At 39.7% G+C, this 144179-nt stretch overlaps 6 protein-coding genes and 3 long non-coding RNA genes across 9 annotated transcripts; 5 read left to right on the forward strand and 4 right to left on the reverse strand.

Moving 5' to 3' along the window:
• Positions 1-5698: 5698 nt before the first annotated feature.
• Positions 5699-8809, reverse strand: LOC134821588 (uncharacterized). Its single transcript, XM_063832288.1, has one exon. The coding sequence runs from the start codon at positions 8807-8809 to the stop codon at positions 5699-5701; it is 3111 nt and encodes a 1036-aa protein (XP_063688358.1).
• A 7464-nt stretch (positions 8810-16273) lies between these two features.
• Positions 16274-17532, reverse strand: LOC134822275 (uncharacterized). Its single transcript, XR_010161161.1, has 2 exons — positions 17389-17532; positions 16274-16866 (listed from the first exon to the last, which is right to left on the reverse strand). It is a non-coding gene; the product is annotated as an uncharacterized LOC134822275 (long non-coding RNA).
• A 1704-nt stretch (positions 17533-19236) lies between these two features.
• LOC134821805 (uncharacterized) lies at positions 19237-21072 on the forward strand. Its single transcript, XR_010161055.1, has 3 exons — positions 19237-19308; positions 20525-20654; positions 20990-21072. It is a non-coding gene; the product is annotated as an uncharacterized LOC134821805 (long non-coding RNA).
• Positions 21073-21549: 477 nt separating this feature from the next.
• LOC134821589 (hemicentin-1-like) lies at positions 21550-62573 on the forward strand. The gene is made up of 63 exons (XM_063832290.1): positions 21550-21697; positions 21815-21920; positions 22777-22850; positions 23065-23147; positions 23501-23611; positions 24453-24540; positions 32507-32634; positions 33127-33236; positions 33525-33616; positions 33801-33947; positions 34178-34306; positions 34515-34695; positions 34945-35135; positions 35280-35423; positions 35920-36072; positions 36414-36529; positions 36697-36938; positions 37141-37367; positions 37952-38133; positions 38315-38435; positions 38806-39017; positions 39208-39344; positions 39621-39846; positions 39950-40092; positions 40385-40500; positions 40636-40800; positions 41037-41156; positions 41274-41451; positions 41698-41852; positions 42714-42867; positions 43167-43326; positions 43474-43593; positions 43961-44077; positions 44289-44400; positions 44574-44737; positions 45886-46070; positions 46229-46329; positions 46556-46693; positions 46964-47249; positions 47556-47674; positions 48779-48988; positions 49272-49368; positions 50398-50518; positions 50800-51024; positions 51232-51345; positions 52255-52411; positions 52754-52911; positions 53106-53141; positions 53782-53870; positions 54046-54237; positions 54407-54561; positions 54750-54854; positions 56327-56538; positions 56918-57100; positions 57263-57451; positions 57665-57880; positions 58053-58208; positions 58672-58805; positions 59165-59319; positions 60121-60209; positions 60521-60645; positions 61000-61113; positions 61524-62573. The coding sequence occupies exons 1-63, from the start codon at positions 21550-21552 to the stop codon at positions 61795-61797; spliced, it is 9387 nt and encodes a 3128-aa protein (XP_063688360.1). The 3' UTR covers positions 61798-62573.
• A 38146-nt stretch (positions 62574-100719) lies between these two features.
• LOC134821815 (high-affinity choline transporter 1-like) lies at positions 100720-108480 on the forward strand. Its single transcript, XM_063832602.1, has 12 exons — positions 100720-100881; positions 101602-101750; positions 103191-103390; positions 103643-103766; positions 103930-104126; positions 104266-104419; positions 104689-104814; positions 105137-105254; positions 105440-105544; positions 105742-105934; positions 107028-107139; positions 107247-108480. Exons 1-12 carry the CDS (start codon positions 100772-100774, stop codon positions 107348-107350), a joined length of 1692 nt encoding a protein of 563 aa, XP_063688672.1. The 5' UTR covers positions 100720-100771; the 3' UTR covers positions 107351-108480.
• On the reverse strand, positions 107506-108201 carry LOC134821590 (proline-rich protein 2-like). The gene has a single exon (XM_063832291.1). It carries the CDS (start codon positions 108199-108201, stop codon positions 107506-107508), a length of 696 nt encoding a protein of 231 aa, XP_063688361.1.
• Positions 108481-110020: 1540 nt separating the features above from the next.
• LOC134821882 (uncharacterized) lies at positions 110021-130320 on the forward strand. Its single transcript, XM_063832690.1, has 15 exons — positions 110021-110170; positions 110496-110635; positions 117023-117182; positions 117407-117520; positions 118026-118159; positions 118399-118502; positions 118745-118837; positions 119057-119125; positions 120826-120944; positions 121191-121356; positions 122790-122879; positions 128943-129058; positions 129367-129474; positions 129647-129727; positions 129993-130320. Exons 1-15 carry the CDS (start codon positions 110144-110146, stop codon positions 130098-130100), a joined length of 1629 nt encoding a protein of 542 aa, XP_063688760.1. The 5' UTR covers positions 110021-110143; the 3' UTR covers positions 130101-130320.
• Positions 130321-135021: 4701 nt separating this feature from the next.
• LOC134822357 (uncharacterized) lies at positions 135022-135940 on the reverse strand. The gene is made up of 4 exons (XR_010161173.1): positions 135732-135940; positions 135488-135574; positions 135272-135341; positions 135022-135119 (listed from the first exon to the last, which is right to left on the reverse strand). It is a non-coding gene; the product is annotated as an uncharacterized LOC134822357 (long non-coding RNA).
• A 6584-nt stretch (positions 135941-142524) lies between these two features.
• On the forward strand, positions 142525-143492 carry LOC134822295 (C-reactive protein-like). Its single transcript, XM_063833212.1, has one exon. The coding sequence runs from the start codon at positions 142525-142527 to the stop codon at positions 143452-143454; it is 930 nt and encodes a 309-aa protein (XP_063689282.1). The 3' UTR covers positions 143455-143492.
• The last annotated feature ends 687 nt before the right edge of the window (positions 143493-144179 follow it).

The raw sequence follows: 144179 nt of genomic DNA on the forward strand, positions 1-144179 counted from the left end.
TTTTCCCCCCTTCTCTTAAACCAAAAATTGTCTCCTTTTGTCTTCTGTAAACTAAAAACCGGCTCTTTGCAGGGAAGTTGGTAAAATAGTTTGCTTATGTTTTTTAAAGGGCCCAAAGGCCCCCTTTCACGCTCCCGTACAGCTAGGGTTTTACATTTAAAACTTCCGTATGAAACTTACCCCAAAATTTTTCTGTTTATGGGCGACCCATCAAAAGGGTTTAGACTCCTAGAAAAGCCTTTATTGGACCCTTTGAAGGGTTTGATTTGCAGGGTCTTTCAGGGAAAAACAAACCCCTTCAATCCCTACGCAAAAACAGTAAACCCTTTTTAAATGTTTCACCCGGGGAAAAAACCCTCCAAATTGAAACTAGATTTTTTGCTTTTTCCCCCAAATTTGTTCTTTTTGCCAAATGTTGCAAATTTTTCGCAAAAGTTTTGAAAAATTTCAAACTTTGCTATCTTAAAACATCCCTGGGAGGTGAAAATCTTTTCAAAAAACCTCTCACAAAGATTTCCCATCGCATCCAAAGCTTTTCATTTAAATTTTTCCATCTTCGGGGTCAAAAATTGTCCGTCCCTGTTCCCAAAGGGCAGGGGGAATCCCCTATTTCCGTTTATTGTGGGGGGTTTTAGTTGCCCTTCGAAAAACATCTTGTGGTTGACATTTTTTTGGGCAGAAAAAATTGTGCTTTTTTCCGTTCCCTCCCGGGGCAATCCGGGGTTTCCCCCTCACCCCGTTATTTTGTGGGAAAGGGACATCCCCTCACCTCGTTCACTTTGGGTTTTGGGTAGCCCTCGGCCAAAGGGTTTTGTAAACCCCCGACGGAGAAAAAACTGAAGGCTAGTTCGGGGAAACCCCCCTTGCACTCCATTGTTTCTCGGCTCAAATCTGTGGATGGGTTTTCTTTGGGCCTTTAACTGACAGGTGTATGATACGGGGCCCCGTTTGGGGGGGCAAGTTTGGTGAGGGTTTCAAAGGGGTTTGGGTTGTTTGGAAAGAAGTTGTAAAAGTAGGGCCCTGGGAAGGGGCTCCGGGGTAAAATACCCGATGATTCTGGGCCGGGGCGGAGTATCTTCTTTCGTCCACAAGAGTGAAATTATTTTCAGTTGTACTTTTGGGATTTAACGTGCCGGGCCAAGGCCCTTTGTTACAGATAACCCCCATAGGTTTTGATTGTTTAAAAGTTTCCCCACATTGCACCTGTAACAGTCAAACTTTCAGATCACCACCCTTTTCAGTTGGGGTGAGTGCCCTCCCTCTCTCGTGCCCAAAAGTAAAAATTGGTTAAAATTTGGGGCATTTTTTTCCTCATCCACCCCAGTTTTTGGCGGGCGTTTCCCGTTCCCAAATTGCCTACTTGTGTTCCAAACCCCCGGGGTTATCTTTGTTCCCCAAAAAGTTATGGGTCTTTAGGTATAGTGAACGTTTGGGTTTTATATGGCACGTTTTACGTTTACAGAACTTTGTTTTTCCCGGTATTGTCAATTTTAAAATTCCCCACCCCCTTTGAATGTGTCCGCAAACCCCGTAAAAATTGGGGTCATTTGGGCAGAGGGGGTCGTTTTGAGGGTCAAATTCATTTTTCCCCCTGTTTAGTCCGGATCGTTTTTTGTAGAGTTCCAAATGAGGAAAAAAGGGTTTTCAGAGCGAGGGGGCACTTAAAAGTATCTTTCCCCATTTTTTTTCAGGTACTTTTTTTCATCCCCCCAATTCCCCAAATCGCAGCTTTTCTTCTTTTTTTTGGAAATAACGTCAAGGGATTATTTTTTGTTTTTGTCAATTTTTTTTCCTTGGCCCGCCCTTTTCGATGGGGTTACAAGAAAAAATTACGCAATAAGAGGATTTTTTTTTAAAAAAAACAGTTTGAATAAAAAAAATTTTTTAAAACTTTTCAGGGGGGGGGAGGCCCCCCCCCAAAGTTTTAGGTAGTTTAAGGGCCCCGAACCAGGTAAAACCCCATTGTCCCCCACTTACTGTTTTTCTTCGGTTTTAATTTTTTCGTAAAAAAAATATAATAAAAATATTCGATGAGTTTTAAAAGGGGAAATAAATTTGGCCCGGAAAAAAAATGGATTTGTTTTTGACAGGTGGGACAGTGGGGGGAAAAGTGTTGACGTTTTAAATTGCTGTCCAAACACTAAAAACGCTTTGTAACCCTGTAACCCCCCCGGGAACCCCCCCGTTTAAAACCCGGGTGTAGGGGCTGGTTTGGTTTAGCTTTCCCGGTGGTAACTCTTTAACCTTTTGTTGGATCTACATAACAACCGCTATCTCATACAACTGGTAACAACCCAGCTTTAGTACTATTTGTTTTTGTTTCTTCAAAGAAAATTTAAGATTCTGAACTGATCAAGTTTCAAAATGAGCGCCTCAAAGCGTTGCGTTGTGAATAAACCAGTAGCCACCACGACACTAGCTTGTATCCTAGTTGTACAATTCGTTGCCGAATCGCATCGTCAATCAGGAAATTTAATTTTTGCGGGGGTTTTTTAAAAATTCCCAAAGGAAAAAAGGGTTTTTTGTCGGTAAAAAATTTAAATTTAAATTTTTAATCGGGGAGCTGGAAAAAAAATACCCCCTTTTAAATTGGGGTTCGCTTTGGGATCTCGAGGGAAACCGACTTAAATTTTATATGACCCAAATAAGCAATTTTCTGGGTACCCCTTTTTTCGGAAAACACGCCCTTTTTGCCGCGCCCCTATCGCGACCCCCCCTATAAAATTTTTAGCTTCTGATTGAGGGTAAAAGAACTCAGGATGAAAAAAAAAATGTGCCCAAGAAAGCATGTTTATATTGTTTTCTATGAAATAATTAAGTCCTTTACTTAAAAAAAACAAATTTTTCCGGGAATTTAATTTAAAAATTTTATTTAAAAATAAATTTTTACCCCTTGCAGTGACCATATTTCGAGGGGTAAAAAAAAGGGGTTTTCCCAAAACTCAATTTTTGAAGTTGTTTGACTTTAAACCCCTGTCTATCTCATCAATTGTTTTTTTTACCCTTTTAATTTCCCCAAAATGAGCGTTTATAGCTTCGTAGGAAAACTGAGATTTTTTGTTTTTAAACGTGTCAATCGTACTTGCGTGGGTACAAATATGGTTTGAACCCTTTTAAAAACTCAGAACTGAAGGGCTGTAGCCCCAAGGGGGGACCTAAGATGTGAATTGTATTCGTACGTCTTATTTAAAAAAACCCGTACCCATTAAAGTACTTTTTTTTAAAAATTTTTTTAAAAATCAGGGGGTTGGAAAATTTTTCAAAATACGCGAATTTTATGGTATTTTTTTTTAAAAAAATATTAATTTTTAAAATTTTGGGAAAAAGTTTTTTAAACAGGTTTCAGTCTAAAAACAATTTTTTAAAGTGAGTTCAATGTTCAGACATGGTCCAGAAGTTTTTTGCAGGGTTAAAATTAGGACGCAAAGAAATAAGGGCCCCGAAAGTATGGGAAATTTCCCCCCCTGGCCCTTTTTAAAATTTGATCGTCGGGTTTCATGTTTCCCCAAAATTTCCCCTTTTTACTGGGCCGTGAAATTTAACTTTTTTAGGATGTAGCAATTAAGAGTACCCCGGTAGTGTCCCCGTTCTAAAATCAGGATTCAGAAAAAAGGTTTTTGGGTTTGAAGCTCCCCCAATGGCTGGGGGTACCTCAAGTGACCAAAAGGGCAGGTTTCAGAAAAAAGGGTGCGGTTTGACCCGTGTGACAGGGGTGACAGTTTTACGTTGGGACGGGGGTGACGTTTTGGACAGTGTGAAAATGTGACAGGTTTACAGTTTGGGAAATTTGGATAGATTAGGAGGTATGGTGTTTAAGCTAAAACCTTGAATTCCCCCCATTTAAGTGAAAAAGTAGGTTTCAAAAAATACTGTGCTTCTTGTCCGGAAACCGGGGGATCAATTTTGATGAGAACATTTAAAAAAGTTTCCCTTTTTGGTTTCTCCGATATTAAAAAAATGGTATTTTGAGGTTTTCTTTTTCAAAGGAAGGGGTCTATCAAAAAACCTACTCTTATTTTAGTTTCGGGGAAGGGGAAATTTTTTCTACAGAGAGAACCTGATCCCCCGGCACCCCCGGCGCCCCCCCCCCACCCCCCACCCCCGTGGCCTCTATTAATCTTTATTAATCTACGAAAATGATTTCCGTGAACAACCTCGAATATGTGAGTTAGAATTAACCCAAATATCAGGGACACAAATGACTATTTCAGGATTTAAGAAATTAAACTTTCAACACTGATAACATTCAGATTCTTGCCAAACAATCGAATATGTTTCTAACGTTAATTCAACTCTCTAGAAGGCATAGTAGTGGGGAATGAGGGAGATGAGGTGACGATCCAGATAAAGTGTTCCGGCAGACCTGACTCTGTGCAGTGGACAAGACAACCAAACACAGGTTAGCACGTGATCGTTATGACTGATATGTAGCTGAGTTTGCTTAGTAATTCAAATTGCTGCAAGTACGTGACTGGTCCCGTGACAGGTGTAATTATAATATTCATGGTAAATGAACAAGAAATTGTTATGGAGTTCCTTTATATTACCAATAGCTGCTATGGTATTGAAGTTTGCATGACGGGAGCAAAACAAAAAAACTACCCTAGCAGCTAGGTTAAGTCAAATAAGCACATCAATGCATAAAGTTTTACTCGGCACAGTGTCCTTCGTGAGGTCATTCTGGGCTAGAATCATTTGATTTTAGGTGCCCACTTTTATCAGTACTTCAACCCTGGCCTAGGTGGTAAAATTTCCAAATTGCCCTCCGGCGCAAATATATGATTTTTCTATTCACCTCAGCTCCTGTATATTGTAAGACATTCAAGATAACATCAACAGCAGAATGGCCATATTTATATACAACTACCAGCACAATTAGGTCATCTTAGAAATCACAAGCAACCCGCCGGGCAGCTATCTCTAGCTAAGCTCATTTCAGTACCCGTTGAATATAATATGTGCCCACTTTTATGTCAGTACAAACTCATCTAGCAAAGTCCAGCTGAAGCTACTAACAATTACCTCCAGCCCTATCCTATTATTACTTTTCCCTCCAATTTTAGCTCTTTCCACCGACCTCAATCTCATTTAGGAAACTCCAGCACTAGGTAACTGCAGCTCTAGCTTTCATCTGCTATTATCCTTTCCCTCCAATATTAGCTCTTTCCACTGACCTCAATCTCATCAAGCAAATTCCGGTTTTAGCAACCTTCAGTTACCTCCAGGCTCTAACTCTACCTTGTTGCTGACCTCTTCAACTAATTGTAGCTTCTAGCCTGCTAGCTATCACCAGTATCCTCCAAATCTAAATTTTATAGCAACTTTTTGCTTCCTTTTGCAAAAAGAGCTTTAATTGTAGGATGCTGATGCTATATGGATAGAGTAGAATGCAACTGGCATTGCTGGAAAATGCTAAAGTTACTTGAAGAACACAAATGGATGGAGCAGGAATTTATTGGCAGAAGAACTGGAATAGGAGGCTTCCAGTGGCAGCTGGATAGAGCTTATAGAGCAGAGGGTTAGGAACCGACCGGTCTAAGGTTTTGGCTGCCGGACCAGAAACGACCGGATATTTCGGTTTGCCGCATTTTGCCGGACCGGAACCGGGTAATAAGAAGAAGAAATTTAAGGCTGTCGGAAATTGCCGGAAAATTGAGATTAATCCTTGATTGGGGGTTTTCATTACTGACTTACTGACTTAAGTCGGCTTCTTGGTCCGAGCAACTACAATTCCTCGCCACACGTCGCGGTCAAGCATAACAGATCTTATCTCTTCAACACAGGAAAGGCTGGTGTCCTTCTTTAGCATGTCCAGAAACGTAAGGTGGGGCCTCCCCGGTCTCCTGTATCCATGCTGAGGGTCCCAGAACAGAAGTTGGTTTGCCAGAAGGTCGTCATGCCTGGCTACATGTCCAGCCAGTCTCATTCTTCTGGAGGCTATCATCGCTGATGGCTTGGGGATGTTGCCGTATAAATCACTGTTGTTGATGATTTGTGGCCAACGTATGTTCAAGGCCATCCGGAGCATTCTAGTGTAGCATCCATTGATCCGCTTAGTCATGGATTGGCTTATCGTCCAAGCTTCAGAGCCGTACAGGAGTACGGGCTCAACCGTTGCTCGAAAGACACGGATCTTTAAGTCCCTGCGCATTCCAGACTTCCAGGTTGTCTTTAACTGATGACAGGCCCCCCATGCCTTTGCTTTCCTAACATCAAAGTCCTTCTCCGCACTCATTATTCTGCTTCCAAGGTAGACAAAGTCATCTACTTGCTCTATCTCCTGCCCACTTGCTGCTTTAATGACGGTAGAGTCAGACTCAGAGAGATTGACTCTGATGTACTTCGTCTTACTCTCGTTGAGGTGCAGTCCAACGGAGTTAGCAGCCAGCTCCACACTGAGGAGAAGATCTTGCGCTTGCTCTGCGGTGTCTGTTGTCAGTGCAAGATCGTCAGCAAAGTCGACATCTGTCATCTTAACTGCTGGGTATCTCCTGCTTCTTCTGGGGTTGACAGTGAAGCCCAGATCTTTGCCTCTAAGTGCTGTTGTCATCACATAGTCAATGACAATCACGAAGAGGTAGGGCGCCAGTGTATCTCCCTGCATAACTCCAGCAAGTATAAGGAAAGCTTCAGTCAGACCATCCTCCGTGATGACTCGTGCCATGGTGTCCTTGTACATAGCATCTATCAGCCTAACAATGGGCTCTGGTATCCCATATGCCAGGAGTATCTTCATCAATATACCCCTATGAATGCTATCAAAGGCCTTCTTAAAATCGATGAACAAGAGAAGGGCGGTCAGGTTTTTGTCTCTAGCCCCCTCCAAGATCCTCCTTAGACACAGAATGTGGCTGGTGGTACTGCGTCCCTCCCGAAATCCGTTTTGATTGATCCTCAGGATTTTCTCCATCGCTGGTTTGATTCTGTTAAGGATCATACGATTCAGGGTCTTACTAACAATGGACGTAAGAGCGATTCCTCTGTAGTTATCCACTTTAGTTAGATTTCCTTTCTTTGGCACAGGCACGATGTTGAGTTGCCGCCATTGATCAGGGATTTTTCCATCAACCAGAGCGCTGTTACAGAACTCTAGAATCAGGTCGTCCATGTCCACTCTTTTGAGAATCTCTGGAGCTATGCCATCATCACCATAGGCCTTACCCTCCTTGATCTGCTTCCTCGCCTCCGCTAACTCCTCCCTGCAAAACAGACCAGTCTCTATATCCTGCTGGGGGTGGATGGTTTGGATAACTATTTCCTGGTCAGGTACAGATGGTGGTTGACCCAGGAGCTTAGTGAAGTGGTCCTTCCAGCTCTTCAATCTCCCCTCTGCACTACCTCCATCAACCAGGCTGCATGGCTTGCTTTTCCTGCCATTTATGTCATTAATAAGGTCCCAACTTTCCTTATTCTTGCACCTGTCAGCAGCATCCTCAGCCCGCCTGATCCGAGAAACAAGAGTCTCCTCCTCAACCTCTTTGTAGCTCACTGCAAGTGCATCCTTGCACTCCTTAACTACCTCTCTACTCTTCTCTGTAGGATTCTCATGATATGCGTCTTTGGCCTGAAACAGAGTTCTCCTCCTCTCCGATACCCTAGGATCTTGGGAGGGGTTGTTACGTTGTCTTCTTGGGATGGGCTTAAGCAACTTATGATTGGTTGCTTTCACGGCATCCATAAGCTTTCCGTACTGGATCGTGGGATCGTTCTGCTCACTAGATTCTTCCTCCAGTAGCATAGAGAATCTGTTTTTCACCTCCACAGAATACAAGGCTTGCAACTCCTTATTCTCTTTGAGCAGTCTGTAGTCATATCTTACTACTCTAGGTGCATTCTGGCACTTTCGCAGGCTGAGTTTGACTGAACTAACTACTAGACGGTGGTCCGACCCAAGAGAGTTAAAAGAATTGGAGACAACAGTGTCCTTGACTGAGTTACGCCACTTCTTCCTTATCAGGATGTAATCAATCTGACTCTTGCTCAGTGTTCCGTCAGAGAGATACGTCCATAGTTTACTGGGACGTTTCTGGAATCGGTGGTTAGTTGCCTCAAGGTTTCCCTCCAACAAAGTATCCCTGAGAAGCGATCCGTTTCTGTTGGATACTCGATGCCAGTACCAACCTGAATCCTCCTCATTCAATCTGCTAAGATGGGCGTTAAGATCACCAACAACCATTAGCAGATGATGGGCTGGCACCTCTCCTAATGCAGATCTTAGTCCCTCGTGAAAGTCCTCTGCCTCTTCATTTGATGCTGCTTCAGTGGGACTGTACACCGTTATTACTGTAAGCCGTGGGTTTCCATCAAAGGATATGAGAAAAATTCGCTTCCCAAACGATTTCATGAGACTCACTGCTTTGTAGGCCTGCTTGGTCAGCATAAACCCAACTCCACCAGTAGCAGCTTGTCGGGTGTTTCTCCAAGCAGGTGTGGTCACCAGGTGCACACCCTTCTCAAAACTCTGGATCTTGATCTCCTCCTCATGCACAATCCGGTGCTCTTGTACCCCTAAAACTGCAACTCTACTCTCAAGGAAGAGCGATGCTAACTCTATCCTCTTATACTGTTCCCTAACAGTACGAACGTTCAGTGTCCCGATGAACGTTTTCCTACTACACGACACAACGCTGCCACTATTACTGCTCTTCTTTTCCGGTTCTGTACTTATCCTGTTGTGTTGTGTTGGGTACGACAGTACATCATCGCCTGGCCCTCCCAGATTGGGATTTAAGCCAACCAAGTCATAAAACTGCCGACCCTCCACAAGATTCGTGTTAGGGGCTTTAACCCTAGTGCTGTATAAATTCATCATAGTTGTTTTTCAAATAGCTAAATGACCCCATGGAGTCCCCTCCATGGTGGCAAATGGTCATTTCCCAAAGCCACGCTACCGGAACATTTGGGTTTGAACCGCAGGAACATCAACTTGAGTTGAACTTTTTATCAGACTTTAACCAATCGAACTGTCTGCTCAGGGTAAATGATGTGGTGAATTCTTCTTCTTCTTCTTCTTCTTCTCCGACACTACCCGAAGGTAGCCACTCCTGTCCCTGAGCTAGGGGGGCTAGGGTGTCAGCATAAGCTAAGCTTTTGCAGGAGCTAGCCCTCTCCCTGACTGCCCGTTACCCCGGGTATGGGGGGTCATCCTTTCCACCAGAGCGTGGTCCAATCATTTGGGTCGTAGTGGAAAGTCAGAGGATATAATGACCAACACCTCCAGCTGATGCTCCGCACCTCTCTTCTTCAGAGGCTAGGAGTTCGAGAGACAACTGACGTTCCTATCTTGTCTCTCCGGGGGTCAGCTATCTACCCGTCGCCCATCCTGATTCTTGCCTGGAGTTCACCACCATCCATCGTCCAGTATCCAGTCTTCACCACGTGGAGGCATCAGGAGGACTTGTTGCAGAGAGGCTAAGGTCGACTTATTCGACTAGGTACTGACAGGGGGGCACTAGCGGGGTACCTCCGATTCACAGCCCTGGCTTTTATAGTGAGAGCACAGAACTGCTAGTCAGCGGTGATCTTTTTGATCACCTACGCATCTACAACCATTGGAAGACTAAAAAAGTCATGTGGATACAATGAGAAAGTGCTTACAGTCCGACTAACTGTGTCCATGCCCTGTTTAAAATTTCAACCAATTTTCTGCTCTGCGATCAGCAGTCGCTTATTGATATGTTGTGCGAGCAGTGCAGAGGTCACAGATTGATCTGCGGTATGAGCAGAGCTAGAAACGAGTTGGAATAAAATCAAAACGCACGTTGTAAGTATTCACTGCGCTTTGCATAGCACAAATGTACAAATTGCTTTAGAAGTAAAGCCCAAGATCCAGCAGCCAGCTCTCATAAGTTCGTGGCGTCGATGTAACCGAGGATAATGTCCAAAGTTTGGCATAATGGCCTTGACATAAGGGGAGTTAGCAACGGGTTTGCTAATTGCTTACCACAATTGTAAAGCAGGTACCCTCTGCTTTAAATGCTCATAAATAAAACATAAATGGTAGCTGTTTTGACTGGGGGGGGGGGGGGTCATGTTTTTTGTCCGTTTGGCAGCTATATTTTCAAAACGGACAAAAAATAAAGCGGACAAAAACGGACAAAAACGGACAAAAACGGACAAAAAATAACAAAAATGGAAATAAAATTTATATGCTTCCTCCTCTTCCTCCTCCTCCTCCTCCTCCTCCTCCTCCTCCTCCTCCTCCTCCTCCTCCTCCTCCTCAGTCATCCTCCTCAGTCATCCTCCTCCTCCTGGGTCCTCCTCCTTCTGAGTCCTCCTCCTCCTCCTCTTCATCCTCCTCCTCTTCCTCCTCAGTCCTCAGTCCTTCTCCTCAGTCCTCCTCCTCATCCTTCTCCTCAGTCCTCTTCAGTCCTCCTCCTCCTGGGTCCTCCTCCTCCTCTTCATCCTCCTCCTCTTCATCATCCTCCTCTTCCTCCTCAGTCCTCAGTCCTTCTCCTCAGTCCTCCTCCTCAGTCCTCCTGCTCATCCTTCTCCTCAGTCCTCTTCAGTCCTCCTCATCCTTCTCGTCAGTCCTCCTCCTCCTCAGACCTCCCCAGTCCCCCTCCTCCTCCTATTCAGTCCTCCTCCTCCTCCTCCTCAGTTCTCCACCTTCTCATTCCTCCTTATGAGTCCTCCTCCTCCTCTTTCTCATGAGTCCTCCTCCTGGGTCCTCCTCCTCCTCCTCCTCCTCAGTCCTCCTCCTCCTCCCTCTCAGTCCACCTCCTCAGTCATCCTCCTCAGCCATCCTCCTCAGCCATCCTCCTCAGTACTCCTCAGTCCTCCTCCTTCTCAGTCCTCCTCAGTCCTCCTCCTCCTGGGGGGGGGGTCATATTTTGTATCCCTTTTTTCCGTTCGGAACCATATATTTTCAAAACGGACAAAAAATAGAGCGGACAAAAACGGACAACAAAATAACAAAAATGGAAATAACATTTAGATGCTTCCTCCTCCTCCTCCTCCTCCTCCTCAGTCCTTCCCCAGTCCCCCTCCTCCTCCTCCTATTCAGTCCTCCTCCTCATCCTCCTCAGTTCTCCTCAGTCCTCCTCCTTCTCAGTCCTCCGCAGTCCTCCTCCTCAGTCCTCTTCCTCCTCCTGAGTCCTCCGGCTGGGTCCTCCTCCTAGTTCCTCCTCCTACTCCTCCTCAGTCCTCCTCCTCCTCCTCCTCTTCCCTCTCAGTCATCCTCCTCAGCCATCCTCCTCAGTCCTCCTCCTCCTCCTCAGTTCTCATCCTCCTCCTCAGTCCTCCTGAGTCCTCCTCCTCCTCCTGGGTCCTCCTCCTCTTCATCCTCCTCCTCTTCCTCCTCAATCCTCAGTCCTCCTCCTCAGTCATCCTCTTCATCCTTCTCGTCAGTCCTCCTCCTCCTCAGTCCTCCCCCAGTCCCCCTCCTCCTCCTATTCAGTCCTCCTCCTCAGTTCTCCTCAGTTCTCCTTCTTCTCCTCCTGGGTCCTCCTCCTTCTCTTCACCAGTCCTCCTCCTCAGTCCTCCTCATCCTCTTCATCCACTTCCTTCTCCTCCTCATCAGTCCTCCTTAGTCCTTCTCCTTAGTCCTCCTCCTCCTCCTCGTCGTCCTCAGTCCTCGTCCTCAGTCCTCATCAGTCCTCCTTCTCCCCAGTCATCATCCTCCTCCTGGGGCCTTTTCCTGGGTCCTCCTCCTCCTGGGTCCTCCTCAGTCCTCCTCCTCTTCCTTCTCCTCAGTCCTTCTCCTCCTCAATCCTTCTCCTTTTCCTCCTCCTCAGTCTTCCTCCTCCTCAGTCCTCCCCAGTCACCCTCCTCCTCCTCCTCCTCCTCCTCTTCTTCCTGGTTCCTCCTCCTGGGTCCTCCTTCTCCTCATCAGTCCTCCTCCTCTTCCTCCTCCTCCTGGGTCCTCCTGATCCTCCTCAGTCCTCTTCCTCTTTCTACTCCTCATTCCTCCTCCTCCTCAATCCTCCTCTTCCTCCTAAGTCCTCCCCACCTCAGTCCTCCCCCTACTCCTACTTCTCAGTCCTCCTCCTCATCAGTCCTCTTCACCAGTCCTCCTCCTCAGTCCCCCCTCCTCTTCCTCCTCAGTCCCCCTCCTCAGTCCCCCTCCTCCTCTTCCTCTTTTTCATCTCTCAATAATTTGTTCAATTTATAATTATTGTTGGTGTTATTGTTTACATAATTTATTGTTATATACTAAAATGTTTTTAAACGCATTTGAGTCTGACTCAAAATGTGCTCAAGAATCTTTGTGTTTAACAAAGTTTTACTCTCCAGTAATAAAACTTTTCATCCCTTTTTATGTTATTAAAAAATGTGTAGACTATTCTTTGTGCCTAATTGAGGATTAAAAGTTTGAGAAAGGACCATGGTCATTAACCGGGCTACCCATTTCTGCAGATAGCCTGTTACAAATTGTGGAGAAAATTTAAATAAAAAGTTACAATTTTTGTCCGTTTTTGTCCGTTTTTGTCCGTTTGGCAGCTATATTTTCAAAACGGACAAAAATTAACGGACAAAAACGGACAAAAACGGACAAAAAATAACATGATCCCCCCCCCCCCCTTTGACTCTCTGTGTTACACAAAATCTCACATGAACGTGTCTTGAACATTCGCTGACAGATAACGAGCGACTGTGGAGGCGTGGAATTCACTGGTCACTGAGAGCACTGACTGGATGCCCTTTAGCAAGAATTTAAACAGAAATATACATTTCAGGAACATTTAAAAAAGAAATTCCCCTCCCCAGGTACCAGACTACAACTCACTGCTGAGAATACTGTCCTAACCCTCCCCAGCCTATCCTCTCTGGATACTGGTTCCTACACAGTATCAGCTACTAATTCATACGGAACTGGTTCTCTGACATTTAATGTGGCGATGAACTCTGGTGACCCATCTGGTCCTATTTCTATTGTGCCAGTACAAGCTGATATAACTGCAGAGGTTAGATAGTAATGGTGGGGAGGTGATTATCTATTAATTGGTTGCCATATTTGCACCGTTAATATTCCACGGAGAAAATAAAGTAAATTTTTCGTACACCAGACATAACATGGCATTTTTGTCATTTATAACGTCGAAAAGTCTAAGTGATAAACATTAAAAAAGATATAACAGAGATAACTGCAAGAGTTTGCATGATTTGTTTATTTAAATCTGAGGTTATACTTTTAATTTTGGAGTAAGCATGAAACATTACATTTTACAATTTAAATTGCTAACTTGACTATTTTTTCACGCCAGGTAGGAAGCACGGTGGAACTAAGAGCACTAGTTCTCTACCCTACATTTCTAAACCGCAAGAACCTAATCTGGTCACGTGACGGAGTGAGTCTACCCCCAGGGAGGCGGTACTCTTTCTCTGAGAGTAACACTAACTTGGTAGTCGGACAAAGTGGCAGAGCCATAGCTTCACTCACTGTCGGCAGTGTTACACTAGCTGATTCTGGGCTTTATAAGGTGTTTTTCAGTGGTGAGTTTAAAAATACGTAGATTAAATTATTGGTTATTAGATGTCTTAAATGTTAATTTTTTATAATAATCGCACTTTTCTCAAAGTCAATATAATATTATCTTTATATTAGCTAAATCTTAAAATACATAAATTTCTTGGAATGAATGGGGAAATCGTCAATTTCACCATGTACGTATCCCACTAGGCAGTAATTGATAGCATATTATTTCAAGTTATTATTACTATTATGCACAGATCCGTGTCAGGTTGCATAAACAATAAACATATGGTTACATAGAAATATACACGATTTTCAAATTCAATATGGAATTCACTGGGTGCAGGTGGCGCTCGACCTTTCACTTCGCCATATCTGCATGCTTATAAACAGTAAAGACTGGGGAGTGGGGACCCAGGTTGTATGAAACATATAATAAAATAAGCCATCGCGGATCGAGAAATTGAGCGGCCATCCACAAAAGAAAAGCGGCCGCATTTCTTGTTCACGTTCTCCTGACTTCTTCTTGTCTCCCCTTATCTCCCCTTATCTCCCCGTATCTCCCCTGTCCAGGTTCGTACTACCAATCAGCTGCTGGAGAAATGAGATTAACCGTGTTAGAGTCTACAGATACCGTGTCGACAAACTCTATAGCAACCCTGTCCAGACTATCACCTCAAAAGATAGCAGTTTACACTGGTGCTCTCATAACACTTCAGGTAAAAATTCACAGGTTGAAGATTCAATTTTAAGGAAATATGATTTAAAATAATTCTGAAAATCACGTAAAAATCAGGGGAAGATACATATTACTGAAGTTGTACTCCTGACTACGACCTACGCCTGTCGCCTATTATCTTGTAATTTTTTTAAATCCATTAATCAGCATACCCTTTATAGTTTATACTCGGAAAGTATTTAGCAAAAATAGAACGCTACATTCTAAAATTGCATGCATTGTAAAATACATATGGTAATGGTATTACCATATGTATTGACTACCTTTCTTGTTCTGATGGACCTCCTTCTAGAGATGAGATTAGTTATGCTCTAAAGAAACTGAAGAACTGCAAAAGTGCAGGGGTTGATGAGATAACTAATGAACAACTTAAGTATGGTGGAAGTGCTCTTGTTGGCCAACTAGAGCTACTGTTTAAAAAGGTATGGGAGGAAGAGGTGATCCCTGAGGATTGGCTTAAAGGTGTTATAGTGGTTATCGGAAAGAAGGGAGACACCTCATACTGCTGCAATAATAGGGGTATAACTCTTAGGGCAACGTCTTCTAAGGTTCTTCAAATGGTTCTTCTCAAGAGGCTGGATGTTGGAATGGAGTGTCTTCTTAGGGAAAATCAGTGTGGGTTCAGACGGAACCGCTCATGTATTGATCAGATTTATTCCATCCGCACCATTATTCACAACTGCATTGAGTTTAACATTCCACTTTATGTTAATTTCATTGATTTTAAGGCAGCGTTTGATTCCATCAGAAGAGAGTTTATTTGGTCAAGCATGAGACACTATGGACTTCCTGAGAAATATGTTAGAATCTTTCAGGCATTCTTCAACGGAACCATGAGTGCTGTCAGGGTTAATGGTGAAATGTCTGACTGGTTCTCTGTTAATTCGGGCACTGGACAGGGTGATATCCACGGCCCCCCTGTATTTAATTTTTGTCTGAACTTTGGAATCTTTTTGGCCGAGGTTCACAAGGCAATCAGTCATGGTGCTGTACTGCAAAAGGAACTAAAGGGTGCAGATGAAAAAGTTATCATGGACAGTGACTACGCTGATGATCTGGCAGTGATGGACAATACTGAAGAAGGGCTGCAAGAGTCCACTGATCTTATAGCTTATTACACCTCTTATGCTGGGTTGAAGATCAACGCTAAAAAGACACAATGCATGGCGATCAGCAAGTGTGCGTCCCAGCGACCTTACACCGAAAGAGACAGTATAAAGCTAACAGTGGAGGGAGAACCTGTTGAACAGGTCAGCAACTTTGTTTATCTTGGTGCCAACATCAGTGGGGATGGTACCATTGACCGAGATCTTGACATCAGGATCCAGCGTGCTAATGGTGCGTTCCATCAGCTTTGGAAGATATGGAACAGTCGAACTATAAGAACGCCCACCAAGATCCGTATCTACAAGGCTGCTGTTATTACTATTCTGTTATATGGAGCCGAAGTGTGGAACACAACAAAGAAGCAGATGAAACGGTTTGAGGTCTTCCATCTGACCTCCCTGAGAAGAATCTTGAAGATAAAGTGGTTCTTCCATGTCACCAATGAAGAAGTTCTCAGGCGTGCTGGAATTAAGTCTATCGAAACTTTCATCGGTGCGGCTAGACTAAGGTGGTACGGACATGTTGTCAGAATGCCAGAGACGCGGTTTCCCAATTTCTTACTGGATTGGAAACCAAACTATGGAAAGAGACTGAGAGGACGACCCCGCAAAGGCTGGATGGCCTGTGTACTCGAGGATGCGGCTGAATTTACAGGTGTCGATAACATCAGCAGGGATGCAGTAAAACAGTTGGCTTTAAAGCGAGTGGAATGGAGGAACATGTTACGCCGTAGAAGAGATGTGTGTGATGCAGGCCACTCCAACGACTAGGAGGAGACCTCTTCGTGTAGCATGTATGTATGTATGTACAGGTGAGTTGAAAATAGTGTGTGGAAAGTAAATGTATTTTACAACCCATTTTGAGAGACCTCTGTAAGTTTACTTTGTCTCGTTTAATCGGCACTACGTTTCTCTAACCTAAGATTTTTAGTTTTGTCTTGAGAGTTGAGATGAAACACAATATAATTATAATTGTTATTTTTCTGATGTATAAACTAACAAATAAACGGCGTATTATTTCAAGAAATTAAATCGGTTTGAAAATACAACAACAAAATGCCACCAGCCCAGTTAAGTGCAGGAGATATACAGCAAACGTCGCGATTCCTTGATCACCGTAACCAAATTATGCCTCCTCTCACGTTAACATGTGGACCCCACAGCTATCCAGTTGATGTTCCAATTCCAGCTGTTTGCATCACTCGTTGTTGTTTTATATCTAGTCTCTGGATAAAAAGCAGTCCAAACTAATCCCATCACTTCAATATCAAACTTGTCCTTTGTCATATGACTAGGCGAGGTCATCCCAACCATGTAGTCGTGCATTTTATCACCATTCATAGAGGTGATAACGATAGGTGTACACACGAACTGGCATGCCGAGATATCAACCGTTGTAGATAGTCGTCCTGGATATCCAGTCCACGTTGTTGCACCATGTCCAGTAGATCCTACACAGGTGAGAAGACATGGGAGAGGGTTGGTAGGGGTGTTTCCGGTCTGATCCTTTATCATCTTCGTCTCATTCCCCTTGGAGGGTGTCAGGAGGAGCAAGCTCAGACCAACAATCTGCAACACTCTTGTATTCATTGTCATCGCCATTATTACTGAAATATTGTGACAAAGTATTAAAATAGTTAATTATTCGGGTTATTGAGGTGGAGAGATACCTGCCAAGATAGATAAAATATCAAACAATTGGTGTAAAATAGAGAAGCTCAACCAGACTAGTCGAACGGGCTGTGATAAACTGTGCCTGCTCACAATTACTCGCACGTACACTCTATACAGTCTATACTCACCCAGCCGTATAGCGTCCGATCAAATACTATGTATTATATTGACTCTCGACAAAAAATGTCGCCAGCCAAGAGTCGTTGTGGAGCAAAGACGAATAACGCACGATGAGCAGTATCGTGAAATATATCAGTAATTAGTAGACTCAGGTCAACCCTCGTTGAACCTCACTTAAGCTAAACCCTACTAGAATCTAGTAGACTCGGATCAACCCTCGTTGATCCGAACAGCACTTAAATCTAACCCAGCGAGATCTGTACCCTACTCCAACACCTGTCACGATAAACTAGATAAAAGTTAGTGCTAAACGAACACGATAAACTAGAGCTCACCTCGTCCCTAAACTGTCTCTCTATCTTAAAGCCAAATGGGTTCTCATCGAAATACCGTCACTGCAGGCCCTGTTCAGTGTACGTGCTCTCCAGGACCTGACCCTTACAGATCCTGCAGTCCCGAAATGTCCGACATCAATGACCCTCCCGGGCAAACTAAATCTCAGTCCTATGACATTTCTTACCCCACTTTATATAATGTCCTGTTCGTGGTTTTATCCACAACCCCTCCCTGAGGGTCCCTCCAGTACCACTCGTCAACCCTTGTTACAATTTAATATACCATCTGCTTAATATACCATCTGCTTAGAAGTATTCTTTGATTTATCCCTAAACAAAGCTCTTAACCACCGGTAGCTTGGTACAAACAAAGGCTACTGATCACCTGTGATTCCACCGCAACAAAGGCTTTTCGAAACTCCCCTGCTCCAATCTTCTAGTCGTAACTCACCTATTGTCTACACTCTACCTGTGCTCGCCCCTCTAAATCCGTAGAAGAATTATTCTTCCAATTGTCAATATTATAATATAACTATATAATAATACAAATATTCACCATGTACAGATAATGAATAAAAGTAACCATGAAGAGTTTATTAAGATGTTAGATCTTACAAACATGTTAAATCTTCCTGGCGTTCCTGCTATTCTTTAATTAAGCCTTAAAATGCAATATTATTATAATTTATCAGCCACTCCTCCTGGTACATTCTGCGATAACATAATGATTCTTAATTAAACTCATTAAATACACAAAATATAATTAGTTTGACATTGACATTAAAATGGATTAAAATGCTCCCCATCTGGCTATTCTGGCCAATGGCATACAGCATATGAACTAGAGTAATCATGTTGTAGCTAGTGCTACAGCAGCTCTCAAATCCTCTTTTTATCTACAGGTTTCCACTGGTCCAGATACCAGGTCAGATAGTCGGACAACATGGACCAAGGTACCCGGTACCATATCTCCTTACCGGTCTAGTTACCGTGACAACGGGAGAACCCTTGTCATCACAAGTGCCATTGTCAGTGATACTGGCACTTACAGGTATTGTACAAATTGATAGATCTAGCTTCTTTAAAAAAACTTTATCTCTTTAAAATACTATCAGTACAAGCTTCATCCTGGTCACGTGTCTGGTCACGTGCCTGATCCGATAAAGTGTGAACAATCGCGATCAGTAAATAAAGTGTTCATCATCGTACCGGATACTACCGTCAGCAAGTTCGTACAGGGTGTTTTGTAAAAACCACCCTGTACAAACACGTATTGATTTGCCTTCAAAAATAAAATACATTATAAATCCAAAATGACTCTACAATGTACTCTACAATACAGATGTCTGTTCTTGCAAAACCCGGTGAGCCTAAGTTAACATGTTCTAATTCAGGGTATCAGCTGAGCGATCAAATTCGATAGAGTTTCAAGTATCGGTAATAGACAGTGAGAGAGGCCAGAACCAAGCCCAAACCAATTCTGATATCACCGTCACGCCAGTCAACTCCAACGTGTACGTAAACTTAGGTGAGCACCAGAGTTAACATTGCGGGCTAGAACCCGCGCTGTGGGTGGTCCAAAACTAACTTAATGTGAACATGATAATGTGGGAACTCCAGATCTTTTTAATTAGAACATTCCATCAATGATTTAAGACGGCAATTAATTCTGAACCACCCTCTAGAATCTTATTTACAAGCAGTACACCAGTTAGTTAGCCACCTGAATTCTCCCCGATTAAATTCAGCTTGTTTCCTAACAAGTAGTATCCAGGAGAGACAGCGACCCTGTCAGTGTTGGTATCTGGTACTGAGTCGGTATCTTCTCTTGATGTGCGGTGGGAGAAGTGTAACCAGATGGGGCTGTTTTGTAGCAGGATCACTCATAACAAGGATACTTACTTTAACTACAACACACAGGTATGGACACTTCCCTTTACTCCAGTAGCAAGGTGGAGTGTGCACTTCAATGTATAAAGTTTTTGCTGCTGAATCGGGTTAAATAGGTCATTGGTAACTCAAATCACCGAACGCTGCATGTTGTGTCGTGAGTGGCGTAACGTTGCCTGTTGGCGCCCTCCCCCCTCCCCCCGGTCGAAAATGCGCCCCCCTTCAGGCACTCCCTCCCTTTTAGGCGCCCCTCCCTGAAATTTAACAAATTGGGTTATTTCAGAAGATACGTCAGTATAATCTCCAAAAAGTGTGTTTCTAGAGCAAAACGCGCAGTTTTGCTAGTACCTCAGTTAAGTTTTTCAAAATTGTCCCACATTCAAAAGACGATTTTGGGCCCCCCTAAGATAGCGCCGCCCCCCCCCCCCCCCCCCCCGCATAGCGGGGTCTGCGGGGCCCTTCGTTACGCCACTGTTGTGAGTCCCAACCCTGTGGGACTCGCGACACAAGTGATATAATTAGGCGCGTATATGGGAATTTTGTATCTCAGCTTCTGAAGGTCTAGTCTTAGAGACTTAATCTTGGGCTTCAGAAAAACCGATTTTCACTGGGGTCCGATTAAACAAAAAATACTCTAGAAAGTAAGTGAAATCGAGTATGCAGTTTGGTGTCTACCATTTTTTTTTGGCACATGGTCCTTTGCAAGGACAAAAGGAAATCGCGGCATGTGAGGACCAAATTCGCGCATTCTCCTTTAAATCCTAGTATATCTTATTCTCTATGAATATATGGAACCAATCACATCCACAGCCTTCCGATTGTAGGTACGGACTCCGAAAAACCGATAAGATATTTTCGGCTCATAATGATCAGGGTAACATGGAACGTGAACAAAAGAAGTTTCCAGCATGAACCGTATAGAAGAGAAAAGTGATAGTAGAGAAAAGTGGTTTCTAGGAATCTACTTTCACAAGCATTTCTTAATTCTTAATAAATAAATATCTGCAGGATCGAATAATGCCAGTTTCTGTCAGATTTCTCTTCATTTCGTAAAATTTGTTACCCCGTAAAATTACTGTGACTGTGACTGTGACTGTGACTGTGACTGTGACTGTGACTGTGACTGTGACTGTGACTGTGACTGTGACTGTGACTGTGACTGTGACTGTGACTGTGACTGTGACTGTGACTGTGACTGTGACTGTGACTGTGACTGTGACTGTGGCTGTGACCACTCACTCCCCAGTTGCGTGTGCAGAACGTAGCAGGCGGAGATGATGGTGTATACAGGTGTCTTGTGACTGGATTAGATCAGATTACCAGACAAGGTGATGTTACTTTGTCTATCACCGGCTCCTCCATCATCGTCACACCGGGTGGGAGTTTTTGTTATTTTATTCGAAATTAATTAATCAATGGGGTAAACTTAACAAGTTCGTGATCTCCTTTTCCTTTACAGATTTCACTACAGCACATGCATATTATTAGAAATTAAAAATGATGATATTACTATAAGATATCTGAATTGTTGAGTTGTCTGAGCTATACCACTGGAGTAATATAATATAATCACATAGACAAACTAGGCTCCTTGGTCTGCGGGATTTCCCAGATCAGTACCCGCACATTTATACTCATGAACATTCGCAGGATATTCATACATTAATCTCAGAGTGTCAACACTAAAAATTAACAACCAGTAACCCTTCAGAGCAAAGCAAGTTCAGTGTGGAAGTAGGACAGAAAGCCACTCTTCTAGCCACTATCACGGGAGTAACGTCACTCAGCAGCAGGGACATCACCTGGACCAAAAGTGAGACTTTTTAAGGCTGACTTCCGGTTACACTTCGGGTATTCGAGGCTAAAATCTGGTTAAAATCCCGTTATCATTGTTCCGTTTAGGATTTAAAAATCAATGTAACACATAAACTAACTGATAAACTAACTGATAAACTAACTGATAAACTAACTGATAAACTAACTGATAAACTAACTGATAAACTAACTGATAAACTAACTGATAAACTAATTGATAAACTAACTGATAAACTAACTGATAAACTAACTGATAAACTAACTGATAAACTAACTGATAAACTAACTGATAAACTAACTGATAAACTAACTGATAAACTAACTGATAAACTAACTGATAAACTAACTGATAAACTAACTGATAAACTAACTGATAAACTAACTGATAAACTAACCTTTAAGTAACATATAAAGATATAACTAACCTTGTTAAAAAGCCTGACTCCTCCCTTTTAGATGGTCACCTGGTGGACAGACAAAGGTTTACCACATCCTTCTACACTTCACCCTACAGGACCAGTATCGTATGTCAGAGCGTCTTCCTCAACGACGCTGGCAGCTACATCGTCACTGTCAAAACCACTGGTGAGGGAAACGGACATGTGTATCGTGTAAAGGATTGGAATGATGCCAAAAGTTGATTTTAGGTCTCATTTTTATTGTAATTTTATAGTGTCTTCTCCCCAAACGCTATGTAAGAATAATTGTTTCACCGCTTCAGATGGATCGGGGTACTCAGAAGTGGTACTGGAGGTTCTGGACGCTAACTCGATTGAGCTCACCACCTCTGATCTTAGTCTACGAGAGGGAGAGATAGCCATATTCAGGTAAACAAACCAAAAGAACACGTACTTTTCTCCAGGAAATATAGCAAATTCAAGTTACATAGAACGAGAAATGAGAACCAGTATTAAAATAAGTATTCAGGTGCGGATCACAGTGTACCCTTCCCCTTCTCTAACGGAAATAGAGTGGCAGAAAGACACCTTCCCCCTCAACACCGACACTTCATCCAACAAGTACCAGTTGTCAGCTGATAGGAGGACTCTTTCTGTCAACTTCCTCTCCCCTCGGTCAGTTAGTCTGCCTTTTGTTAATTACAGTCACAAAGGAATATAGGAAGAAATAAAATAGAATTGCAGCCACACAGAATAGGTATTAACACCTGATTAAGCACCTGAGGCTGAGTTCGGTTTTGTACGTTTTTTTTTGGACAAATAATTCCGATCTCAAGGCCATATCAAATTCACAAAAATTAAAGTTCAGTTAATGAATGTTCACTGTTTTCATGACATTTCCTTTCTTTGATTACACATAAATTTCGCTCCCACTAAATCGCTCGCCCAAATCTTTAAAAATTCTTGTGAATAGGCCCTGAAGGCATGAAAGTAATCTAATTTGGTGTTCCCTTGGAGAGTTACTGGCAATAATCCATTTTGGTCACGTGACAGGCTAGTAAAACACGGATTCAATTTTTTGGGCTCGGGTTACCGGTTAGGGTTGTGGTAAGGGTTATGGATAGCTTCGGGGTTAGGGTTGGGTTAGGGTTTGGATTAGGATTAGGGTTTATCATTATGTAAAACCGTATTGTTCGGCTGCAAAACAATAAAAACCAAAGTCACGTGATAATTTTTGGGCGAGCGAATTAGTAAGAGCCCATAAATTTACCAAACTTGTTTTCAGCGATTCAGGATACTACCGGTGTACAATAAGAAACTCAGTTTATATCTCTAACTCTAACATCCTTACTGTTATAGGTATTGGCTTTCTTCAATTATTGTCATCTTTATGGCTGTGAAGTGTGAGTCTCTTTGAAATTAATTTTCAAAAAGACACTTTGATCAGAAAATATTTATTTAGTTAATTTTACCTTAATTACAGGTTAATTTTACCTGGAAAACTTTTTTTTAAACACATAATGAGCTGTTGTTTCATTTGCACAACTCTTCAAAACTAAAACGTATTTCTCAGACAAGTTATTGGTTCGCCCGGTGAAGCCGACAGTGTACAGTGGATACCAGGACGATGTGTCTCTTTCTGTGATCGTGCAACCCGTGAGTTGTCATTCTCCTTTCTAATTATCTAATTATCTAATTATCTAATTATCTAATTATCTAATAATTTAATTATCTAATTATCTAATTATCTAATTATCTAATTATCTACTTATCTAATTATCTAATTATCTTATATCTAATTATCTAATTATCTAATTATCTCATCACTTTACCCAGTTCGCTGGTCTATGGCTCACTTTTCTGGGAGAAGAATTAAACGAATGGGTAAACAATTACTAGACTCAAATCATCAAAGTTGATGAGTTTGATACATCAAATACCACTTTCCGTGGTTGCCATACAGTTTAAATCCGCCCTAAAACAGTCGCAGCTTACGAGTAACTTTACAGGATGGTGGGTACATAGAAGGAACTGTTGACTGGTATAAAGGTGGAAACAGAGTGGTAGTTGGGGGCAGGATATCCAGGTCCCAGTGGGGCAGAACTATCTTCATCTCTAACGTAAGATAGTTTTACCATCTCATTTATGTACTAGTACTGTGCATGTTCTAGTTCTTTAGCAGGAACGTACTATTTGCTAAATAGCTACGTTTGTCTTCATTCTCCAAAACCTGGGAACTGAATGAAGTTACATTCAGTCAAACTCAATGAATCTGAAATATCTGTCATATCTAGTATAGAGGTATAGGATTGGAACGTAACCGGAAACTGATGATTTTTAGATATGAATATTTACTGGCTCGGTTTTAAGGATGTGCTGAACCATGATCTACAGGTAACAGAAGGAGATATAGACAGATGCACGGCCAGGTTAAACTACTTACTTACTTACTTACAGGTTACAGAAGGAGATATAGACAGATACACGGCCAGGTTAAACTACTTACTTACTTACTTACAGGTTACAGAAGGAGATATAGACAGATGCACGGCCAGGTTAAACTACTTACTTACTTACTTACAGGTTACAGAAGGAGATATAGACAGATATACAGTCAGGTTAAACTACTTACTTACTTACTTACAGGTTACAGAAGGAGATATAGACAGATATACGGCCAGGTTAAACTACTTACTTACTTACTTTCAGGTTACAGAAGGAGATATAGACAGATATACGGCCAGGTTAAACTACTTACTTACTTACTTACATGTTACAGAAGGAGATATAGACAGATACACGGCCAGGTTAAACTACTTACTTACTTACTTACAGGTTACAGAAGGAGATATAGACAGATATACGGCCAGGTTAAACTACTTACTTACTTACTTACAGGTTACAGAAGGAGATATATACAGATACACGGCCAGGTTAAACTACTTACTTACTTACTTACAGGTTACAGAAGGAGATATAGACAGATATACGGTCACTGTTTCCTATGACGGTTACACCAGATCTGCTGAAATACAGCTTCGTTACTACAGTGAGTTTTAATAAAAACTAAACTTCGTTACTACCACATAGTATATGAAATACAACTTCGTTATGATGAACAATGAACAATGAATATCACCATCGTGTTCGCTGTTCCTTAATTAGCAAGTACAGTAATTTTTTTAGTTCACTAGAGTAGGTATATGGTATTAGAGATTTTAATTTGTTGATTTTTCGATTTTGACCAATTTTGACCAATTTGGACCAATAACCAATTTGACCAAAAAAATGATGGAAATGATGCCCTATTTTTCCTCAATACATGCTAAAAAAGAATTGTATGAACTATGTAAAGTTAATCGGTTAAAAATCCATTCTGTAATCAACATATCGGATTATTCTTCTCGGATATTCGGATTATTCTTCTCGAATATTCCATAGTTGATGCAGCCCGCCACCTATATTTGCTGTTTGGCACTCAACAACAACAAAGACAAGTTTACTGTACCTGCTATACACTGTACAATGAACTAGTGAGGAATTGTATGAGTTTAACATTCTTCATGCTGGGCCTCATGTAATTTTCAAACATTTAAAGCGCGCCCTTCACAAACTCAATCACTCATGGATCATCTTACTCTGTCCAACCAGTCTGCGTTATAGGAAAACATTGTCCAACCAGCGTGCGGCATAGGAAAACATTGTCCTATGAGCGTCCAGCATCTGAAAACATCAGCCAATCAGGTGTCTCGTTACGAAATACGATCCAGTAAGATGTAAGAGCGGGGCTGCAGGAATGTGTTCGAACTGTGTGATATCATTCATGTGATTGTATTACCATTATGTAATATCTTGGGACACTAGTGTGCTTTTGTTTCTTTGTCTATTTCTTGATAACGGATGTGAAACCTGAGTGATAGGTCTATTTTTATAGTACGTCTACTTTTGGTTTTGACATGCGATTTTGATGGTTGTTAATAAATTTACCCTTGATTAGAACCACGAGTGTTATCATGGAAATAATATCTGTTAGGTTCGTAAAGTTGAAACATGAGCGTCACACTCCGATTTATACTCACATTGTCCTATTTTAGGTGGTGTTTGTGTCCGTATTGTATTTCGAATCATTCCTGCTGAAAACGGTTCTAGACTTTCAGTATTTTCTAATAAGTTGAAAAGGTGCACCGCCTTTTCCAGACAGCAACCTAAAGAACTATAGAACTGTTGAAATGAGCTCACAGGTCACCAACCACCTTGCCTTTTAGTCGAAGAAGGTACGCAGTCATAGACACGTAAATCTATTACCATATTAGTCATCTCAACCATCCTGAATATGGTATAATTGCTGGTTACCTTCTGAAACTGTGCCAGCTTGCTGTGTAACCTTCCATACAACTTTAAGTTTAAATACCTGTGAGCAATGTTATGATGAGGGAGAACAAGGCCATTTGTTGTGTGTTTGGAGTTGTGTTCAAGGTCTTGTGTTTGGAGTTTTGTTCAGGGTATTGTGTTTGGAGCTGTGTTCAGGGTCTTGTGTTTGGAGTTGTGTTCAGGGTCTTGTGTTTGGAGTTGTGTTCAGGGTCTTGTGTTTGGAGCTGTGTTCAGGGTCTTGTGTTGGAGCTGTGTTCAGGGTCTTGTGTTTGGAGCTGTGTTCAGGGTCTTGTGTTTGGAGCTGTGTTCAGGGTCTTGTGTTTGGAGCTGTGTTCAGACTTCAGGGTCTTGTGTTTGGAGTTGTGTTCAGGGTCTTGTGTTTGGAGTTGTGTTCAGGGTCTTGTGTTTGGAGCTGTGTTCAGGGTCTTGTGTTTGAAGTTGTGTTCAGGGTCTTGTGTTTGGAGTTGTGTTCAGGGTCTTGTGTTTGGAGCTGTGTTCAGGGTCTTGTGTTTGGAGTTGTGTTCAGGGTCTTGTGTTTGGAGTTGTGTTCAGGGTCTTGTGTTTGGAGTTGTGTTCAGGGTCTTGTGTTTGAAGTTGTGTTCAGGGTCTTGTGTTTGGAGTTGTGTTCAGGGTCTTGTGTTTGGAGTTGTGTTCAGGGTCTTGTGTTTGGAGTTGTGTTCAGGGTCTTGTGTTTGGAGTTGTGTTCAGGGTCTTGTGTTTGGAGCTGTGTTCAGGGTCTTGTGTTTGGAGCTGTGTTCAGGGTATTGTGTTTGGAGCTGTGTTCAGGGTCTTGTGTTTGGAGTCGTGTTCAGTGCCTTGTGTATGCATGGTGTTTGATTCTCTACATTTTCTCTTTGTTTTATTTTCTTGTTCACGGATATCATCATTTTAGAAGTGAACTGGTTTGAGCTGTTTGGAGTTTGATACTATCCCCTCACTTTTATCTGTTTCCAATCTCCCGACATTTTAGTGGAAATCAACTTTCAACCTTTTCTGTTTTATCTTTTTTCAAACGAGTTTAGAGTTTACCCCCTCCCTAGCTGTATATTTGTGACCACCCAAAGTTACATCCGTAAATGTAATAGTACACAATGAGGTGATCACTACTTAATACTTATCATGACGGAGGTGGTGGTCAGGTCACCCCGATATCAGTGTCATGTTCTAATGGCTTAGTAATGACGTACCTATCATTCTTCACACATCTAGATCACTTCTTTGCTGGAAATCAGGACGATAATTTCTCTCTAAATCGCCAAAACATTTATTAAAAAATAAGGACAACAATATAATGATTTCTCTAAATGTAATATCTAGTGTGTTATCTCGTGTGTTATCTAGTGTGTTATAGCTTATTTATAGCTAAACACACACTTATAAAGCTTAGCAGGTGTGTTGGAACCCTGCCCCGCGTGTGTTGGAACCCTGCCCCGCGTGTGTGGAGACAGTGTAGGTAGAGAGAGGGGCTGAGTTAGGTATCAGGTTACATTCTGCTCTCTCCTTTTTTAGATCTTTGATCCACGTTTCTTTGTCGTGTTGATTTTATTACTCCAGGTTTGGTGTAATCTGCATTTGTTTTACTGGGTGAGCTTGGGTTGGGTCCTTGGAGCGCACTTTATCGTGGATAGCAGCAGTATTCAGTTTCTCAGTTTGATAGATCATAGTATTCAGAGGTTTATTGTTTTGCTCTCAAGTTATTACAAATATTGTTGTGTTTTAAAGAGAGGTTCAGTATAACATAAACAACGTCACCTCGAATCATTGTATTAATGGAGTTTGCTTTCGGAATCCAGGAGATTTTTATATAATATCATTTTCAAAACGCTTCGTATGTTGTCAAATGATTGACACATTACACACGTTGAATATCCAGTGTTACATCATGTTATCGTGTATGTGTTTTTTTTTTTTTTCCCCACCTATGCTATGTAAATTGACAGTCGCACCCATTTATTGTTTTACAGGTAAAACTAATTTTCTTTGGATTAACCTTTCTGAGTTTCTGCACTGACTATTGACTAAACCTTCATCATGTCATAGGCTTTCTGTTTATTATGCTTTAAATATTCTGCGTACTTAAAAATTGGACCAGTAAAAGTGCCGCGGACATTTGGATCCTATTTTGATTGTTCTTATATAGCTATAATCAGTAATCACCTTTCCTGTTCTGCGACAGTGAGGGGCCTCTTATCTTCAGCAACAATTAAAATAGGAAGTTAATGGCGATTAACTCTTTAGCTGCTTCATGTTGTCTTCATAGATCAGATAATTACAGTATATTTTTAGAACGTGTTTGCTTACTAAAAATAAGCTCGCTGGTTATTCTCCAAATAGTCCTTGTATGTGAGTATCGCTACCTGGTAAAGTTTTTCGGTTAACGTTTGCGTTGCTGGACGTAATGTACCATAATGGTTCCAATGGTACACACTACATACGTTTCCTTCTGAACCATGTTGTGTCTAATGCTAGCCTTCTAATGGCACACCTGACATATTGGCGGCAATTTCTTATCAGACTTTATCTGTGCCTTGCATTCCATTCTGATCCTGGTATTTTGTGACCTGGAGAATCACAATACTCTGTGATTAGGGGTAATAGTGTACATACACGATGTGTACACTGGCAATTAGGAATTGCTCCAGGGGCCCTGTATAAAACATAATATCTGAATCACGTGCTCTTCACGTTAGCATGACAACTGGTACCACGTGACACACACTATTTCCTGTAATACTCGACGTCATTACAGTACGCTGCTTGTAGAGGGTCTACCCAGGCATCAGCCAATCATGTTCCAGAGCGGGAGCTCTCAACCAATCAGAGAGCGAAGAAATTGTCACGTGACCGCGTGCAGACCGCGCGCTCCATGAGTGTGCTGAGCGGGCCAGTGTTTGGAATGTCTTTGTGAGTGTGTGTAGATGTTAGTGTGTGTAGATGGTTAGGCTCCTTCGTCATACTCTGTGTAAATGTTTGTGTAGTCATATTTTCCGTGTTTTCGTTAGCCTCACCGTTGGAAGCTGTGTGAACTGTTTGCATATGGTAATCACTCTCTTTGATGTTTGAAATGATATTTAGAATTAAGAGTCCGACAACCTGTTGTTCTGTTATTGATAACAATTAATATCCCGGCACATTGCGTGTGCAGCTTTCTCCTAGCACTATAAATACACTAGTGTAAAGTTAAACCAGTTGCACGTGTAACGGCTCTGTTGCTCGAAATAGCTCTAGAGAGAGAGTCTGAACTTAGTGAGATAGTTAGTTAGAGTCTGCACTTCAGTTTATGTTATAGCTCTCTCGCTATAGTTCTGCAGAATCCTTGCTTCTACAAACAGTTCCTCATGTCAATGATATTCTTCCTGTTCTGTCGTTTCTTGTTCCGCTCTTTACCTGATTAATCCCAAATAATGGACATGTCTTGATGCTACTTTAAGAATTGCGACATGACGTAACTTATAGTGTTCTAAAATTCCTGCTATCAACTACCAGTCGTTAGTAATAGTTATAATTTCCTTTAATGGGAATTTAATTAGTGTCTACTTTCACTCCCAGTTATACTTAACAACATATCTTTATTGCAGTGTAAACGAAGCTGTTTTGAAACAGTTTAAATTCTTTTATAACCACCGATAATTTAAACTACACACTCTCTATACTACATAAGATAATAGCAGCTATTAAACATGACCGTGTGTATAATAGCTTTGTAACAGTGTACACTATAATACATCATACAACTTGCATGCCACTGTTTCTAATCTTTCCTTATAAGGACTGATAGGACCTTGGTACTAACGTCTGTTATTTATCGGAGTCTTCTCGTTATTTTCTATCATGTTTTGTAGCTTGACATTTCTGTTGTAGTCATTGACGTGTCTGTAGTCACTGAATCGTTGGTTTACAGCTGAGAGCTTTTTGTTGTTGATAAATTACAAGATTTGGAGTATCTGAGAGTCTATTCCACCTAGAACCGTGTCATATCTTTATTTCATTAATCAAGAACTCGGCAATGTGCCAGCAAGGTATATACTTATATAGATCACTGTGACATAGATGGTGCTATTCAGAGGAGATTGAGTTCACGACACGTTAAGGCTTGGTTCGTTCTTAGTTCTATTCAGTGTAGCGCGTTACTTCTATATATTACATTTTATATCCTTCTTTTTTTACTGTTCTTAAATTAGGGTCATATTTCCGGTATGTTTGGATCTAGCTTTATCTCTAGATAATTTTACATGCAGATGTAGCAACTCTAGGTTTATCTATAATAATTGCTACATTCTCCTTTGGCTACGTTTGAACTTGTAATCCTTGTACATTGTACAGTAAGCTGTGATTTACTAAAATATGCCTACTTTATTTACTTATATTTACTAATACAACTACTACCTAGTACTGTATTTGTTTATTGGTTTAGGAAACCACACGCTCATGTCTAACTCACACTCACACTGCTACTAACACACTGCTACTTGTATATCTCTTGCTGACTTATTTCTGCATCGTCCGTATGACATAAGATTCCGTCATCATATCAGTAATCAGTAATAATAATCTCAAGATGTCTGTGTGTCTGTCTGTGGGTAATTTCCGAATGGCTTAATCAAGAAATTGGTATGAGTTACGGGGCTGATTTTTTCGATATAGTACCGACAACACTCTGACCAAGCCAAATGATTAAGGTTTTTTAAATCGGCCAGTGGTAAGTGGCTTCATTGATCATTTTGTGACCCAAATGTGATACTAAAGTGTGTGTGTGTGTGTGAGTGTGTTTGTGTGAGTGTTCTCTCGCTCTCTCTCTCTCTGTCTCCCCTCATCACATATTTGCTATATAATTAAGTAATTTGGCCGTGTATACCTCAAGAATCAAGATTGCCTATCAAGTATTTGGTTTTGGTTTGGTTTTGGCTTATGGAGCTACACGCCACTTATGTCCAATGAAGGACTTCTAGGCAATGTGCTTGGTTGTGGGATCAAGTTTCTAGTATTACTATAAATTTTCCTTCTGGTTGGTAATATACTCAATGATGGGAGTATAGTGTATTGGCTATGCCCCGCTTACTAGTTTAGCTCTTTCTAGTCCCCTGCTACACGGCATGTAAACAGGGATTGGCTAGTTAGAGGCGGTCCGTGTAGGCCTTACACTGTGCTTTCAGCAATACTCATAAGATACATGAGGGGCACTCAGAATTAAATTGCGGTCTGTTCGGACTGAGCGAGTTCATACTTTCCCACCGTTTTAACTATGAAAATGTAATGTGTGTTTCGAATATTATGATAGGCGGGTTTATACTTTTGCATTTCAACTGCGATAGTGAAGTCCCGGCCGTAGGCACGGGTTACACTAGTAACATACATAAAACATTACTGGATTTGAGGGAGAGGAAAAGGAGAGGGGTTTCATACATCCCAGAACTTTGAGTTTCGCACCAAAGCACGTGCAATATTCCTCCTATTTGTTTTTGATAAGTTCCCTACATGAGATGTCCTTGTTAGCATGTTAGGACATGTTAAAACTTGTTTTTTCTCATCAGTGTTGTTGTAGTCACGACCTTTTACCATGTATCACATTTCTAATGATAACAAATGGCAATCCTATCAGAGTTGTTTTGAACTAAATATTGCTCATGCAGTGAAGTGTCCCTCCAATATACCAGTGCAGTATAACTCGTGTCATTATTATGAAATGGGCCTGCAACCTCTTTTTGTTCTGTTACAGCTGTTCTGTAAGTTTTGTTTTCTGATATCTGATGTACTTGTTAGTTGTATTCTGTTGGTCTTCACAGAGACCTGAAGTTATCTCTTATGGTTTTTGTCACCGTATTACTCTATAAATTGTCATTTACCCCCTCGTTTTCTTGGATTATCGTAATTTTGATCGCTTATTTGAGATCTGAGAATAACGTTTACCTGCCAAATAACAGAATGTAAAGCTTTCAAAGAAACCAAGTGAACAAGAGTGAAGGAGGGATGTTGATTTTATATTACCTGACATTACTTTTACTAAAATGTAAGTAAAACAAAAGTGAAGGAGGGATGTTGATTTTATATTACCTGACATTACTTTTACTAAAATGGAAGTTACAAAATACTTGAGAACGTTCTGGAAATTGTTGTCAGGACCACAAACTCTTTTTGTGTGGGAAATGATTGCCACAGTTGTGCCATCGTTAAATGCATGACTTAATCTTTATATGTTTTGTTCTTAAATGTTGATACATTTATTCTCTAATTCATCCCATTCAACGAAAATCGACATCGAGAATTACTAATTAGTGAACCTACGCCCACGTGACACGGCATAGCTGGTGTTATTTTGACCGTCGCGCGCTGACATGCTCTGGTGACAGCAGACATTGTGACTCATTGCACATAATATATGGTCTGATTATATAAGAGGTCACATTATCATTATTATTGACTGCAGTAATCCAAAGGTTGCGTGAGATCTACGCGATTTGATAATAGCAAACTTGTAAAGTTTCGTAGCCTATTTCAGCGAAAGTTATTGGTAACGAAACGTACTATATTATAATATATATATATATAACGTTCTGAAACTCATTCTCGTTAAATCTCTTAGTAAACCCGAAACCGTCTATTTATAGATTATTTACCCGTATAACTAATAACTATGTGTGTTTCAGACGGGGAAGGAGTGCGGGTTGAGGCTGTAGAAGGAGATGTTGAAGCGAGGTACGGGACATTTGTTACTATCAGTGTAACAATACAGAGTGATCCTCATCCTACTTTAGAGGAGATAACCTGGTACAAGGTAATTAGTTAATTAGGTAATAAGTATAATTAGGTAATTAGGCAATTAGTTAATTAGTTGATTTGGTAATTAGTTAGTTAGTTAGTTAGTTAGTTAGTTAGTTAGTTAGTTAGTTAGTTAGTTAGTTAGTTAGTTAGTTAGTTAGTTAGTTAGTTAGTTAGTTAGTTAGTTAGTTAGTTAGTTAATTGTGCTCCATGTATTTATCTACAGTGTTGTTATATGAATATATCGGATAATTATTAACTATCCTCACTAGTGTGCTTGTTTGTATGCGTGTTTTAATCGTGACATGTCAGAGAATACAGTCTGACTTCATCTAAGTACAGTTCATCTGAGATCTTTGATACGTTTAAAATCGATCTGTATGTCAGTTAAGAGGACAACCTAAAATATTTGTATTATTTGTATAACAAGATGAATATATATATATTTGGTTCAGATATGTTCTCCAAAACCATTTGCCAATTAGGTATCAACGTCATCTTATTTCAGGGAGATTTAGACACAAAAGCTTCAGGAGACAGGCTGACGGTCGGAGGTAAGGGTACAGAGCTAAACATAGCACTTACCAGAGCCTCTGACTACACTAGTTACATCTGCAGGTTCTTTGAAATTTAGTTTTTTTAAATCTAAAACTTATTTTACTTCGAACATTCCTACAGCCACATTGTTACACAAGTGTAACCAGCCAATTACAGGAAGCCGAAATTATTTAATTATTTTTATTTATTTATGTTTATCTATAACTTTTTGTTCATTAATCATCATTCTCTGTGAGCTGACTCAACCATGTTTGTGTAATCCTTTATATCATCAATCAATCTTATTAAAGTTAATTAAATTGAATTAGTAAATCATTAAAGTTTATTAATATTCAATATTTATCACAGAGTGTCGGGAGGCGAGAGTCTCTGCGTGGACTGTACGGACTGTGCAGGGAAATGTGCTATCTGCTGTGCAACTGTAACCTTATCCGCCATAGGTTTGTGGGGAGCACCTAATCCACAACCTCCAGAAAATATAAATTATTTGCTCACAATCAATCATAAATTAGCCATCACTCACACGACTGTACATATAAATTCAATATTTTTAAATCTTTGTTTTTTCATCATTGTTAAGTGAGTTAACATAGTGGCTCCTGAAACATTCCAATATTATCACAGAGCAATCCGGTGCGAATATAGAAGTAGCAGCGGTTAAAGCTCTCTACACGGTTGGGGAGAAGGTTGAGGTTACCTTCACGGATCGGGGGAGTGCCTTCTCAGTGGATCAGATCACGTGGTATAAGGGTGTCTACCCTATATCTACAGGTTAGTGTAGAGTTTAAGTTTGTAGAGTTTATCCTCCTCCTCTTCCTCTTCTTGTCCGAGAAAGTGTTCCAGCTCTTCCCTCGGTCGTATGTTGATTATTCTAGAAGTTCCTAGCAACTCGCATATTGAGCTAAATAATGATCTAAACTGAGTTGGATAATTTTTAACTAATTCTCCTAATGATTGATTAAATAATCCTAATTAATTAATTAATCACCTAATTGACCCAGGAGGAAGGTATACAGCGGAGAAACTGAGTTCCACGCAGTACAAACTAACAATTGAGAACAGTGATGCTAATGACAACGGAGTGTATGCTGTCGTCTACAAGACTGATAACAATGGGGCTCCTTCCTCCGGTCGGTTTTTGGAAACACTCTAATTTACTAACTTATTTACTCACGTCTCACTCTATACTAATTTACTCAGTTTTTTTGTTGTTGTTGTTGATTATTTACAGAATTTTATGGATTAAACTTTAAAGTTGTATGGCTGTTGAAACTAGTTTGAAAGATAATCCAAACGAAATGTTTGCTTGTATAAAGAAACTAGACAGATTTTTCTCAGGAATCAAGGAACTAAACGTGAAAGTGCTGGGTGATCCCATGGTGACGGTAACCCCGGAAACAGCTCTAGTAACAGAAGGAAGTGACGTCACGTTTACCTGCTTCGCAGCTGCTAGTTCTGCTGCTCTCACATACAAGTGGGAGAAAAACGGAGCTGTTATAGCTGGAGAGACTGACCACAGGTTACAGTTGCTTTTATAATCACAGTTTGTTCGTGGCATTGTAGATTTCGTTTTTTTTTTCTCCTGGTGGTTGATAGGCTCAGGGCCTTAACAATTTGAACCCCAAGCAGAGAACCGAAGTTGGATTCTCACTTGAGTGGAGGAAATAAATCATCAAACTTCGGTGTGGAGGGAAAAAACCGATCAATATTCAATACTGCTGATTAATATGAACATGATTACCCACGCATAACAATACTCCGCTTGCAGATTAACGATAACTGATGCAAAGCACGAGAATGCAGCCGAGTACAAATGTACGGTGTCGTTCACGGAGGGGAGGGAGTACACGTCCACTGCTATAGCGTACCTGGTTATCAACGATGACGTCACACTGGAGGTGTTGACTCCGTTTGTGTTGGCTGATGTGACTAACGCACAGGCTTCTTTGTCTTTTAGAGGTCAGTTTCTTGAAGACATTACGTTGGTTCTGATCAATACTATTTTTAAATGTATCATTATATTTATATCAGTAACTTTTTTATACCAACAATCACAAAACCGAGCCCTCCTGGCAGTAGATAACCCCGTGTTTCCCCCCTCAGTCACGACACGTTCTCAAGGCCAAGTTACAAGTGGTATTGTCACATGGTACAAGGATAACAACGTGCTACTGGAAGGGGATGGTATCTCGTTTGCTAGCGCCAGGAGCAACCTTCTTATATCCAACCCTACTTCTGCTAACGAGGGTAAGGACAATTGGACTCTTAATTGTTATTAATTAATTAGGGCTAATTAGTTTTAGCTGATAGTTCTTAACTTTAACTTGATTATCTTCATTACACCGTTTACGTAGGTTAAATCAACGTTTTTATGGACAAAGCTCTATCTAAATCTATCTTCTTCATTAATGAGCTGAAAGTTAACATGTGTAAATACCAACGTCTAGTAAGCTGTTTAAGAAACTAACCAGTACTACACGTCTTGTCAATTACAGTAAAACTCCGATTTACCGCGGTCATTTACTTCCCAAAATAAGGTTTAACCTATATATAGGTTATATATAATTTGAACAAACAAAATACTGATTTACAGCGGCTATTTCCTTTCCCTCAAATTCCACGGTAAATCGGGGTTTTACTGTACTAGCTACAATAAATAATAATAAACCATGTCCAGGTAACAGTAATTAATAATTATGTCACGTGTCCTTATGTCCTAGTAACTATAATAACCTCGGTCCAGGTAACTACAGAGTGATGGTGGAACTAACCACAGTGACCCTGGAGGGTTCCATGCAGCTAGCTGTCACGTCAGCTCTCCCCTCGGTGGTATTCAGTGAGACCACGTATGTGGGGAGGAGTGGCGAGCAGCTCATCGTCAACATAGAAGTGGGAGGTCAGTGTTTGTTTGGGATAAACTGTTAATTTATAACTGTACGTATAACGATACTTTTGATAACTTCAACATTCTGTTCATTACCGTCAACAATCAGGAGTGCGTTTTAATTTGCGTGTATATATTTTCAATTTTAGAGTTATGTGAGTTATTAAGAATCGCAAACTGCACCAAATATTTTGACCTCTTACCGATCTAGCAGATTCATGCTTAATCGCAGGGTCCTCTGATGCATGTTAACTTTAGAGAGAAAAATTATTTAATGAGGTGTACATTGTACACTTGACAAAATCACAGTGCTTTGTAACTGTATCCACTCCTAACTTGTTTCCTCCTTCCAGGTAACCCTGTGCCAGAAGTGTCTCAAATAGAATGGTATTTGAACAATGTTAGACTCTACCAGGGAGACTCCAATGTTAGATTCTCTGACAATTACCTCACCCTCTACCGCAGTCAGGTAACTCCGGTCACCTTAATTGTAGTCACGTCAAAATAGCGAGAAGATCTTAGCGGCTTAAAGTATAAACTATTTAATGGGGTAACCAACCTTCAACACCCTAATTCCATGGTAGAACGTCTGAAAGTTTGATCACAATAGTCATTTCAACCCACTTTCCCCGCCAGATGACGGCCGCAGAAGGGGGCCTGGTAAAAGTAGCTGTAGAAACGAGCGCAGGTAGAACAGAGGAGACAGCAGAAGTGGTGGTCATCACCCAGAACGACATCCAAGAGCAGCGGTCCTCGGAGAACCAGCTGCTGGGAAAGAGTCTGGTGCTGACTGTGGAGTTCCATATGATGCCTTTACCTGTGGAACAGAACGTACAGTGGACTCATGCTAGTGAGATCCTCACCGACACTGACCCTAGGTGAGATTACGTATGGAACGAAGCCTGATAAGTCGTGCCCTGAGTCTCTGTAAGATTGGGAAACTAGAATATACTAATATATTATAGTTACAAAACCCCCAGCAACAACAAAAATAACAACAAAGCTCCCAACAACAACAAAAATAACAACAAAATAACAACAAAACCCCAAAAACAGCAAAAATAACAATAAAACGCCCAGGATTGAGTTCTACAAGTCAGGGAAGGAACTGCTAATAAAGGACGTCCAACTAGCAGATGCAGGACAGTACAGGATCACAGTCAACACTCCTGGTGGTGGGGCGGTCTCTAAGGGACTGCTGGTAAACATCAGGACATTAACCGAGAGACTGGAGTTCTCAACCAAGCCCACTGAGGAAGTTACTGTGGACGAGGGAAGCAAGGCTGTTATTTCTTGTGATGTTACAGGTAGGGCTTGACTTCGTCTATGTAGTGAATTTATCATGTATAGTGAATTTATCATTTTTAGGTTTTAAAATTAAATTAGAAGGATATAAGATAGATATAATTTCTAAAAGTATTACAAATGATTGCTTTTTTTGGAATGTTTCTAATGAAGTTTTACTAAGGATTGAGGGAGCCAGTTATGTCAGTAATAAAGAGAAACATAACAATTATCTTTGGTTTCATCCTTATGTGGCAAAGAAGCGTTTTATAAATCTTTATTCCACTGGAAAGTTTTTTAAATAGGATAATGTTTTTGATAAAATTGTTTTTAAATATTGTATTTGATAAATAATTAATGTTGGTGGGGAAATATTTATTATATATTTTTTCACATAGTGCGATGATATTTTGGAGACATGTGTGATGATATGATGTCATAAATTTTACTTTACTTTACTTTATTGAACGAAGAGAATAAAAAACTTTTTTGTATATCACGTCTCTAAAAAATTGTGTTTCACCAGTCTTCTCCTGAAACAAAATAAATTCTCTATGTTCTCTAAATTCCGCTCCCTGTACCACCGCAACCACCCAACATCTCCCAGGTACCCCCTCCCCGACCATACAGTTCGAGTACAAGAACGGGACACAGATCAGGAACAAGGGACGGTTCTACGTTACCTCCACCACTCTGGAGATATGGGCAGCTCGGGTCAGCGATACTTCCGAGTACAAGTGTCTGGGACAAAACGGAGATGAAACCGTCACAGCCAACTTTAAAGTCACGGTCAGTTAAACTAAATCAAGCTCTAAGGGCTTATTCTTTTTTCAAAGGTTAAATTTGTATACTTGATTTGTCTATTTCACTTATTTATATTGTTTCAATCGTAATCAACCCTATCACATTCAAAAACAAAGACACATTCTTTTCTATAGAGATATGACAATATTGATATAAATCTTATCAGGTGAACCAGCGAATAGTTATCCTAGCAGAGGCAGACCAAGTTCAGGCTACGATAGGAAGCACAACCGCTTTCACTGTCTATGTGACTCCAACCAACGCTAAAATTACCTGGACTCGACAGGGTGAGTTCAGTTGACACACTTTTTTTGCTGACCTCTTATACAATTTATGTTCCCCGTGTGCTGTATTTATATAAATTTTCGGTTTCGTCGATACTTTTGGCCTCCTGAATTCTGATCATAATCAGACTTATAACTACTTGATATCCCCCGGCCCCAGCCCCCACACCTACAATTCCCTCTCCACTAACAACTCCACCCCCCGGCCCCCTCACTTACAACTCCACCTCCCCCCCCCCCCCCCCCCCACTAACAACTCCATCCCCCCCCCCCCCCCCGGCCCCCAAACTTACAGCTCCGGCCCCCAAACTTACAGCTCCGGCCCCACTAAAAACTCCACCCCCGGCCCCTACTTACAACTCCCTTTCCCCAGGAGTATTATTCCCGGAGAGTGACGGAGGACACTACGACGTAGAAACAGATGCAGCCTACAACAAGGACGGGGTAGTGTACAAGAAGGAAGTACTGACGATATCCCGGGTTCAGAGTTCTGATCTGGGCGAGTACGAGGCTACAGCTAGTTATAATGACGACCGGTATATCAACAAGGTGGACTTGAAGCTGACTAATGTGGGATCCACTGTGGTCAGTGTGGGATATTATTGTTTTTTTTTTGTGTTCTTAATTTAATTTAATGTTTTATTATCCATTTTGTTAAGGAATTACTTTAAATAGAAATTGACTGTCTATAAAATGGAAAGGATTCATGACCTTTAACAACAAGAGTTGTTCATTACCTTTTTTACAGGTTTCAGTAACCGTCTCAATTTCCCAGGTCTCTATAACCGCCTCCACGAGTAACATTGAAGTTTACGAGGGTAGAGACGCTAAGTTCACGTGTTCAGTTAGTATTGATCAGAGCACCATTACGTGGACTAAGAACGGTGTGGACGTTACATTGCTAGATGATAGGTTCGTTCTAGTGCCAGCCGTTGTTTTACTGAGGCTGATTACTGAGGTGTTAGTGATGAGACTTATGGATTATGGCTCTGTTATAAAAAAATCCGTGGATTTTATTGTTTATCTTAAAATGTTCTATAGTCTTTACTTTATTTCAACTCATTAAACACATGATTGATTCACTTGCTTTTGATCTTTAAACATATATCTTTAAACTACAAACCTTAAAATAATCCAGAAAACACACCTAACAATTGTCTACCTTATCTAACCCCCTGCCTCCCTCAGTATAAAAGCCCGTTACGTGTTATCCAACTCCAAACAAGACCTAACAGTCCAGCAGACAGCTCCTCTAGACGAAGGTCTCTACATGTGTCTAGTTACCAGTACCAGCTCGGGGAGTGACCAGGCTTCAGCTACCCTTACTGTTCTTCCTCCTATAAAGATAACAGAGTATCCTACACATAAGAGGATACTGGTGGGGACTGGGAGCCAGTTCCAGTTGAGTGTTAAGGTTAGTCCAGTTGGAGGGAATCAGTGGGAATTAGGATCATTTGACTTATTTAATAATTTTAACACTATTTCCGATACAATTCTAATTTTGTATCTCCTTTCAGGTGAATACAGGTTCAGAAGCTAAAGCAATAACCTGGAAAAAGGACAATGTCCAGATAAATGGGGACACAGAAATGATCACCCTGAGCGTACCATCCTCACCAAGAGTTAATTCATTTACCGTCACTGCTTCTCTCTCCAGTTGGTTAGTTATATCTTTAGTATTTTGTTGTTCAAACTGAGACCCCTCCCCTAGATATGTTCCATGTGAATTTATTTGTTGATCATTATTCTTTATTGAAAGTTCTTAAAAAAGGAACAATACAACAACAATGTGCACATATTATAATAGATAGCACTACTGCAATCTTACTGACTTGTAATATATATAATATAACTAATAACTAATTAATAACTAATTAGTTACTAATGACCAATTAATAAATAATTAGTAATTAACTAATAACAAATTAGTAACTAATTAGTAACTAATTTAGGTTGAATACGGGTGGGAAGAGTGACACTGCGAATATCTACGTGACAACGTACGGAGCGTCTGAGGTACAGGCGGCTGTGGTTATCCAGGCCCCAGAGGATCAGACTGCTATATTAGGTTAATTAATTAATAATTAGTTAATAACTTACATCTTATAAATATGTATTCTAAAATTAGGGACAATAGCAACTCCCCGACAATATCCTGTACTTTGAAAAACAGCGCTCTTTTATTTTAATAACTCCTTTCCAGGCTCCACGGTGACATTTGAGTGTGTAGCGTTTGGAATACCCGACCCCACTGTGAGATGGACCAACGGATCGGCTGACATGGACACTTCCTTCTTCTCTAACAAGTACACGGAAAGGGGAGTCGAGAGTAAACTCATCATATCCAACATAAGATCCTACTATCAAGGTAAAATTATCGCCAAAATGAGTGATAAATCTTGCTGCCTGGGTACATTTATCATCTCCAACATCACTCGTGTCATCCGTCACTTGAATTTATTGCTGTCAAATAATCTGGCCTGCATTATTTACCCTTATCAGTAGATCACTTGCAGACCGATATATGTCATGACCGATAAATTTTAATACTGTGAATTGTTAATTCTAAAATGTGTTAATCTTCATCACCTTCGTCACCATCAGGAGAGTACAGGTGCAAAGCTGATAACTTGAAGGGGAGTATTCAGACGAAACCGGTATACATGGAGCTGATCAACCCACCCAGCATCCGACTAGTGGACTCAGTTTATTACGGCGTTCCTGGTTAGTCAAATACAAGGAAATATTTTATTCGCTATTAACTTAACTTGAAACAGTCTCAGGGTCTCTACTCTCTTCTAAAAACGTCTAATACCTCGTTAAACTTTGATTTCTCGCCAGGTAAGGAGCTCGTGATACCAATGGAGGTGGTGTACCAGAACCAGATTCTCAAATCCATGACCAAGTGGTTCCGGAACGGCGAACAGCTGGTGGAAGAGGTCGGGAAGATAAGTTTCAGTGGTGACGGTACAAGCCTGGTTATTGTGAATGTGGAGAGTAGCAGTGCGGGAACTTACAGGTAATATTCTTCGTCTGTATTTACATTTTACATTCACTTTAACATCCACTTCATCCAAACTGAGGGACGGTAGGAACATGGATTTTTTTAATAATTTCAAGGTTTTTACTTTTATAGTACATTACAATTAGTACTATGCTCTTCACTTTCTATTTTTAAATGTTCAATAAAATTTAGTAAAATCCCTAACCACCTGAATATTGCACAATAAATAGGTCTTATGGAACTAAAATAAACCCCCTTCAGTTTCACAATAGAAACAGAAGCAGGAAGTGCCAGTACCAGTACCACTTTGGAAATAATACCTAAGTACATTGAACCCACTGCAACAATTCCTAAGTTCTTCAACGATGTGGTGGCTTACAAGGGCAGTGTGTACTACCTCAAGTGCAATGTCGCTGGTCAGTTTAGATGTCACTTGTTATGCCACGTTCTGTGGATTATTGTTTGGTTATTATTTCGTCCTTTTTGCTTTCATTGGTTGTTGTAAATTTTGTCTTCCGTCAAAGTTGCTTGTTAATTTTACGAGTTGAAGTTTTGCGTATTTTATTGAATTCCATATCACCTAAAATTAACAATCATTGTATTAACAATCATCGAATTCCCACATCCAGAAACACGCCATCTCGCCAGGCAGCCTGGGAGGAATTTTTTTTTTGGGAGGAAAAACGGGAGAAAAAGAGGAAATTTTTGAGAAGTTACTGCTAAATTTCGAAATATTTTTTTGGAATGAAGACAAATTAATTGAGGAAATTTTTAAAGAAAATGTTTCGATTGTATAAAAATCAAAGAGGAACATCCTGTCAGTTTTGGAACACAGTGAAATATTCTGATTGGAGAATGCAGATTGCTGTTGTGAAGTTATCAAATTTACGTGAGTACTTGATTCTTTTCAATCCCAGTTTATTGCTGTCCTACAAATTTCTTTAATGCCAAATGCCGTCTAAAACACCCTATTTCGCAAAAAATTTCCGGGGGGCTATGCCCCCTAGCCCCCGCCAAGGGGCTTCGCCCCTGGACCCTGCTGGGGGTGCGCCCCCAGACCCCTGCCACAGCTTGCTCGCTTCGCAGCTGGATTGAACACGTCGACTTGCTTCGCTCGCCGACAGCCCCCTCCCCAAACTTGCGAGCGAAGCGAGAGGGCCACAGAATTTAGAAAAAAACGCATCTGGGAGGAAATATGGATGTGGGATCGAATTAGTAATAATCATTTTAAATGTTACCTCAAATCCTACATGTATTTTCAAATGCTACGTTGCCAGGCAAGCCAGTACCAAAAGTAGTGTGGAAGAGAATGGACAACAAAGACAACCCAAATCCGTATACAGTGCATGATGAAACCAGGGCGTACAGCGTGCAGCCTGATTCCACTCTCAAGATAAAATCTGTTAAAGAAACTGACGCTGGAACTTGGACGTGAGTTTGTTTTTCCCACCTTTTTTCTAGTTCATGGTTTAGTGGATAACGCGTTTGGGATCTGTGCGAATTTAAAAACCTTTTGTTTTTACAACCTCTTGGAAACTGCATATTTTTAGCTGTTTAACCATCATTATTATAATATACTAATATTTGTCCATAAATTCTGAACCGATATAGAAGTGCATAATCTTGATATGTTTCCATACTAAATCTCGCTTGAATGACTAAAACGTTAATCTATCATTGTTTACACTCGTTACCAAACCCCTATTAAACCGAGTACCGTGTTGTCTCAGGTGCGTGGCAGAGTCCTACCCAGAGGGAGTGCTCCGACAAGACGAGGCCTCCCTGACCCTCCAAGTAGTGGACTGGTTGTACCGACCCTTCGTTTACCCCTACCACGGACATGAGACTATAACGGTGGTGTCTGGAGACACTCTGGAGGCTAACATTGAGGTGGGGAGGCGCCTGTAGTTTAGCTTTTTAGTTATTAAATACTTATCATCTGTTGAAGTGTTGAACTTGTTGACTTAACTTTCTAGACGAACGTCGTTAAAGACTGTAGGGCAGGTTGAAAGTATACATTCTGACTGATAACTTCAGGTGATGTACCGACATCAGATCCGAGCTCACAACATAGTTTGGAAACGTCTAGATTTCGGACTCACTGACTGGACCAAAGCTACTGAGCTGAACCTTGTTGATCCTGGCTACGATAATGTGGTAAGTAGTACATACATACCTTATACATACTACATAGTACAAACCATACACATTACATACCATATACATACATACCATCTGTCGAGAAGAGTGGACAGTAAATATGCTTTAATTAAATGTTGAACTACGGATAATTCCAGCCACTAACAATACAAATCAAAATGCTGCAAGTTTTTCCTAAATAAGCTGCTCCTGGCTCCACCTTATAATAAGAAACTGAGATTATTGAGGATTAACTGTACCTATCTCTCTGGAGTTCAGAAGTTCATCTCTTTAGATTATCACTATGGTAACTGGTAAGCCGCCAGTATTGCTAAATATCCACCCTCGGTATCTGTTCCAAACACCCAATACCCCGACCTCCCAGGTCTCCTTCGCTCGAGACAGAAGACAGCTCATGGTACGGGGGATCAGTAAGATGTACGAGGGACAGTACCGAGCGTACGTGAGAACTGTAGCTGGAGAGGCGGACACCACCATACAGGTACGTACCTGCATGCATTGTCCTAATAAAGTAATAGGAATCTCTCATCAGGAGGGAGAACTTATTTCAATAAAGTTTTCCTCAGCTTAATAATCAGAAGTCTGAATTTAAAATCTTTTAGCTTCCAAAAGCCATCAGCCACACAACAAAATTATCAAATTAGAAATTACAACTTAGTTTAAAAACTGAATGCTAACACCGTCCCGTGTAGGTGTACGTGATTAGCAGAGTATCTCCGAATGTGAGGTGGTTGGATACTATCGGGGGTATCTACTACACTGTTAACGGCGAGGAGGACTTTGTATTCAATGTCAACGTCACGGGTAAGTTCTGCACTTGCTGAGACTTGTAGTTGGAGTTAAAACAGGGTTGTTGCAGCCAATCATTAATGATGACATACCAAATTCATATATAAACTCGAAATACCATAAAAACAGTGTTCAATCAACCAAATTTTACACGTTAATGTTTGTTTGAATCGTAATTTTCCTTTCAGGTGAGCCGTTCCCAAAAGAGATCACGTGGTACAAGAAAACAGGGCAGGCTTACGAGGGATTGTATAACGGTACTATTGGTAACTATGTGTACACTATTGGTTACTATGGTGATATGTACGTTCAGAACCCTGACAAGAGTTCCAGTGGCTTTTACAAAATACAGGTTAATTTTAGGCCTTTTCATCCTCCTTAACTACCTTACTCGGGATTATTATAACCGGGATAAAGTGGTGGGTTTTGGAAGATTCCGCCATATTTTTCCCGGTCAAAAATTTTACCAGTCATAAAAAAACCCGCCGACTCAGATTATGGGGTTCCAAGGGGGTGGTGATCATCATATTTTACCTGAAGTCTCATATGTTCTAGAGAAGACTTTTGAAGCAGTGGATGGAGGGCTGTAAATTTATTGGCGGTTGCTACCATAATTTCGTTATAAAAATCACAATTTGGTTATAGAAATCAGATTTCAGGGTGGACCGTGATTCTCACTTTTCTTGCCCATGAAGTGAGTAAACTGTGCCACTATTTCATGGTCCACGGTGGATTGATTACTGGAGCAGTTGAAGATGCAAAGCCAAGACGTTCCCCAATACCAAGCGGTGGGCAGGAAATTAAGCTCCAGCTGACCTTCAGAGCAGTAGCCCCATTAGCGGACAAAATGAAAGTCTTGTTAAGACAACAATACAACTTCGAATTTGACGGTCAGCAGCAGGGGGATATCAATAATGATAATGGAGGGGACATTAACGATAATGAGAATGAGAATACGCTTTAATGAAGATTTGACTTATTATTGCTATAGATTTATTTTCCTTTAAATACTAGACGTGTCTTTTTTTCTATTTCTGAGTAATATCAGTAACTGTAAATTGAAATAACTTCTTTAACAAGTAACAAAAACAGAAATTTCGGTTGAAAATTTGTTGACCTCTGAAAAAAAACTTGAAAGGTCGGCCACCGGTAAATACATGACCGGGATAATTTGGCGGGTTTTGGGAAATTCCGCCATATTTTTCCCGGTTATTAATTTTCCCAGTCATAAATTAACCCGCTATAATATTCCCGAGTAAGGTAAGATGAATTTCATTTGTTTCACTTCTTTTTAGAAAATGTTAATAAAGCTTAACAATGCCAAAATGATAGTCTGATCGAAAATTATATTTGTTGAAATCCCATAACAAGCTACTTACTTTATCTTAAACCTGCTACCCTCCTAAATTAGTTGTCAACTACCACCCAAATAATGGTAAAAACTTATCTTTCCGGGAAAAATATAGTCTGACATTATCTTTAACCTCCCCCTTCTGTCAGGTGCTCCCTGAAAGAGGAGGATTAGATCAAATGGAGGAAGCCAGCGTGGAACTCGTTGTGAAGGACTACTACCTGGGCTTCCAGACAGCCCCTTACGTTGGAGGTATTCAGAAGATAGGGGTCCCTGTAACTATGGAATGTCTGGCACGTGGTGTCCCTGATCCAGATACTATCATGTGGTACAGGTAAATAGAGACGTGGTGCTCATGCGCGCCTCCGCAAAGTTATTTGAATGATAAATTAACATTTCACCCAAATAATGGTACATATTGACGAATTAGCAATTGGAGATATTTGATAAAAGCTATTGATTATTGATTAATAATCAATTCCTCCTGTTCAGAGGAATAACGAAGCTGTCCACTGCAACATCTCAACTAACGATCAGTTCTGTTAAGAAAGAAGATAAAGGAGACTACTACTGTGTTGCTTCTAACACCTACGGTTTGCTATTAACTCTTCTAACACCTACGGTTTGCTATTAACTCTTCTGTTTGCATCAAGTTTCCAAATTGTAAAATTTCATCTTTTTTCACAATTTTTGCATCGCGCTGAAATTCCAGCCTGGAACCGACTGTTACGTTACTTTAGTTCGGTTTAATAATCGAGACTTATCTTCTACGATTATTTCTAGAAAACCTTTTCCGTCTTAATTATAACCACTCCCCAGGAACCATCTACTCTCCACGCGTGTCACTACAAGTGCAGTATCTTGATGACGAGTTCGAACCTATAACCTGCTACAGGGAGGAGACGGTAGACGGACTGTTATCCCTCGCTCCTTGTTCACCCACCAACCTCATTGAGGGTCAGTTGTTGTCGCCTGTTACACTTAAACAGTTCTCTTTTATAAATGATTGTTATCATGCTGTAGATTTGTCATCGTTAGTAATAGTATATACATTAGACATATAACGAGTTTGATTACAAATACACTAGTAATTATGTCATCTCTATTATTGACCCTTAGTATCATTTTCTACTGTTCCAATATCCTTACGTGCCCCGTAAATTTGATGTGGAATGATTCTATTATATTATATTGATTAATTTTACATCTGATTTGACCCTGTTCCAGGTGATGTATTCACACTGTTCTGCAACGGACCAGACGGTTGGCCTTACCCCAAGACTACCTGGTACTTTAACGATGACGTCATAGCGAACAACGCCAACGGCTTGTCCCCAGCACCCAACCAGTACGGAGATCTGGTATTCCCCTGGGCTCAGCCGTCTAATTCAGGGAAATACACGTGCGGGTTGACCAACGATCAGGGTAGCAAGAGTAATTATAATCCGCTTTATGATGTCAAGGTTGCTTCTTCTGATGACACTAGCATTGACAACGCCAAGGGCTCGGAGTGGTGAGTTTCGTAAGATTTATTGTAATTTTATCTATTGATTTATACTTTTGTCCCCAAAAATACCAATTATATGATCGACCCACTCAAAAGGGCGAAAACAGATTATAATTTTATTTATTATTATTAATTTATTAATAATGCAGTTGAACATCAATAATGGGAGATCATCACATTTAGTATGAGAAATCTCATTAACTGTGAGGTGGAATGTGGAAACGGCGCGGTCTAGGGCTGACCTAAAACACGTTTATCTTATCTGACACATACCAGTCTAGTGTGCGATATAACTATGTTTTATCTGAACAGGTTGATACAGCCTGATGATATAACAGTAGCACAACACACGCCTGTTACTATAGCCTGCATGGTGTCCAGTTATCCTGAACCATCTTACGAGTGGACCTTCAACAATCAACCCCTGCAGAGTGAGTGTAGCGTAGGTTCCAATGGTGAAAAATTGTGAAAAATAATGAAATTTTACAATTCGGAAACTCGATTTACCATAAAAATCATTCGTCATTTTTCACCATTTGCATGTTTTAATCTCGAAATATCAAATTGAAATATTAAATTTGTACTTAGGTACTATTAAACAATACCGAGAGCTCAGTTTCGATGCACCTTACTCTCCATGTTCGCCAAAAGTTACTAGTTTTGATGTACCTTTTTCATCATGTTCACTAATGGTTTTGATGAAAATGGCAATGATTGTTTTGGCGAGTCGAGTTTCCAAGTTGTAAAACCTATACTTGCTTTAAATATAATGAAACACATGTTTAATTGTTTCTCAAAATCGGAGTTAATAACCAAATATTGTTTTAGAATTATAACGCAAATATGCTCCAAAAAAAATTTTTAATTTGGATACTCAATTCACCATAAAAATCATTCACCATTTTTCCCCATTAAATCTCACCATTATATTAAATTGATGTCTGTCTAGATAAAAACTAAGTTAGAGTCAGCCCATGTAACAAATATTGTTAGTGCAGTCTTTATTTGTCTCACATAGCAATGCTGCAATCTGGGAGGGGTTCTACTGATCTTATCTCAAAGTACGCTACGGGTTTTTTTTCTAGTATAATCAAATTCTGTTTTAATTATATGGCTAGAATGTTGGTATAATAATAATAATTTCCACTCAAGTAGCTCAATCCTTTACTTCCTGGGCTCCGATTTCTGAGTTCTGACACTGCAATTATGAATAGTTTCATACCTACTCACAGCACATACTTTCAGTGATTTTATCGTGGCCACGATTCGTGGCTAAAGTTAAAAAATATTTTGAAGATATCAGGAAATGAAGTTACACTTACATCTGATAAAGATAACACTATACAATATATTTTGCAACCTTTTGTTACCGTGTGGGAGCGATTTATGCTGTTAAAAAAACACTCAGCCCATTTAATTACAATATTGTCACACACCGGTTACTGTAAGGGATCAAGTCAATAAAGTCAATCTAATGGGAAGCAACATTACCCATCATTAGACAATTAATTAATTAAATAACGCTAATCCCCTAGATATTCCCGGGGTTACTAAAGAGCTGTCCTTTGGTAAGCGCCTCCTTGTATTCGACCTTATCAACGAGAAAGCAGATGGAAAGTACAGCTGTAAAACCTGGGTTGAAAAGGACGGCAAGAGAACGGAAACTAAAAACGCCGATTTTACTCTGACAGTGGCTACTAGACCATCATTTGTTGATGCTCCAATATTCCAAGTGGGAAAAATTGGTAGGTGGCAATTTTTCGACTTCACATTAGCGGTTGTGGGGCCATTTTATAGACATTATTCGATAAAGTTCCCATCACTGCTTTGATTATTAGATAAATGGAATAAGCAGCACAACGAACCTCACAAAGGTGTTTCCACTCACTTTTTCACTACTTAAATGTTTCTGACCCCACATTTTAACTACTTAAAGGTTTCTGGCCCCATTTTGCCAGCACTAAAAGGTTTCTGACCCCACATTGCCACCACTAAAAGATTTCTGACCCCACTTTGCCACCACTCTAGGTGACGAAACAGAGATAGATTTGAAGACACCTACAGGAAACCCTGTACCAACAGTTGTGTGGACGTTCAACGGTGAGGGTGTTCAACTTGAGGGCAGGTAAGCTACCAACAAATTATACTCACAAAACATTATTAACACTCAGACAAGTAAGGCTACGTGCAAAAATACCTGTAAATCGATATACTTGAGATTGGTACTCAAAGAACGAAAACAAGAGACGAGTCGGTCCTTAAACTTATATATACTCCAAAACTGCACCGCTCACCCTGCGTTATCTGTGCAGTGTACTGCACAACGTGACTCGCAGCCCCGCCAATGAGCTCTCGACTACCAGTTACCCTGTAGCCGCGACGACCAATCAGATGGCTGGCTGTTAGTCAAGAGCGGACCACTCACGCCATGCCAGTAGAGCTGCCAGCCAAACGATTACACTCATATGACGTGTAACTTCCAAAATGAACAAATAAAAGCATCGGTTATTATACACCCGAAAATATATATTAGATTCTACGTCCCTTAAACTTCCTTAAACGTTTAATACTATCATGCTAAAACAGAAAGATATCTCCAAAATACCATATAACAACACAAGAAATACATCACCGTGGAATCTCAATTATATAAGTATATAGTAGCTACAGTGAAATTTAGATTTTTGCTACTTTATTTCCTATTTTTAAACTCTAACAATATTTGCATCCTAAAATCTTGATAATTTATACCAAATTTCTTCTAAGGAAGTTTATGCGCCATGACAATCTCACTTATAGTAGCTACAGTGAGAGATTTAGAATGTTGCTACTTTATTTCCTATTTTTAAACTCTGCCAATATTTGTATCCTAAAATCTTGATCTTTTATACCAAATTTCTTCTTAGGAAGTTTATGCGCCATGACAATCTCACTTTTAGTAGCTACAGTGAGTTCTGGATAGTCGTGACTTTATTCTCTATTGGCATTACTTTTTCCTATTACAAGAGCTTTAAGAGAAAAATGGGAACATTGCCTAAACATATCAGAACGGTGTAGAATGTTTAATTTCAGGCCAATACAATACATACATTTATGATAATATAACAAGACACTATAATCCTCCCGTATCCTCTCCTCACTTTCCCTTGTACAGGATAAAGTTAGTGGACGGTAGAAAGTTACGGATAGACCCAACCCAGGCTGGCGACGAGGGAATCTGGCAGGCTACAGCTACAAACAAGGCTGGAAGCGCCCAACATGCTATCTATCTCAAGGTTTACTTAATTATTGATTACTTAAATATTTTGTTACTTTATATATTGAATAGTTTAATATTTTATTAAACGCTTTCCTTCGTAGCTTAAATTTAGATTATTTTGCAGAAGTGTTGAATCAAGAGACTGAAATATGCTGATTACACTTAGCAATATCCAATCACTACAGAGTACAGACAATTTACCTGAAAAATAGATAACATAAAGCATAAATCAAACGAAATTCTAACGATTAATCCTAATCATAACGAAATATAATCATAAATCTTCACTCCTTACAGATAGAAGAAAAGTTGGAGTTCACAGAGTCACCCTCTTCAGTATCCGGACCTGACTCATACGTACCCCAGTTTGAAACAGTAAAGTTCCCTTGTAAAGTTCGGGGCAACCCCAGTCCTCAGATTTATCAGTGGTACCGTCAGAAGCATCTAGACGAACCCTTTAATGGGTTACCAGCTCGAGCTTATATGGACGAGGAAAAGTCTCTCATTATACCGTTTGCTCAGGTGATCTCTCTGAAGATGTGGACATCTTCATTCTTATTTCTAGCTTACAGTGAATTTTAAATACGTGCATTTACCCAGAAATCAATGCCTGAATTTTAAGTCACTCGTAATTCGTAAATAACTGATCTAGATTCTAAATTTTAAATGCTCCCCTAAATTGTTTACTTTTTGGGAAAGCCTTCTACTAATTCGTCCTCTTTTCATCAGACCTGGGACAACGGAACTTACTTCTGTAACGTCACAAACGAGTACTATGAAGGGATCTCCGGAGCAGTGGTCCTCAAAGTCATACAACCGCCCAGTATATTCACTCCTCCTCAGGTAAATCTACTCCCAGTATATTCACCCCTCCTCAGATAAATACACTCCCAAACTATCCGAATTTCGCTTCTGTTCGACTTTACTTACAGATAACCTCTAAAATGTTTCTCGAGTCTTGGTGTTAAAATTAGTATCACTTAACTTCCCTGTAGAGCACAGACTGCAGACAGTAATTATATTGTTCTTATATAATGGTTCTTCTGGATGCACTGCAGGCTGCATCCGCTTAGAGTGTATATGCTATAAGAGATAAAGTAATAGGTTATAAATAACTTACTGTCACTTTTATTAAGAAACAAGTTATTAATAACCTACTGTCAGAAATAAGTTATCAATAACTTGCTATCTTGCTGCGTGCACATCTTACTATATATAAAGCGAGACGATATATATATATATGGATCCGTGCCATTTTACTGACACCACGGCATAAACTTTAACGCGACTTTCCGCAAAAACCGTAAAAGATATACAACTGAAACTTTTTTGACTGGGTCAAATGCCTTTATGCTTTTCAAATCAGCATGAAAAAATAAAAAATTGGCCAAGGAATAGGAGTTTTAGAGCCCAAAATTTGGATCCCCAAGTGGTGTCAAAAACGCGAATTAAATAGGTAATAATTATTTTAGTCTCTTGAGTCTTGACACCATTTTAGGGTTATACGGGTTCCTGCTAGTGTGGTCTAACTAATGAGCATGTCCGATATTTCATAATTCTACAGTAAAATAAACTTGTTATCTAAGATCGGGTAGTTGCAAACGATGGACCACAGAAAGTAGGCACAGAAAAGAGACAAGTGGTTAATATCCAGGCAAACACATCTATAAAACCCCCCTCACCCGGTATATCTTATGAAACTTAAATTAATTTATGAAGATCAGCCCTATATTGACAAGCCCTAAATTTCAGGACTTTAAGATTGAGAATTTCGGAGACAAGAGCTCACTATCGTGTCTTTGTGAACCACAAGCAGTAGCTATACAGAACTGCATGGTAGAGTGGAGACGTAATGGAGTTAAAGTAGACGACAGGGATACGTCTGTTAAAGTTATAGACTATACTTCAGGTAATATTATAGACTATACGTCTGTTAAATGTTATAGACTATACGTCTGTTAAAGTTATAGACTATACTTCAGGTAATTTTATAGACTATACGTCTGTTAAAGTTATAGACTATAAGACTATGCTTCAAGTAATGTTATAGACTATACGTCTGTTAAAGTTATAGACTATACTTCAGGTAATGCCCAAGAAATCATGATTCAGCGGTTAAATTTAATGTAGCGCTCGTAAAATATTCTACATATTATTTTTAAGGGTCAACTAAATAATAGACTAAATAGTAGACTACACAGTACACTGTTATTATGAAACTTAAACTTTACAATTTTCCTATTTCCCACAGTGCTGACGATACTTAGCACACAAGAAGGGCACCTGGGAGAATACGAGTGTTACGGACACAACAGTATAGGATCCGCCAGTGCGTTTGCGTTCATCACAAAGAGTTATACACCCTACATGACAACAAAGCCACCTGATACAGTCACGGCAGGGAGTAAGGTGAGCTAGAGACCTTTTAGCTTTTTAGAGACCTTTTTAGAGTTATTTTTAGAGTTATTTTGGAGTTCTTTTTAGAGTACTATTTAGAGTACTTTTTAGAAGACACGAGGGTGAAATTCACTTTCCTGTTAATTTAGTGGTGTATTTCTTGATGTAGAGTGTTGACATCTTTGAAAAAACCTGTAGCATCACAGATTCTGCGCTACTCCTGGACACCTTTTGCATACAGTGTAGGTGATGCAGTTGTAATCCGGAGCACTCTTCCCTTAAGCCTTAAATTAAAATAACGTCACGTGCACCACACTTTTCACTTAAGATACTTATTGGTACAACTAAATTGTAGGGAAATTGATCGTGCGTGGTGTAACCGCGGCGAAATTCTTGGTTAACCATCAAACTGGGGGTACACTACACTTTTTTGAATCATCCATTAAAAAAAGGCAAAAGTGTAGTGTAAAAAAGTGTAGTGTAAAATAGCCGAAAAAGCCTTAAAAAGTGTAAAAAAGCGACATTTTTTTCTCACCAAAGGTATGTTTTACTTTTGAAAATGTACTATGTGAAGACTGATTGAAAAATAATAGGGGAAAAAATTACGTAGGAAAAAATAAAAGGAAAAAATAATAGGAAAAAATAAAAGGAAAAAATAAGATTTATAGAAGATAATTTTGTTAAGTATAATTAAAAGTGTAAAAAATTGTACCTTTTTTACTACAATTTTTACTACACCATACATCAAAAAATGCAAAAGTGTAGTGTAAAATAGTTTTAAAAAGTGTAGTTCCCCCCATCAAACTCATTCTTTGTGATATAAGAGCCTCTTTACTGAAACCCTCCCCCGTGCTATAATAACCTGTACTCCACTAATTTCAGAGTTCAGTTAATCTGGAGTGCCATGCTATCGGGTTCCCTCCAATCAACTACATGTGGACACTTAACGAAATTCCCATACAAGACTCCAGGTTAGTTTCATGTTTTACTTTTAAAATCACACTTCAGGATCATCCGGGACTTGATAAAACTGGGGAAATTTAGGGTGAATCTTGTTAGAAGTAACACGTGGGGAGAGTTTCTCCATTTTCTATCTAAATTTGATACCACTAACATTAGCTGAGTCGCAACCGTTTGTTACCCCAGGTTCGAGATAACAAGCACGGGCACACTACTAATAGACGGAGTAGAAAGTAAAGACACGGGCACGTTTACTTGTTACGCTAGTAACCCATACGGGCAGGTCAGCGTTTCAACAACTCTGACAGTGGTCGGTCCCCCTACTAAACCTAGTGCTCCTTGGATATCTCAGATATCTAGAGACAGTGGCAACAACTTGTGAGTTATACTAGTAGGGATGTAATCGTGGGAAGAGGGGGTCCACCCAGAGAAATAGTCAAATAACCCATTTTTAGGGTCAGGCAAAATGGCCAAAAATTCCCCTCTTGCTGAGTGCTGACCTCCAGTCCTTAAATTACGTAATCTTAAAACTATCCTCTTCATTCAGATACTCAGCTATAGTTAATATAAACACGGATGGATACAGTTCAATCTCTAAACGAATCCTGACATTGAAGCAAACGGAGAGTGGTGTTACAACTACTATACCAACTACTTCGAACACCTATACTTTAAGAAACCTCGAGGCTAAACCTTATACTAGTATGTTTCGACTTTTTGAGAGGATTTGTTTTTTATATCGCAGATGTAAACATTTTCAGCTCGAGATTGGGAATCAGATGTCGATTAGTTTTGTGCTAATGTGTTAATGCAAATTGGCTGGTAATTTACCGATATCGTTGTTTTTATTACTTAGTTAACTCCTCCTGAACCTCTCTCTCTCCTTACAGTTTCGGTGGTGCTTCAGAACAAGTTCGAAGCCAGTGAGTCCAGTGAACCAAGCGGCAGGATCAACTTAGCCGACTATAATGATATTTTACACTCTGCTGTTGAAAGTAAGTATTCTTTAAGCGTATGTTAGCTGTTGTCATGATAACATCTACCTTACTCGGGAATATTATAGGGGGTTAATTTATGACTGGGAAAATTAATGACCGGGAAAAATATGGCGGACTTTCCCAAAACCCGCCAAATTATCCCGGTCATGTATTTACCGGTGGCCGACCTTTCAAGTTTTTTTTTCAGAGGTCAACAAATTTTCGACCGAAATTTCTGTTTTTATTACTTGTTAAAGAAGTTATTTCAATTTACAGTTATTGATATTACTCAGAAATAGAAAAAAAGACACGTCTATTTAAAGGATATAAATCTAAGCAATAATAAGTAAAATCTTCATTAAAGCGTATTCTCATTCTCATTATCGCTAATGTCCCCGCCATTATCATTATTGATATCCCCCTGAGCTGCTGACCGTCAAATTCGAAGTTGTATTGTTGTCTTATATTAACAAGACTTTCATTTTGTCCGCTAATGGGGCTACTGCTCTGAAGGTCAGCCGGAGCTTAATTTCCTGCCCACCGCTTGGTATTTGGGAACGTCTTGGCTTTGCATCTTCAACTGCTCCAGTAATCAATCCACCGTGGACCATGAAATAGTGGCACAGTTTACTCACTTCTAGCGGGATGTGGCCACAAGTTACTTTATCTGAACCACAATTTACCACTATAAATACAATAAACAAAATACTAAACACAATGTTTATACAAGAAACAGGGCTTGCAGAGCAAGGGAAGAAAAACAAGAGAAACAACTGCAACAATTGTATATCACCAAGTCCAGACCTAGATCCAGATCCAGATAATCATTACACAAATCTGACACTATTATTATTATGATATATATAATATTATTATTTTCTATTTATATATATATATTATTATCATTTTCGTTTTCTTCTATAACATATAAATTGTTTTCTTCTCTACGATTCACTGATTCATGGGCAAGAGAAGTGAGAATCACGGTCCACCCTGAAATCTGATTTCTATAACCAAATTGTGATTTTTATAACGAAATTATGGTAGCAACCGCCAATAAAGTTACAGCCCTCCATCCACTGCTTCAAAAGTCTTCTCTAGCACATATGAGACTTCAGGTAAAATATGATGATCACCACCCCCTTGGAACCCCATAATCTGAGTCGGCGGGTTTTTTTATGACTGGTAAAATTTTTGACCGGGAAAAATATGGCGGAATCTTCCAAAACCCACTACTTTATCCCGGTTATAATATTCCCGAGTAAGGTATTCGGCGAATTTTTGCGAATGACTTGCTTCTTAAGCGAAGTCTATTCCCGTTGTAGAACCATCTAACCGAAGAAAGATATCAACGCCCAATGCCCATCACCCTTCTTTCAAGTACGTGACAGTGGTACGTTACAGTGGTGAACTAACCAGCATCGACCACTCAAATCCCAGAACCACTGTCACGTGTCAAAACAGCCCCTCCCTCATGACGCTATCCCCAGATGTACGAGTAAAAGATAACAACGCCTACCTAGCGTGGGGCGGAGAAGAAGCCCAAGACACAGCTGACACACCCGACAGCTACAAGGTGTATATCAGTGAGGTTGGCACTTCAGATGGGAGGAGTTATCTTGGGTTGTCCACGGAGATGGAGTATGCTATTGATGTAGATAATACAGCCAGTTTGAAGCACTTCACCGAGTACTATTTCCAGGTCAGACATTATTTGGAGTGCTGTTCTGTAGATGATTGATTTGATTGATTTAAAACTTTTACAAATAGTACATATACAATACAGCAATGAGAAAATATACGACAACATGAGGTATTATGTTCAATGTTGGGTGAAAATTGTAGACCATATTGTATAATAGTATAATGCTAAATAAAGCTTTTTGTAACCCATTATCTTTTTAAATTTGCTTTTATTGTGATGTCGAATTTATGCTTTCCATTTGCTTTCTTAACTTTCTTAACATTTCATGCTAACCAAGTTGTACATTTTGAGGATTGCCACAAACCCTCTTCGGAACATTATCATGTTATCCGTTGTCTCCGATCTTATTCATTCCATAAAAAACTTACTCTGCCAGGTGGTGCCGGTAAAGAACGGAAAAGAAGGACTGTACAGTAAACCACTGCTAGTAAGAACCCAGCCCGCAGTCCCAGCAACACCACTAATAACAGCCTTCAACTATACGACTGTTCCTGGGGAGATCATTGTGTCCTTTGATAGAAAGTGGTCCATTTCCGGTGGCATTATCAAGGAATTTGAGGTTTGTTACTGGTTAAATAGTTAGATTCAAGAAGGGTCCGATAATTAAGATGTATAAAAGTTGAGAAGAAGATGTTGTCTGGTAAATAAATACCTAATACACTCTTTGTGATCACAAGGGCAATCATCCTGATTTGACTGTAGCTATTACTGTGTACCCCAGATTTTCTACGCCCGAAACACCAGCGACTACAATATCGGCACGAAGCAAGGCGTGCTAAGCCGGAAAAGGCGACAAAGTCAGGGAAGTGTCACGGCTGACTCGGCTGCTGTTAATATTAGGATATCTGATCTTAACCCGGGGGAGCCCTATATCTTCTCAATGCTCACTGTCAACGAGCTTGGGCTGCAGGTAACTTTCCAGCGTTTCTTGGTTTATGTCAGCTAAGCGGGGTGTATTACTCTCAAGAATATCTCTACCTTTCTAAACTTCAAAACTAACCTTGCTTTATATTATCATGATATTATGATAATACATCATTGTAATGATTACATAAATCACAGCAAAGCAGCCGAACACTTACACTGCATCAATACCATAAAATCACACGATTCTCATTGCCAGAGCGAGAAATCAGAAGCGACAGCAGCGAAGACGCAGACGGGACTACCAGGAGTTCCAACTATCACCAACCGAGACGGCAGTGGAAGAGACGCTATCCTGGTGAAATGGAGCGCTCCTACCATCACTAACGGACAGATTATGGGTTATTACGTGTATTACAGACTGGACAACAGTTTCAACGATGTGGCTGCCAGAGTCACTGCTCCTTTCAACAGGGTAATGATGTAATGAGCTGTTACTTTTAGATGTAGAGTTGTAGTTTAGAATTTAAGTGCAATTACAGACTGTTCAATGTGGAGTAATTACTTCATAACAAGCTGTAGTGCATAAGAATTAAGACGATATTAATTTGCTGAATCTAGTAGTATTAACAAGCTGACTGTTACAGTTGTACCAAAACGTGACTGGTCTAGAAGAAGGGTTCACGTACGAGCTGGCTGTTTCTGCATTTACAGAGGAAGGAGAAGGAGAGAAGTCCAGCTGGGAGGAAGCGAGGACTAGACCTAAATCAGTTCCTAACATCATGGAGACACCTGTTGTCAAGGTACTGTCTGCTAAAATGGAGGCTTGATCTAGTTTAGACCCATTGAGGAGGGGGGGACCCATTGACATACTTTCTGTTGCACGATTGATTGTTATCAAAGTGTCTACAGGGTCTTCTTTGTTATTAAATATTATTAAATATATAATTCAAAATATCATATTATATAACTTTATTCAAATCAAAAATAGAAAATAAATGAACATCTTAAAGATCTGATAAGTAGCCAAAAAAAATAAATACTGATACACAAGCTATAACAATTTCTTCCATCCCGCTCTATCAGAGGCTAAAAGTCTTAAATTGTACAAATCGTCTGTATTTACAAATGGAATGTTCCTACTACCTAAATCAAATTGAATAGTCCTAAGCAAGTTCGACTGGTGTCTGCCTACTCTACCCTTTTTAGTACTCTGACTCTCTACTGTAAAGTGTAATGTAAATATCAAGTAATCTAAAACCGCAGGTGGTTGACTGGCACACGATAGAGGTTAACTGGAAGCTGCTTGATGATGGTTTGACTGGTATTGATACCTTTACTATCTACTTAAACAGCCAGATTGATGGGGGTGAGGGCAGCAGTTACAAGATACCTAACAGGTTTGTGCTTTGGTGCGCTGATTTAGAATTGGTTGGTGGTTTCTTTAAGTTCAGCCAATCAAAATACATATGAATCAATCCGCTCATTACCGGACCACTTTTAATTGATTCTACGCCGTACGGTCAAAAATACGTTTTATAAAGTATGTTCAAAGTTCAAGTAGAAATCCCGTAAGGCCCTCTATTTTGATTATTATCAGAGATCTCAGCCGCCAATACTAAATCGTTTCACAATACTATTCTATTTGTACTATTTCGTTCATGTTATGTTGTTTTTTAGTATACACTCGCATGTTCTTTCTCACTTAAATAATATCTAGTTCCACAAACTCTCACAGATAATTTAACAATCACCCCAGGAATGACAGGTATGCCCGGATAACGTCCCTAGACGAGAACACTAGTTTCACTCTGAGCATTGTGGCTGAGAACTGGATTGGCACCTCTAAGAAGAGCGCTCAGGCCAGCTTCAGGACTCCTAAGAAACCTGTGTATCTGAGGGTATGGGTCGCAGGTATGTTACAGCAACGCCACATAACTGTTACAATGACGCCACATAACTGTTACAATGACGTCACACTATTATTTCAGTGACGTCTCGCTACTGTTACAATGACGTAACACTACTGTTACAGTGCCACATAACTGTTACAGTGACATCACATAACTGTTTCAGTGACGACACAGTACTATTTCAGTGGCGTCACACTACTATTAAGCTATTACAGTGAGGTCACACTACTATTTCAGTGACGTCACGCTACTATTTCAGTGACGTCACACTACTGTTACAATGACGTCACTCTTCTGTTACAGTGCCACATAACTGTTACAGTGACATCACATAACTGTTTCAGTGACGTCACACTAGTATTTCAGTGACGTCACACTAGTATTTCAGTGACATCACATAACTGTTTCAGTGACGTCACACTAGTATTTCAGTGACGTCACACTAGTATTTCAGTGACGTCACACTAGTATTTCAGTGGCGTCACACTAGTATTTCAGTGACGTCACACTAGTATTTCAGTGACGTCACACTAGTATTTCAGTGACGTCACACTAGTATTTCAGTGACGTCACACTACTATAGCTATTTCAGTGACGTCAACTTTTACCTTTGTAATTGTATCATAAAACTTAAGTTATGGCTGATTTTACTAATCTGAGAAGTTTTTCAAATGCTATGTAGGAAATAGTTGGTTATTTCAGACAGAATCTTGCACTTCTCATCGCCTTCAATTCTTCAGTGAGTAAGAATTATAAATGTCACATACTTGAAGTTCTAACTAGATTTCTATTTACTTTACAGGTACAATAACGGGGGGAGTAGTATTCCTCTTGATGTGCTTCTTCTTTCTAATGTTCTACTACTTTATATGGAAGAAACAGGTACCCAAGGTATGCATGGTATCTTATCTTGCAGTGCAGCGTGATTGCACTTTGTTTTTATCCTGATCCTATCTTATTTTGATTTTATCTTTTTCTTATAATTTAGATGTAAAACCTATCCCACCTTGGTTTTATCTTGATCCAATGATATCATTTTTTTTAATCTTCTCTTGATATAATTCATTGATTCTGACCTTACCTCATCTTATGGTTATTATATCTTGTGAACATCACAGACATTTTCTCGTTCACGTTAGATAATAATGAAAAGCTGTATAATTATACCAAATGATCTCGCCTAATATGACCGAATGTTTCAGCCCCTTAAAGAAGAAAAGACCAGCCCGATGCCGTACATAGCACGAGAAGTTGGACGTAGACCAGGAGATAGCGGGTCTCTGGTACTTAACAACCCCGTGGTAGCACCACCTCAGGGCAGTGAAAGGTATTTTTAACCACTCGGAACCACTTAGTTTGAACATCAACAAAAAGGAAACTTTTTTCCAGTTCCTCAACGGAGGGGGGGGGGGGCTTTTTATTTAATGGCACTCGACTTGTTCGTTACGTATAAAACCAAAAGAGTGAATTTCACCACAACAAAGACTCAAGGTGGAAGCTATTAAAGGTCGTCCACATATAACGTAATCAGCTGAGGGGGGGGGGGTTTCCGAATGATTACGCTAGTATAATTTTGACACAATAGCTATGTGTACAACTGATTACGGAGGGGCCGGGGGGGTGAAATGTTCCAAAAAATGATTACGTTATATGTGAACGACCCCTAATCACTGTTACCCAGGTACAGCTCAAGAAACAGTAGACAAGACAACTACAGGCCTGAAGATGTGAGGATGAGCGAACTGAGAGCCAGACAACCCTCGGATAACTCACAATTTGCTAATACTAAACCTAGGTCAGTTCTCATTATCAGTTTATTCAAGTTATTAAAAGTAAAATAATTATTAATAAAACAAATATTTAGTAAATATTGGTAAGTTAGCAAGATATAAACTGTTCGCAACACTTGGTCAATGTTAACATTTGCTAAAGTTGGGTACATGTTGGTAACAGTACTGCTTGATTGCTAATCTAATCGGTTTGGGACCAGGTTAATTTTTGGTCACTAGGTTAACAACTGCAGGTTCAGAGATTCTGACTGAGTGGATACTAAATTACTTCTTAGTTCTTGTTAGCTAGTAACCTGGCTATTACTTCGTTACTAATCTTTAGATAAGGTTATTATGCACTAAGTGACTGTTTTCACTTTTTATATTTCTTGAGAATAAGCCAAGAACAGGAGAATAACAGATCTTCCAATACCAGGCAAAAGTACGACGACGAATACGATCCCAGCTACGCTGACTCCTACAGCAAAGAGCAGTACAACGAGAAAAAGTCGCCGTACGACGACCAGTTCCCCGACGACCGTTATTATGGCAACGATCGCTACGACGACAGAGACCGTTACAATAGTCAGTATGACGACGATAGATTTAGTGGGGATAACAATCAGAGGACACCATTGCCCAGAGATTTGGCTGGAGAGGACGGTTTTGTGATCGATAATCCCTCAGCGGCACGCTTCTCTCAGATATGATATCAGCAGAAAATAGTTTACCTTTAGGTGCGTGTTTCGTCTGAGGATATGAGATTAGATGCGGAATACCCGCGTCGTGGATCGGGTTCAGTTACCAAGAGTAAGCCTTGTTGAGGTAGAGCTCTATCTATATCAGATTAAATTTTGTTTATTTTGTGAAAGTGAATCCTGAGCACTACATTGTAAATACAGCAGACTGCCTTTCTAAAGTTTTATCGTCAAATAAAATTTATTTTATTTTCGATTTTCAAGTCGATCTGTTTGACTCAAACTGTTTGTCAAAAATTACGAATTCGGAATTTTGTTTATCATGTAACATGAAACGTAAAATAAAAACAATTCTCGTTCACTTTATAGTTAACACGCAATGGCCATATTGATATAACTATAAGATGTCATTCCTTACTTTCATGTCCACACTACTTAACAAAAGACACGTCTCTTATTGAAGGTTGATTTGTGATTGTACTTGTAGCTTTATTAATATTATATTTCGTCAGAAGGTTTGTAATTACTGATTTTTATGGTATTTATGAATACATCACTCAGTCGCAGATGATATGATAATAATATCAAATAGTTGTTCACAATATTATACAACAAACAAACACATGAACATTTACGTTTGACATTGGAAAGGGTTTTTTATTAACATTTGCTATATAATTATACTCGTGTAGCTTGACAGATATTAAATTATGCGAGAACCGAGATCATTCTAAGTTATATGGCAAAATATTGTTCCTACAGTGTTTTTATTTGTTTTTATCCAATAATCATGAGAGTATCATTTAGTTTAACACATAATTCTCAATACTATTACTAAAATCACGTGGGTGATAGTCCTTAATTGAAATTCCGATGAAAACTTAGCAAAAAGAGCTTAATAAATATATTCTATAACTTCTTTTCTTTTAAGTTATACCGTGAACGAGGGAGACAAGGGGGGGGGGGCACAGGAGGAGCTAAGTGCAAAGAAACTGCCACTAACTGCTACTAACTGCCACTAACTGCCACAAACTGCCACTAACTGCCACAAACTGCCACTAACTGCTACTAACTGCCACTAACTGCTACAAACTGCCACTAACTGCCACTAACTGCTACAATCGCGCCCACGCACTGCGCGCGCCGTTTGCAGCAGTTAGTGGCAGTTTGTAGCAGTTAGTGTCAGTTAGTGGCAGTTAGTGGCAGTTAGTGGCAGTTTGTGGCAGTTTTCAGCAGTTGCGCCGCGCCTTTTAGCAATTTGTCTTTGGCGCCTTACATGCCACATGACTTATTGACATTGTATTGGTCTTAAACCAATTTTATATTATTAGAAAATATATGAATTTAGGACAAAATAATTTACCATCGAAGGAAATAAATATTAACTTTTTGACAAGAAAAGCGATTACTAACTTGAGTTACACAAACACTGCATGGCAATACGATTACAAATTGTTTAAATGTTAAATCCGGGTATCGCTATTAGTATTGTGCTATTGTGCCAAAATTACAATATCATATGGTCAATCGTAATCATTTGCAATTTGGAAGACCCATCTGCTGATATATAAACGACCCCTTATATTAACTTGATTGTAGCAAACCGCGTGATGTTTATTGATCATCAGTTCGATAGGACGATAGTTATGAGAAGGCTACAAAACTACAATTTCCATAACCAGTTTTAGAACTAAACGCTTGATTGACGGTTCAGAACTTTATTTGAATAACAGGGCCTCCCACGGATTAAACAGTTTTGTGCAAAGAAAGAAGTGAAGAGAGTACGAAGCCAAAGAGTTCTCCGACAATTGTTCCAGCTAGCATCACCGCAGCAACGCCAACAGCAAGCAGGGACTTATCCATGCAACCTATACAACGCTGACCAAGAATGGACATGCCACGGTACCACTATAATATTTGCTTTGATTCTCCGTGATAGCACTAGCAGTAGCAGAATTTGCTGCTTGTAATTCCTGGGCGTTGCTGAACCTGTCATTCCGCCCTATCTGCTATAGGCATATTTTTAATCGCCATAATATGTTCAATGTTAAATCAATGTGTTTAACTTAATAAATACAAAAGCCTGAGCGAGGTACCGTTCCCAGGTAAATTCATCTTTGCAAGTTGAATTTGCGTTTCTGAAACCACTCTCTGCACTGGTAATTGTATTTAAAAGGGAACACAAAATGATGTACGTGACCAAAATTATTCCCCGCGCGACGCAATTAGATTCTCTTTCAACATTAAGTTTCAGTTTCTGGGTAATTCGCGCGTAAAATCATATTTGCACGTGTGCGTTCCATGTTCTCAGAATTAGGCAACGGTAAGTTTAATCTTTAACTTTAACTGTTTTGAAACAGGTGCTGTTATTTCATGCTGGGAATCCCAAAAAGTGCTTGATCGGCCAGTTCATCATTGTGTCTTGCTAAATACTTGGTTAGTTTCATTATGCTTCGACTAATCATCACTGTTGGATTGGGGATGGTCCGATGGTATTCAACTGTTGAGGGCCTACTGTAACAGCCATTGATACGCTTATAGTTATAGTTATCAGGCAGCAACTAACTGATATCCAATGGGTCTCAGCCATAGAACAATACAGGCTCAACGGTGGCTCGGAAAAGTATAATCTTCATGGTCTTATATATGATTTTGGTCTATTAGAACGAGTTTTAAATGAAATATATCCTCCAGAGATGATTACTAATAAAAATAATACTTCAGTTCGTGAAACTGACTTTTTAGATATTTATAGTCTTAGGCCCGTATTCACCAACCTTTAGGTCATACTTAAACAGCGTTTTAAGTATGAGGTCGCACTTAAAAAGGAGTTTAAGTGGCAACTTTAATTTTAAAAATGGTATTCACCAAATTCACGATTAAGTGTCACCCTTAATTTTTAAGGGTGACACTTAAAATCCCTTAAATTTGGTATTCACCAAATCAACTCACGCTTAAGTTGGTACTTAAACTCACACTTAAAACGGATATTTTTAAGGTACACCTATATCAACCTTAAACTACAGACCTCCTACTTAAAATATTACTTTCACAGTTTACATACGTAGCAGTCACACATATACATCATGTGTTTGATATTTCCGACACGAGTTTTGATACTTTTGACCCTCACAAAAATTAAAATAGTTTGATGAGTAAATGTAATCGTTAAAATCTGAAGTTTATTATTTAATACTAGTACTAGTGCCGTGTGGAACAAAGAAAAACCATAGTGTTTCAAGAGTAAAAGTAGTAGTAGCGTTTAAAAACAATCTTAATAAAAATAATAAAAATTACGATAAATCCGTTATGTCTCCATTCTCAAGCTCCGCGAGAAGGCCAGCCGAGAAAGGCAGATCGGTAGAGGTGGCCGTTGGTACCAGGTTGTCCCTGTGGACCCTTAGAATCTCCAACCAAAGTTCGTGCCTTTTAGCCTGCTGCATTTGCATTTGCTGCATCTCAATTTGCTGAATTGCCAGAATCCCCATTCTTGCTTGATGAAGCTCTTCTGCCCGATCCTGGAACAGTTCTTCCCTATGTGTTGCCTTGGGTTGAAATGATGAGGTAGGAGAATTTCTCTGCCTCTCGTTCTTTACCTCCAACGAGGGTTTCCTCTTTGAGCTTGCTGGGATACCGATGCTCGAACTTGTTGCTGGAGTGCTGGGGCACTCTTGCTCCTCTTCGCCTAGGTTTATTACCTCTACATCTAGTGAGGGGTCAGTATCTTTTAGACTCCCAAGGGTGGAGTCAGAGTCAAACTCATACTTGAGAATTTAGTTAGCCATGATGCAGTGCATCATGGCTGACTAAATTCTCAACTTTATAATATCAGTTGTGTGCATCAGATGCACACAACTGATATTATAAAGTTTTCAAATTTGTGTGTGGCGAAATTACCCTGATCTTCTGATCCCATTTGTTTGGCGGAGTTTGGCGCGAAATTCACGCGCGGCTGGCAAAGTCACGCACGTGTATTGGCGAAGTTCGACTACATTTCTACTTCATCCCGGCGATGTTACCCACAGCATGGCGATGTTACCCCGGCGACCAAATTGCCCATTGTAACACGCAGGCTAGAGCTAGATAAGTAAAATTGGCAGGTATATCAAGGAAATATAATTGAGTTTCAAGTGGTATGGTGCTTAGCACCGAATATGGTATAGTTTCAGAATGGCGAAGTTACCCCGTATTGCAGGGTAACTTCGCCCTGATTTCAGTGGAACCAATCTAGCTGACTATTTATGCCTGGCTGATGTGGTTCATACGAAAACATTTGCTTTACCAATCCTGTTCATATGAGCTATAAACTTTTTCAAGTACTCGTGTCGTATTTTCTAAATAACATGAAATAGCTGTAAAACAAGGCGAAGTTCCCCCATTCTACGGTACTATATTTCATGTACACATCTATTTTCCTAACAGTTTAAGTTAAAGCCTAAAGTTACCGGTACGTGACCAGAACTGCATTAAGTGCACACGTGCGAATTTGATTTTACGCACGAATTAGTTTTAAATGTTAGACCAATTAGAAATTGATCTAATACACAACTTTACTTCTATACACTTCAGTGATTGGGCTGATGACTCCAGTGAAAGGGCTGGTGACTCTAGCGAAAGTGCTGGTGACGATGAGAAAGACCATAAACCAGGGATTCCTTCGGGAGCATGTAAGATTATATCCAAAGTTTGTTCGCCAATGGGGTGTGTCTGGGTGTCAAATATCTTCAAGGTGGGTGCTACTTGTGATGAACTCTAGAAGGATGGGATGGTAATACTCGGTCTGGCAGTCTGGAAGCCCATAGAATTCCAGTTCAGAAACTGAGTAAGGAGGTGCGGCTACTGATGAGAAGCCTCCTTTATAAAGTTTATTTGGGTTAGAAACGACATTGGGTCCCTACCCTCGCACAAGATTATTCTCAATTTTCTTGTTGTGTTCCACAACTACTAATAAGTATACTTACCTTTATGTACATGATATCTTTCTATAACATATTCTCTATACAATATTGTTTCTCCTATAATTATATATTGTACATGACAGACATAAAATTTATCCTGACTGCCATCTTCTGTGTTCTCAGTTTACAATGGTTTCCTGCGGACCCTAATTCTTTCTAACAAAAACGTAGTCTGTGCTATCAGCTAGTTATAAGTGTCCAAGACTATATATTATGTTTTTCTTCTATCCGCACCCCGGGATCGAGATGTACGCCTTCTAAAGAATTACCTTCAGCAGTTCCATAACTTAAGGTAGATACCATACTATACTATTTGTATCACGTCGCGATCCCCACCGACATGTCATTACTTTCTCTTAGTAGATCTTGAAGTGAAAATCTTTTCCGGTTTTAGCGTTGATGTCGCTGAAAATTTCCGTGGTTGTTAGACTTGCCAAAAGTTCTTACTTCTTTCTGATCAAGGTATTCCATTAGCGTTGCATTACCATTAGCCTTAGGTAAAGGTATAAAATTCGATAACTGTTTTATCGTCTTATCGGTATCCGCGTGCCGAATGGCAAAGCGATAAACATTATTTTTCATAACACATCCGCGTTTTCCAACCAGTTTAAGTTAAATAAGGTTAACGGTGACCAGTCCTGTGGACAATGACATGGAGCCTATTACGTATGACTATAAATTTATAATAATGCAATTCACAGTTGCATTTTGACGTACTTTTGGGAGTACCAAAAGCGCGCAAACTGAATATATTTAACGCGCGAATCTGTTTTTGAAATAAACTGAAAGTGAAAGAGAATCTAATTTGTAATTACATCGCGCGGGGAATAATGTTGGTCACGTACGTGTAATAGTAAAACTATACTATAAGTATACGAATACCTAACGATTCCCTTAAAAATAAGGATAATCTATGAATCACTTTGACGCGGGACTGGGAAGCTATTCTCGCACATAACTTAGGAATCCAAAATTACTACCTAGGTCTAGAGAAGGTTCCAAAATCAAACCAGCAATGATAAGTTTATCTTATTGAACTTTATTTAATTTTAATTTTGAATGGACAAAAATTCAAATTGAACGCTTGAGAGTCTAAGAAGAGGCCCCAGCTAGGGCATAGCGTACATATATTAATACCCGTTTAACCTTAAATAGTCTGCCCATTTACGTTCAAGTCAACGCCCGTACGTAAACGTTTGAATGCCTCCGGGCTCCGAGCGTTCATTTTGATGTCCGTTTTTAACTTTAAATGGATACAATGAGATAAAACTATGTTGTCGGAATTAGACAGTAAATAAACAATAATGAATAAAAATAAGTCACTAGTATAGCAATAAGCAAATAATAATGAAATTATTGCTCCTTAATTCGTGAATTTTTCATAAGACGCAAACTTGCGTTAACATAAATATATAATAAGGTCTCGCTGCTTGTTAACTGTGAGGCGGTTTCTTTTTTGTTAATCGTCCAGTCGTACAAGCTCCAATTCGTCTCACAGGGTGAGGCTGATGTCGATTGCGACAGCGCTTTCATTGCAAAACTCTGTAGTTGCGAGTTCGGGTACCTCGCAACCGAAGTTGCTCCACCAAGAGACTGGACCGTCAGAATCTTGGCTAAAACTTGAGGCAGCGTCAGTAGAGAATAAGCCTCTTTTCTCTCGGTAGAACGTGTACTTCGAAAGTATCTTCTTCTTTGTTGCACCGTCACACCACGTGTCCATGACATCTAGAAACTCCTTCCAGACATCCTGATTCGTGTGTTGATCATATCCCTGATATACAAGCCGGGTGAACACAAAACCCTACTGAATGTAGGGGGGAATGGAGCTCGAACCACCTTTTGTTGGCAAGACTAACCATATCGCTTTTATAGTTTAAATTGCGAAAAGCAAAATTTGCTAACTTTAAGGTGAACAGATAATATTTGTAATAAATTACACCGATGAAACCAACAGGAATCTTAAGACTATTGTCTGAAAATTTAAGCAAGACTATTATCGGCTCGAGAATTGAGCATAAATAGTCGACTTCTATCCAGAAACACTAGCGGAGTTTTAGGGCCTGAAACGTGCATGCATGCGCGCTAAAACTCTTTTAGCTCATCTAGAACATGTAAAATTGCGGGAAACGATGGCGTGTCGACGTGTTAATATTTTAAATCTGATTAACGTTCCTTTATATGTTCCGAACGTTAAAATCTTTTAGCGAACGCGTTCACAAAATATTTTTAGTGAGCGTTCCGTACGTTCACTACAACTAAGCCGGGTGTCTATCAAAGTAAATACTCATACTTTGACTCTTTGACAATGACATCAACTGTGTGGAACCCGATATCCTAAAAAGATTAGATATTGACAATATAATCCTTAATCTGTTTAGCCGTGCTACTGCTATTAGTATTGTGGATGGAGATTGGAGATGCTCCCGCCCATTCATGCATGGCGGATTATCAATATTGTCCCAATGTCCAAAATAGGAAATCTCACCGAGGCTGACAACTACATTAAATGGATCACCATCATCAATTGTCAGCAAAACTCTCAACCGCATGATCCTTATCAGTTGAGAGAGACCCGCTCGGGGTATTCTGATGAACATACTGACAGCATGCCTACGGTATCCGTATAGTATTCCAAGGCCCATTTTTTTATGAAAATCTTTTCAAAATTTACATACAATATAGCATGTGGCGCAAAATAAAAACAAAATATAACTGATTGCGATCTCTAAAGGACAGATGTATGTAAATTTCAAAGGGAAACCAGAACGCAGTAAAATTGTAGTCGAAACCACACCGCACAAGCCTAGTCCCTGGTAAATGAAAATCAATTAAATAATATGTTGATAAAAAATCATATCCCATCAGTCCTTCTCGGAGCTTACGATCTTATTGTTCCTTATAACATGAACTCGCTGAGGCTCCAATTCCCGTTTCTGCTTAACTTCAAGAGCTAACTTCCTGAAGGCAGCTCTCTGCTCGGCTGATCGGTCGGGGCTGATGTACACTGAGTCATACCCCTCCACTTCTCTTAGTTTTCTCGCTTTGCTCAACACTTGCCGCACATGATCTGAGCCGCTGAGAGTGAACTTGATAGGTTTAACGGCTGGTCCTCCATCTGATACAGTTCTCCCCATCCTACAGCAGGAAACGATTCGAGGTTTCTCATCTATGTTTTCTAGTACCTCAAGCACTCTCTTTTCCAGGATTTCTTCACTCTTTTCTGGTAGACCGTAGATGACCAGATTTTGACTACGATCCTCTTCCTCGGAGGCACGTTTCAGAGCAGCTTTCATTTTCTTAGGCGCTAGCGCCTTGCTGCATGAATTCTTCACAACTGACGACCAGGCTTTGAGTTCGCTTTTCACTGTCGTCTGAACAGAGGTCAAATCTTCACTTTTCTTCTCAAGCAATTGTCCTTGCAGTTTAATCACAGTGTTCTGATCTGCAATCTTTTCGTCCTTCAGTTGGTCGATTTCATCTTGTAGTTTGGTGGCTGAAAACAACAGCGGTGAACAATAACTGTCGAGAATGTCGATAAAAGTTTCCATCCAATCACACAGCGTAGCCTTGGTGATCTGAGGCTTGTTGAGCGTTTCTTTACGTAACACATTGGATTTCTGAACACCTGCCGCTTGACGCATATCGTTGAGTAGCATAATCTGAGCACCCAAAATCTGTTCAGCATACATTGATCTGAATTTGAGTGTAGAGTAATTCAACGCTATTTCATTGTCAAGATTCTCCAAGTATTTGTTAACCATGATGTACAATGTACACGCAGGGCCAGTTTAATATACACGAGTATATTATCTGCTACACAGTGAGAGCTGTTTAAACCGACGCAAAAGCAATTAACTGATAAGACTAGCCATAAGTTAGGCTGATTCGACACTATGGAAAAATTCATTCTTGCAGGAGTTATGCAAGGGAATACGCTACCTGTTTGTCATTACTTATATTGAAGCTGTGTTGTGCAAAAGTCATAGAAGGTCGTGATCTTGGCTTCAAACTCGTTCTAATAGACCAAAATCATATATAAGACCATGAAGATTATACTTTTCCGAGCCACCGTTGAGCCTGTATTGTTCTATGGCTGAGACCCATTGGATATCAGTTAGTTGCTGTCTGATAACTATAAGCGTATCAATGGCTGTTGCAGTAGGCCCTCAACAGTTGAATACCATCGGACCATCCCCAATCCAACAGTGATGATTAGTCGAAGCATAATGAAACTAACCAAGTATTTAGCAAGACACAATGATGAACTGGCCGATCAAGCACTTTTTGGGATTCCCAGCATGAAATAACAGCACCTGTTTCAAAACAGTTAAAGTTAAAGATTAAACTTACCGTTGCCTAATTCTGAGAACATGGAACGCACACGTGCAAATATGATTTTACGCGCGAATTACCCAGAAACTGAAACTTAATGTTGAAAGAGAATCTAATTGCGTCGCGCGGGGAATAATTTTGGTCACGTACATCATTTTGTGTTCCCTTTTAAATACAATTACCAGTGCAGAGAGTGGTTTCAGAAACGCAAATTCAACTTGCAAAGATGAATTTACCTGGGAACGGTACCTCGCTCAGGCTTTTGTATTTATTAAGTTAAACACATTGATTTAACATTGAACATATTATGGCGATTAAAAATATGCCTATAGCAGATAGGGCGGAATGACAGGTTCAGCAACGCCCAGGAATTACAAGCAGCAAATTCTGCTACTGCTAGTGCTATCACGGAGAATCAAAGCAAATATTATAGTGGTACCGTGGCATGTCCATTCTTGGTCAGCGTTGTATAGGTTGCATGGATAAGTCCCTGCTTGCTGTTGGCGTTGCTGCGGTGATGCTAGCTGGAACAATTGTCGGAGAACTCTTTGGCTTCGTACTCTCTTCACTTCTTTCTTTGCACAAAACTGTTTAATCCGTGGGAGGCCCTGTTATTCAAATAAAGTTCTGAACCGTCAATCAAGCGTTTAGTTCTAAAACTGGTTATGGAAATTGTAGTTTTGTAGCTTTTCTCATAACTATCGTCCTATCGCATATCGAACTGATGATCAATAAACATCACGCGGTTTGCTACAATCAAGTTAATATAAGGGGTCGTTTACATATCAGCAGAGGGGTCTTCCAAATTGCAAATGATTACGATTGACCATATAATCAATAATATTGTAATTTTGGCACAATAGCACCAAGCATAATACTAATAGCGATACCCGGATTTAACATTTAAACAATTTGTAATCGTATTGCCATGCAGTGTTTGTGTAACTGTAGACGTAGTTAGTAATCGCTTTTCTTATCAAAAAGTTAATATTTATTTCCTTCGATAGTAAATTATTTTGTCCCAAATTCATATATTTTCTAATAATAATATCTACTTTAATTTTTAGTGCTGACTTCAGCTTCAATCATATCACCGCGCACTGTTAACATACTCATAGTCTGGACAGCACCCTTCTAAATCCGAAAAGTGTTATACTTGTAGTGATAATATTTGGTAGAATTCGGTCCAGGACAAGCTATCAAATTTTTTGCTGCGCTCCGATCTATCACAGCAGTTTACCTAATACCGTAAAGAAGTTTTTTTTATTAACAAATAAAACTCGATTACTAGACTCCTAGCCTGATACGAACTAAATTAAAAATTGCTCATAACGAACTTATCATCTTATCATAAATAAAAATAAATGCTGTTAACTGTGAGCTTTTGCTGGTCCCATGAATATAATTATAATTCAATGGATATGATATAAATATTCATATACTTGCACATTTACGAGTTTTCTGAATCTATTACACAATACACGACTTCTCATTTCATAATTCATATCAAACATTTATATACTCATGCGAGAACAAAATATTTAATGTCGAAACTAACAGTAACACAAGCAGTCATATTGACGTGTTGTAAAACGGCCGACCGTTTACTACAAGTTAAGTCAAATCAAATCAAAACATAGTTTTAAAAAACGTATACCGATACGCTATCTGCAACATTTGACATCTAGCGCAACGTGCACAGTTTGGTTTCCAATTAGTCAACAATGTTACGTGGGGACCTCAGGCTATCATGTTCATTAATGAATAGAGATTCGGCGGAATGACAGGCTGAGCTGTGAGCGCGGCCCAGTAATCAACAATGCAGCTCTAAACGCTGCGGACTTGCTATTATAAAAATTGATGAGCGCTCGATTTGAAACCCCGACGCGCATAAAAACTGCCACTAACTGCTACTAACTGCCACTAACTGCCACTAACTGCCACTAACTGCTACTGTCGCGCGCAAATGCGTGGGCGCGATTGTAGCAGTTAGTGGCAGTTAGTGGCAGTTATGAGTTAGTAGCAGTTAGTGGCAGTTTGTGGCAGTTAGTGGCAGTTAGTGGCAGTTAGTGGCAGTTAGTAGCAGTTAGTGGCAGTTTCTTTGCACTTAGCTCCTCCTGTGGGGGGGGGGGTGCAGCGACCATTAATGTCAGTATTTTTTATTTTGCCAATACTTAACGGGTGATACTCGTAAAATATCTGTTCCATATACTGCCGTTTTCTCAGAAAAGGCAGTAAGTCCAATTTTTCGAAATATGACAATATTGGTATCAAAATTTTCAGTAGAAAATTCTCTACAACATGAGCTACATATTAATGTATAGAAACATTGTTGCATGCAATTTCTAAGGAAGTAAGTCCCAGTTGAGAAACATTATGTTCGGTTTTGGCCAATTATTTTCTGAGAGAAGGACGTAAGTCCGGACTTACTGCCTTTTCTGAGAAAATCTTGAAAATCTTCTGAGATAAGGAAGTAATTCCGTGGACTTACTGCCTTTTCTGAGATAAATTATCTGTGATAGGAAGAAGTAGCTGGACTTACTTCCTATAAAAGCATGCTAAAAGCGCAATTTTAGAAAGCGATTTCCCAAAAAAGAACAAAACTTTACTGCCGATTGATATTTTCGCTTGAAATTTTCAGAATCGATGTATAATTACATTTCAACTTTACTTAAGTGATCAAAATTTTCATTTAGGCCTCAAAAAAAATTTGGTGGCCGATTTTCAAAAACGCCGGATGTATTTTAGTCGCAAAACATAAACATTGGAGCAGTTATTGAGCTGTTATAATCGCAGAGAATGTTTAGTTTAGGTATATCTTTTAGATCAAGTTCATTTTCATCAAAATATCGATAAGATATCATTTAATGCACTGAAATCTTTCAAAATTGGCGAGTTTGCCTAAATAAGGGCATACTATTATTCAAAAACATTTATTATATGATATGGAGCAATTTAGATTTACCTAATTGTTTATATTTTACAATATAATCCAAAATACATAGATCCAAACCTCAAAAATTTAGTAAAAAGCTTGGACTTACTTCCTTCTCAGAAAAATATTGAACAGAGATTTTTCTCAGAAAAGAAGGTAAGTCCAAGTTTTCTCAGAAAAGGCAGTAAGTCCATCCAGTATGAAAAATAAGCTCGATTATTTGGCATAAAAATGGTTATATCTAAGCTTATGGACGGCTCAAAGCTTTAATTTTTTTGACAAATTAAAATTTGACTAATTATTGATAACTCAACGTGTTTACTTCCGATCTTACGCAAAAAGTAAGCGGAGAAAAAACCATAAACGCAAAAGTCGCAATATCTCGAAATGGCAAATATGGACTTACTGCCTTTTCTGAGAAAACGGCAGTATATTGGACCGTCGACGAGTCCAACTCGGCGCGCGTCCTGGTAGGTTGTAAACCTACAAGCCAATACTGACATTGTCATGAATGGTCAACAAATTCATCACCAATTAAATGCAGACGTCTTTGAAAACTGTCCGAGGACTTTACAATTTTGTTCAATTCTTAAATATTAAAGTATATCTTACCTGGGGACCTCAGGCTATCATGTTCATAAACATATGAATAGAGATTAGGCGGAATGACAGGCTGAGGCGCGCGGCCCAGTAAAGTATATCTTTACTGGGTCATGCGTTGTATGACCCGCCGCGCACGAGGGATGATAATTAATCACTCCACACTCGACTGTCACGTGACTTTTTCAACCCGTTCTCTAGCTAGTCCTGAACGACTATTCGAAACCCTAACCCTCTTATCTGATCCCAACCCTAACCCTAACCCAATCCTTAACAAAAGCCTATGCTGAAATCCTAACCCTAACGAGAAATTAGACTAACTTCCTTATACGGTCATATCATGTGATCGAGACAGTTTTTCGCCTATATCTCGTCAGGGGAGCATTTTAACCCTATGTCATGCCGTCATGGGGGGTGATTCGGAATCAGCGTCCGAAAATACATCGATTGAAGTTGATTTCAACTGTAGGGGGCCCTTTTAGAACAATCTCGAAGATCGACTGCATATAAAGTGATTTAGTACGCTCGGCGCACGAGTGCGCGGCTCCCCCTGTATCGTCGAAACTCTACAGGTGAAGCGACAGTGGGGGTCACCACGTGATACTGATACAAAATATATCATGTGCGCAGCTGCCAAAGTCTTCAAGAAAATGCTTACTTGGGGACCTCAGGCTATCATGTTCATAAACATATGAATAGAGATTTGGCGGAATGACAGGCTGAGCGCGGCCCAGTAAGAAAATGCGCGCGTTCGGCGGCGCGCGCTTCGCGCGCGAAAAGTGGCATGCAACGTATGTCAAGTATATTGTCACGCGCGGTCCCTTTGTATGTAGCGCGATGCACTACTGGGGTCGCGCGCGCATCAAATAATGCTTCTCGCAACCACGTATGCAGATCGGCGAGATGCGAAGGATTGACATCGTGAATCAAGCGGTCCCTCTGTATTCCCACGGTCGTTTCACCTAGTGCATGAAACGACCGTCATGGGGGTCACGACGTGATACAACGATTGTTGACATCGTCAATTTGCTCTAACCAGAGCCCACCTCGCTTGCAGTAGCGCACGACCGCCGACTTGTGAAACAAGCGCGTCACGCAGTTCGCGTAGACATGTCTAGACACTGGACACATGACCATGTGAATTGTGAAATCGTCAATCAATAGTACAATTACAATTAGGCTTAAAACTGCCTCGAAAAGAAAGCGGCGCGCACTACTTCGAAGAAATTTATATAAGTAACATCCATCAACAATGCGCGTTAATTTAAATTTCGAGAGTCTATTGTAGGTTTAATTTTATAACCTACCAGGACGCGCGCCGAGTTGGACTCGTCGACGGACGACGGTCTTAATAATTGAAACAAATATTTTACGACTATCATCCCGTTAAAGAGTATATATAATATAACTTAGTCCAATAAAGTAATTACATTGATATTTTTTTCAACAACCTGCAACAAGATCATTTTTTATTTGGCGAGAAAATATGAGCTAGAACTTGTAGGTTTACAACCTACCAGGACGCGCGCCGAATTGGTAGGTTACTAGAGATAAGTGTACTGTATTTTCCAATAATATATTGGAGATATAAAGTGAATTGTATTTTCCAATGTGGAAAGCATATTTGAAGTCTATTATTTTGCTTTCCCAATTATATATTAGCAATAAGGAAGTGCTACTACTAAAATGACAACGAACCACTCTGACTACTGATAAAAAGAGTTTTGATGTCTGTATAGACTTATCAGGTGGCCTTTTTAATGATCCAGATATAGCAATATCTGGTCTCTGAAAACCACAAATATTGACTTATTCGCGGGCGCGGAACGTTTTGAGTAAACTTTGCTAGTAGGCAGAACATGTGGTTTGCCGGTGCTAATTTATCACAGATAACTAACGCGCATTTAGGAGACGCGCAAAAGTTGAAATTGTTATTACGGTTTGGGCGAGCGATTTAGAAAGAGCCACGCGCGGGTGCCCATAGATAACAACTAAATGCTTTTGCACGTAGTGCGCGTCAAAAATGTGGCAAAACGCTTGCGGAGTGACAATATTTAAATTTCGATAAAATTGTTGATTGATACACAGTGGCTGCGCCGCAACTAGCAAACAAATTTGGCGCCCCACCGTCAGTCGAACTAAGTAGACCTTATACGTCGATTTATCATTGACAACGTATGATCAATGATTTTGCCATATTTGCACAAATATTTTGTAAATGCGCAGTAACGCCGCGCACAGTCGCAACACAATTTTTGATAAAACAGCTAGGACCAATGTTCTCCGCAATCTTTTCACTTTTCAGCCTCTTCCACAGTTTCACATACCAGGCAGCCTTAATTTGCAATACCTCTTCCACAAGAGCTCCACTCAAAAATTAGATTTCCAGAGCTCAATCTAGAATCATTTCTTTGTGTACTATTTCAAAGCGCGATCAACGCCTGATCAACCAATGTTGGTCGCACGTCAATGCATAAAAAAGCTTCCGCATTGCTTTAAATTGTTACAGTACGTTTTCCGAATTTATAAATGCTACATCATACTTGATACTACTTTCTTCTTTGTTCTGTAGGGCCACATACTTATGCCGTCAGCAGTCAGCATAATTTTCGTTTTGTAGACCATCCGCTTAAACTTGTCCATAGTATAGTTCAGATTCGTCCGAAGTTTTAAAACACCCATTCCTGTATTTCCGAACTTATGAGTCACGTATTTTAACAATTGACCACAGGTTTCTATTATTCCCTGTTAACACCATTACTTTATCAACCACAAATATTCCGCTTTCGACTGTTGATTTATGTGGTTACTGGCTTTACTTGTAAAGTTGTACTTTTTAGTTAAAGATGGAGTCTGCGAGTATGAATTCTACCGAAGAAACTTCTACTTCTAATTCTCACAAGGAGATCAGGAAATACTCCTTACGAATACGAGTGAGTAAAAATGTTGAAGTTTAAATAAAACACGCTTTATATAGTTTATTTTTAATATCAAATATATTTATATGTTTTGGCACGAATAATAATAATTCATAGGTCGGTCGTGAATTGCAGCTACAATTACACTGGAAATACTTTCCAGCGTGCGGTACTTTAGATTAAAAAACCGTTAAATTTTCTTTACCCGTTTTACTTTTATGCCATCTGCATTAATTACAATGTTACAGTACTAATTAACATTTCGATCGAATTTGATGAATAAAGCTCGATCTTTAGTTATGGATTTTTTAAACATCTGAAACTACTTTTATTTAGCGAATCAAGAGATACAAGAAATAATGGATACCGAAAGAGAGTCGAGTGAGTCCGAATCTGATTCAGAGTTCGATCGAATCGAAACTAACGTGGACGATATAGCTGGATATAGAGATATAATAATACTTCAGTCTATCTCAAAAGGTATGATTATTATAATATTAATAGAGTTATTTGTAATGGACCCGACAAGTTAAAACATTACGGAATACGGGCAATAGGCATAAGAGTTTCGATCAGACTGCGATAACTCAATCCGAGAAATCTCTCACAAACAAAGTCTCGTAGTGTGTCCACTTTCATCGGACGTGATATGAGAGATGTCCCACAGTCCCACACACGAAACGAAAATACAATGAATTGCCCGTGTTCAATGATCAAAATAATGTTCCGTTTGTACTAATTCTTGCTACCTATCTATCTAGTCCTTAACTTAGGTTTGCAGCTTACTCTGAATGAGTGTTGCCGACTGCCAAGGTTTAATAATGGCTTTGTGGTCGAGGTCCCTCTAGTAGAAAGTATTTAATAATTTTCAATAATATGTAATAATATAATTATGACCTGATTTTATCAGGTCAGTCAATGAATTCTGAGAAGAGTACTACGCCAGAACCATTATTTCGGAAGAATCTAGGTCAGAATGGATATCGAGAGGAAAGTTCATCTGATTCTGATAAGGGGACGATATCAGGTAAGGGCAATTTGGTAATCTATCGATGGTCACTTAATTAAAGGCACGGTTACCGTTAAGTGTCCGTTCCTTAAGTAACCATATTAGGCGTTAAACGTGTCTTTACTGTGCCTTTATTGTGGATTGAGTGTCCGTTATGTGTGCGTTGACCATGCCGTAACACTAACTGTACCTTAAGTGACCTGTTATTGTGCTATCGTATATTGACGTGTTACTACGCGTGTAACTAGGCTATTTAACAGCGGAATCACAGGGCTATTATGTGTTTACCTTACTAAATACCTGTCTAGCAATGTTTACTTGTGACTTGGGAATCTTGCGGTGATTTATTTAGTTTTAGGATTACATTTACCTTACCTGATAATTAGGTTCAGCACCCTTGAGGGGCTTTATTTGGTTTACTGTCGTATCACGTGAGCCTATTGGGGGTCATGTGATTCGGTGATTTTTGTGTAGAATGTTCTTCTACGAGACCGAAGATTTTGGATATATCTCCGGTCTCGTTTCTCTTTGTATTACGTACTACATAGATCAAATATTATTACATAACTGTTAAACAGTATAAATCTATTACAGGAATTCCCGCTCTTGGCTAGGAAATTTGATTACGAATTTGGGCCGTGGTACGACTTGTTCCTGAATCACATTGTTGAAGGAATGAGGTAAATCTTTAAAACCAATTTCTTATGGACTGTAGGTCTGTAGAAGCATTAAAATCGGGCGTTGCTTGCCACAGGCTATCCCGAATTTAGAAGGCTTACTTTGATCTTTAACAGTATCACTGACATTGTCTCTTCCGCGGTGGTCCCAGACCACTAAACTAATATTGCCTGGGAGTTTCATGAAATGAAGTATTAGAGACGATCAAATTTTGCGTTTGTAAATAGACATTTAGTTGTCGGCTATATCGAAAGGGCAAATTAACCCTGGAAATAAAGTTCAGATTATAATTTTATTCTTTTATAGGTACGTAACAGCAAAGCAAAAAAGATCAAGTCATTATACTCAGACGATTTCATTAGTTCATCGGAGCTAGGCGGGATAAATTTCTTGAAAAAAGTTATCAGAGGGTATACAGAAATCAGCAATGTAGAGAACTGAAAGTGAAGATGTCCTCTTTCAAGATTTTTAAAACTGTCTCGACCATTTGATATGATATTGTAAGAAAGTTGGTATAATTTATCGTTAGGGTTAATAAGATTTTACCGTTAATAAGATTTCAACGGGTTAATAGGATTTCACCGTATGCTTTAGTTAGGAATTGGGTTAGGGTTGAAGTCTTCTTTCTTGGAGTCTGTAGTCGATATCTTCAAACATAGATATCGACTACAGACTTCGAGAGTCTTGAAACTCTGTTATCACCACCCCTGGTGCAACCCCGTCGCGTCGGGTTGAAGACGGAGAGACAGGGACTTCCAGGAGATATCATGGCCTGCTATGTGCAACTCGTAGGAGTGTGCAGTGTTCCTGGTGAGTGTTACTTCTAAATCTGCTTAATGGGATCGCCAAACAGTTTATAGACAGTTGCCTAGGTACTGTCATATCTAAGCGGAAACTTGTCTTTGGACATCGCTTATGTGTTTATATCTCGAACTACACAGTGTCCTGCTCCTGTAACCTGGTCAGTGGTAGCCTGTGAGGGTGTAGACTGCTCCTCTATTGTTTTATGTTTATCTATATCGGTATTTTGATTGTCCGATCCAAAACTAAATCCTGGGTTCCCACGAGACGTGGTAGCCTGTAAGCGTGTAGACCGCTTTTCTATCTTTGTTTTGAGTGTCCGATCTAAAACCAAAACCTGGGGTCGGTTACATGAAACATGGGAGCCTGTGAGGGCGTTTATAGTTTCCTGCGAAAGGAGTTATTTGCTCATGCTGGTGCATTGTGGAAAGAGCATGGTTATGCTCTAAGGCTAGTACTAGTACTAGTAGAGCTTATTAAAGTTAAACACCTACGCATATATGATATAAGATCGCGCGCGTTCCGCGCATTTTGTTCAATTTAAAGTCAATCTTTTAAACAAATAAGTATAATTCGTATATCTTTGATTAACGTTTTAGTTATGAATATTTTCCTGCCTATACCTAAAACTTTGACTGTATAAGTATTGTTATTAAGAAAATTTCTGATCATTTCGTGTAAATATGCCCATTTAGTTTTACTTATTTCATATGTTATGATCAAAACAAAATGGAGGACTTTTATTTGTTTTAAAATGCACTTAACTCTATTTACAGTTAAGCTAGAAATTTCAAAATTGCTAGATAATGATATTTAGACCATAAATTGTATGATGATTGATGTATTAAAAATCATACTAAAAGGATTGTTCTGGAATTTATGGACAGCATTTAAAGAGTGCTTATGATATATATCTTGTCAAAACGCGAGAAAACGCGCAAAATACTTAGTTTGCAATTTGCGCTTTTTCAGCCACTGTGTGATACATGTTTCGTATCGCGCGCGAAAAGTGGCATGCAACGTATGTCAAATTGTTAACCATTGTTAATGGTCGGGCCCGGCGCGCGCTTTCTCGAGAAGAAAGCGGCGCGCGCTACTTCGAATAAATTTAGACGAGTAACATCCGTCAATAAAATTGTTGTATTTTCAAACTGATTTCATTTTTTAATCTAGTATGCCTTTTATTTTGTAGTTGGAGGATTTTGTTGACGAATGTTACCCGTCTAAATTTATTCAAAGTAGCGCGCGCCGCAATTTCTTCTCGAAATGTTAAGTCATAAGTGACAAGCGCGAAGCGCGCGCCGGGCCGGATCATTAACAATGGTCAAAGGATTTTGCCGCTTCGACGCACCGCGCAAATTAGCATTCTTGCTTTGCAGAGCAACGATCTGGAAGGGTAGACATTTCACCTAACCATGTGCTTTCGCGCCACTTCGGGCGCGCTTGTTTCACAAGTCAAGAAACCGCCGTGAGGCGGGCGCGCGCTACTGCAAGCGCAAGGGCTCTGGATAGAGCAAGGTAGACATCATTAATAAAATTTTAATCAGAAAAATAACATTAATAATTATAAAGTGTTTCATGTCTCATGTCTACTCTCAAAACAAAACCAAAAAGCTTAGGTTAGAGAAACATAGCAACCTGTAACATGTAAGATTGGCTTCCAGCTCAATATTATTGAGACTTGAGCTAATTGCGAGCGTGCTAAATAACTCCACAGTCGATCTTCGTGATTGTTCTAAAAGGGCCCCCGACAGTTTACAGTTTAAAGTGAAACCAACTTTGGACTTTAATCGATGTATTTTCGGACGCTGCCAAATAAATAAAAGCCCTCTCGCTTACAGTACGCGTATAACTGATACATATGATTATGTGAAGACGCTGATTCCGAATCGAATCACTCCCCATTACATAGGTTAAAATTCCGAATTTCTATGATGATTATGAACTAAAATATAATAGCCCTGGGGTCCCCAGGTAAATCATAAATATTTCTTGTAGCGCGATGCACTACTGGGTCGCGCCGCGCATCAAATAATTCTTCGCGCAACCTTCGGTAGATCGGCGAAATGCACCACTGTGCCTCACCGGGCTGCGAAGGATTGACATCGTGAATCAAAAATATTTCCTGACTATTACATAAAAGCTGAAAAGCTAGGTAGGTTATTTTATGTTTTACTTCATTTATTTATTGGTGATATAACAAAAATCTCACCAAGATCTGAATGATATTTTAAATAATTGAATTTGTAGCGAATGTTTGTCGCTTTGCCCTTATCTGCAGAGGGTTTATCATTTTGAAGTACAATTGAGATTGGCTTTTATCTCCTCTGAGTAACACAAGTTATTGCCGACGTTTCGCCCACATGGCTTCTTCAAAGGCGGAAACATATTTTTTGTTACATAATCAATAATGTCCTGGTAAATATCCATATGAAGGTAAAACTCTAATTGTAATGATATGGTCTGTTAAAAGGAAAAGGTTTCAAACGATACAAAATTTCAAAGCAATAAATTGAGGTTTTGATTCACTTCTCAAACATTTTATTCACTTCTCAAACATTTTATCACTTCTCAAACATTTTATTACATTATGTTGTTATCTAGTCTTGCTGCTAAATAGATAAGCCGACAGTGCAGCAGCTCATCGTGACGTGGCTTAAACGCTAATACTACGCACACTGACTACAACACTACAGATAACAGAGACCCCTAGGCTCGGTGGCCCCAATTTAATTGGGCCCCTCCTTCCACATAAGTCCACCGTAGCCCTCCTTGAAGCGTAAGTTTACAAGTTTACCTTTCTACATGACTGAATCGACGGAACGCCCGTTTTGTTTCTCAACTGCAACCTGTTTGGAATTGATCGATAAACTCATTGTATCTCAACTCGACCGTGAATTGCTGCTCTTTGGAGCGACTGAAGATGACCTTCAGTTATGCAAGCAATCCAAGCAGAAAATGCCACGTGCACACATTCTTGACAGTCATAAGTGTACCTCTACATTAACCGAAACTACTGACAAACTTATCTCTCTAACTCAAATTTTTTCGAGATCGTCCACTGATGCGATGACCGGCCTCCTGAACACCGTTAGTGAAGCACAGTCCCTTGTCCAGTCTCTACGTGACCATTCTGCTCACCCTCCTACTCAACCTACAACCACCCTCCCCGAAATACCTGCACCACCTACACCGGTCCAGACTGTGGAACAGCCCTTCTCCAAGCTCGAAACTGGTGACCAGCTGCAGAGGTTTGACTTTAAGAGATTGGACTCTGAATTAACCTATGATAAAGTTTTCTCGAATAGAAAGGTTGCATATTTTGGCGATGCTCCTTACAAGTATTTAGGAGGGTACCACAGGGCAAAGCAATTAGACCCTGAGACGTACCTTGCTGAAAAACTTGTAGCAGTTGATGATGTGTGCAAGACCAACAACATCAACTATAAGGATTTCAATAGCTGCATGATCACCAAATATGAATCACACGTCTCGTGTATACCTCCTCATTCCGATGATGAATCGTGTATAGTACCCGACAGCACTATACTTACCATTTCCCTGGGGGGTAAAAGGGATTTAGTTTTTCGTAGACGTCCTCCAGGCGAGTATCGCGATGAAACCGTGACAGTTCAACACGGCGACTGTTACACTATGACGCGAAAGTCGCAGGACCTTTTTGACCATGCTGTTCCTCCGCAAACTCAGGCGGATTTTGAAGGTCCTCGAATCAGCTTAACCTTTAGACAGTTGGCCTCGGCACATTCCAGAAAATCTAGCAGCCATCAGCTGCGACCTCTACCCCATCATAAAGTGAACCAGACCAAACGAGTGCTGATACTGTCTGACAGCAAAAACTGTAATTTTGACTGTTCTCAATTTCGTTCACCTGTCATAGCGTTCCGGGAAAACTTATTTTTCCTCCGCGACTTAAAGGAACACCGGGAATCGATTCAACAAGCCGACATTGTACTCATAAGTGCTGGCATAAACGATATCCAGAAAAACAGAGCGAGTGCCGTCCTGCTGCATAATCACACCAGAAGTTTCATAGAACAGTTCCCGCGCACTATGTTCTTATTCGATGCAGTCAGTCCACTATCGATACATGCTGACCGATTCAACACCCACAACGACATTATCCAGTACCTTAATGAACTCATGTTTAAGTGCTCCCTTCACCATGACAACTTCAGACTCTTCGACAACTCAAGTTTTAGTCTCGCTCACCTCGCTCGTGACGGTCTACATCTTAACTATATTGGACAGAGTGTATTATCAGATTGCTGGGTAAACTGTGTGCTCATTGGACTGGGGTTCAGGCGTGGACCCCTACCTCTACGTGAGCACTTTAAACGTATGATATCTTATCCAATCCCTGGCCACTTTGGCACTTGAGCACGACGTATTTTATATCTTAATGTCAAATTATCATGACAAAAATATCGAATCCTGAACAACTTTCCAGACTCGCGCTGAGTCGCAAACAATTTCACTAATCAAACAAACGTAACTTATTTGAACAAACTCTTACCATATTTTTTAAATTTTCCGTCATTTCAAATCAAAATTAGAAACTTAAATCAAATTCAAACTCAAGCACAAAGCACATAATACAACCAACTACTTAAACGAACTTTTCCCTTATCCAGATTCCCTACCTTCTCACCTTATCTATCACACCTTATCAGCAAAACGCGAAATAAACCCTGCTTGATAATAGTCCACGTCCCTACATCATAACAATCATTTCATATTATCTAATTCCTAACCTCATGCCGTACAATGATGACGCAATATTTACACGATATCTACACAGATATTTACACAGTACTCATTATACATACATCACACATTACTGTACATTTGACTCTGTACATTTGACTGATCTGTACATTTGACTCTGTACATTTGACTCTGAACATTCGACACATACATTACTGTACATATGGAAATTAGGCTCATGCACGGTGAGCTGCTGCCATCAAGTAATAGAAGAGAAGTTAAAGGTCAATCATAAAGGTAAAGGTGAAGTTTACTTAATTACTGTAGATAAGTCACGGTACTTTCTACACACAGGACTGAAAGTCTTCGTTAGAAGTATATCTGACTAGGTCACGTTATTATTATCATATTTTGTATTAATAGTAAGTCTATACTCTCTTAAATATATCATAATATAACTATAATACAAACGAATATAATACATTATCTCATAGTTCTATGAACGAATCTCAGCGTTGCAACAAATGTTATACACGTATTCCTAAAGCACGTTCGTTCCTAATTTGCAGTCACTGCGACAAAATAAAACATATGAAATGCATGAAGTTATCTAAGTCTGAGGCAAAAATAATTGTAGATTCTGGCTCTGCCTGGATATGTTATGACTGTATTTCCAGCGCCTTACCAGTAAATGCATGCCCCTCGGCAAAGCCACCGAGACAAGGGCCCGTCATAGGTCCTAAATTTAAAGTTCAATGCACATGCTGTAATGGCTGGATTTACTCCCCCGCCAACCTGAAAACCTGCCACTGGTGCGAATCTAAAGTGCATACCAAATGTCACTCCGACTTATTAGGATGCAGAAATTGCTGTGAAAATATGATCCCGGGATACTATGTACATTGCTATCAGCTATACTCATTACATACACATACTCACACCGGCGCAATCCACAATCCCTACGATCGCTATCAGTTGATTAACGAAATAGGAAATACAATTGACCAAGATCAGGAACTCGAATATTGGAATGAGATTTCTGATATTTTAGTTAGCTGCAATTACATGGAGCCGACAAATGTAAGTTCGTCAGGACCATGTGATCTTAAGATATTTACCTTAAACATACGGGGACTTCTTAAAAACGTAGACAAATTAAGAGAAGATATATTCACGTACTCGAAGTATGATGTCCTTTGTTTTAACGAGACTAATCTCTTGCAGGATAAGCTTCCTAATGGTATTAATGACCTAGTGCTTGAGGGATTTTATGAACCACTGTTACGAGATCCAATACGTAGTTCTGGTCGTGGTGGGGGTTTAGCAATTTATATCAATACGCGCGTATGTGAGTCTGAAAATATTGAAAAATTCTTTCCCCAAAACTTTCATGTGACAGACAAGAGTGGTGAATTCATGTTGGTAAAACTCCATAACTGCAAAGGCTTTAACAAAACAAAGATAATCGTCAATATATATCGGTCACCAGCATCAAAAAATCCTGATAATTTTAACAAACTCATTGACTCCCTATTACACGGCATGGAAAGGCACTCGAGAAAACATACTATATTAGTCGGTGATTTCAATGTAGATCTTTCACATTATGATACTGACAAACATTGTCAAAATTTGATTGAAACTATGACTAAATACGGTTTTTTTCAGCTAGTCTCACGTCCCACACGTATCACTGATCACAGTGCCACTCTTATAGATCATGTTTACAGCAATAACGTACAACACACACACAGCTGCAATGTTCTTACTGTTGACCTGTCTGATCATCTAGCCACTCTTGTTACTATCTCACTTGGGCAATACAGCCACATTGCAGGGAGTAGAAACAAACGACACAGAGTCGACCATGGAATGAATATTGAAAAACGTATGTTTAACGAGTCGAACAACCTTAAATTTATAGAATTAATTGGATCCGAAATGTGGGAGGAAGTCACACGTGAAAATTGTGCTGATGAACAATATAACAAATTTATTGAAATATACAGTCAGCATTATGATGAGGCATACCCAGTGAAAACCAATCATGTGCGCCGCAAATTTGAAAGGCAGGACCCCAAACCTTTTATGCTACCCTGGCTTGAAATTGCATGTGCTCGTAAAAACAAATTATTCCATGCCAAAATAGTGGACCCAACGGAGGAAAACTACAAGGCTTACAAAAAGCATAAGGCATTCTGCGACAAGCACATCAATAAGGCAAAAGACAAATACTACAAAACACAATTTGATAAGTATAAAGATTGTTCAAAGAAACAATGGCAGCTGATCAACACTCTACTTGGCAGAAAATCTAAATCTCATAACAAAATTAAACTCCAAAACGCCGACGGAAATATCATAAATAGTGACAGTGATGTAGCTGAGCACTTTAACTCTTACTTCTCCAACATTGCCACAAAAATCAAAGATGCGATCAGCGCGCGTACTGTATTCGATCCAGGGGGTTTTAAACATTACCTTAGCAGCCCAGCTTCGCAGTCTATGTTCGTAAGACCAACTACCGAAAGTGAAGTTGAACAAATTATTAGCAAGCTTAAGAATAAATCCACTCAAGACACTAAAATTGAACCCCTAAAAATTGTAAAAGACTGCCCCTCCTTCTGTAAAGTCTTGTCCATAATCATTAACACATCATTTAGTCAAGGTATCTTCCCATCATCTCTCAAAATAGCTAAAGTTATACCAATTCACAAAGGAGGCAGCAAATCCGACGCCACTAACTATCGACCCATATCTTTGCTGTGCACCTTTTCCAAATTGTATGAAAAACTTATGCATAATAGAGTAATGGACTTCCTTGACAAGAAAGGCTCGCTCTTTGAAGGGCAATATGGCTTCCGGCCAGGCCGATCCTGTGAGCATGCTCTTTTGGATGCTCAACACACGATTCTGAATTCCCTTGCCAAAAAGGAAGTTGCTCTATTACTCCTAGTCGACTTTAGTAAAGCTTTTGATGTTTTGTCTCATGATGTATTGATTGACAAACTCCAGCACTATGGAATCCGTGGGCAAGCTTTGCAATGGTTTAAATCCTACCTGAGCACACGTCAGCAATATGTATGTTTGAATGGTATTAAATCAGCTCTTAAACCTATTACATACGGAGTTCCACAGGGCAGTATTATGGGACCTTTGTTATTCCTAATCTACATCAATGATATGCCAAATATCAACAGTATGATAAAGTTTATACTCTACGCTGATGATGCGAACATCATAATAAAAGGAAAAAATGCAAACGATGTTATACAAAAATTCAACCAATTCTCCCACGAGTTTGTACGCTGGGTTGACTGTAATGGACTTGCACTTAATCTAAAAAAGACCTGCTATATGCTTTTCGGTGTTAGAAATACTGATAATACTCCAAATATTCATATTGCAGACACACAATTAGAACGTAAAAGGGAAGCACGGTTCCTTGGCGTTATAATGGATGATAAACTAACATGGTCTAAGCATATAGCAGCTGTTAGATCAAAAATGATGCGGTATGTAGGAATTATGTATAAAATAAAACGTCACCTATCGATTCAAATAAGGCTACAGATATATCAAAGTTTTGTTCAATCGCATTTAAACTTCTGTTCAATTGTATGGGGGTTTGCAGCAAAAAATCACATTGAATCACTCTTCTCACGACAAAAACAGGGTATCAGGGCAGTAATGCCAGGTCACATTAATTACTTTTACAAAGACGGTCGACTGCCAGAACACACAAAACAATTTTTCAATAACAATGGTATACTCACGGTGCACAGTGTTATTGTAAAAAACACACTAATTCTCATGCACCGAATCAAACATTTCCGCAGCTCAGTCCCTCAACAAATCTGTATGACTATCCCAGAAAATGCACCCACTGCAAACTCAGATCACGTGACTGCAGCATCCTGGTTAGCCGAGTACAACACCACACATTTCAGATCTTCGATGTTCTTCAAAGGACCTTTACTCTCAATTTATGCTGTAAATGCAAATGTAAGCACCCTACCCACACTTTTTTCCATAAACCTTTTTAAATCGGCTACAAAACGCATGCTCTTGAACCTGCAGAGTGAAAATGACGATGACACGTGGCCCAGTTTCTTATTACATAATATTCCAGGTCTAAGAAGGTCACAACGTGTCTGAAAGTTACTGGACACAACAGTCATTATATCAGTTTAGTGAATTAGTTAATTAGTTAATTAGTAAATCAGTTATTAGTCATATGGTTATTATTAAGTACTATATATTATATGATATTACAAAAATAAACTATGAATATATATTTGCACACAAAAAAACCAGAACAAACTGATCACAGACTAGCGGCAACTAATATTAATGGATAAGCCACACATCCTAAATTCCAGGTCCATATTTACACTGCCACATTCCCCACTATCACTATTTTCCTATCAGCACAAACCGTAATTAATTGATTTCAACAATCACAAACACTACATATCCAAACTAATGACATGGCATAGCAATATCTACGATATCCTAAATCAGTCCCTAACAAACTTAGCGCGAGTCTGAAAGGCTGTTGGAAGCACAGAGTGCTCCATATTTTGTTTTTATCAATAAACCTTTTTTTTTCATTTTCATTTTCTTTTTTCTATAAATTTATTAACTGCGTGCAAATTTGTGTTTCAGATTTGATCTATTTATGATATATATTTATAATTATGTAATAAAGTTATTAATATTATATTCGTAAACATTGGCTGGCTTACAAACCAGTCCCCAAAAAAAAAAAAAAAAAAAAAAAAAAAAAAAAAAAAAAAAAAAAAAATCAATGTCAATCCTTCGCATCTCGCCGATCTGCATACGTGGTTGCGATGCGCGGCGCGGCCCAGTAGTTGGTAGTGGCAGTGCATCGCGCTACAAATTGAGGTTAGGCAAAAGAATCTAAAAATCGTCATTAAAATAAATCAGTTATGTTTTAATTTCGTATCATCGTCTAGCTCTGTTATACTGCCGTTCCCTGAGAAAAGGCAGTAAGTCACATCGATGTCATTTTGAGAAAATGGGACAAACGTGTTTGTCGTTTTTTAGGTAATTTTATTCGTATAAACGGGGTTAATTTGGACATCTTCGTGTAAATAAATTATTGTCATATGTCCTAAACATGCTTAAAAGCATAAATTCACCAACACTGATCTATAAAAACCATTTTTCTTCAGAATAAATGAACTATTTTCCCATCCGCATTGGACTTACTGCCTTTTCTGAGGGAATTGCGGACTTACTGCCTTTTATCAGGATCGATTTTAACCGATTCCTCTCTAGAAAGGCAGTAAGTCCATTTTTCCTCAGATAAAGTCAACACAAAAAATACAACATTTCTATATTTTTGATCATATCCTTGCAATATAATTATGTGGGCCTCCTGTGCATTGCAAGTGTGTAATATTGACGAAAAATTGATAATTTCTCGCTCAAAATGCCTATAACTCCTTAAATATCGAATATTTTGGAATAATTTTTACAGCATCATATTCAGCTTGGTCAGACACATTAAATTCGAAAAAAAATTTGAACATACAATATTTAAAGCACCAAATTTAAAAAAAAATGTTTCAATAATTCACACAAGGGGGGACCCTTGTGTTCAGGTTCAAAAATTTTGAAAATAATATTTTTTTAAATTTTGAATTATTAGTACCAAAATTTTTTGCTTGCTGAGCTGATTACGACCACATAAAAATTATTTCGATATAACTAAAACTGTGGAAGTTATAGGCCAAAAACTATAAAAACTGCAAATAAATCTGGACTTACTGCCTTTTCTCAGGGAAAAAGTTCCCTCACGGAAAAAGTTCCCTCAGAGAAGGCTGTACAAATGGACTTACTGCCTTTTCTCAGGGAAGGTTTTGGGATTATGTGCTAAATTTTCAAGTTTTGTGTGACTTACTGCCTTTCGTGACAGCTAAAACAGTATTTTTATAACGTGATTCATAGCTTAAGTTGTAGAGAATCTTTTCCTGAAAATTTTGGTACCAATATCTCTAAATTTCGAAAAATGGACTTACTGCCTTCTCTCAGGGAACGGCAGTATACTGTAGTAATAGTATGGATTTTATTTGACAACGACGATAATACAACGTTGTTATTATTCAGATTCCCTAAAACTCTAAAAGCCTAAACAATACTTTTTACCGCATCAAAAATATCAATCACCAAAGTTATGAACTAAAGTCATGAGTTGATAACGTTGTAACACTAACCCCTGACCTGACAGCAATATTACGTAATCACAGCCTGACCCCCCCCCCCCCCCCCCTTGACTTTTTTCCCTAGAAAACACTTTCCTCAACGTTTTATGTTGACGGATGTACGTTACTCGCGTAATTTCTTCGAAGTAGCGCGCGCCGGGCCAGATCATCAACAATCGTCAACGTTTCATGCTACCCTGATCATGCTATCATGATGAGCCGAAATCATTGTTGTGATATCCAGCTAAGTACCTTCTTAACAACTTACTATTAATATTATGGCCGGATATTCGATCAATTTCTAAATTCTATCACTATCAAAGTGAAATTCATGAGTGGAATACGAATTAAAATATTGTCAAATCGTTATTATTCTATAGAGGGTAGAAAAGAAAATGTTGATAACGTAATCAACGACCGAACCCCCCCCCCCCCCCCTAATACTTGTATAATACTATAATATGAACGCAATAGTGAATAGCCTGAGGTCCCCTGCAGGTAATTAAATTACTAGTCTGTAGGATTGTGGAATTCGATTAAAATTTCCTTTGAGATCTTTGCACCTCTTAATATTGCTTCTGCGGAACACTCCTAGCTTCTCAATACTCCTTCCGCGGCAGTAGTACAGACAAATCCGTCTGAAAAAATCGATCTGCTGACACACGAAGCTTTCAGAGGATTTTTGACGTTTTTGAGTCCCATTAGGTGCCCTTTATGGCTGACCAACTTTTCCAAACTTTTCCACTTGTCTTAAGGCCACTTTTTGCCAGTTTACCACTTTTTACCACCTTTCGTCCTTTCTTGTTTGTCGAATATCTTTAGTTGTGAACATCGTAAAAGGTTGCGGATCAATCGAGTGTGTTCATATTATCAGGAAAAAAAACTTTTGTTCTAACAATTTTTACGTCAGATAATTGTTAATAATTGGATAATTATCAATTAACTAATTAGCAAAATTCTAATTTTTTTTTATTGGCTCAAAATGATCGGAATAGCTTAAAACACGGATAAAAGTAAATTTTAGAAAAAATTTGAAAATTTGTCACTTACTTTTTTTTTCGAGACTTGAAAAAATTTCGAAAATTCAAAATATTTTTTCCGCCAAAAGTGATCAAACCGCATGAAACACGGAGAAAAATGTCTTTCAAAAAAAACTTAGTGAATTTTTCGTTTCAAGAATACTTAAATCGCCAATATTTGTAGTTGGAGTTCAGTAAATCTCGGCAGATTTTAGTAATCAGGAATTGCTGAAGCGGTCTGAAACTGAAAAACGTTAACCATACGATCGCGCGGCGATATAAGAGTTTCATAAACTAATTTTCACAGAAACTGCACCAATGGCACAGTCAAGATCGAAACGATAGCCTGCTGTACTGTCATTTTATTGATTTCAATGATGAATCAGTGGGGTTAAGATAATCACATTTGTAATAAATAAACATCTCTGTACCGTCAATTGTGCTAATCTAAACCAGCCTACCTGTATTACCAGACCTCTTCTTTTCCTCGACAATCAAACCAAGTTGTTCATATCGCATTTGGTGGGTGATGTAAGTAGTAATGCGCTTAGTCAATAAAGACACCGTGATTTTTCACCTACAACAAAAACCAGGATACGTCGCGTCCATACGTTGTTATAGCTCGTATAACGACGTAGAGGACACACTCACAGGTCAGCAGCCAGCTTTCTTTGCGAAAGAGCCCAGAGGGTGTGAAAGTTAGAACAATTGACAATACTCTGCCCTTTTTCTTTATTTAGGTATCATTAAACAGTAAGAATAAGCTGACCATGAGAATAGCACTATAATGAGAACCAATCAACGCTGAGTATTGTAAACGTTTATAAACGTTCCTATGAATAGGAACATGTGCAGAGTAGGACCCAGGACGGCAGGACCGTAACTCCGAATTTGAACTCTTGGCCGAGCGAAGCGGGTCCAGGGAGCAAAGACCCCCGTAAATTTTTGGCTTTGTGAGTTAAAACTATGAATTTTTAGCAATTATAAATCATCTTGCACTTTGACTTACGTAAAGAAGCACTTTTAGGTAGTAAATAGTAAATACCCGTAGAATTATTGGACACCGTTGATTATGGTTTAAGGTAGTAAGATAATGAGCCATCTCGAGTTTTGTTTTTTTAAATACAGCTAATTACAGTTTACACTGCATTCTGATTTCTGGTTGATAGCGATTCAGAGGAAGCTCCGCGGTTGATCATCTCTAAACGGATTCTGGGTATTAGGTTAGCAGCAGGTATGAATATGATGTTACCATCCCTCGAGATATTTCGTTTTATTTTACGCATTTCCTTTTTCCTGGAATGTGGACTTTTTTACTTTATTCCGATCGAGTTACGGATTCCGATCGAGTTACGGATTTTATAAAGCTAGGACTAGGAGCAACTACTTTCCCCGGGATTTACGGCCCTGTTTGGACCAGCTTGGTAATTACCAGTCTTCCGAGCCTTTAGTGTTGATTAGGATTAATATCAATGACCGTCCTTATCCAGATCAGAAAATCAAGTCCTCAGTCATAGACAGTTGATTGACGGTGTCAATCCATCGAGATCGTTGCTCTGCGAAGCAGAGCAACGATCGACGACGATCGAAGCAAGAATACTAGTTTGCGCGGCGCGTCGAAGCGGCGAAGTCCTCCAAAGACTACAGTCCTCAGTCCTCGACTACAGCGAGAATGGAATTTTTCGCTCGCATTCTTCCCACCCTCTCACAGAATTATTGCAATAACATTTATCAAAACAGTTTACACTCCGCCAGATAATGAAGTAAGGAAAGTGCTAAAGATAAAGATCGAAATTAAATTAAACAATCTTAAGCAACCCCACCGCATATAGTCACGGAAATCAAATTAACATACCGATGAGTAAGTTAAGACTGGCACCGCTGTAAGAATTGCAACGGTGCCAATTGCATAAAATTGTTTCGTCATGTTAGTATGTAAATAATCTCCACGTATTATATAATAAATAATAAATAACATATTATATAATATACGCAAAGATCGTGATGACTCAAACATTCATAATAGTGATTTTAGTTTTTAGTGATGTTAGTGATATGAGTGATTTCTGATTGATGGTATCCACACCCAATTGTTCGTCAATCCATGTAATGTAAACCTCTTTAAGATGAGGGCAAATTGCACCAATTAATTGATTATAAGGGTTTAATTAATTTGAGGGTGATATATGTTATATATCAAGAGCAGATTCGGTTAGACGTTGTTTTATGGTGATATTCAGTGTAACAAGATTTACATTACAATTTATATTACGAGGGTCACAAATCGTAAAATCATCCCTGCATTTGAATACCGAAAACAGAAAACCATGCACATTGAAGTTCATGAAAACTGTTCTCGGTTACCCATGACAGCTCCTCCGCTTTGGTAAAATTCTCTTTACGTTTAAAAGTAGGCACACAAACCAACAAATCAGCGGTATTCCTAATTAGCTTAGGATTACCGTTAGCATTCATTCTCAACAAGACATCTCCTATATTCACGTAGGGAAAACAAACTTTTCCCTACGTGAATATTGATCGAGATTATCTAGTAGTAGTTCCACTTCTAGTTTGGAGATCGCCTCCGATCCGCCTGACGATCGACAACTTTCCTAACATTTGAGTTAACGTGTCGAAGTTCCACGAAATCATCCAATAATTTAGCATGATCACTACGAGTCAGTAATTTCCACTAAAAGTAGAATAACGAAATTCTGGATCGTTATGTGTTGTGAACTAGATCAGAGTTGGCGCACGATAGAAATAAACTTGCTCGGGTTTCAAAATATTAATACCATTGTTTTCTATAGAGTGTGAGCCTTTTCACAATACCAAATGTTCCATACTATAATTTGAAATGATCAGTCATGAGTTTCGCGCCTATAGTGTGTAGGTGCCATATTTAATGACGCGCGGCTTTTGGAGCTTCAGTAAGTGTAATTGTAACAGTCCCGTAATTTGACAACATCCATTGATTTTCAACGTACTAATATTTAAATACTAATTCTATAAAACATTACGTGTCCCATCACCTGCTTTACCAATTTTATAAACGTAACCGGATTGTCCCTAATTAGATTTTTTGCCTCCAAGCCCTTTCATTGGCTGAATGAACAGGTACCTATCGATTTTAATATTTTTCCACGCTATCAACTATAGGACAGTAATTTCCGCTTGGTCATTTGTATCACTATCAGTATCACGTTTTACTTTTTTATTTCCCATATTCTTTCACAATTTCACGATAATAAGCCGTTCGCGTTGAACATCGGCTCATTGTATTTTGCAGGCCGTGAATTTATTGTAATTGTATAATCATAATGTAAACGACCGGCTGATTTTATTCTCGGTGTCATTTGGGAACAATAATTGGAAACTGGGTCACAATAAAAACCCTAATTTACCGCGGAGTTTGGAAGAAATATAATTATAAATACATTGGGTTTTGTTTTTTTACAATTACATTATGGCGCGGTACATCGGGGCGCCGCAAATCAGGATTTTACTGTAATATGATTTCTTTTTTGTCTTCAAGAAAGAGAAACTATATGTTATATTGGCCACGGTCCACTCAATCTACCCAATTTTTACCTGGCATGCCAATCCTAATGTACGGCGCTCTTTTCGAGCTTCTCGCGTGCATTGGGAGAGTGAGCGATACTCGATAGTAATAATATAAGAATTGTATTCTATTAACTTATATTATTTTTTGGAATACAACTGTGGTAGATTTAATTTTTCATTATAATCAATAGACTAAGTTAAAATACCTAGTAGTCTAAATGAACTGTATGAACTGAATAAATAAGTGATAAGATCACAGAAGAAGTTTTGTGATCCCAGTTTCCACTTTCCAATACGTTTACAAGTACAACCATTCGCAACAATAAAATTAACATGGTATATACTGTATAGCTTATACTTTTCCACCCGTATTATTGAAATAAAATAGGTTATAAAAAGAAATGTGACCACAATTTATATGTCCGGGCCACTTAATTTCCCGGTCATGCCATGGCGCCACGCACAGGGGCCACAAGACACACGGCCTCCCCCCACCCCCACCCCCCCATAAAATCTGGGAAAGGGGCCAAAAATGGCCAATTTTTTTAGGTTTTAAACATTTTTAGGGGGAAAAAAAAATTTTTTTCGTTTTTTTTAACCGAAACTTTTAAGGGGGGGGACAATGGATATTTTTTTATGAAACTTGATTTCGAGATAGCAGTTGACCAACAAACTAGGACCAGTGACCGAACTTTTGAGGGGGTCCCGGACCCCAACCGCCAAACGGTGCCCGCGGGGCAGCCACGCCCATATTTGGTCCAAATTAGGCCCAATTTAGCCAAATACCCTGAACATGCCCAAAACCCAGATTTTATGTGCTCTACTTGTAGCTAGTGGTCTCCTGAACTCGTATATGAAATTTCACCAAGATTGGACAAAAAATGACTGAGTTATGGGCCAAAAACCATATGCCCATATTTGGGCATACGCACCAAATTTGGTAGATTTCGTCCCATAAATTAGGCAAATATCAATATTTTTAAATGAAACTTACTTAATAAGAAAGGTAAGGCTAGACTACATATTCTCTGTAAGTTATAGCTTTATATCTGTTTAAATGTGGATACTAAGGCGAAAAACCCACAAAAAATGAACTAAATTGCTCGTATCTTGGTTCGCGATATTCGCGGAATTGATTTCATTAAAATTGTAACAACTCAATCAGTTTTCAAAATTGAAATTTTCGGACTCGACTCGAAATCGCATTTCCACCTTATTTTGAGAACAGATTTTTGATTTAGGCCTCAAAAAAAAATTTGGCGGCCAAATTCCAAAATTTTCCCGGAAAAATTCAGAATTTGGCCGCCAAATTTTTTTTGAGGCCTAAATCAAAAATTTGTTCTCAAAATAAGGTGGAAATGCGATTTCGAGTCGATTCCGAAAATTTCATGACACAATTTTGAAAACTGATTGAGTTGTTACAATTTTAATGAGATCAATTCCGCGAATATCGCGAACCAAGATACGGGCAATTTAGTTCATTTTTTGTGGTTTTTTCGCCTTAGTATCCACATTTAAACAGATATAAAGCTATAACTGATAGAGAATATGTAGTTTAGCCTTACCTTTCATATAAAGTTAGTTTCATTTAAAAATATTGATATTTGCCTAATTTATGGGACGAAATCTACCAAATTTGGTGCGTATGCCCAAATATGGGCATATGGTTTTTGGCCCATAACTCAGTCATTTTTTGTCCAATCTTGGTGAAATTTCATATACGAGTTCAGGAGACCACTAGCTACAAGTAGAGCACCTAAAATCTGGGTTTTGGGCATGTTCAGGGTATTTGGCTAAATTGGGCCTAATTTGGACCAAATATGGGCGTGGCTGCCCCGCGGGCACCGTTTGGCGGTTGGGGTCCGGGACCCCTCAAAAGTTCGGTCACTGGTCCTAGTTTGTTGGTCAACTGCTATCTCGAAATCAAGTTTCACAAAAAAATATCCGTTGTCCCCCCCCCCCTTAAGATCAAAATTTTTCAAAGTTTTTCTGGAAACTACTTTTGTTCATCATCATGTTTCATGCTACCCTGATCATTATGAGCCGAAAATATTTTTTTTCGGTTTTCGAAGTCCGCACCTTCACCCCTTCGATATACTATTTTGGACTCCAGGGTTCCCCTTTGTAATGCGATCTCGGGAGGCAGGCCTCCCCTTACCAATACGAGCTCGAAAGCCGGAGCTCTGCCTTCGGCTTCAGAAGTATGTTTCGTGTAACTGTATCGAGAATGACTCGTACCGAAAATTTTCTGAGTAAAAATTTTTCAAAGTTTTTCTGGAAACTACTTCTGTTCATGTTTCATGCTACCCTGATCATTATGAGCCGAAAATATTGTGTCGGTTTTCTGAAGTCCGTACCTACATTCAGAAGGCTGTGGATGTGATTGGTTTCATATACTTATAGATTTATAGAAAACGTGATATTTGGCCCGCAGATTTGAAGGAAAATAGGTGAATTTGCCATTTGGTCTTCAGATTTAAAGAAAATGCGCAATTTGTCGTGGAGAACTGAAAAATCGCGATTTGTCGCGGCAAACGTGAAAAATCGCGATTTGTCGCGACAAACGTGAAAAATCGCGATTTTGCACATGCCGCAATTTCCTTTTGTCCTTGCCCCGAAAATTGCTTGAAATTCAGGCGCCAAAACATATTTAGAATTTAGCCGATGTAACCATGGCCCTTACTACCACTAGGTGGGAACTAAGTTCTATGAATGTCAGATTTCTGACGTCACTCTCCGTATATTCTTGCCCCGCATCAGGATACTGATAGTTCTAGCAGCATGTATTCCCAGGATCGGAATTTTCATTAGATTTACTTTAAGCAGAAGCTAAACCCTCCGCGGCCAATACCAGTAACATTTTTTATAGCAGACAAATATTATCATGTTAATTTGATTTTATAAAGCTAGGACTAGGAGCAAGTACAGGGTGAATATAAAAATAACTGCACTGAATTGGACTTTTTGACTAATTATTGCAAGACTGTGACCAGGCGGACTGGTTCTGAAATTGTATACTTTAGATATCTAGGAACTATAAACAAACATTTAATTACCCTAATCCTCATAATCCACTTGCAGGCCATATCAACTCTAGGTCCAGTCACAAACATCAAACAGAACTTACCGCCAGAGGATCCACCAACACTCCGATGGATAGCTGCTGTTAACCAGGTTTCCTGATTTAGTCTGGTGACTTTGTCGTCGATCAGGCGTTTGATGTAAAATTGTGGAATTGGGCACTTTAAAGTGGATTCACTGGTTGTGCCAGTCTTGGCCAGCTCATTTGCTTTTTCATTACCCCACAATCCGATGTATGCAGCTATCGATCGGATCTCTAGAGTGTTAGTGGATCCGAGTGCAAATTGATGGTGTCATAACAGTCTCTAGTATAGTTCTACTTCTCGTTGGGAGCGAGGATATAGCTTGTATAGAGGAGAGACTGTCTGACCATATGATGATGTGTGTGTTGGTATAAGTTGAGAGATATTTGCAAGCTTCGATGATGGCGGTGAGCTCTTTTTGATACAGATAAACAGTGCAATAATCGGGAAGCTTGAATTATCTTTCCTTTAGGGTGGTGTAATCGTTATTGTCACTTTGTCAGTAGTGATGATATAGCAAGCCCCGCTACCTGAGTTTGTGCGTGACCCGTCTGTGTAGCATCTCACTGGAGATGTTGTCGATGGTGTTTTGAAGTGAATCTCTATTATAGTCTATATTCAATTTTGTCAGCTCCAGGAGTGATGACTGTGAAATGCCGTTCAAGCATTTAGCATCATGGTTGGTATTTATAGGTCTCTCTCTCTCTCTCTCTCTGCTTTGGATGGTATGTTGAGATATACCATGAATTGTTTGTTGATAGTGGTGTGAGTTTTGATGGTACCTTTTTTGAAGGCGACAATTTCTAGGGTTAAGCTATATCTACGGCTACATATTACCGGGTGCACGCATTACAGGTAGCCGACGAAAAATCGATTTGCCAATCGTATTTTTCGGTTGCTGTATTATTATAGTGCTCGCTATTTCAATAATTAATTCTGATATTTGTTGAAGAATTGTGATCCAGCATACCTATAACCAATTTGCTGCACTGCAATATAAATGTTGCTTTAAACAGTTAAAGCTTTAACTCCGTCCCTAGATAAAACGCGAAATGTTTCATACTACCCCATCAGATGCTCTAATTTTGCAAGTTCCAACAATTTAGAGCAAAGCAACGAAAAATCGCGTGATCATTGCTAATGGCGTGATAATGAATTGGTATGCAAGATAGGCCAGTAGGCCAGCTCTGGTTGAATTTTATCATGCTGGAGTACGAACTTAAAAACAAAAATGAATTCTATCATATGAAGTTCTGCGAATCAATGTCGGCTTTATTGATCACATGACCGCTTTACCGTGCAAATATCACTAAGCAACTATAGCTAAAGCTTGCAACTACACGTAAAAATTTTAAAACTCAAGACTTTGATAATAAGTTCAACTTCATAAGCAGTGCATGTCATTCTTAACAGTTTGCTTAAAAAGGGCTGTTTAGTGTTTAGCGTTGAGGTTGTGCTTTGTTTGAAGTATGATTTCAAATTTTCCATATGCCAAATATTACATCCTTCTCCTAAAATTTAAACGGATACCGATTTTATAGTATAGGTTCTTTATAGGTTATACATCTACTATTAGCTGCAATCTAACCTCGGGCAGGGTAATTAAATAATAGTGGTATCGCATAATACCGATATAAATTATTCATACATTTATTTATTACGCATTTTAACTTAATAATCAATGATCTGTTCGTTTATTTTCCGACAAAGTGCTCGATAAAAATAGGAGCATATATAAATAGTTATTAGTTATAACTATCATTTCTATAGAAATCAATACAAATGGCAGCTTTGTTGCCAAATGCCATACGGTTGTTATTAGCTCAAATATTTTACAATTTTTCTAAATTAATTTGATAATGGTTTAATTTAAATATACTTGTATATTGGCTTTTATTAATACACAGCGCGCTGTCACGTGACTTGGCTTTTTGCCATTTTGTTACCAAACTTTTAGTTGCGCAACATTTTAGCCAATCACTATTTTAAACGTCTAAATTATAGCCGAAAAGGTATACAAATCCGTTTACTAATCTCACTGATAAAACTGCACATAACATTTAAAGCTTCTAATAGGCGCCGTTCCGATCGTCCACAAGAAAAAAGATTAGCTATGGCTGAAGATGGAGATGAACTACCGCAACCAAAGCTCAATGTATCGGGGTTGATCGGGCTCATCGTATTTTACCTCATCATCTTCGCTGCTGGGATACTTTCCCACAAGTGAGTGTTGTTATTACTTAGTGTTGCTTTTCGTAATTCTGTTTTTTTTTCTTTGCACTTTTCCCTGAAATTTGTAGCTATGACAAAATATTCGTGAGACAAAAAATCTTTGATTAGTTTATAATAATACTAGTGCCCTTAACGTGGATATCAAATTAAATACATTGATGAAGTTTGCACACATTCCATTTCCAGTCTTGGGATTTCAATATATATCGGCCACAAGTTACCTGGAAATTTATCGGACACAGCTGATCCCTATGAAAATAGAAAGGTGGAGCACTAGCAATTGATATCAGGCGATTTGAAGTTTTGCGAGTTGCTAGAACATACGATAATATTGTATCACAATCATATCAGGAGGGAACTTAATTGCATACTCAGGATCAGTCTGTGATTAGTGCAAATATCAAAGATCAGTAACTTTGGGTTAATAATCTGTAATCTCGTCCCCGATAGTATTACCTCACAATATAATATTCACATAAAGCACCTGCATACAGGAGAGTATCACAATCTTATTAAGTGTGCATTATGCATTATGCAACCATGAGCTGCTGGTCTTCTCTGCATTCGCATTTTCTACATTGACCAAGATAAAAACGTTCTTCAAGCTCCCCATATATGTATTTGAACTTTTCATTTAGGATTATTATTAAAGGAAATTCTTAATATTACAGAGCCAGGGTGTGGACTCATTGCTTAATATTTTTTCCCAAGAGTGCTGAAAAGGAAATCAAGGAAGCAAAAACAGAAGGAACAAGTTGAATCTAACGCCGAGGACATGATGTTGGCTGGCAGAGACATCAACTATTTTGTTGGTATTTTCACAATGACTGCCACTTGGGTCGGTGGTGGTTACATCAACGGTAAGTTGAACGTTGAATGGGTGTCCCACTTATCACCAAGTCAGCAAGAAAAATTTTTGTCATAGAGTTAATTCTGTTTTCGGTATTGTCAACATGCATGCTGTTGAACCATGCTATTTTGTAGCATGTAAAGATATCAAGGATCCTTCACTGGGAGACTTTGGGACCGGAAACTGATCCGGCCCCCAAAGAGGGGTCAGATCACGTCACCAATTAGTGACGTATAATTAGTGATGTGATCCATGGATTGAATTTAATTGACATAGAAATGGGCTAGATCTGGGGTAGAGTTCACATGTCAATTCTGTAAATCATAGCTGTACATTAAGAAGTAAACATGATCTGACTGCTCGACTCGTAGATCACATAAGGGACGGGAGCTCTTGCTAAAGGGGGGTTCTCGTATCAAGGGATGTGAGACGTACGTGTCAAAGGCATGCAAGGGGAGTGAACCGATCTAGTGTTCTAGGTATAAATATTGGGTGATAGAAGGTAGTAGTATCGCATTCTATCAACAGTCATGCCTACCTTCTCCAAGTTCCTCAACGGTTTCAGAGGATGTCAACATGTGCTTGATTCTGACGGATATATCTACAGCAGCAAGAAATATGATGACACCGTCCTCTCCTCTGCTTGGCGTTGCCAGAAGAACAAATCCCTTTGATGGGAAGACTGACCGAGATGTGAGAATCATAGCCTTCGCCACCAACAGGAACCCACAGCCAGAAACCATAGCAGACTAGCAGATAATCTGCAAGGAAATTTTCGATTTCGGAGGAAATTTTTGTTGCCAACGAGGAAATTTCAAAAGTTTACGATATTAATTTGAAAAATTTGGATACGAAGTTTATTGTTTACTGCGGCAAACATATCTTCAATTCCTGTCTGTGGCCTGTGCGAAAGTTTATGCACTCTACATTTCTCAGGATATGGTTGCCTCAACTCTGCAAGGCACATATAATAATTTGTGATAACGGGCCACAGAAAACAGAAAATTTGTATCTGCGAGGACATTTTTAGCTTTCTGGATGTGGGAACAGGAACCTTCACACTCCCGCAGAACACAACAATTGGATTGCCGACGGGACATTTTATGTCGCTCCAAAGATATTTCCCCAAAGTTACACCATACATTCGGTTTAATTTGTAGCTTCTATGTACAGAGTTGTCATATGAACTCTACCCCAGATCTAGCCCATTTCTAGGTCAATTATATTCAATCCATGCAATATCCATATATGTAATATGTACAAATATTTTATAATATATTGTATATAAGTATATATACATTAGCAATTCATGCCAAAAATAAGAAAATACACGTTTAACATCCAAAAAGCAGTGCGCGATAGAATTTAAAAAATCAAAAAGTAGATAAGGTCATGATTCTGTGCTGTTTTGTAAAGGTGTATTGTGACTCTAAAAACATCAATTATTCAGGAACCACGGAGTCTGTCATCAAGAATGGATTAGTTTGGACGCAGGCCCCCATTGGCTACTCGATCTCTCTGTTTCTGGGTGGAATATTGTTTGCTGAGAAAATGAGGACGATGTCTTTCGTAACGATGCTGGACCCGCTCCAAATTAAGTACGGGAAGCCACTTGGAGCACTCTTCTACATCCCTGCCTTCTCCGGAGAGGTAACTACTAATTTGTTCCAGGGAGCTGATAGGTATTATGGAACTCTCAGTATTAAACTTTTAGGAAACACTCTCAGTATATAGATGAGCTAACTAAAACTTGACTAAGAGCCAAGGTTGCACAGAAATGTTAAACTTTTAGGACACTCTCACTCTCAGTATATATAATATGAGCAAACTTGGCTCAGAGCCAAGGAAATGTTGACCCCTGCCAGTTCAGCTGAACCTTTCGAAAAACGTTGAATATTTCAGATCCTTTGGTCTGCCTCAATCCTTGCTGCTTTGGGAACATCTCTTCGAGTGATCTGTGGTATCAACGATACTGCTTCTATCATCGTCAGTGCTGCCATCGCAATGACATACACTCTGTTTGGAGGTATCATCAACGTTTAAAGAGTTAATTTAAATCATTAAAGTGTAGTTGTACGATTTAATTACAAATCATTTCACTTTAACTCATTAAGATACCTAAGATGTAGAATAAAAATTAGAATTTCACAAATTTTCACAAATTTTCACAAATTTTCACACATTTTCAGGACTATACTCGGTAGCGTTTACGGATATCATCCAGCTGATTTGTATCTTCGTCGGACTGATATTCTCCATTCCCTGGATGACTGGCCATGACGCTGTGACAGTGCCACTGCAGGCTAGCAATGTCTCTATGTTTGGACCAGATCAGCCGTACTCGAAATTCTATGGAAAGTTGGAGAAAAACGATGTGGGAGTTTGGGTATGAAAATTGCACCAGCTTTTCTTTTAAGATAAAGTCTTGAAAGTATGTTTGAGAAAATACATAGATCACTCAACAGTTGACAAACGAAATCTATATCGGATAAATTTGTCTACTAAAACTTGCCCTCTCTTCCCAGATTGATTACGCCATTATGCTGATCTTCGGAGGAATCCCATGGCAAGCATACTTCCAGAGAGTGCTGTCCGCAAGAAGCGTCAGTGTTGCTAAAACACTTTCTTTCTGCGCTGCGTTCGGTTGCTTCTGTGCTGCAATCCCCTCCATTGTCATCGGTTAGTGTAACTTGTTTAAAGTTAATATTCTCAAGTTCCTCTCTATCTTATAGGCAGTCTATTGAACTCAATTCATTGGTAATAAAGTTTAAAAGTTGATAACTTCGAGGACAGATCATTTTGTAAACTCTACAAATCATTTTGTAAACTCTACATGTCATTTTGTAAACTCTACAAATCATTTTGTAAAGTAAACTCTACAAATCATTTTTAAAACTCCAGTACTGATCACCATGACCACCACACGATTGATCGTTCTACAATTTCAGGATTGATTACAATGAATACTGACTGGCCAAACACAGAGTACGCTCAGAAGCTGGTGAAGGATGACTACAAACTGGCAGTACCACTGACTCTGCTCTATCTTACTCCCCCTGCTGTTGCCTTTATTGGTAAGAAAATAAATATCTTTCAATAACCTCCAACATCGATCCTGAGTGGTAAGAATGTTTTACATTTTTCATTAGTCTGGAGAATAACGGAGAATATAACGGAGTCCGAATGTATGTAGGGAGACAGTGCCAAGACGAGTGATGTTATTTTATTAGCCGAAAACGTGACAAAAATAAATTTCACCTAATATTCTTATCCTTCAGACCTAGGTGCATGTAAGTACAACTTTAATGCCCTGAACTAATAATTCAATCCTCCAGGTCTAAAAATGCAGTCACTGCTCATTTGATAACCTCAGCTGATTGTTTTACACTTTTTCAGGTCTTGGTGCAGTCAGTGCTGCTGTGATGAGCTCCACTGATAGTTCTATCCTGGGGGTTAGCACTATGTTCACTAGGAATGTTTTTGTTAACGTTTTCTATCAGAAAGCGAGCGATAGGTGAGGCATGTTCATCCATTGAGGGAAAATGAGATGAGGGATGTAATTTAATCTAATGATAATATTTCAGTTACTTTCAGTGAATGATAACGATTTTGATTTATTAATCAGAGACAATTAACAAATCAAAAAGTAATGAAAAAAATTAGGAGCTAATGAGCAATTTCTGACCCATTATGTTTCAGGGTGACAGTTTGGTTCCTGAGAGCCACTATTCTTGTCAACACTATTATTGCTATGTTGATCGCCATTTTCGTCAAAACTGTCTACGGACTCTACCTCATTTGCAGGTTTTTATTCACGAATTTTCTCTATTCTATCAGCAAAAATTAAAAAAAACCCCGAATGAATAATTGTAATTGAATTTAAACTTTGGGCCGCTAACTGGGCGGCGATCAGCCTGTCATTCCGCCAAATTTCTATTTATGAACATGATAGCCTGGGGTCCCCAGGTAATGGGCCGCTTGATGAAATTAAATCTTCTCAGTGACCTGGTGTTCATCCTCCTCTTCCCTCATCTGGTTTTGGTGGTACACTTCCCCCATCGCACCAACAAGTACGGAATGGTCCTAGGTTTCTCCATCGCCCTGCTCCTTCGAGTACTGTCCGGTGAACCAGTTCTGAAATACAATGCTATCATCAAGTGGGCCGGATATGTTGAACCCTCTACTGACAGTTATGTAAGTTTTCAGAATCAGCATTTCCCAATTTTTAACACCTCCCCACTCTTGGTTCTGAGTTTTCTGTCAATTGCCAGGATTATATTATTATAAACCCCTCCGGGATAGAATAAGATTATGATAATCCCGGCTCCCGCTAAATAGATTCTGATAATCCCGGCTCCCGCTGTTAGTTTTTTCCCGCTTAATAAATAACCCCGGCACAGCTTTTATAATCCCGCCCCGCTAATTTGGCTCAACAAGATTTGTTTTGTTTTGACATTCGATGAGAATTTCAACCGCGTACTGTCACGTGTTTTGATGACGTGTATCACGTGACTAACTACTACGACGCGCATTGGTAAAAAATGTCACGTGACCTATGGCTTAACGTAAGAACTATAAATACACTCGATCTACGTATCGGTCTAATTGCAGGCGCTGGCAAAACTCCAGCACACTGCTTACATTACTTAAACTCTTACATTAATTGGACCAGTTCCAAAACTTGTCTCGACGGTTACATTTGATTTTGTCCGGTTCGGTTAATTTTGTCGTGTTTGATATAAGCCATGTATTATAGTCGTCTACTTTGATAAACTTCATGACACGATATCATTATTAGCTTTTATCGCTTGCCAGGCTTAACTCGACGCCCCTTATCGATATTCATATTCATTCAACGTTCTGACTGAGGAATAATGTTTAGATATAACGCCAATTTCAAAAGTCATAGTACCTTAGTTGTATTTATTTGGTAGTCCCCAATTCCATTTCATATTTTCCATAATGATCTCATAATCATATAGCTATATTTAAGAGTAAAATGTCAAATTTGTTGGTCCTAGCACTAACCCGGAGGGGTTTATAACACATAACACCGGCACGCTTAAGTTATATTAAAATAACTGTCCGGTGAACCAGTTCTGAAATACAATGCTATCATCAAGTGGGCCGGATATGTTGAACCCTCTACTGACAGTTATGTAAGTTTTCAGAATCAGCATTTCCCAATTTTTAACACCTCCCCACTCTTGGTTCTGAGTTTTCTGTCTTGCCAGGATTATATTATTATGTTTTGCTATTTCAATATCATTATTGGTGATTGTTACAGGGAGAACCAGTGTACGGTCGACAAAGGTTCCCCTTCCGTAACCTCATCATGGCTCTGAACTTCATCATTACTTTGTCTACAACCTGGGTGACACAGCAGCTCTTCAAAAGATGTAAGACACATTTTTTTAAAGACTTGCAGATCATTCACTTGATGCTATTTCTAACAAATTTAAAGATCGTATCTGCTAGATTAATTACTACAACCAACTTATTTCAGACCCTCATCTGCTGAAGTACGACTTTTTGGACGCCCAGAGTATGCCTGTCAGTCCTATGACACCCGTCCAGCCCGAGATCAGGCAAAAGGAAACATCATCGTAGATGTAACATGCGATACATCTACTTAGTCGTGCTTTCCTAAATTCCTAGCACTGTCGGCTGTAAGTGTAGCTGATGATCAAGGAGAATAAAAGAAGATTGGTTACATGAGCTTGCCGGATGTATATCTCAATTACGTAGCTTAGTGTTCAACTAACTTATAATTGTCGCTGTGGGCCTGCCACTGTGGGCCTACCGCTGTGCGCCTGCTGCTGTGCGCCTGCTGCTGTGCGCCTGCTGCTGTGCGCCTGCTGCTGTGGGCCTGCTGCTGTGGGCCTGCTGCTGTGGGCCTGCTGCTGTGGGCCTGCTGCTGTGGGCCTGCTGCTGTGGGCCTGCTGCTGTGGGCCTGCTGCTGTGGGCCTGCTGCTGTGGGCCTGCTGCTGTGGGCCTGCTGCTGTGGGCCTGCTGCTGTGGGCCTGCTGCTGTGGGCCTGCTGCTGTGGGCCTGCCACTGTGGGCCTGCTGCTGTGGGCCTGCTGCTGTGGGCCTGCTGCTGTGGGCCTGCTGCTGTGGGCCTGCTGCTGTGGGCCTGCTGCTGTGGGCCTGCTGCTGTGGGCCTGCCACTGTGGGCCTGCTGCTGTGGGCCTGCTGCTGTGGGCCTGCTGCTGTGGGCCTGCTGCTGTGGGCCTGCTGCTGTGGGCCTGCTGCTGTGGGCCTGCTGCTGTGGGCCTGCTGCTGTGGGCCTGCTGCTGTGGGCCTGCTGCTGTGGGCCTGCTGCTGTGGGCCTGCTGCTGTGGGCCTGCTGCTGTGGGCCTGCTGCTGTGGGCCTGCTGCTGTGGGCCTGCTGCTGTGGGCCTGCTGCTGTGGGCCTGCCGCGCGATGGCCATTCTGACCAACCGCACTAATCTTCTTCATTATTAAACTCCCATACATACGTTTAATTCAATATGAATAGACTTAAACATGTTAAAGTGATGATACTTTATTTTAGTTAGCTAGTTTTGCGCAATTCGCCAGGTATATTCGCGCGTGGCGGGCCTATACAATATACTATTATAACGTGAGGCAAATATTAAAATAAAAATGCAGTTATTTGGATAGATTGTTGAAAGTTTAAGTTCATTTTAATCTAATGATATTAGTATTATATTACTTTAACCTTACTGTTTACTAAGTATTTTTCTGATTTTGTGAGACCCGTGTGTTTGCTTTGTTTTAAACTTCCTGCTCCTGAGGAGAGAATTTTTTGAGGAGAGCTGCTTGATATATTTCAAAGTTCTCTGAGCAGGCAAGGCTATCATATTTGTAAAGGGGGGAGGGGGGGGGGGGGATTGGCCTGCCCTGTCTCATATTGCTGGCCACGGACTAGTCGTTCTTTTTAATTCGACGGTGTCATACGTACTTTTCAATTTTTATTGAAAAGTACTGTCACAAAAACTATTTTGAAAAGATTTGAAAAACGACTGTTTATTATTTTTATTTCCCGTACCTTATATTATGACATCATGACTCACAGATCTCTGGTTACCGAGCAAATTCGGAGCTAAAACTGCTTAGTTTTTGGTTCTAAAGTTCCGTGAATTCTTAAATTCCACGAACAGATCAATTAAAGGCAAGATTACCGATCTGTTGTTTACGTTTGGTATGTGTTTTAGCTGACACTGGCAGGTAGCAATCATGATGTCACGTTTTAACGATAAGAAAATATCACGCCATGACTGCTTTTTTGAAATTATCCTCTGCTAAATCGTGATAGTTGTGATTAATAAACTCTCAGAACCGCAAAATATCTCGTTTTTAGCATTTCAACTTCAAGTATTTGCTGTAAATAATTTACTTATGTTTATGTAATCATATAAATTACGAAAAACTAATTCGAAAAAACTGTTAAAATATTTTCGAATTAGTTTTCCATAATGCCGAAAATGTTGACTTATAAAATTTTGGTCCGAGTCATTCTGATCGAAGTCGATACGTACCTCTGAGGGCAGGATTCTGTCCTAACTATGCTTAGGATCTTGTTCTCCGGATGCTAAATTTATAAATTAGGACAAGAGCGAGTCTGTTCACCTTCCAAAAGCCGTACAACTACAAGTTGGGCAGAAGCTTCCCCTCTAATTTTGTGTTACTAATTTTCAAAATTTTGGCCCAAAATGAAATTTTCACCAAAGCTTCTTCATACTTTTATATATCCACAAATTGAAATATCCTGAAATCACGTACATTCAATTGAGATGCAAGTTATAGTTAGACACCTGTGAATATTCCTGAGCTTTGTTAAAGTTAACACCTGAGCATATGGCTGCTCATAAATTCATTTCACAGCACATCAAAATCAATTTACTGTAGTCTAACAAAATCTACAGAAAGTGTGAATATTGTTAAGTTGTTAATTTTAGCCGCTATGAGAAAGAGAGCATTGGATTTGGCTTTACGAATTACGGTCACAAACAGTTCCCTCGTATTGAGATTTTATTCGTAAAATTTTGGAGCTCATAAATTTCTTTTCTACTTTCAGTCAAAAAATTTTGTAAAGTAATAAACTGGCTCTCACAAGATTAAACATTGAATAATGTCAAACGCAGTATTAAGCCGTATGAAAGTAAACGAATAAATATCTCAAATATATCAACTGCTATATCCCAAGAACATTTCGAACTTTTCGGACACCATGTGCGATAAAAAAATCGCGTCATAATAGCAGAATAACATTTTATCTTTATCAAACATCATTATCTTTCCTTACCTAACAAAGCGTCTTTTGTTTGATTGCTAGATGCTTATGAAATTTCTTGGAAATAAGCACTAAGGGCTCGTTGATCTAATTGACATAATCGAAATTATCAATTATTTCCTAATGTACTTGTGTGACGTGTGTGAACTGGTGAGTTGTGGGGTTTGGTGCAATTTATTTGTTTTTTTTTCGTTCGTTATCCTTATTTAAACCGCCCGTCTGTAGGGCTCGTTCACAAGGAGTATTGTGAAGCCATGTAATCAAGTTGATTGTTTGTTCGTTGGTTGAAATTCGGAATAAAATCCCCTAGATATAGAATACCTATGTTTTTCTAACTTTAAACTTTACCGAAAGAATAAAATATTACTCACATCACCTCTGCTTTTTCTTTTGACGACGTAACCCATTTTCAAAATGTAATTAGTCTACATGGTTCAGAGAATCTTAAAACCCATTATATATATACATTCCCCAGAAGATGTACCGAAGTTTGGGGTTGCTATCCTTGATCCTGGTCTCCGTCGTGTCACTAAGATGTGACTACAAGGGTTACAAGGATGTCACGGACCGGCCTGTCGAATCTATGGAGTGGTTTAATACACTTTCTGAATCCTGGTAAATTATTCATCATCACTCGTTAATCTGCCAACTAATCCTGGTAAATTATTCATCATCACTCGTTAATCTACCAACTAATCCTGGTAAATTATTCATCATCACTCGTTAATCTGCCAACTAATCCTGGTAAATTATTCATCATCACTCGTTAATCTGCCAACTAATCCTGGTAAATTATTCATCATCACTCGTTAATCTGCCAACTAATCCTGGTAAATTATTCATCATCACTCGTTAATCTGCCAACTAATCCTGGTAAATTATTCATCATCACTTGTTAATCTGCCAACTAATCCTGGTAAATTATTCATCATCACTCGTTAATCTGCCAACTAATCCTGGTAAATTATTCATCATCACTCGTTAATCTGCCAACTAATCCTGGTAAATTATTCATCATCACTCGTTAATCTTCCAACTAATCCTGGTAAATTATTCATCATCACTCGTTAATCTGCCAACTAATCCTGGTAAATTATTCATCATCACTCGTTAATCTGCCAACTAATCCTGGTAAATTATTCATCATCACTCGTTAATCTGCCAACTAATCCTGGTAAATTATTCATCATCACTCGTTAATCTGCCAACTAATCCTGGTAAATTATTCATCATCACTTGTTAATCTGCCAACTAATCCTGGTAAATTATTCATCATCACTCGTTAATCTGCCAACTAATCCTGGTAAATTATTCATCATCACTCGTTAATCTGCCAATTAATCCTGGTAAATTATTCATCATCACTCGTTAATCTGCCAACTAATCCTAGTAAATTATTCATCATCACTCGTTAATCTGCCAACTAATCCTGGTAAATTATTCATCATCACTCGTTAATCTGCCAACTAATCCTGGTATATTATTCATCATCACTCGTTAATCTGCCAACTAATCCTGGTAAATTATTCATCATCACTCGTTAATCTGCCAACTAATCCTGGTAAATTATTCATCATCACTCGTTAATCTGCCAACTAATCCTGGTAAATTATTCATCATCACTCGTTAATCTGCCAACTAATCCTGGTAAATTATTCATCATCACTCGTTAATCTGCCAACTAATCCTGGTAAATTATTCATCATCACTCGTTAATCTACCAACTAATCCTGGTAAATTATTCATCATCACTCGTTAATCTGCCAACTAATCCTGGTAAATTATTCATCATCACTCGTTAATCTGCCAACTAATCCTGGTATATTATTCATCATCACTCGTTAATCTGCCAACTAATCCTGGTAAATTATTCATCATCACTCGTTAATCTGCCAACTAATCCTGGTAAATTATTCATCATCACTCGTTAATCTGCCAACTAATCCTGGTAAATTATTCATCATCACTCGTTAATCTACCAACTAATCCTGGTAAATTATTCATCATCACTCGTTAATCTGCCAACTAATCCTGGTAAATTATTCATCATCACTCGTTAATCTGCCAACTAATCCTGGTAAATTATTCATCATCACTCGTTAATCTGCCAACTAATCCTGGTAAATTATTCATCATCACTCGTTAATCTTCCAACTAATCCTGGTAAATTATTCATCATCACTCGTTAATCTGCCAACTAATCCTGGTAAATTATTCATCATCACTCGTTAATCTGCCAACTAATCCTGGTAAATTATTCATCATCACTCGTTAATCTACCAACTAATCCTGGTAAATTATTCATCATCACTCGTTAATCTGCCAACTAATCCTGGTAAATTATTCATCATCACTCGTTAATCTACCAACTAATCCTGGTAAATTATTCATCATCACTCGTTAATCTGCTAACTAATCCTGGTAAATTATTCATCATCACTCGTTAATCTACCAACTAATCCTGGTAAATTATTCATCATCACTCGTTAATCTGCCAACTAATCCTGGTAAATTATTCATCATCACTCGTTAATCTGCCAATTAATCCTGGTAAATTATTCATCATCACTCGTTAATCTGCCAACTAATCCTAGTAAATTATTCATCATCACTCGTTAATCTGCCAACTAATCCTGGTAAATTATTCATCATCACTCGTTAATCTGCCAACTAATCCTGCTAAATTATTCATCATCACTCGTTAATCTGCCAACTAATCCTGGTAAATTATTCATCATCACTCGTTAATCTGCCAACTAATCCTGGTAAATTATTCATCATCACTCGTTAATCTGCCAACTAATCCTGGTAAATTATTCATCATCACTCGTTAATCTGCCAACTAATCCTGGTAAATTATTCATCATCACTCGTTAATCTGCCAACTAATCCTGGTAAATTATTCATCATCACTCGTTAATCTGCCAACTAATCCTGGTAAATTATTCATCATCACTCGTTAATCTGCCAACTAATCCTGGTAAATTATTCATCATCACTCGTTAATCTGCCAACTAATCCTGGTAAATTATTCATCATCACTCGTTAATCTGCCAACTAATCCTGGTAAATTATTCATCATCACTCGTTAATCTACCAACTAATCCTGGTAAATTATTCATCATCACTCGTTAATCTACCAACTAATCCTGGTAAATTATTCATCATCACTCGTTAATCTGCCAACTAATCCTGGTAAATTATTCATCATCACTCGTTAATCTGCCAACTAATCCTGGTAAATTATTCATCATCACTCGTTAATCTGCCAACTAATCCTGGTAAATTATTCATCATCACTCGTTAATCTACCAACTAATCCTGGTAAATTATTCATCATCACTCGTTAATCTGCCAACTAATCCTGGTAAATTATTCATCATCACTCGTTAATCTGCCAACTAATCCTGGTAAATTATTCATCATTACTCGTTAATCTGCCAACTAATCCTGGTAAATTATTCATCATCACTCGTTAATCTACCAACTAATCCTGGTAAATTATTCATCATCATTCGTTAATCTACCAATTAATCCTGGTAAATTATTCATCATCACTCGTTAATCTACCAACTAATCCTGGTAAATTATTCATCATCACTCGTTAATCTGCCAACTAATCCTGGTAAATTTTTCATCATCACTCGTTAATCTGCCAACTAATCCTGGTAAATTATTCATCATCACTCGTTAATCTGCCAACTAATCCTGGTAAATTATTCATCATCACTCGTTAATCTGCCAACTAATCCTGGTAAATTATTCATCATCACTCGTTAATCTACCAATTAATCCTGGTAAATTATCGATCATCACTCGTTAATCTGCCAACTAATCCTGGTAAATTATTCATCATCACTCGTTAATCTGCCAATTAATCCTGGTAAATTATTCATCATCACTCGTTAATCTGCCAACTAATCCTGGTAAATTATTCATCATCACTCGTTAATCTGCCAACTAATCCTGGTAAATTATTCATCATCACTCGTTAATCTGCCAACTAATCCTGGTATATTATTCATCATCACTCGTTAATCTGCCAACTAATCCTGGTAAATTATTCATCATCACTCGTTAATCTGCCAACTAATCCTGGTAAATTATTCATCATCACTCGTTAATCTGCCAATTAATCCTGGTAAATTATTCATCATCACTCGTTAATCTGCCAATTAATCCTGGTAAATTATTCATCATCAGTCGTTAATCTACCAACTAATCCTGGTAAATTATTCATCATCACTCGTTAATCTACCAACTAATCCTGGTAAATTATTCATCATCACTCGTTAATCTGCCAACTAATCCTGGTAAATTATTCATCATCACTCGTTAATCTGCCAACTAATCCTGGTAAATTATTCATCATCACTCGTTAATCTACCAATTAATCCTGGTAAATTATCTATCATCACTCGTTAATCTGCCAACTAATCCTGGTAAATTATTCATCATCACTCGTTAATCTGCCAACTAATCCTGGTAAATTATTCATCATCACTCGTTAATCTGCCAACTAATCCTGGTAAATTATTCATCATCACTCGTTAATCTGCCAATTAATCCTGGTAAATTATTCATCATCACTCGTTAATCTACCAACTAATCCTGGTAAATTATTCATCATCATTCGTTAATCTACCAATTAATCCTGGTAAATTATTCATCATCACTCGTTAATCTACCAACTAATCCTGGTAAATTATTCATCATCACTCGTTAATCTGCCAACTAATCCTGGTAAATTATTCATCATCACTCGTTAATCTGCCAACTAATCCTGGTAAATTATTCATCATCACTCGTTAATCTGCCAACTAATCCTGGTAAATTATTCATCATCACTCGTTAATCTACCAACTAATCCTGGTAAATTATCTATCATCACTCGTTAATCTGCCAACTAATCCTGGTAAATTATTCATCATCACTCGATAATCTGCCAATTAATCCTGGTAAATTATTCATCATCACTCGTTAATCTGCCAACTAATCCTGGTAAATTATTCATCATCACTCGTTAATCTGCCAACTTATCCTGGTAAATTATTCATCATCACTCGTTAATCTACCAATTAATCCTGGTAAATTATCGATCATCACTCGTTAATCTGCCAACTAATCCTGGTAAATTATTCATCATCACTCGTTAATCTGCCAATTAATCCTGGTAAATTATTCATCATCACTCGTTAATCTGCCAACTGATCCTGGTAAATTATTCATCATCACTCGTTAATCTGCCAACTAATCCTGGTAAATTATTCATCATCACTTGTTAATCTGCCAACTAATCCTGGTAAATTATTCATCATCACTCGTTAATCTGCCAACTAATCCTGGTAAATTATTCATCATCACTCGTTAATCTGCCAACTAATCCTGGTAAATTATTCATCATCACTCGTTAATCTGCCAACTAATCCTGGTAAATTATTCATCATCACTCGTTAATCTGTCAATTAATCCTGGTAAATTATTCATCATCACTCGTTAATCTACCAACTAATCCTGGTAAATTATTCATCATCACTCGTTAATCTACCAATTAATCCTGGTAAATTATTCATCATCACTCGTTAATCTGCCAACTAATCCTGGTAAATTATTCATCATCACTCGTTAATCTGCCAACTAATCCTGGTAAATTATTCATCATCACTCGTTAATCTGCCAACTAATCCTGGTAAATTATTCATCATCACTCGTTAATCTGCCAACTAATCCTGGTAAATTATTCATCATCAATCGTTAATCTGCCAACTAATCCTGGTAAATTATTCATCATCACTCGTTAATCTGCCAACTAATCCTGGTAAATTATTCATCATCACTCGTTAATCTGCCAACTAATCCTGGTAAATTATTCATCATCACTCGTTAATCTGCCAACTAATCCTGGTAAATTATTCATCATCACTCGTTAATCTGTCAATTAATCCTGGTAAATTATTCATCATCACTCGTTAATCTACCAACTAATCCTGGTAAATTATTCATCATCACTCGTTAATCTACCAATTATTCCTGGTAAATTATTCATCATCACTCGTTAATCTGCCAACTAATCCTGGTAAATTATTCATCATCACTCGTTAATCTGCCAACTAATCCTGGTAAATTATTCATCATCACTCGTTAATCTGCCAACTAATCCTGGTAAATTATTCATCATCACTCGTTAATCTGCCAACTAATCCTGGTAAATTATTCATCATCAATCGTTAATCTACCAATTAATCCTGGTAAATTATCTATCATCACTCGTTAATCTGCCAACTAATCCTGGTAAATTATTCATCATCACTCGTTAATCTGCCAATTAATCCTGGTAAATTATTCATCATCACTCGTTAATCTGCCAATTAATCCTGGTAAATTATTCATCATCACTCGTTAATCTGCCAACTAATCCTGGTAAATTATTCATCATCACTCGTTAATCTACCAATTAATCCTGGTAAATTATCTATCATCACTCGTTAATCTGCCAACTAATCCTGGTAAATTATTCATCATCACTCGTTAATCTGCCAATTAATCCTGGTAAATTATTCATCATCACTCGTTAATCTACCAATTAATCCTGGTAAATTATTCATCATCACTCGTTAATCTACCAACTAATCCTGGTAAATTATTCATCATCACTCGTTAATCTGCCAATTAATCCTGGTAAATTATTCATCATCACTCGTTAATCTACCAATTAATCCTGGTAAATTATTCATCATCACTCGTTAATCTACCAACTAATCCTGGTAAATTATTCATCAACACTCGTTAATCTACCAGCCAACTCTGGAAGATCTGATATTGATGAGGCTAACAGAGTAACAGAGATTTCTGATATTGATGATACTAATACTACTAGTAAGAGCCAAATCTTATAGAGGTCATCCGGTCAAAAATAATCACGACAGTGACAACACGATATAGTATATACAGTGACATATCATTATCAACACATTACAACAATACAACAGACAAGATGAGCAGGTACCAAACCAACAAACGGGGGCTGTTCAACATGGTGAAGGAATCAGTAAACGTGAAGTTGGTGTCCGGGTTACCGGACTGGATCCTATCTCTGGAGCTGGAGAGGTTAGAGTTTTCGGAGGGCACCGTCCCAGCCATCACTAGAGTTAGAACTGACCAGGTATTCAAATATGTGGAATAATTGAATTTTTTTGTTTTTGTATGCTGTAAAGCTCCAAATTGGGCTTTGAGGGCTACATTGTCATATAGGGAGAAATCAAATAAATTAATATCAAATTCAAAAAGAAAATTTATATGAAACAAATATAAATTTGAGAACCGCGATGGTTTCACGTGCCAAATACGATTTTTAGAACACACCTACTTAACGGTCTCGTGTTACAGGATATGGTAAGATGTCTGAATGAGGTTAACCAAGAGGTGAAGCTGCGGCGTGTTACCTTCGACATGAACATTCTTCTACACAGCAAGGGATCTATCGCTCTCCTCGCCATCAAGGTGAGTTTAACATCATAAACCTCACATTATAAACCTCACATTATAAACCTCACATTATAAACCTCACATTATAAACCTCACATTATAAACCTCACATTATAAACCTCACATTATAAACCTCACATTATAAACCTCACATTATAAACCTCACATTATAAACCTCACATTATAAACCTCACATTATAAACCTCACATTATAAACCTCACATTATAAACCTCACATTATAAACCTGCAGCATTAATCATAATTTTCTGCATGCACATTTGATTCCGAATGAAGACTATAACTTGACGAATTGTTTAGGTTATTAGCTGGGCCAGTCAGAAAAATTTGGCGCGATCTTCAAGTCACTTCCTGTTTGTGAAACAGACCCTCTAGTAAAATGGGACTCATTCTGTCAGGCTGTCACCCCGACACTCCGCCATATCTTCGAGTGTGTTTATAAACACTGAGATCCCCAGGTAAGTGGATATTTACCAAGTAATTTTAAATCAACATTTGCAGCTACTTCTCGGTGTAAGTGGACAGTTGTCTCTCAATGGAGTGACTCTTATGGCCCAAGCAAGACTAGAAATCCTGATGAACACTAAACAAGAATTCCCTGGTCTTGTCAGTGCTACTTTCTCTTTCACTGAGAGGTTACTTTGTCTTTCACTGAGAGGTTTTGTTTCGTTGTCAATAAATCCTTGATAGAATACGAATAATCATCATCTTAAGTTATATGACCAATATAATAAATCAACATTCTGCATTCCCAAAACCATTAACAAACAAAATGAATGGAAAACGATCAAGTTTAAATTGATCGAGCTTCAGCTTGTTCATCTTACAGTTTGAGTTACACATTTACAGTTACCTTGACACAAGCCTTGTTCAGGCCGCATTTTGCTTGCAATGTGGACATGTACAATCTGATCGGGCTTGACACGTTTGGTATTGACAAATGGGTAAACGAAAAAGTTGAAGATATAATACAGCAGCGTGAGATTTACAATAATTTTTTTTACAATAAGTTTTAATGATCTTAAAATGTAGAATTTAAAATCTCGTCATTCTGATGTGGAAACAAAATGATTTGGTATCGGGTTATGGGATTTGATAAATTGAGTTCGGCTAATCAGCATAACATAATTAGTGGCAGCATCCGGCAGTATGGAAGGAAGATGCCAGCTGTACTAATTATCTTAAAACGATATTTCGAGTTCAACTTTAATCATTTCCAGAACTGGTTTACCCTGGAATGTTGTTTATGGATCTAACAGGTCTATCTACCGGACAAGCTGTTCAGACATCTCTTCTTAGCGGCATACACGGCGGTGAGTTTTGTTCCTATTTGTTGTTTTATTTTATTTGTTGTTGTTACTTTAACTTATTGAGATATAATTTGCATTTCCGAAGTCAGTTTTCAAGTTCGACGCATGATAACTATAAAGCTATACCCTGCCTCATTCTTAAACTTCTTTGTAGACTAATGATGATTATAACACTACTTATTGTGAGGTTTTTGCTGGGGTTTAATGATCATATTTTCTCAGATTTCAAAGAGTGGCCCGCAGCTTATTCAGTAGCTGTAAAAATCAGCCCTGCAGATGATAACACGAACGGTTAAGTTTTTTAATATTCTGAAACTGTTTCGTTTTTTAGTGTTAACAATGTTTATGTTTTGATCAGTTTATCACTATAAGCAATCGGGATCTTGCATTTAATCCTCCACAGTTAACAATAATAATAATAATAATAATATTTATTATATTTATTTGTATAATTTGTGATTGTTTCTCCCGGTTTTCTTCCCTTGCGTAGCAAGCCCTGTCTCTTGTAAAAACAACCTCGAAAGATTTGTAGATACACATAGTCTCTACACCTTTACCCTCTGGTCCCTAGGGTCAGCTGATCCCGGGCCAGAGGAAAACTACCGACTGCCAAGGTTTGACGCCTAGGCAGTCGAGACCTCTTATTGAGACCCTTTATAATAATAATAATAACAAAGTATTTATATCCCGCTCATATTAGCAACTAGTAACCAAGAATGGTACTAGCTACTAATGTCAGAGCGGCTGTCCAAACAAAGATAAAACTTTAATAATTTAGAATTCTCCAACAAAAAATTCTCAATTTCCTTTAAACTGCTTATTAGTAACACTAACGTCTAAAAACTACCTTATCGGACCTTATTTGGACGGACATTACATGAACGGACATAATTATGAACGGACATTAATATGAACGCTCGAAGGCATTCAAAACCATCAAAAATCCGAATTTTTTTGACGTTTTTTTTAATTTCAGCAAATGATTTTTAAATCCATTTTTTATACAGTAAGTAAGAAAAGCAGTCATTAAGCAGCAAAAATGTTAAAATATGTGTACATGATCAGTTTTTAATATCACATATCATCTTCATCAAATGGGTTTTCGTGCATGAAATAGTCCATGCTTAAAAGCTTAAAGCATCAGTGATTTCTAGCTTTATAGAAAACTTTTTTATCAAACTACCCCGGTCCTGCATTTCAGTGTTAACTTTTACAAGCCATTCGGCGTGAAGTGGTTTTATCTTAGACAACTTAAGGTTAACCTTAACATCACGTGGAGCTTTCCTATCACTGTTTCATTACCTCCCGGTCCCCTCAGTAATATGAACTATAACAACGTCGGACAATGTCCTTGGCAACACGATTTACCGTAATATCTAGAGGCTGGAACAAGTTTGTCATGTTGGCGGGGACTAGTTCATGAACTATGTTGTGGAGTGCCATAATTTCGTTGACTTTTTTCCGCCAAGTGACCCTTCAAAACATCATATACTAGTAGAGTTTTCTGTGCCTCCAGCAGACCAAGGAGAACCTTTCCATCGTTAACTTACGGCACAATAAAGTTCTCAAAGTTGTCATATTCTGGACAAAAAGTTCGAAATGGAAAAATGTTTGAAAAAATTTCAACGGACTTTAACTTGGACGGACATTAATTGAACGGACTTTATTTGAACGGACATTAAGATGAACGCTAGGGCCTCCAGCGTTTAAGTAATGTCCGTCCAAATAAGGTCCGATAAGGTATATTATACGACAGACATGGTGGTACAATCAGACATCAGATGGAATAAACTATAAGAGAAAAATAATAATCTCGACACGTCATAATGGTTACCTTTATCTATTCAAAAGAATTTAATTAATTGAACTTCATTATACACTCTTCTTTATTTGTAGATCAAAACAACAAACACAAACTGAGGCCTGCATCCCCGTCAATACTTCAATACCACACAATCAATAAAAGTAAAGTTTACCAGTGTCTGTTTTAGAAAGTGAGTTTGTGGTTAAAGTTGGTAGTGTGGATGACTCAGCTCCTCACATGGAACGAATAAAACACAGTGGCGAAGTACAATTCGACTTGGCTCTTCAATCCCTTTCATACCCACAGGTACGCATAGGAAATAATTAACTAATGTATCTTATCGAGATTTTTAGGATTTGCTGTCTTCACCAACTACTAGTAGTTAGTACTCATTTTAGTCACAGTCTTTAATATCATGTAGAGTTACCGTCAAAATAATTTCGAATACTGAGAGGCAAAAAGTCATTTTAAGTTTACTGTATACTAGTATACTGAAGAGTGTAGTACTAGTTCAGTAGTTCAGGAATACTTACTTTCCTATTTTCATGTTAGGTGGAAGTGAAAGTGACGAAAGATGTTAGTTTTGCCGTGGATCCAGTGATATTATCAAAGCAAGTTGACCTGACGATGATTCTTGATGGAAATACGATGAACAAATCCTACTCAATTGATTACCAAGATGGTCAGGGCTCCTGGAAAATAGATGTCAATGTATGGGGTCAGTTTCCTTTTCAATATTTTGTCGTAGTATTCTGTAAACCGGGGTTTACTTTTAGATGCGTTCCCAGCTAGCAGCTTATACTCTTATATATAGTAATATATATATAGTAATATATTAGTATAAATCAATTCAGATTTTGTTTGCTTTATATGTGGTTTTATTTTATCTGATACATGATTTGAATAAATTGAAACAAAGGAGTTGACCGCACTCCAGGACCATCAGCCAAATCAGGTCCGCGGCAGTGGGACCTATAGTTCTGTTAAATTCGAGTTTAAACTTTTAAAGTAAACTCGACAATCTAAGAATCTAGCAGAACTATACTAGGCTGGCACGAAGAGCAAGTATTTAATACCTTGCTCCCCCCACTGTGACCGAAGCACGACGTTTTGCTTGGCCGATTAAAATCTTAAGTGTATAATATAAAATCATAGTGATGGTTGCTAAAGTCGTAATTGTGGTGTTCCATCGTCCGTTTTCCAAAGGCGAGTCCGTTCCGATATGTTGTTTCCTCCATCCTACTCAATTTGAATCACCGCATCTGTCAAAGGTTTGACTTGGATGATTTGTGGCAAACTTTGAGTGCTAGCCAGATTTGTCTGAGTACAAGCATCTGCTTGTTCGTTGCAATCCAGTTCTGTGGCGGCATCTGCCATGACAATTCGTCGAGGGTTCATCTTCACATGCGCAGCCCTCTCCACTTCTCTGATTTTCTTTTCCAAATAGTCAGAGAAGTCCAGGCTGACGTATTCGCTTGATTCCAGGTAGCTCTGTACCTTCTTTTCCAAGTCTTCGATCATCGAGTAATTCTGTCCTTTTCTGGTCCAAAATATGACAGCAGCCCCGATGGTGACGACTGCAAACAGTAACACAACGGTTACTAGCAATATGATCTCCTCAAGGATCATTTTAAAGATTCGAGAAAGTTGAGGGAGTAGTAGAATGCTTTAAAGAGCGATTCGTTCAATTCAGTGAGAGCACAAAGCAATGAGTGTTGTGATAAGACCGAAGTGAACCAGAACATTGTGCGTTACCAAGGTAATTATGCGCGCAAATTTGCACGCGCGGTTTGTTGTCGTAAAATGCACGTGCAAGTCAAATACATTAAACTGCTCCTCTAGTCTCTAGCTTGCCAAATAAAAAGAATATGAAGAGAATGACCAATGACTTATTGTCTGTTTTGAAATTCACAAATAATCTTCCGCCCAAAATTGGTGTTATCCGTTGCAAGTTAAAACTTTCGTATTCGTTTCTGCTTCGGAAACAATGATCAAGCCATGGAAGCGATCATTAGTCATTTGTATCAAAGCGACAACTTCACATAACATGAACTTTCGTCTGAAATCTGAAGTATAGCTCAGTGTTTCTATTTGAAACGTAATAACGTATATAATCTTATAATCATACTTTGACATCATTTCTTTTTTCAGCGTATTTGTTACCAGCAGCAGTTATTAAACAAACAGGCGTAGAAGTGGTCCACTATCCGACTTTCGCTTCAGAGGCAACTTGTAACGAAGGTAACTTCAAGCTATACATACATTCACGATTCATCTTATCACAATTCAGCAATTTCATGATTATTTTTGATACTTCTTACAACTTTACAAAATGATGTTTGAATTTGATTATCATCATATTATTATATAGGTATAAACAAACATCAGCTTCGTCGCGGTTTTTGTCTACACATCATATCAAGGTGACTAACAACACCTCCCTCCCTAGACTGCCCCCAGCTAGGAGTACTGTGTGTGCAGGTGACTAACAACTTAACAACACCTCCCTCCCTAGACTGACCCCAGCTAGGAGTACTGTATGTGTAGGTGACTAACAACACCTCCCTCCCTAGACTGCCCCCAGATAGGAGTACTGTATGTGCAGGTGACTAACAACACCTCCCTCCCTAGACTGCCCCCAGCTAGGAGTACTGCATGTGTAGGTGACTAACAACACCTCCCTCCCTAGACTGCCCCCAGCTAGGAGTACTGTATGTGCAGGTGACTAACAACACCTCCCTCCCTAGACTGCCCCCAGCTAGGAGTACTGTATGTGTAGGTGACTAACAACACCTCCCTCCATAGACTGCCCCCAGCTAGGAGTACTGTATGTGTAGGTGACTAACAACACCTCCCTCCCTAGACTGCCCCCAGCTAGGAGTACTGTATGTGTAGGTGACTAACAACACCTCCCTCCCTAGACTGCCCCCAGCTAGGAGTACTGTATGTGTAGGTGACTAACAACACCTCCCTCCCTAGACTGCCCCCAGCTAGGAGTACTGTATGTGCAGGTGACTAACAACACCTCCTTCCCTACACTGCCCCCAGCTAGGAGTACTGTATGTGTAGGTGACTAACAACACCTCCCTCCCTAGACTGCCCCCAGCTAGGAGTACTGTATGTGTAGGTGACTAACAACACCTCCCTCCCTAGACTGCCCCCAGCTAGGAGTACTGTATGTGTAGGTGACTAACAACACCTCCCTTCCTAGACTGCCCCCAGCTAGGAGTACTGTATGTGCAGGTGACTAACAACACCTCCCTCCCTAGACTGCCCCCAGCTAGGAGTACTGTATGTGCAGGTGACTAACAACACCTCCCTCCCTAGACTGCCCCCAGCTAGGAGTACTGTATGTGTAGGTGACTAACAACACCTCCCTCCCTAGACTGCCCCCAGCTAGGAGTACTGTATGTGTAGGTGACTAACAACACCTCCCTCCCTAGACTGCCCCCAGCTAGGAGTACTGTATGTGTAGGTGACTAACAACACCTCCCTCCCTAGACTGCCCCCAGCTAGGAGTACTGTATGTGTAGGTGACTAACAACACCTCCCTCCCTAGACTGCCCCCAGCTAGGAGTACTGAATGTGTAGGTGACTAACAACACCTCCCTCCCTAGACTGCCCCCAGTTAGGAGTACTGTATGTGTATGTGACTAACAACACCTCCCTCCCTAGACTGCCCCCAGCTAGGAGTACTGTATGTGTAGGTGACTAACAACACCTCCCTCCCTAGACTGCCCCCAGCTAGGAGTACTGTATGTGTAGGTGACTAACAACACCTCCCTCCCTAGACTGCCCCCAGCTAGGAGTACTGTATGTGCAGGTGACTAACAACACCTTCCTCCCTAGACTGCCCCCAGCTAGAAGTACTGTATGTGTAGGTGACTAACAACACCTCCCTTCCTAGACTGCCCCCAGCTAGGAGTACTGTATGTGCAGGTGACTAACAACACCTCCCTCCCTAGACTGCCCCCAGCTAGGAGTACTGTATGTGCAGGTGACTAACAACACCTCCCTCCCTAGACTGCCCCCAGCTAGGAGTACTGTATGTGTAGGTGACTAACAACACCTCCCTCCCTAGACTGCCCCCAGCTAGGAGTACTGTATGTGTAGGTGACTAACAACACCTCCCTCCCTAGACTGCCCCCAGCTAGGAGTACTGTGTGTGCAGGTGACTAACAACACCTCCCTCCCTAGACTGACCCCAGCTAGGAGTACTGTATGTGTAGGTGACTAACAACACCTCCCTCCCTAGACTGCCCCCAGCTAGGAGTACTGTATGTGCAGGTGACTAACAACACCTCCCTCCCTAGACTGCCCCCAGCTAGGAGTACTGTATGTGTAGGTGACTAACAACACCTCCCTCCATAGACTGCCCCCAGCTAGGAGTACTGTATGTGTAGGTGACTAACAACACCTCCCTCCCTAGACTGCCCCCAGCTAGGAGTACTGTATGTGTAGGTGACTAACAACACCTCCCTCCCTAGACTGCCCCCAGCTAGGAGTACTGTATGTGTAGGTGACTAACAACACCTCCCTCCCTAGACTGCCCCCAGCTAGGAGTACTGTATGTGCAGGTGACTAACAACACCTCCTTCCCTACACTGCCCCCAGCTAGGAGTACTGTATGTGTAGGTGACTAACAACACCTCCCTCCCTAGACTGCCCCCAGCTAGGAGTACTGTATGTGTAGGTGACTAACAACACCTCCCTCCCTAGACTGCCCCCAGCTAGGAGTACTGTATGTGCAGGTGACTAACAACACCTTCCTCCCTAGACTGCCCCCAGCTAGAAGTACTGTATGTGTAGGTGACTAACAACACCTCCCTTCCTAGACTGCCCCCAGCTAGGAGTACTGTATGTGCAGGTGACTAACAACACCTCCCTCCCTAGACTGCCCCCAGCTAGGAGTACTGTATGTGCAGGTGACTAACAACACCTCCCTCCCTAGACTGCCCCCAGCTAGGAGTACTGTATGTGTAGGTGACTAACAACACCTCCCTCCCTAGACTGCCCCCAGCTAGGAGTACTGTATGTGTAGGTGACTAACAACACCTCCCTCCCTAGACTGCCCCCAGCTAGGAGTACTGTATGTGTAGGTGACTAACAACACCTCCCTCCCTAGACTGCCCCCAGCTAGGAGTACTGTATGTGTAGGTGACTAACAACACCTCCCTCCCTAGACTGCCCCCAGCTAGGAGTACTGAATGTGTAGGTGACTAACAACACCTCCCTCCCTAGACTGCCCCCAGTTAGGAGTACTGTATGTGTATGTGACTAACAACACCTCCCTCCCTAGACTGCCCCCAGCTAGGAGTACTGTATGTGTAGGTGACTAACAACACCTCCCTCCCTAGACTGCCCCCAGCTAGGAGTACTGTATGTGTAGGTGACTAACAACACCTCCCTCCCTAGACTGCCCCCAGCTAGGAGTACTGTATGTGCAGGTGACTAACAACACCTCCCTCCCTAGACTGCCCCCAGCTAGGAGTACTGTATGTGTAGGTGACTAACAACACCTCCCTCCCTAGACTGCCCCCAGCTAGGAGTACTGTATGTGTAGGTGACTAACAACACCTCCCTCCCTAGACTGCCCCCAGCTAGGAGTACTGTATGTGCAGGTGACTAACAACACCTCCCTCCCTAGACTGCCCCCAGCTAGGAGTACTGTATGTGTAGGTGACTAACAACACCTCCCTCCCTAGACTGCCCCCAGCTAGGAGTACTGTATGTGTAGGTGACTAACAACACCTCCCTCCCTAGACTGCCCCCAGCTAGGAGTACTGTATGTGCAGGTGACTAACAACACCTCCCTCCCTAGACTGCCCCCAGCTAGGAGTACTGTATGTGTAGGTGACTAACAACACCTCCCTCCCTAGACTGCCCCCAGCTAGGAGTACTGTATGTGTAGGTGACTAACAACACCTCCCTCCCTAGACTGCCCCCAGCTAGGAGTACTGTATGTGCAGGTGACTAACAACACCTCCCTCCCTAGACTGCCCCCAGCTAGGAGTACTGTATGTGTAGGTGACTAACAACACCTCCCTCCCTAGACTGCCCCCAGCTAGGAGTACTGTATGTGTAGGTGACTAACAACACCTCCCTCCCTAGACTGCCCCCAGCTAGGAGTACTGTATGTGTAGGTGACTAACAACACCTCCCTCCCTAGACTGCCCCCAGCTAGGAGTACTGTATGTGTAGGTGACTAACAACACCTCCCTCCCTAGACTGCCCCCAGCTAGAAGTACTGAATGTGTAGGTGACTAACAACACCTCCCTCCCTAGACTGCCCCCAGTTAGGAGTACTGTATGTGTATGTGACTAACAACACCTCCCTCCCTAGACTGCCCCCAGCTAGGAGTACTGTATGTGTAGGTGACTAACAACACTTCCCTCCCTAGACTGCCCCCAGCTAGGAGTACTGTATGTGCAGGTGACTAACAACACCTTCCTCCCTAGACTGCCCCCAGCTAGGAGTACTGTATGTGTAGGTGACTAACAACACCTCCCTCCCTAGACTGCCCCCAGCTAGGAGTACTGTATGTGCAGGTGACTAACAACACCTCCCTCCCTAGACTGCCCCCAGCTAGGAGTACTGTAATTAAACGGAATTAAACGGAATTAAAACGGAATTAAACGGAATTAAACGGAATTAAACGTAAAGTTGTCAGAGATGGCACTAACACCATCGTCTCGACTATACATGAATGAATAACATATCTAGAGTAGGTAAAATTCGAGATTCAAGAATCATGAAAATTTAAAACAAAATCACTTAAAATTTAACTCCCGTACAAACAACCGAAATAGAAATAATTGCTGAAATAATAATTTAACAAAAGAGGAAGTAGTAAAAGGCAACTTCAATGGTCACTAAACTGCGATATTAGTATTCGAGTCCACAAAAGACACATTCATACTCAAACAGTCCTCCCACTCACAGTCACAACGTACTGGAAACAGTAATCACTAGTGTTCCATGCTCGTACAACAGATCGTGAAATCTGCATAATGATGGTTGATCTGTATCATGTCTGTTGAGTTGGTAGTCCTGATGGGGTGACAGGCAGTATTGGCGTCTTTTTCGGGTTCCTGATGCGGTGACAGTTGCAAAGGAATTTGCCCAGTTCTTGCACATGGGCAGAATTCATGATAGCTCCGTATTCCTTGAGCAGCAAAAGACTCTTAAGGTTTTCCGACAGTGAGAGTCTCGCTGAGTGGTACATTGGACATTCAGTGAGGCAGTGTTCTTCATTTTCAATGATTGTTCCTTCGAAAAAGGGGAGATATTCTAAGCCTTGAACGTTATCCTTGTTGCAGCAGAATCTGCAGGCTCTCGTCCACGTTCCAGTTTCTTTTGTGTATCTCCCTCTTTCAATAAGAAGGTCATGGCTACTGGAGCGGATTTTTGCTATGTGCATGCGACATTGACTATTCTTTAGATTGAGATACTACTGTATGTGTAGGTGACTAACAACACCTCCCTCCCTAGACTGCCCCCAGCTAGGAGTACTGTATGTGTAGGTGACTAACAACACCTCCCTCCCTAGACTGCCCCCAGCTAGGAGTACTGTATGTGCAGGTGACTAACAACACCTCCCTCCCTAGACTGCCCCCAGCTAGGAGTACTGTATGTGTAGGTGACTAACAACACCTCCCTCCCTAGACTGCCCCCAGCTAGGAGTACTGTATGTGTAGGTGACTAACAACACCTCCCTCCCTAGACTGCCCCCAGCTAGGAGTACTGTATGTGCAGGTGACTAACAACACCTCCCTCCCTAGACTGCCCCCAGCTAGGAGTACTGTATGTGCAGGTGACTAACAACACCTCCCTCCCTAGACTGCCCCCAGATAGGAGTACTGTATGTGCAGGTGACTAACAACACCTCCCTCCCTAGACTGCCCCCAGCTAGGAGTACTGTATGTGTAGGTGACTAACAACACCTCCCTCCCTAGACTGCCCCCAGCTAGGAGTACTGTATGTGTAGGTGACTAACAACACCTCCCTCCCTAGACTGCCCCCAGCTAGGAGTACTGTATGTGTAGGTGACTAACAACACCTCCCTCCCTAGACTGCCCCCAGCTAGGAGTACTGTATGTGTAGGTGACTAACAACACCTCCCTCCCTAGACTGCCCCCAGCTAGGAGTACTGTATGTGTAGGTGACTAACAACACCTCCCTCCCTAGACTGCCCCCAGATAGGAGTACTGTATGTGTAGGTGACTAACAACATCTCCCTCCCTAGACTGCCCCCAGCTAGGAGTACTGTATGTGCAGGTTACTAACAACACCTCCCTCCCTAGACTGCCCCCAGCTAGGAGTACTGTATGTGCACCTCCACAGAGCAGAGGGCATCGCTCACGAGGACCCTGAGGAGAGTGTTGATCCTAATGTTAGAGTTTATCTGAACAACCAGCAGGTTATTTACTAATTATTAATTTAATGTAATTAATTAATGTAAGCATATTGTCATGATATCTGTAAATATGGTAAAGTATATGGTGAAAGTTATATGAAGAGGATAACGTTTATAAAACATCCCAAAACGTGTTTCAAAGCAAAATCTCGAATGTTGATTAAGAAGGGTATATCATCATCAATTATGAAAGAAATTGCTCTATTTTCAATTAGAGGACGTAATAGTTTCTGAATAGTGGAGATGCTTGTCGTGGAAGTTTTTCTATGTTTGAAAATTAAAAGACTTAATATTTGTATTCCTTGCATAAGGTGTACAAATCAGAGACATATCCTAATTCCGGTGATCCAATATTCGACGAGAAATTCCAGATACTTGTTCGGACAAAATACTCTACCATTCCAGAAATAGCTGACCAGGTAAATTGCTGAGAGTAAGAAACTCTTATTAGCAGTTATTAATAAAAATTGGGAAATTATCGAATACAATTAATAATACATCATAAGGAGTCATGAAGATGATTATGCACTCGACATAGAGGACCTGGGACACCACCCTCAGGCAAAGCGATTACTTTTACTTATTTTTCAGACCCTGAGATTTGACGTATCCGACTATGACAAGTTTACAGACGACGACTTTTTGGGTCAAACTTCTGTCAACCTTTCAACTGTGAGTCGAGCTTAAATTCTTAAAGTGTAATTTGTAAAAGCGACCCAAGCTATATACTAGGATCGTTCGGCGGTCCACTAAAAGTAACTCGTCTTAAGATTGAAAATAATACAAGATAATGTATTTACCATTTACTCTGCATGCATTTTCCATGAAACAAACTACTTCCCTCATTTGCATTGCCATTACCATCGACAATAAAGTAGAAAAATTAACAAAAAACAATAACTTGTGGTGACACAACATTTAATTTTATATCCCGCAGGACGTGGTTGTTAACAAAGGTCTCTACCTACAGAAAAGGGCGTCAAAAGTTGGATACAGTGTCCTGTATGTTTCCATGGTGTTCAAACCAGTACCATTCTATAAATAGAATTATTGGTTCGAGGGACAATTGTGAAATGCAAAGTAGCTGATTGTTCAAAATATATGAAATTTATTAGCTGTTAACTGATTCTTCGGGATTAGATTTAAATTTTTGAATTGATTCTGACCCTTTTTATTTTTCAGAATGTGAAAAATGTAACATTGTTGTTTAACAGTAGACTGCTACTACGGCTATGCAAAAGTACTTTAGCTTAAAATGGGTCAAATATAGTTTTTTCGGTGTATAAAAATCCCAAATCTAGCGATCAACTGCAAAAAAAATGAAAAAAACGTAATCAATAATTGTATTGTCCCATTCATTCACAATTGATTATAGGAGGCACTTACGATGCGTTACGACACTAACTGAGCTCATTACAGTTTACATGCCTTGAATAATGGGAAAAGCGACCGACATATTTCATTATCGGTATCATTTTGCGTTTGGGTACGGTAATTCAAATTGATATCACTTCCTTTTGTTTGGAAAAAGGAAACACTAGCAACGGTCCTGCGGTCCAACTCCACTCTACCCAATTTTGGGTTTTGTTTAAGATACATGATCCTGATTCAACTGCAGTACACCTCATCACGGGACATTGTGGCCTCAACAAACACCTACACACCATTCGCAAATCAGACACAAGTGCTTCTCCTAAATGCGGCGACGGAGAGGAGACTGTCTCACACTTTCTCGGACTGCGGACAGTGCCCGGCTATTGCCCAAATTGAAATAAGAGGTCAATATTTCCGGGACTAATACCTCTCTCACAATGACATATTCGACAACCAACACATCTCCACCATTGTCAACTTTACAAACCACACTAAACGCTTAGTGGTGCTAGAGGAGTTGGACCAGACAGGTGTAACATAGCGACTATTTTAACGCCGTCTTATTTCGCCTCTCTCTTCCACACTCAACCACCACTTAAGCGTTTACAGTTTATCTATGACACACCCCACAACACTTACCATCATCCTTGATTACACATCTTGATTCCACTGGCATCCTCCCACAGGACTGCCATACCCCAGAGGGGGTATAGGACGCAGCGGCGGAAGTCACTGCTGTGGTGGACGGTACAGCGGAGGACGGTACAGCGGAGGACGGTACGGCGGTACTCCGCCGCAGTGACCGGTTCCCGCAGAGGTAGGCAAAGCATCCATATGCTATCCTCTCGTGGGCCAACCAGGCCCAGCCTCTTTTTTTAATGATCCTGATTCCTGAATACCTGCTCGTGTCCAGGAGTTACCTGTAGTCAGTGTAATAAGCGCCAAGCGCGAGCACAGAACTTTTTTCTCCGATTTCGATAAATTTGGTACCAAAATTTGTCTAAAAATGTGAATAAAATAAATCCACCGTGTAGCAATTTTCGCTAAAAATGCTACACGGCGCTTGTTCGCCGCGCGTGCTTTTTTCGCGCCAATTTTTAGTTTTTGGCCTATAACTTTCATATTTTCAGTTATTATCACATAATTATTATGGCATCGTAATCAGCTCATCGAGACGAAACTTTTTGTACTAATATTTTAAGATTTAAAGGAAAACTATTTTCAAAATTTTTCAATCTGAACACAAGGGTCCCCCCTTGTGTGAAATTTTGAAAAATTTTTGAAAAATTTGGTGCTTCAAATATTATAATTTTGGTACCAAAAGTTGCGTCTGACTAAGCTCATTACGATGCTGTAATAATTATTTCAAAATATTCAATATTTTAGGAGTTATAGGCATTTTAAGTAATAAATTACCCATTTTTCGTCCTTTGTACATTCTTGTAATGCACAGGAGGCCCACATATAGCTCGACGTTATTTTGCTACACGGTGAATTTGCATTATTCACACTTAGAGGCAACTTTTGGTACCAAATTTATCAAAATCAGAGACAAAAAATTCTGTGCCAACTCATGGCGCTTATTACATAGACTACTGGGGACCCAGGCTAATTATTATTATACAACTTTATTCAAATAAATAAATAGTACAGGGTGGGCCAAAAGTCAGTACCCATACCACATACGTTGGGTCTTATACCTCCGCCGTCTTTTATATATTTGAGAGCTGTTGCTTTGCAGATGGCATACTATACTTACTGGTTCGAGGATTCCGTCGTAAAAATTGGAAAATTGGAATATTTTAGACCACGCCCATTCAATATTAAAACACTTATATTGTTCGCTGTGAACATGTTGGACGCCTAATTTTTTTCTGAGACGGTAGATTATTACATTTTGCATCTCATCTGAAAAAACGATGTGAAACAAATTAGAAATGACGAAGTTATCAAGCAATTTGTGTATCTCGTTAGCAAAATTGATTGGGTGATTATGTGACACCGTGACACGACACCTTAATTGGGCAGCCTTAACGATTCCCATAATGTTCAACGGGGTAGTTACCGGGGTCACCTTATCACGTGATTAGGTAAGCCAATCACCTGATCACACGTAATAAATAAACTCGTTATGCTTCGTATCTCAGTCATCTGAGAAGCTATAACGGTTCTTTTGCGATAGTCAAAACGCGACAACTAGCGCTGGATGGCGACAACTAGCGCTATCCAGCGCTAGTTGTCGCCATCCAGCGCTAGTTGTCGCTATCCAGCGCTGGATAACGCTGGCCAGCGCAAAATATATATGTTCGATAATTGTCGCTATCCAGCGCTAGTTGTCGCCATCCAGCGCTAGTTGTCGCTATCCAGCGCTAGTTATCGCTATCCAGCGCTAGTTGTCGCTGGATATGCGACACTGTCGCACGCGATAGTTTGCGATGGCCAGCGCAACTGGCCATCGCAGAAAACAGTTCGATAACTAGCGCTGGATAGCGACAACTAGCGCTGGATAGCGACAACTAGCGCTGGCCAGCGCTAAGCGATAGCCAGCGCTGGCCATCGATATCCAGCGCAAAATTTTTGCGCTATTACTCGTCAGCTAGCGCTGGCCAGCGCTAGCCAGCGCTAACCAGCGCTAACCAGCGCTAGCCAGCGCTAGCCAGCGTTAGCCAGCGCTAGCCAGCGCTAGCCAGCGTTAGCCAGCGTTAGCCAGCGTTAGCCAGCGCTAGCCAGCGCAATGTATCAAAATCATATACTTGCGATATCATTATTACTCGGATGATGATTAATCACTTTACACTCGACTGTCACGTGACTTTTTTAACCCATTCTCTGACTCTAGCTGGCTCTGAACGACTTTTTGAAACCCTAACCCTCTATAAATCTGATCCCAACCCTAACCCAATCCTTAACAAAAACATATGCTGAAACCCTAACCCTAACCGTAACGAGAAATTAGACTAACTTCCTTATACGGTCATATCACGTGATCGATACAGTTTTTCGCCAATATCTCGTCAGGAGAGCATTTTAACCCTTTGTCATGGAAGTTGATTCGGAATTAGCGTCCGAAAATACATTGCATCGATTGAAGTTGGTTACACCATCGAGGGCCCTTTTAGAACAATCTCGAAGATCGACTGTAGAGTGATTTAGCACGCTCGATATTAGTATTACTGGCCAGCGCAATATAGTTGCGATATTATTCGTCAGCTAGCGCTGGCCAGCGCTGGCTAGCGCTGGTTAGCGCTGGTTAGCGCTGGTTAGCGCTGGCTGGCGCTGGTTAGCGCTGGCTAGCGCTGGCCAGCGCTAGCTGACGAGTAATAGCGCAAAAATTTTGCGCTTGATATCGCTTAGCGCTGGCCAGCGCTGGCCAGCGCTAGTTGTCGCTATCCAGCGCTAGTTGTCGCTATCCAGCGCTAGTTATCGAACTGTTTTCTGCGATGGCCAGTTGCGCTGGCCATCGCAAACTATCGCGTGCGACAGTGTCGCATAGCCAGCGACAACTAGCGCTGGATGGCGACAACTAGCGCTGGATGGCGACAACTAGCGCTGGATGGCGACAACTAGCGCTGGATGGCGACAATTATCGAACATATATATTTTGCACTGGCCAGCGTTATCCAGCGCTGGATAGCGACAACTAGCGCTGGATGGCGACAACTAGCGCTGGATAGCGCTAGTTGTCGCCATCCAGCGCTAGTTGTCGCGTTTTGACTATCGCAAAAGAACCGCTATAACTCTAATCTTTTCAGGACAAACGTAATTCGAATGGCCAAACACAATTCAATAAAATTTAGCTCGATCCGACTGTCCAAATTATCAAATAAATGCGAAAATGAATTTTCATTTGAAAAAAATGAACACGAATATTTTTCGAGTTGACAAATTCCCCGAACCAGTGGTGGTACTAAGTTATACCAGAAAGAATTATTTCAATTGGGCACTCAGTGACTGAGCTATAAAGGCCAACGTATGGGTACTGACTTTTGGCCCACCCTGTATAAACAAATTAAAAATCTGATAAGTAACCTACTAAAACTAAAATAACTTTTTCCACTTAGGTCTGTCTAGTTGGGCTAAAAAAATCAAATTATAAATGTCTTCTGTATTTACAAGTTTAATGTCTATCTGATAAGTCATTTTTAAGAGTTTTTAATAAATTACATTGGTGTCTCCCGACACGACCCTTTATATCCCTCATACTCTCAACTGCAAAAAATAAAGAACATAGCGCTGGGGAGTTGCTGGCACTACGAAGTATATATGATATAACCAAACATTTTCCAACGTGAGTACGCAACTCTCTCACTGAGTGGTCTGCATGCATCTGCGGTTACATTTCTTATACAGATGACAGAGCTTCGTTTGAAATGACGGTGGATATCTAGATGTTTTTTAACTTCGAACTTTTAGATGAATTATATCTGGAAGATAAGCCAATTAAACAGTGAATAAGTAAAGGATTGTAAAATAATGCAAGACCAATCCAATCGTACATAAAATAAGTGGTCAATCTCATGGTAAAGTCCGTTACCCTAAATCAGTGGGGTAGCGTGGTGATCAATGGGACTGGTGTGTATTATAACGGCTGGCTGACTCTCTCTCTGGACGATGGACAGGTAGCTGCTATATCATGGCTACGTTCCTTCAATGCTGCCAACGAGGGCAGAATCCGTGGGAGGGGAATGTCCTAGAAAGGGACAAATTATTAGCAAATGACGGATTAATTAAAGACAATAATATACTAACTAGGATAAAATTAAACATGATAAAGTTAAATTAGAGTGAACTGTAGAATACGAAATATGTAAGAACTTATCAATATATGCTCAAATGACTTACGAGGTAATAATGTAGGTGCTGCTAAGGTTAGGACAAGCAAACAGGTAGGATAGGGTCACCACAATATTACCTAGGAAATGTATAAACCTATTAGAATTTAATTACTAACCTATCGGGAATGACTCTAGTATTACGAACAATGTGAATCAATAAATGGGAAATAACATTGCAATGAACAACATCTAATTAATGGTTTAATAATTATAAAAGCTATACCTCGAGGAACAAACTTCCTAGCCTATCAGGAATTCAACAGAAGCGACGGGAACCAATTACAATGATCTGGCATGACGTTAGGAAAATCTGGTGAAAATAACGGATAAGTATTTTACCCGCATATTATGATACTTGCACAGAACTTGAACTCACGGATTTAATCTTAACCTAATTATGCATGATATTGATACGGTCTTAGGAACAAAATACTAAGGTCAATGATTTAAAATAAAGGACTACAAACCTATTTATGAAACTAGTGACGTGGGAGAGAGCGCAGCATACTAACATCCCGGGCCGTGTAGAGAAAACCAATCATAGGAGAGGCGTTCGGGAAAAGGCTAAAGGCTAACGGCAGTGAGAATCTTGTGTGTTCATCTTTTGTAGTCTAGGTGTTCTGTGGAAGAGGAGCTCCAGTGGAAGAGGCGGTCCACGCGTTATCGAGGAGAGTTGCAAACAAACAGGTTATTGCAAACAGGTTATTGCAAACAAACAGGTTTAATAATACAAATACAGGTTTTTAAAAACTGGTTAAAATATTGTTCCACTAATAATAATTGATGAATTCGATAACTCTATTACCCCAATAATTTCTTTGTAAATAATTCTAATAACACTAAATGTCCTTCCTGACCAATGGCTGCAGTGTTCTGCAAACCTCTCGAATCAGATCTTAATCATATAAGTGATCACTTAATTCATCTTTATGAAACCTAATGCCAAGGAATTAAACTGGAATTAAACGCAGCATACTGGGGTTCAACTTAACTTCTAGTTCTGAGGTACTACACACGTCCCTAACAGGTAATAGTATGACATTTTGACGATTTGCCTCAGGTTTTTGCGATGACAAATGTCGATTTTGTCCATATAGTTTTTGGGTACAGCCCAGGAATTACAGTTGTACAACATAACAGTTGTAGGTTTACAACTTGATTCACGATGTAAATCCTTCGCAGCTCGGTGAGGCACAGTGGTGAGAAGAATTATTTGATGCGCGGCGCGACCCAGTAGTGCATCGCGCTACAAGTTTACAACCTACCAGGACGCGCGCCGAGTTGGACTCGTCGACGGTCCAATATATGGAACAGATATTTTACGAGTATCACCCGTTAACATAACAGAAACAACAAGGGACTCGTAGATTTTCAGCCGAGTACTAAACAGATTCGCTGACCTTGTTCCCATACATTCTTGTAGTTGTAGTCCTGAAAAGCAACATTTCCTAGGGTCAAATGAGTAGGTTGCACCTTTTCTGAATGTCTTCTTTGTCGCAGAGTTTGGAGCCTAGTGATAGATCGAAGATCTCCAAGGTTCTCTGTTTTTGAGGAGTTCACCTTTCTCGTCACGTTTGTTTTTACCAGCAATGTAGAATTGTGTGAACTCAGTTTTTGATTCGTTCGCTAAAAAGTTCCATTCTTGTAGAACATCCTAGCGCGGCACCCGATTACCATGAGCCTAAGGCTCATGGTAGTCGGGTGCTGCGCACGAGCGATAAAATTTATCGCTCGGTCAACCGAGGTCCGAGCGATAAGTAGCTCCTTATCGCTCGTGCACGTCGTCACTTTTAGTATGTAGTACAGTTCACAGGTCCGTATTGCCGGATTTAAGTTACAGAAAAGCCAGCGGTCAGCTATCCACTATCGGACTATTATATATAGCGGATATATATTGGAAACTAGCAGTAGCGGATGACTATAGCGGAAAATGGCGTGCGCCTAGTGGAGACGCGCTAAAATGCTGCATTTATACCTAGCGGATGGCTAGCGGAGTATAGCGGAGGACGCGCGCAAACTATGAACTAGCGGCGAATAGTGACGTGTTCGTTTTAAACAAAATGTTTACAATACTTAGAGCTAACTTGGTGGGCGTTTGTAACTGTGCTAACTAGTTCATTTCAAAGCTGAACGGAAATTCCTTAATTCATCCTCCAGCTCGGAAATCTTAGGGTCACCTGCCTCTAAACCGTTTATCTCCTCCACAGCTTGTAGCGCGATGCGTTACTGTGCCGCGCCGCGCACTCAATGAGGCTTCTCACAGCGAGATGAGCTACTGTGCCGCGCCGAGCTGAGATGAATTGACATCGTCAATTAACTCCACAGCCTTATTCATTATTTATGCTAGACTGAATCTCGCCTTTCTCACTGCTCTCACTCTTTTCTGCTCCTCTCTCGATAACGTTTCTCCCGGCCCTGCCGACATTTAATTCCGTCTGGTTTCTCAGTTCTTAAACTCTCTTCGACTCTCCTGCTTCTCTCTCGATATCTTCTTTCTCCTACTTGCTAATAATTTCTGGTTCTTCCTTACCTGAGGACCCCAGGCTATTATGTTCATTAACATATAATAAAGATTTGGCGGAATGACAGGCTGAGCGCGGCCCAGTAACGACCACTTCAACATCAGGTCGCTCAAGGTTCGCACTGTACGCCTTGAAACGGTCCGATGACCGACAACTAAGAACCTCTCATTCCGGGCGGGGCATACCATGCAATGCTGTTAAATACGTAGCGTTTCAAGCAAACGTATTTGTCGCCGAAAATTCGCGTATTTCGATTTCCACTGTGGAGTAAAAACGATTTTAACGCTCAGAAAATTCAACGAATTCAAAATGCGCGGCGTTAATTTGATCTGCGCGCGTATTTCGGACAAATTTTAGACGTTTTCCGAACAAAATTTAACAGGGTCTAAATTCAATTTTTTTGGGCTTATTGATCGGAAACTTTACGTATTTTAACGTATTTCTGTAGAACATTGAGTGACCCACACCCCCCTAATGACGTCAGCATCCGCTAGACCCCCTTGCCTTCTTAACTCCTTTACTTAATTGTTAATACTAGGCGGTGCACGATAAAAATAAACTTGCTCGGATTTTAAAAATTTTTGTACCATCGTTTATTCTAGAGACTGTGAGAATTTTTTAACCATTAACGGGTGATACTCGTAAAATATCTGTTCCATATATTGGACCGTCGACGAGTCCAACTCGGCGCGCGTCCTGGTAGTAGGTAGTGCGCCATCGACAGTGAGCCGCGCGTGCCGACTGTAGGATGGTTTTTTAGCGCTAATTTCGGCCAGCACAATTTTCTTCAAACAAATAGATATTGAGTATCCTTCCCGACCTCAAATTGCAACAAAAATTGGTAAGCTTACTTATAGACTTACAAGGAAAGTGTCCGAAAAATTTAAAGCATATCCAACCATCAAACATTATGTTACAGCTAAAAGCAGCGTATTTTGCCCCATTTTGATCACTATATCAACTCCGATATCCACCAAATTTTTCGGACAGTTGTGAAAGCCCTATTAGTAGAGGCTCTTACGGGCAAAAAGGCGTGTTTTCTGCTACGAGTTTAGAGACCTAACCGCTAATTGGACACAATAGTATGATGTCTAAGGATCGATAATATGTTAAGAAGTATAGATTTGGCCTTATTAGTCACGTGCTATACCAATGCGCGTTTTAAACTTTGACAGTCTATTACTCTAAGGCAAATAGAGTAATTATATTCATATTTTGTCAGCAATAAGATCCCATCATTTTCTATTTGGTGTGAAAATATGAGATAGAACGGACATAATCTCGCTGAGTTATAGCTGTTTGAAATTTATGATGAACGCGTGGGTGCCAATTGATAACAACTAAATGCTTTTGCGCGTAGTGCGCGTCGAAAATTTGGCAAAAACGCTTGCGGAGTGACAATATTCAAACTTCGATAAAGTATATGAAGTGGGTACTTCTCAGAAAGGAAAAATTTAGGCAAACACGATGTGACTATTTTTGAGTTGATTTAATACAACTGCAAAAAATTATTCAAACTTCAAGCAAAAAAGTCAAAATTTTTACCACTTTTTTGGATTTTTACCCCAGAACAAATAGAGGGATTTGTTTTAATTTTATACCATCTTGTGCGGCTGTCTTTTAGCTATCTCCATGCAAGTTTTGATGACATGCCAACAAAATTAACTTGCTCAAAATATCAAAAAACATGGTTTTTTGGCCTATTTTTGGCCCAAAAATCGGTTTTTTGCGATTTTAACCGAGAAAAATCAGTCCAATCATCTTGAAACTACTTTTAATCGATTCTACGGTCAAAAATACGTCTAGTAAGGTGTATCTGGGGTCCCTAGCGTATCGAGCAGACAATGCCCGTAAGAGCCTCTACTATATTGGAAGGTCGTCGCCAATTTCCAGAATGATCTCATTTAAGGAACTGAAGATATATCCGAATAACACGACAAAATTGTCAAATTTGGACGAATTTGGTCAAATTACGCGACTTTTACAGCTACTTTTGCTCCAAAAACCGCGCAGCATCAAATATGGCACCTAGCCGAAACTCACTGATCTTTCCAAAAAAGTATGACAAATTTGGTATTGTGAAAATTCTCACAGTCTCTAGAAAACAGTGGTACAAAATTTTTAAAATCCGAGCAAGTTTATTTTTATCGTGCACCCCCTACTGGTAGGTTGTAAACCTACAAAGAATTTTCACAGTACCAAATTTATTATACCTTTTTGGAATGATCAGTGAGTTTCTCCTAAGTGCCATATTTGATGGTGCGCGGCTTTTGGAGCAAAATTAGGTGTAAAAGTCGCGTAATTTGACGAAATTCGTTGATTTTTGTCGTATTATTCTGTCATATCTTCGGTTCCTAAACATGAATCATGCTAAAAATTTGTCAAAACCTTCCAATCATACTTAACTACCGAACCTAATTTAGTTGGGAGAGATTGGCCTTGAATAAGAGGTCTAAAAATGACAAAATAAGTATAAATTCGTTGATAACTCAAATTCTGACCATCGAAATTGCTCAAACTAAATTAGGTTCAGTAAAACATAAGTGTTTACGTAAGCTGAATAAATTTCAGTACAATTGTTAAATGGGAAGTATTATAACTTTTCGATTGTTTCCAAAATAATGTGCTGGCCGAAATAAGAGCTAAAAAACCATTCAATGGTCAGCGCGCGCGTCTTATTGTCTATGGCGCACTGCCTATTAATACCTGTACCTACCCCTCCCGTCAGCCAGCGAGGGGGTATAAAAATGCTAACGGTGCGGCGCGGGTGTAGGCAGAGAAAATTAGTATGCAACTGATTTGATTGACACGACGGTGTCAACCCCAATCTCGTCTTCCCAGGAAAAGTTACCAGCTGGTGGTGGTACAAGAGTTGGTTTAATTTAAACAGACGGCTCGACCTCGCGCGCGACAACAAGCATGATTTGCACGCGTGGCGCATTCCAATGTTCAAGCAGCTACCACGTGACACAATTCAGCCAACCAGATCAGAGTACAGGAATCCGCAAAGTTAAAGTTGCAAACTTTTGATCGGCCCGAAATGGGACTTTTCTGGAGATTTTGAGATAACTCAACAATTACGTTGTCTTGAATTTTCCTCAATCCTGGGGAGGTAACGTTACTTTTAAAAGAGGAACATGTTACAAAAAACCGAAAGTCTCCAACTCTTTTACTTTCAAAGTTAAGCCCCATCCGGTCAGGGTTTCTGGGTGCAGCTGACTGACGCCGAGTAGGGTGTTTTGGCCGTTCTAACTTAAGACTTTTAAGAATTAAAGCAGCCGTATTGATCTTACAAACCTACAACTTTCAAGGGCTAGTATTAGCTGTTTTTTGGACACTTTTCTTGTAAGTCTATGAGTAAGCTAACAAATTTTTTTAAATTGAATCGAGGGAAGGTTACTCAATACGCATTTGTTTCAAGAATTTGGTGCTGGCCGAAATAAGCGCTAAAAAACCATCCTACAGTCTGCAGTCGGCACGCGCGGCTCACTGTAATGTCGATGGCGCACTACCTAATAGTAATATATACTGTGACTAGGCCTAGGTGGTATTAGGACATGATGCGATGAGGGAACGTATCGACTGACCCCGAAAAACAAAGACGTAAAAGTTATTAAAAGTTTATGGGTACAAAACCAACATGAATAAAACTTTGAAGGAGAGCCAAGTTTAAGCTACAATATTTAACTTGATACATGTTTCGTATCCCAATACGGCGCGAAAAGTGGCATGACGTATGTCAATATTTAACAATTGCACTGCCACAATTGAAATTTGTATCTGATGAGGGCGGTAGTAAACTGACTACTGTGTACTGCAGCTATGCTTAATAAACCATATCATTCATAATTTAGTACTAAACTTTGAACTCATTTTCGATTTTTCACGTTTTGAGTACGCCTTGAGTTGATCAGTGCGTTTAGAAAGTTTTTCGTATAAAAATGCTGACGGGTGTACTGTAGGCAGGAAAAATTAGTATGCGACTGATTTAAACAGTTGGTCAACAGATTTCAGTTCACCGAGGTACTAATATTAAGGAAAGTAGCAAAGTTTTATTGTTAATATTAATAAAATTGATTGGAAACAAAAATGTTTGCCAAAATTCACGTTACATTTCTGCTTTTACTAATTCGCTCGCCCAAAAATTTCACGTGACTTTGGTTTTTATGGTTTTGCAGCCGTATAAAACGGTTTTACATAAACCCTAATCCCAACTCTAACCCTAACCATAACTTCAAAGCTATCCATAACCCTTATCACAACCCTAACCCTAACCTGAGTCTTAAACAATCGGATTCGTGTTTTACTAGCCTGTCGCGTGTTTGCCCATAACTCTTCAAGTTCAGGGAAGCATTTTTACCCTACATCATGGCCCATGGGGGTGATTCGGAATCAGCGTTCAAAAATACACCGGTTTAGATCAATTTAATACCCAAACGGGCCTTTTCACAAGAATTTTCTTAAAATTTGGGCGAGCGATTTAGTAGGAGCGCATTTCTAGCTGCTGACGTCAGCAAGGCTCAGACCCCCCGCTCCCCTCCCGTCAGCAACCGTAAGCATTTCCAAACCCCCTACCCCCTCGGCTGCTGACGTCATATGTGAACGCTCCCATATTCATGTATTCTTTGGAAGAATTTCAGAAAGTTTGCTTTCAGGATAGAAATATAAACATTCGTATATAACAGACAGCAATAACGATAAATTCACTATTACTATTCACTTTCTCCAATACGACAGGATGATTTTTGCTCTGACAACTCTACTATCAGTGGTGGGACTGGTCACCAGTAACGGAGAAACCCACAACAAGATCCTCAACTTCCCCACAGCCAGCACAGCAAACTACATCAGCTTCAACCCTGACCTTCCTGAGCTGACTGGACTGACCGTATGCGCTTGGAAGAAGAACAGCTTCCTGGAAAGGAAAACAGGTAGATACTGGTTCAGCTACGCAGTATCAGAATCCGACAATGAGATCATCGTGGGCGACTCCGCGTTCTACGTGAAGTCAGCTTACGTTTACAGTCAGGTGCCACTAACTGACCAGTGGGTCCACAACTGTGCAACCTGGGATTCAGAGTGTGGAGTAGCTGTCATCAGTATCGACGGAGAAGCAGCAGCGACTCAAGAGAACCTTAAGAAGGGTGAAAGTTTGAGGGCAGGAGGTAACCTGGTTATCGGACAGGAGCAGGACAGTGTTGGAGGAGGGTTCGACGCAGACCAAGCCTACGTTGGTGAGCTCTACAACATAAACGTGTGGGACTATGCCCTTGACTCTACAGACGTGGCTTCTCTCTACCAGGCGGGTCTTTGTGGATACGGCTCTACTGAGGAGGACCCCGTCATCTCTTACGCTGATATTCTGGCCCAGGAACTGGTAGGGGATGTAACCGTCGTTGATGGGGCCTGCGCTGACATTGAAGTTCCATGTCAGGAGTACAAAGAAGAATGCTGGGAGACAGAAGAGAAGATCAAGTACACAGACGGAGGAAAGTTGGGCTATATTGTGGGAACCGTGGACCAAGCCAAGGCAGCGTGTAATGCTCACGGTGAGTGTAAGACTTTGACTTGTCTCGAGAAAAAAGGTAAGATGAGATGCGAGTTGAGGTCTTCGTTTGAGAAAGCAAAGAAGGACAAGAAGAAGACATCGTATACTTACAGATGCTAAACCATTGCAGTATAGCTGGGGATGTAGTTTATGTTTTATTTTAAGTCGAGATTTTCCAAATTGGTTTGTTGAATTAAATGATTAAATTCATTTTCTTTACTTCTTTTCAATAATATGCGTACTTTTTCTTCTCTTACCCATGTTCCATTCGAAATAAATATTCCATATCTAGCATGGTCCATCGGCCCTACCATTCTTATAATGCGTCCGTTGAGAATCACTAACGTTTTAAAACTTATATTGTACCATAGCCGTTACAGGGGCATAATAAAGAATTCTGGTTTTCCAATGTTTCCGGAGCTGAATTTTCGTTTAGTTTTAGTTTAAGAAGATAACATAATTTGGGTGAAGCTATTTCAAATAAAAGTAAAACAAATTAATTTGACTACAACCAGAAATTAAAAATAAAATGTTTCACAGAAGAAACAAATTCGATAAGTGGTCACGTTTTGGCAATTATTGTGAGCGTGAATAAACGAAAAGGCAAAATAAGGTTCAACTAATGGTCTTGACAGCTCTAATTATTTACACAGAATTACCTCAGTTTAAGTTCAAAGTATCTTTTAAAAAGTGTGTAATGTAACACAAAGGGAAAGTTGAGCAAATAAAGTTCTACATAGAGTTCGAAAATGTTCCATTCTTCAGAAATGATAAACTTCATATTTTTACTTCAAAACCAAAAACTTTTAAGAAGGTTGTTTATAGCGGTCAGCTAATAGTAATAT

Source organism: Bolinopsis microptera, chromosome 10 (genome assembly GCF_026151205.1).
Source record: "Bolinopsis microptera isolate Bmic1 chromosome 10, MBARI_Bmic_1.0, whole genome shotgun sequence".
Taxonomy (NCBI): Eukaryota; Metazoa; Ctenophora; class Tentaculata; order Lobata; family Bolinopsidae; genus Bolinopsis; species Bolinopsis microptera.

What these genes read in the sequence shown, in the direction of transcription:
- LOC134821588 (XM_063832288.1), bottom strand. Translation starts at nt 8,809, where the DNA reads ATGAATTTATACAGCACTAGGGTTAAAGCCCCTAACACGAATCTTGTG.
- LOC134821589 (XM_063832290.1), top strand. Translation starts at nt 21,550, where the DNA reads ATGGTCACCTGGTGGACAGACAAAGGTTTACCACATCCTTCTACACTT. An exon ending in AACGCCAAGGGCTCGGAGTG is followed by an intron (nt 47,250 to 47,555) that starts GTGAGTTTCGTA and finishes TTATCTGAACAG; the next exon opens with GTTGATACAGCCTGATGATA. An exon ending in AGTTACAAGATACCTAACAG is followed by an intron (nt 58,806 to 59,164) that starts GTTTGTGCTTTG and finishes CAATCACCCCAG; the next exon opens with GAATGACAGGTATGCCCGGA.
- LOC134821815 (XM_063832602.1), top strand. Translation starts at nt 100,772, where the DNA reads ATGGCTGAAGATGGAGATGAACTACCGCAACCAAAGCTCAATGTATCG. An exon ending in CGGTGGTGGTTACATCAACG is followed by an intron (nt 101,751 to 103,190) that starts GTAAGTTGAACG and finishes TCAATTATTCAG; the next exon opens with GAACCACGGAGTCTGTCATC. An exon ending in CCCTGCTGTTGCCTTTATTG is followed by an intron (nt 104,815 to 105,136) that starts GTAAGAAAATAA and finishes ACACTTTTTCAG; the next exon opens with GTCTTGGTGCAGTCAGTGCT.
- LOC134821590 (XM_063832291.1), bottom strand. Translation starts at nt 108,201, where the DNA reads ATGAAGAAGATTAGTGCGGTTGGTCAGAATGGCCATCGCGCGGCAGGC.
- LOC134821882 (XM_063832690.1), top strand. Translation starts at nt 110,144, where the DNA reads ATGTACTTGTGTGACGTGTGTGAACTG. An exon ending in AATCCCTTTCATACCCACAG is followed by an intron (nt 120,945 to 121,190) that starts GTACGCATAGGA and finishes TTTTCATGTTAG; the next exon opens with GTGGAAGTGAAAGTGACGAA. An exon ending in AATAGATGTCAATGTATGGG is followed by an intron (nt 121,357 to 122,789) that starts GTCAGTTTCCTT and finishes TTCTTTTTTCAG; the next exon opens with CGTATTTGTTACCAGCAGCA.
- LOC134822295 (XM_063833212.1), top strand. Translation starts at nt 142,525, where the DNA reads ATGATTTTTGCTCTGACAACTCTACTATCAGTGGTGGGACTGGTCACC.